Raw genomic sequence first — 143,240 nt, forward strand, 5'->3', positions numbered from 1 at the left:
CATGTTGACCAAGCTGGTCTCGAACTCCTGACTTCAAATGATCCACCAACCTCAGCCTCCCACATGCTGGGACTGTAGGCATGAGCCACTTCGCCTGGCTCCCTGAATTCATATTAATCTTCTCTAGCAGTAATACCACACCTAGCAAGGAAGCTGCAATTGGGCTACTACTTGTTGCACTTCTGGTAGTTTCCATGGGGAACAGACTGGTGAATTAAGTGGGACTATAATAGGAATGACTATCCACACATATTTTAGATCTTTAAGAACAGCACTCATCTTTGCCATTCCCTGGGATGTAATACTGCTTTTTATTTACCATCTTAGCCAGAAGGGGGAGTTTCAGAGGCTTCCACTTGGATTTCCCCACTGTGATAGCTCTTACCTCACAGGATAAAGGGCTTGTGTCAATTACTAAGTAATTGGAGACCACTTTTACATTTATCCATTTGGAGACCACTGAGGGTGGGACTGTGGATCCACTGTGAGCTGGACCTAAGCTAGAACTCCATTTATCACCTGGCTCCCTTAGGAGGGACCATGCTAATGCTCTGGGTTTCCCCTTCCCTAACACACAGTTACCTGAGTAATGTTGGGAAGAAATGGGGGAATCCTTGCTGTGTGCAATTGTGGGCATTCTTCCTCCTGGGGACATGGGCTTTCTGTCAGTCAAGTTTCCACTTCCAAGAACTTGCTCAGGGATGGACACTGGGGAAGGAATTGTTCCGTTTTTTTAAATTAAGGTGACTGTCCTTAGCTCCCCAGCATCTTATGCATTTACAGTAGTGTCCTTGTTGGCTCCAAATGTATGTGGCCCCTAGGGGTGCCAAGTTCTATTCACTCCACAGGTCTCTGTAGGTCAGGCTCCCCTGGCCTCTTCTCTACCCTGCCACTCACCACAATGACATCTTCCTGCTTTCTGATGGTGCCATAGTCTGAATGTTGGTGTCTCCCCAAAATTCATACGTTGAAACCTAATCACCAATGTGAGGGTATCAGGAGGTGGGGCCTTTGAAAGGCGATTGGGTCATGAAGGTGGAGCCTCTTGAATGGGACTAGTGCCCTAATGAAAAGATGTCCCAGCATGCTGCCTTGCCTGTTCTACTCTCTGAGGACACAGTGAGAAGGCACTATCTGTGAGCCAGAAAGTGGGCCCTCAGCAGACACCAAATCTACTTTGATCTTGGACTTCCCAGCCTCCAGAACTGTTAGAAATAAATTTCTTTATAAGCCACCCAGCCTATGGCATTTTGTTACGGCAGCACTAAGGCAGATGGCTTCTAGTTTTCCAAGGTCCTTGGGATCATTTCTGTGAGTAAGCCTGGTTCTACAATGGCAACTCCTCCTGCCAGCCCTGGTCTCCATCACTGAATTTCTAAGTAATCCATTCCTAACATCTGGGTCCTGCGTGCAGCATAGGCCTATGGGAGTTCCAGCCTTACATGGTACACCTCCTCTGGTGGGTCCACCTCTCTGGGCCTAAGTGCCAAGGCCCTACCATCTGCTCTGGCATTTCTCACTTCATGTTGGCCGCTGCTTTTCCCATGTTTCTAGGAACCATCTGTAGTGAGTTTATACCATCTCCTGGGACACTGGTGAGAGTACTAAATCCTGTATTCTGGGAGAGTTCTCCCAAGTTGATAAATACTCCCTTATCCAACCTTACCGTCTGATCTTGACCAGATACCCTTGGATTCTGGTCCCATGTTCCTGCAGACCTGTGCTGGTTAGGTCCTACAGCTCCTTTGGGGTATAGCCCCATCTTTCCTCACCAGACTCAACATGCCCACAGCCGGTGCTGTTGTGACTTCATCCTAGTCGTTGGCCTAATGACCAGGAGGACAGACGAGGCAGAGCTTGAGCTGGGAACATGTTGTCTGGCTGGGGAGAGGCCTCTGCACAGTGTCCAGGCAAGGAGGGAGGGAGTTCCAGCCCTTAGCAGCAGGGTGGCATTCCTGCCGGCTCAGAGGGCTCAGGGGGATATAGAGAGTCCGTCGTTTGTAGAGACCTCAACCTAGATGTCCCCAGCCTGTGTGTCAGGGTTGTACCCTCTCTCTCTTTTTTTTTCTTTTTGGCAGCGGGTGGGGGGACAGAATCTCGCTATGTCACCGATGCTGACATATGTCAGAGATGCAGTGGTGCGATCTCAGCTCACTGCGATCTCCGCCTCCCGGATTCAAGCGATTCTCCTGCCTCAGCCTCTTGAGTAGCTGGGATTACAGGCGCCTGCCACCACACCCGGCTAATTTTCATGTTTTTAATAGAGACAGGGATTCACCATGTTGACCAGGCTAGTTTTTTGTATTTGAAGTAGAGACAGGGATTCACCAAGTTGGCCAGGCTGGTTTCTAAATCCTGACCTCGTGATCCACCCACCTCAGCCTCCCCAAGTGCTGGGATTACAAGCATGAGCTGCTGTGTCAGGCCACAGGGTTGCGCTGTCTTCTAACCAAGGCCCTGGCCTTGGCACAGTAGACCTGCCTTGGTTGGAGTTGTATCTTTTGTGGATCCTGAGCCTGGTTTCTGCTTTCTCTGCCCTGGTGCAGAGGAGAGCCTCTTTAAACGCCAACAGAAGGGCCTCTGGCTTTCACATTGGCCTTTAATTGCTGATTAATCACGCTTAGCTTTTTGTTATTGTTTTCCAGATCAAGTGGATTTAACAATAGCTACCTAGTTCAAGTGTTATATTACTTCCCCCACTCCCAACCCTCCACCCGCGTCTTTCTCAAATCTATCACACTGACACATCACACTGGTTAATGAATTTCTTTCACAAGTCCGGCATCCTTCATCACCTGGGCCAGGGGTGATCTGTGCCAGGCGTCTCATTGCCAGCTGAGCAGCAGGTGGTTCAGCTCCAAACTCTCCACCCGTGTCTGCTTTCCTGACTCATGTTCAGCACCAACTGTAACAGGTTGGGTTCCTGGAAAAAAGACTGTGGTGAAGTTCAGCATGCAGGATATTTATGGAAAGTTAATTTTGGGATCAACACCTGTGGAAGGAAAGGGAGAGAAGCAGGACTGGGCAAGGAGGGAAGTCAAGTTACAACACAGGATGGCAACCTCTGCTGGCTCGCTGGGAGCTCTGAAGGTGATAGAAGCCTTTGGAGCTGTCCTCATTGGAACAAGAGGGCCTGGCCTTTGTAGCGCCATGTTGATCAGTCACTGGATGTGGGCAGTGCTGGGAACAGCGTGTGGCCCAGGTGAGGTGGCCCTCTCCTTTGGAGGCAACCCTTGAAGATGCGGATAGCTGAGGGTTGTCTGATGGTGGCACTTCCTACAGCTGGGGTAATAGGTCCTTTTATTTCTGAAGGGGAACCTGGGTGGTGCATCTCAGTATCCACCCTAACACCTGAGTTCACGTCTCTATGAAATAGGGATAAATGTCGTTAGCTAATACTTGGTAACTGATAAGGACTCCACAAATGACAGCTATTACACACTTATAGGTAGTTTTCTGAGGTTTTTTTTTTTTTTTTTTTTTTTTTTTTTTTTTTAAGACAGAGTCTCACTCTGTCACCTAGGCTAGAGTGCAGTAGCGCGATCTCTGCTCACTGCAATCTCTGCCTCCCAGTTCAAGTGATTCTCATGCCTCAGCTGGATTACAGGGGTATGCCACCATGCCTGGCTAATTTTTTGTATTTTTAGTAGAGACGGGGTTTCACCATATTGGCCAAACTGGTCTTGAACTCCTGACCTCAAGTGATCCACCTGCCTCCACCTCCCAGAGTGCTAGGATTATAGGCATGAACCACCACGCCTGGCCTTTTGAGGATGTTTATAAGTGATAAAACTTCAACTCAAAATAATCTAAGTAATGAAAGGAAAGTACTTGTTCATGCAATTAGAAAGACAGCATCAGGAATGGGTGGATTCAGCAGCTCAAAGGATGTCCTCAGAGTGGATTGCACCTCCCTCTCCACACATACACACCTGTCTCTCCATCTCTAATTTCTCTGTATTGGCCTCACTCCCAGGCAATCTCCGTACTGAGGTTAAAGATTGCCCCCAACAGCTCCAGGCCCACAGCCTGCCAGCTCAGCAACACTGGTGGAAAGATTGGGCCCCACCCCCAGCAATTAATAGCTCCAGGATAGACCCCGGGGGCAGACACCCGTGAGCCAGGCCTGGGACGTGGGCTCATCCCCAGACCTGGGGAGATGAGGGCAGCCCCTCTGCATAGGAACGTGGAGAAAGGAGGTTTTCTACAGGGAAACTGAGGTGCTGTGAGCATAATAAAGGAGAGCAGTCGCTGGCAAAAACCAGATACCCACTTCCCCCGACTCTGGGAGCCCTCGCCATGCCATCGAGAGGGTGAAGGGGCATCGGACTGGTCCTCCTGTGTGGGGGTGTGTGCTAAATTCAGGAATGTGGCTCACGTGACCGCATGTGACACGTTTCTGTGTGGCTGCCTGGAGACACGCTGCATGGCCCACAGGCCGTGTTTCTGGGATACATCGAAGGGGGTCCAGCATCAGAGGGGCCCCAGCTTCCCGGGGAAATGGGAAAAAATCAGGGGGTCAGACAGATGTGGATGAAATTTTGTGTGAGCTTGGGGTTAGGCTTCGATTGTTGCTGAGCCTGAGAACCCCGTGGGCATCAGATCTGAAGAGGGGCCGGATTCTCCCTGTGAGGATTAAGTGAGAGCATGCTCACGAAGCCCCTGGCATGGGGCCTGGTGCACTGTTTGTTCTCAATATATTAAACATGAGAATATTTTAAGATGCATTCCTTGGCAGATGAGATCGCCTACTTAGAGGCGGTGGTTGCCCTGGAAACGTGGGTTTCTCTGCACAAAGGGTCTGGAACCCCTAAGGACTGGGTTTGCCTCTCTGACGTTCCCTGGGGCAAGACCCCCAGGATTTTCAGTCTGTGTCAAAACATCTTTCTCTTTTGGCTTAAGCTGTTGATCTCTCAAAGCCCCACCAGACAGTCACTGTCTTTTGGCCCATGGGTTCTGGAAACCTGGTTTTCTTGAATGACTTCTTGGCTGCAGATTCCTTGCTCGGTCAGTCCTGGGCAGTGAACCCTTGCCCCTGGCCCCGAGACTGGGTCCAGGTGGACCATGAGGCCACCTCTGACTCTAATTTGCCTCGAAATCATTCCTCCGTCTGGCTTCCTCCATTCACTACACAGTATTAGCATCTACTTTTGCTGGCCCCAGTGTGAGGCCCCGGTGGTGGTGTCTGAGCCTCTCCTCGGTGAAGGATGGATGACTGAGGACTGGGCCACAGAGTGCTCCATGGGATGAGGCAGCAGGGAGCTGGGGGGCTGAGGAGGAGCCAGCCGCAGCCTGAGCCGGCAGTCCCTGGGTCTGTCTGGCTCTCAGGGGTGCTCTCTTTGGGCTGCAAATGTTTGAAAACATTGATCTACATTACCATTTCTGTACTATTTCATTAAATCTACTATGACACTGATTGCAAGGTAAGCCTGTATTTTACCTACCACCAAGAAAATAAAGCTCACAAACTCTGACATCCAGCAATTTTAAGATGGCCTCCAATTTCAGTGATTTTAATATGTGAAAATATGTACTGCTTCGTATTGGTGAAATACAGTAATTATCAACATTTAAACATTGGGGAAACAGCATGTCAGTTTCTCAAAAAGTTAAAAATAGAAATACCATATGAGGCAGCATTCCACTTCTGGGGATATACCCAAAAGAGTTAAAAGCAGGGACTTGGCCAGGCACAGTGGCTCACGCCTATAATCCCAGCACTTTGGCAGGCCAAAGCAGGTGGATCGCTTGAGGTCAGGAGCTTGAGACCAGCCTGGCCAACATGGTGAAACCCTGTCTCTACTAAAAACACAAAAAAACAGCTACTCAGGCTGAGGCAGGAGAATTGCTTGAACCCAAGAGGGAGAGGGTGCAGTGAGCCAAGATCACACCACTGCAAAATGGGCCAGGCGTGGTGGCTCACGCCTGTAATCCCAGCACTTTGGGAGGCGGAGGCGGGCATATCATGAGGTAAGGAGTTCGAGATCAGCCTGACCAACATGGTGTGAAACGCTGTCCCTACTAAAAATAAAAAAAATCAGCCGGGTATGGTGGTGTGTGCCTGTAATCCCAGCTACTCAGGCTGAGGCAGGAGAATTGCTTGAACCCAAGAGGGAGAGGGTGCAGTGAGCCAAGATCACACCACTGCACTCCAGCCTGGGCGACAGAGTGAGACTATTAAAAAAAAAAAAAAAAAAAAAAGAACGCCAGGCGCGGTGGCTCACGCCTGTAATCCCAACACTTTGGGAGGCCAAGGTGGGCAGATCACGAGGTCAGGAGACAAGACCATCCTGGCTAACACGGTGAAACCCCGTCTCTACTGAAAATACAAAAACAAAATTAGCCGGGTGTGGTGGTGGGCGCTTGGGAGAATGGCATGAACCCGGGAGGCGGAACTTGCAGTGAGCCGAGATCGTGCCACTGCACCCCAGCCTGGGAGACAGAGGGAGACTCCATCTCAAAAAAAAAGAAAAGAAAAAGAAAGCAGAAAGGTGAGTGCCAGGGGCTGAGGTGAGGGGTGAATGGGGAGCTGGTGCTTAAGGGCACATGGCTTTGGCTTAACAAGATGAAAAGAGTTCTGGAGAGTGATAGTGGTGAGGGCTGCACAACAGTGTGAATGTACTTAATGCCCCTGAAGTGTACACTTAAGAATGGGTAAGATGGGAAATGTTATTGATGTGGATTTTACCACAATAAAAAATAATGAGAAGACGTGTTTTTAAAAATCCAGCTATTTCACATTAAGCTCCTGTATTCTGGTTTCTTCTGAGTAATTGTAAACTCCAGCCACACAGGGCCTGCGTCTCTGCACAGCATTAGTCAGCTGGAGGGGAGTGGGGCTTTCCTCTTATATTATCTTCAAATTTTAATGTTTATATCAAATAAATAATACATCTTAGGATTCAACAATCAAAACAATATACAACAGTATAGAATGAAATCTCCAACTCCTACACCTGCCACCATTCACTGGTCTCAACCCCCCCACCACAGAGAAACCCTTATTTGAGTTTCTTGTGCATCTTTTCAGGGTTTTTTTTTTTTTTTTAATGCAGGTACAAATAAATATGAATAAATAAATATTCCCTCAACTGTCTTTCATTTATAATAGGCTCTGTCTTTGCTTTGATCGTTTAATGATGCATTTGGAAGAGATTTCCAAATCCGTAGACAGAAGCTGGCCCTTCAGAAGGGCTGGCTTCTCCATTAAGGGGAGCCTCCCCACACCAGGTTTCTTTGAGTGCCTAGTAGGTTCCTGGGGGCATTCGAATTCAGCCTCTCTTATATGTCCTGGGGCATTCTTAAAGGGCGGGGATGCAGGCTGGGGCTGAGAGGGCAGAATTAATGGAAGGAGGGACTTTTGAATTTCTCTTGGTGGTTGGCATGTGCGTACATGCTTCCATCTGGCATAAAGGCTCTTAGGTAGGGGAAGGGCACACAGCCCGAGGAGCCTGCTTGAGAGGCAGGATGCAGAGTTTACGTAAACAAGGTCCAGAGAGTTCATAGTTTTGTGGAGGAGACAGCAAAATGAGGCAAAATGGACAATTATAAGACCAGAATGGAGGGTATGATCTTGGGTAAGTTAATTAAACTTTTTTTTTTCTTTTTGAGATAGATTCTCACTCTGTTGCCCAGGCTGGAGTGCAGTGGCATGATCTCGGCTCACTGCAACCTCCACCTCCTGGGTTCAGGTGCTTCTCCTGCCTCAGCCTCTTGAGTAGCTGGGATTACAGGTGTACACCACCAGGCTAATTTTTTCTATTTTTTGGTAGAGACGGGGTTTCACCATGTTGGTCAGGCTGGTCTCGAACTCCTGACCTCAAGTGATCCACCCGCCTCGGCCTCCCAAAGTGCTGGGATTACAGGCATGAGCCACTGTCCCTGCCCAGTTAATTAAACTCTTTACGTTTCTGATGCCTCATTTGCAAAACTGCGATATTTTAGTCCCTACCTTTCAGGGTTATTGTGCTGATTAAATGCAACAACACAACTCCTGGCATATAGTAAGCATTCGTTCTATGTGGGGGCGTGGCAGAGAGAATCTGACTGCTTGGAGGTGATGCTGAGTGGGGTTTTGAAGGCCAAGTAGGAGTTTGCAAAGTGGAGAAGCTGGAGTAGTGCATTCCCTCGAAGGAAATAATGTTGGATCTCCTGGCTTGCTTTCAGGTATTAACCCTATATTATATTAACCCTAGAGGATGTAACTGAATCTCACACAGGTCAAAACAAAATGAGCACTCCTGTTCCCAAGACTCACTCCTGCTGCAACTCTGGCATTCGGAGACCCAAACACGCACCTGCCACCAGCGCTCAGCTCTGCTCTCCCCTGTGTGAACGTTCTTGCCAGGTGTGCCCTCCCTAGAAGGTGGCAGGAGGAACACTGGCAGCTCCAGGCCTGTGTTTAGCCATTCAGCCAGAGGAGAGGGGAGGGGAGGACCGGGAAGGGGAGAGGGGGAGGGGCAGCCGCTTTCCCAGTGGTTCTCGTGAGCGCTTCAGATGCGGTTCTTACTGGTCATAGCTGCTTCATGGGATCATCCTTGAACCCGTCCTGGTTCACCTTTGAAGTTGGCCAGGCGAGCCAGAACAGTGGTTGAGAGTAGAGAAGGGTGGTCCCTCAAAATAATATTGGGGTTCTGCTCTTAGAAGGAGAGATGGCCAGCATGCTCAGCCGGTGTCCTTCACAGAACCCCAGAGGAGTTTGCAGCCTGGTCTGCAGGAGACAGAGCTGCCCAGTGATCTCCTTTGAACCTGGGCTGAGAAAAGTACCAGGCTCTTGAGCTGGGGGAGGTGGGGAAGGGCCCACAACCCCGAGGAACCCGCCTGAGAGGCAGAATGACCATCCTGACGGTGGAAAGCCGTGTCGGGGAACAGGCATGGATTTGCGGCGAGCAGCTCAGACAGGGCGAGAAGCATTCGTGTCTCCTCCCCACACTGTCCTGATTGTGATCTGGAGGAAGGATGTGTGACGGAAGGATCTGAGCTTCCACAACTCACGGGCTTGCCGACTCTGCCTGACAAAGCCCTCCAGGGATTAGCAGTGATTAAGAGGAAAAAAGGGGTTTTAGAAATTAGTACCAACCCCTAGAGGGACAAAACCAGTCTAGGGGAAGCCAGAGAGGTGAGCTTAGTCCCCATGGCATCTGCTGACTCTTTGTGTAGAGAAACCTGTGTTTCCAGGGCAACCACCACTTCCTGATTGGACACCTCACCTTGCCAAGGAGTGCAATTGGAAACATTCTGGCATATAATTTATTGCAAACATTCTGTGAACCAGGCCCTGTGTCAGTGCTGTGCATACATGGTCCCCTTCCAGCCCGTCTGCGTGAGCGGATATTGCTCCCATTTCGCAGATGAGGAAACTGAGCTTCTAGGAAGCTAGGAGACTTCCACCGCGGTCACACACTGGAAGGTAGAGAAGCCAGATTCCCCCCAGTCCATGTGACATACAAGCACCGTTTCTTCCACCCTGGGACCCCTTTTCTGCTGGAGGCCAGAGACCCAGTTGCAGCTTGCAGCACCCCAGAAACATAGCAGGTGCGTGGTGCACGTGTTTCCCACAGTGACTCAGCAAATATTCTGAGGACACTGGAACAGGAGGCACAGAGGGAGACTTCACTATCGGGCCTGAGTCTCCTGCCTCCCTTTCTCATCTAAAGCAATTTGGGTCCCCATTGCTTCAGAGGGGAGGAGGTGGGAGGTTTAGGAGAGAGCCAGGAGGGGTAGAATAGGCAGGAAGAGGTGGGCAGGGGCTAAGGCCCCAGATGAGGCAGGAGGCAGGGAGGTAGCTTCATTAGCCTGTCCCCAGGGGACTTGGCAGCCAGTTATTAAATACTCCCTACGTTGAAGAGCTTGGTGGGAAGGAAAAACCACCTGTGGGAGTTGTGTGTGGAGGGGGTGGGGCCTGGCTCTGCCCGGACGAGGAAACCCCTTGGTCTCATTTGACTGGGGGAGGGCTGATACTGGGGCTTCTCCAGGGCCTGCAGCTGTCACCATGGCTACCCCCTGGCAGCAGAGATGTCTTGGGCATCCTTGGATGCAGGCAGGGAGTTGGATCAATGTCAGAGCTGGTCCCCAGGGCCCCTCTGAGGGCCACCCCCATCTTGAGGCCTCCTTGGCTTCCATGGTGGGGGCGGGGAGTTCCCTGGGACCCTCACGCTCCGCCTTGTCTGTCTCTGAGAATCCTGCCATTTCTATTTGCAGTTTTGGGTCCTCTTCCTGCTCCCATATTGCAGACCATAGCATTTTCCCTTGTTCCATGTGGGAAGACATCTGTTAGGTGGCTCAGTTCCCCTGGCCTCCTCTCTCCCCCTTACCATGCGCTCCCTGGCCATCAGTGGTGACTCGAATTCCTGTCCACAGCTCAGATCTGTCTGCTGAGCAGCTGCCTCCAGGATGTCTCTTGGGGTGCTTTTGAGCTCCACAGACTCCTGCATTCTCATCCCCTCAAATCTGCTCTGCCTCTGTGGCACCTGTCTTACGGAAGAGCACTAGTCCAGGCCAGAAAACTGGACTCATCTTCGACTCTGTTTATTTCCTGACCCCCCGCAGGGAAGTCAGCTCTCCAGTGTCTCCCTCCGCTGCTTTCCCCACAGCCCTAGACCTCACACCTTCCCTTCCCTGATGGACCATTTCAGTCTTCACTTTGGTTCCGCTGCATCCCCCTGCAGCCTTTGCACCCTCCAGTTCCCACAGTGGGGGGCGGCTCCCCCAATCTCGGAGCCTCTGCCCCTGTAGCTCTTTCTGCCTGGGATGCCTGCCCCCCACCCCCATCCCCTGGCTTTTGGTTTTTAATCTTAGCTAACTGGAGAGTCAGCTCAGCTTCTGCCTCCTCTAGGAAATGCCCCCAGCAGGTTTGGGTGTCTCTACCCTGGGCTCCGGCAGCATCCTGCACAGTCCTGTATTACAGCACTGAGCATGCTGTGTCAGAGTCTACTGCATATCTGGCCCCTGCCCCAGCTGACTGCCAGAGCCTGGAGGGTTGGCGTTGGGGGCCATGTTTATCTCACTGTTCCTGGCATCCAGCTCAGTCAGGCCTGTGCTTAGTGCTGATCCAGGGCCTCAGGGGGAGTGTTTATTCACCACCCTGTTGAGTACCAATATCGTATGTTTCCTGTTGCTGCTGTAACAAACACAGTGCCTGAAACAACACAGTTATTCTCTTAGGGTTCTGGAAGTCAGAAATCTGACCAGACTCAAATCTCACTGGGCTAACATCAAGGTGTGGGCGGGGCTGTGTTCCAGGAGTCTGTTTCCTTGCCTTTTCCGGCTTCTAGAGGCCGCCCACTTTCCTCGGCTCGTGGACCCTTTCTCTTTAAAGCTGGAAATATTGGGCTGTGTCCTCCTCACACTGCCACCACCCTGACTGTCTCTTCTACCTCCTTCTTCCACCTTTAAGGACATTGGTGTTTACATTGCACCCAATCAGATAATCCAGGATAATCTACTCTTTTAAGATCAGATGAATTAGAAACCTTAATTGCATCTGCAGCGTTAATTCCTCTTTGCTGCATAAGATAAGAACATATTCACAGATTCCAGGCATTAGGATGTGGACATCTTTGTGGGAGTAGGGGGCGTTGTTCTGCCTGCCACAATGGGGAGGACCCTGGAGAAGACAGAGCCCTGTCGGGGGAGGGACCATACCCCATGGAGCTCCAGGAGTCGGGAGAAACCAAGGGCAAAAGAATGGTTGAGATCTGAGAGCGGGACGGTTTGATGTAGGGAAGCACCGTTCTGGGAGAGCCAGAAAGAGCTTGCCTTCGATATTGGTCAGGCCTGCACACGACAGAGACCCAACCCAGATGGCTTTAAGTACAAGGGGATTTTATTGACTCATGGAACTAGAAAAGCCAGGAGGGAGGGAACTCTTCCAGGTATGGGTTGGTGGATGTTCAGATGATGCCCCCACAATTCCATTTCTCTTCATGGCACATGTTTCCTCCTCATCCGGGATTGGCTTCATCCCCAGCCCACGTGAGATGACAGTGAGGGAGGCGGCACTTGTGCCTCCCAGTGCCCAGCTTTGAGTGCACTGGGGAGGAGGAACTGCAGTCTCAGCACATTTCCCGGACCCACCTTGCCCAGTTGGGTGCTGAGTCTGGCTCCCAACCAATCACAGGACCAGGGGAGGACTTGCCGAAGATTGGATTGGATTTCACGCAAATCATGGCGTAGAGAATAGAGGAGGAGTGGGTTCCCAGAGGAAATTCTGAGCGCTGTTTTACCAGATGGGTGATACCCCCTACTCTGTCCTAGGGAGGCAGGAGAGGGAACACTGGGCTGAGAGGCGACCTGGGTTCCATTTCTGGTTTAGCTGCTGGTTTGCTGCGTGACCTTGAGCAAGTTACTTATGAACTTCTCTGGGCATCACTGTAAAGCAAGAGGGTGAGTTGGATGCTCTCTAAGGGCCCTTCCAGCTTCAAAAACCTTACCACTCGGAGGCTTTTCCCATCTGTTTAGCCCATCTGTTTTCTTGTGCCTGTAGACACCAGTAGTAAAAATCCTTAGAAAACCCGGTGGGTTTTCTGTAGGGAAGGTTGTGGAGAGTAGAGCTAAGTTTGGGATTGGCAGCAGGGCTAGACAGGCACTAGGGAGCTTTGTTCTCTGCATGCGGTGCTGCTGGGAGGCAAGACCTAGGTTCATGGGAGAATTTGGGGCCCAAGCAAATGGTCAGAGACTATCACAACCTCAGGCTGGGTCTGCCACTAGGGCTAAGCCTCACTCTGTGCTTGGCGTCAAGACTGAGTGTGTGGCCAGGGTTGGGGGTACCGTGTGAGTTGGGGTCACTGTGTGGCTGAGGTGGAGACTCAGTCTAGGCCTGGGGTGAGGGATCAGAATCTGTTCAGCAGTAGGCAGGGCAAGTTGGTATATGGGGGACTCAGGTGTCGTTCAAGAGCCACTTTGGCCACACATGACTTCTTAAGTGCTTATTATTATTATTTTGAGATGGAGTCTTGCTCTGTCACCAAGTCTGGAGTGCAGTGGCTCAATCTCAGCTCACTTGAAGCAATTCTCCTGCCTTAGCCTCCCAAGTAGCTGGGATTATAGGTGTGCACCACCACGCCTGGCTAATTTTTGTATTTTTAGTAGAGAGTGGGTTTCACCATGTTCGCCAGGCTGGTCTTGGACTCCTCAGGTGATCTGCTGGCCTCGGCCTCCCAAAGTGCTGGGATTACAGGCGTGAGCCACTGTGCCTGGCTGGCATTTACTATTATTTAACAGCTTATAGATTTTACTTATTCTCTTGTTTCTTGGCCACTGCCTTTGACTAGAATGTTGAGTCTATGCAGGCAATGACTTTGTTCTTGGTGGCATTACCAGCCCTTAGAACAGTGCTCAGCCATTGTAGGTACTCAATAAATAACTGTTGAGTGACTAAATGAGTCATGCTGAGTACAAGCATCCAGGGGTGGCAGTGCTATATGCCTTAGACTAGCGGTTCCCTGACTTTGCTGCCATCAGAACCACCTAGAGAGCTCTTAATTAAAAACCCCAATGCCTGGGTGGCTGAGGCAGGAGGATCATTTGAGGCTAGGAGTTCAAGACCAGTCTGGGCAACACAACAAGGCCTCGTCTCTTAAAACAATAATTAGCTGGGTTTGATGGTATATGCCTGGAGTCCCAGCTGCTAGGGAGACTGAGGCAAGAGGATTGCTTGAGCCCAAGAGATCAAGGCTGCACTGAGCTATGATTGCACCATGGGGCATTCCAGCCTTGGTGACAGAGTGAGACCCTGTCTCAAACAAACAAACAAACAAACAAACTGAAAAGCACCTCCGTGCCCAGGATGCACCCCATACCGATTGAATCAGATTGTTAGGAGGCCAGGGCCAGGCTTCAGTATGTTTTGGAGCTGCCCCAGGCTAGTCTGCTGTGCTGCAAAGTTTTAGAGCCACTGCATCAGACCACGTAAAGTGCAGGACGGGACATGCTACTGCAGAGGACACACATGGCAGCCCCACAGGTGCAGGAGGGAGGAGGGAGACCAGAGCTGTGCTGCAGCGAGGCTGGGGTTCTGGGCATTAGGATGGAGACTTTGTGTCCTAGATCTCTATCACATTCTCCGGACACCCGCCACAGAGGTGATTACTCTGCTATCACAGAATGGATTTTGGCCACAAGTCAAGAAGAGCTCTTGCTTCCCAGCTAAACGATGGCAAATCAATTTGAGGTCTTAGCTGGAGCAGCTGATTAGGGCTGGCAGCTGGGGAGGCTCTGGCAGGCAGAGCCAAGGCAAGGCTCAGCTAGGCCTTGGAGAAGGTGGCTGGCAGGAGCTGGGGGCCAGCGTTGGGGTCCAAGAGCCCAGCCTTCTCTTGAAGGGCGGGGGAAGCCTAGGTGGGTGACTGTCCGGGTTTGGGGTGCAAGTTCTGTTTATTTAGAATAGTAATATTAACAGTTTTAGTCATCATTTTTTGAGAACTTTCCTTGTGCTGGGTACTTTAACACATTTTTGCCACGACTGGGCAGTGCAAGTCGTATCTCTCTTTACGGAGGCCCTGAGAGATGAGACAATGTGATCAAGGTCAAATGAAGCCTGACTTGGAACCACGTTCCGAGTGTTTTCTCATGATAGGCTGCTTGCTATGTGTTGGTTTGCACGTCCGGACTACAGGCTCTGGTGACCATGTCAGATGTGGGTCTGAAAGGCAGTACTTAGCCTGGGTTTGGCCCTGAGGAGGCCCTTGGGAGGAAGGCACTTGCTGATGGCAGAAAGGAATGAGGAGATGTTTTCTCAATGGATGGATGTATGAAGGAGTGTTTGCTAACTAGGGGCTGAAGAAAGAGCTGCAGGTGTGCTGAGGTCTGCATTGTGAGCTAGACAACCTGCAAGGTGGGGGGCAGGTGGGGGCACTCCCCGGGGAGCCTCCCCACCAGTATTCGTGCCCTGTGTCTCATCCTCTCACATGGAATTACAGCTGGTTGGTGGGGCTAATAGAATACTACAGAAGGCTTGGTATGTGTCTGAGGCTAGGTCATGAAAGACATTGCAGCTTCCACCTTGCTCTCTTGGATTACTCACTCTGGGGGAGGCTAGCTGCCATATTGCGAGGATGCTAAAGAAGTTCCTCTTTAAAGAAGCTCTGGAAAAGAGGCCTTCTGCCAATAGCCAGCACCAGCTGCCAGTCCTGTGACAGAGCCACCTTGGAGGTGGATCCTCCAGCCCAGTCAAGCCTTCAGATGAGACTGCAGCACTGGCTGACATCTTGATTGCAGCTTCATGACAGACGCCAATCCAGAACTACTTAGGCCACTCCAGAATTCCTGACCCACAGAAATGGACAGAAAATAAATGTTTATTGCTTGAAGCCACTAAGTTTTAGGGTGATTTATTTATTTATTTATTTATTTATTTATTTATTTATTTATTTTTATAGAAATATGGTCTCACTCTGTTGCCCAGGTTGGAGTGCAGTGGCATAATCATAGCTCACTGCAGCTCAGCCTCCTGAAGCAATGCTCCCACCTCAGCCTCCTGAGTAACTAGGACTGCAGGTGTGCACCACCACACTCAACTAATATTTTGGGGTAATTTATTATGCAGTAACAGGTAACTACTGCACATTGCTAAGTTTCTTTCGAGCTAAAAATTCAAGAGTGCTTCCTGAAGGAGTCAGTTCTTCCCTCTGTCCCCTAACTCACTTTAGCCCTTGCCTCTCACCTGTCTTGTGTTACATGAAAAGACAAAAGACAGATTTGTTTTTTAAATCAGGCTTCCCAGTTTACTATTTGGATGACTGGAGGATTTTTATCATAACAAATTATTCTCCTTATCATTTTCATTTATTCTCCCTCCTTTCCTTTCCTCCTCTAATTGCTTTTCTTCATCAGTCTTGCTATAGTAATAGTAGCATTTAGTAGCAATGGCTGTCTTTTTGTTTTGTTTTGTTTTGTTTTTGAGATGGAGTTTTACTCTTGTCGCCCAGCCTGGAGTGCAGTGGTGTGATCTCAGCTCACTGCAACCTCTACCTTCTGGGTTCAAGCTATTCTCCTGCCTCAGCCTCCCAAGTAGCTGGGATTACAGGCATGTGCCACCACGCCTGGATAATTTTGTATTTTTAGTAGAGACAGGGTCTCGCCATGTTGTGCAGGCTGGTCTCGAACTCCTGACCTCAGGTGATCCACCTGCCTCAGCCTCCCAAAGTGCTAAGATTACAGGTGTGAGCCACCACGCCCAGTCACTGTCATTTTTTAGGTACCTGCTATGTGCCTGGCACTGTGCTAGGGGATCTGTGGGCATTATTTAATTCCCTCAATGACCCTGGTGGTCATGGTGGGCATTAGTATATATAGTAATTTTTATTATGTATTATTAGGTATGTATTATAATACATAATAATTTTTAAAAAATAGGTAAAACCCAGGTTCAGGGCTGTTGAGGCACTTGCCCAGGGTCAGATGGAAGGAATCAGGATTGAAAGCCAGGTTTGTCTAAGTGCAAAGCCTGTGCCCATTCTCATTTCATGCTTTTACCTATGAGCCTCAGCTTTCTCATGTGTAAAGTGGGGAGAATACTGACTTCACAGATTCCTGTCGGGATGAGGAGAGCAGGAGGCTTTAAAGCAATCAGCCCCCGTTTGTGGCATACAGCAGATGGTTGGTAAGTAAGGGCTCCCTTGCCCTCCGTTTTTCTCCCCCATCTTACGTACTTTGACATGGGCTGTCTTGACCCTCATGCAGACAGGGCCATGCCAAGCGCCTCTCACAATGAGAGCAGCCTGGAGTTGATGTGGCCAAGAGCTGAAGACCCCTGGTCCTGCCCCAGGATAGAGTGGATGCCCTGGGTCTGGAGCCCACGGAGACGGTGACACCAGCTCTGACCCACCCACTGAGTCTGTGCAATGTGCTGGCTCTGTGCTCCCATGGGGAAGTGCCCTGCCTGAGCTCACCCAGAGGGGAAGGGCTGGAGCCTGCATTCATACGCAGGCCAGTGCCTGTGGAGAGGCTGGGTGTGTAGTGTCGTCTCCAGCTGGAGAATCCCAGCTGAGAAAACATTGTCCTCAGGGGGTATCGCATCATCTCTCAGATCAGGCAAGAAGCCCCAATTAATTACAAGTGCTAAGTGAGTGGTCTGGAAGCAGGATTTTGCAGTCAATTAAAGAGATGCTGGAGGAGGCTTCATTAACCCCCTGCTTCCTGGCAGCTTTTGGTTTAGGAGAAAGAGGGGAGCTGTCTGCCTAGAACGAGCTTCCCAACACTGAGGGAATGTAAGCAGGAGCGTGCCCTCTGCCTAAGGTGGCACAGGAGGTTTTCCTGAATTGCATGGGAGGATGGATTTGACTTGAAATCCCCTTCCCATCCCAGGTTTCTTGATTTCCTATGCTTTGATCCTGTAGTGAAGTCAATAGTCAAGACATGGCTACATTTTGGGGTTCACCTTCCTCACAGCCCCAGCTGATCTTCCTCAATTTGCACATCTGATCAGATCATACCTCTGCTCTGTACCCTTCAGTGACTTCCCATTGTCTGCAGGTAGAGTCCAAGCTCCACCTCCTGGCACCCGAGTTGAAGTCCCTGGCCTCTCAGCCTTTCACAGAGACCTCAGTGAATTCACACAGATACCCTCTGTTTCTCCCTCCCCCACTCCCACTGCTCAGGTTAAACTACTTTTGTCTGCTCCGTGCCTTTGTTCATGCCAGTCCCTCTCCTGGATGTGCCCTCCTTCTCCACCAGGCTGATTCCTCCTCATTGAAGACTCATCTCAGATGTAAACCCCTCCAGGGAGCCTGCACCATGATCCCAGGTTCACCGGTGGCACTGCTCATGCTGTGGTGGGCAGCTGTTCTGTTTCTCCATTATCTCCTCCTTCAGCACGTAGGTTCCTGGAGGGAGGGCTGTGTGATTGGTATTCTTGGTGTCTAGCACATGGTAGAAGCCCAGTGAATACTCATTTTACCGGAGAGGATTAAGACTCTTAGGAGAAGACATTCAGGACTGAAAATGAGAGGATACTGGCATTTACTGACCTTATGATCCACTGAGCAGAGAGGAGAGGGAAGCCAAGCGTAAGTATCCAAGTGTCCCAGGCTGGGTTGTTTCTGGAGGTGGGCCCTGGGTCTTAGGAGGACAGTGCCTGGGGTGCTGGGCAGAGCACACAGATAGACTCCCAGGGAAGTCACAAGCCCTTTTGTTCTCTTTCTCTCCAGTCTCCACCCTTGGAAGGCCCTCAGAGCCCAGCCTGGGAGCTCTGGGAATGACCTTAGTCTTGCAGAGGCTCCAGGAGAGCCTGCCACTGGCCGCTGCTCCAGCTCTGAGACATTTCCTCTGCTACCTGGGACACTGTGGCTGAAGAGGTTTGGAGCTCTGGCTCCTCCAAGGCCCTGCTCTACTCTAGTGCTTTGTAGGAAAGGGGAAGTTTGCCTCAGTCTCTACAGTGGGCAGCCTCTAAGATGCCCCCAGTAATCCCCTGTCCTGATATTCACACCCTGTGTAGTCCCCTGCCTGTGAGTGTGGGTGAGTCCTGTGACTTATCTCTAGTCAATAGAAGATGGCAAGGGTGACAGGGGGGTCACCTCCATGGTTAGCTTATGTAACAACATGACTTACATCTTGCTAGCAGACTCTCTCTGTTGCCTTTGTGGCTTGCATGCTTTGGTGAAGCAAGCTGCCCTATTGTGAGCAGCCCCTGTGGAGAGGCCCACATGGCAAGGGCCAGGGGATGGCCTCCAGCCAACAGTCAGCCAAGAACTGAAGCCCCCAATCCAACAGAAACAGAAGCCTGCCAATAATCACGTGAGCTTGGAAGTGAGTTGTGACCAGCTGAGCCTTCTGATGAGACCCCAGCCCTGGCCTGCACCTTGACTGCAGCCCTGTGAGAGGTCCTGAAGCAGAGGACTCTGGTAAGCTGTGCCGGGCCTCCTGACCCACAGAAATGGAGAAAATACACATGTGTTGTTTTAAGCCGCTAAGTTTGTAATAATTTGTTATGTAGCCATCCATCACTAGCACAGCCTCCCATTGCACACTGAGCTCCCTCTGACTCAGAGTCCAGGGACCCTGCTACCCACAGTGCACTAAGCCAGGGGTATGGGCAGATCTGGGAGAACAGGCAGGAGGGTGATGTCAGGACATAGTAGGTGGGGGATCAGGGTCTGCACCCCTCCCCACATTGCCTAGTAAGTACAAAGAGCCAAAAGAAGAGTGACTGTGGCTGTCATGTAGAAGGTGCAGAGATAGATATCTTGGGCCCTGAATCAGCACTGGGGTCCCTGGCAACACACTGTGGGTGAGACCCTATGCTGGGTGCTGGGGAGGGATCAGAGCACAGGCCAGCCCTGCCTTTATAAAGCTCCCAAGTTAGTGAGGGAGACAGGTGCAGCGACATCTCTTTCAACAGAATTTGCAAAGCTCCATTCACTGAATGCTTGCCATGTGGTGCTCATAGCATGTGCAGGACCCCATTTACTCTTCACAACAAGTGTAGAGATTGGAGCAATGCTTATCATCCCATTTCACTTATAAGCAAACACTCAGAGGGGTTAAGTGGCTTGTTCAAGATCACTCTGCTGGGTGACAGAGCCGTAAACACATCCAGCGCTGTCTGAACACTCAGACATGATGCTCTGTGGCTGCGAGTGCAATGAGAGCCTCTGCTCTGGTCAGGGGGACGGGCTGGGTCAGGGTGGGCTTCAGAGAGGAAGTGATGTTTGAGTTGGAGCTTGAGGGAGCTCCAAGCTCCCGGGAGCACCAGGGAGGGTAAGGGCACCATCTATCTCAGGCACTGGGGGCAGAATATGCAAACGCCAAGAAGACGGTATGGATGGGGGACTGGGGCACTTGGAGCACAGAGGTGGGTGTGGGTTCTGATCAGCAGGTTGAGACCACATCACACAGGGCCATTTGGACAATTTGCATGTTATCCTATAGGCAGATGCCTTCCTATTGGCCTTTGGAGGGCTCTGGGCAGGGAGTGACATAGTGAAGTCTGCATTTTGGATGCGCCTTGCAGGCAGGGGCAGGGTGGCGGGAGAGGGTGCATGGAAGGAGAGGGGTGGGGGCTGGGAGACCATTGTGTGGCTATGGGAAGGGCCCAGCCAAGCTGAGAGGAGTGGGACCTAACTTAAGGCAGGGTATTAGGGTGAGGGTAAGGGCGGAGGGGGTTCTGGAATGGTCCTGACTCCTCACCAAGGCATGGGAAGTGGCTGTGTCCAGGAGGAATGCTGAGTGGTGTCCTTTCTTTGGGACCCCAGCCTCCTGCACATGGCCTGCGGGGAGCAGGTCTCCCTCAGTGTTCGGGGAATGAATGAGGACAGGCCGCTGCCCACTGTGTGACTTGGCAGCATTCTCAGGAAGCAGCACCCTGAGGGTCCTGGGGGAAAGGGTGGTCAGGGATGTTGTGTGTAGGGGGTCCACAGGGACCACTCAGTCCCTGGGGCTGAAGAATTGATTCTGGAAGGCAGGGAGGCAGAGAGATCCTGGAACCCTGAGCCCAGTCCCAACTCTGGCCGCGGTTGATTTCTGGAGTCCTTTCCATGGGGTCCTGGCTAGAAGTCAGGGTAAAACTGAAGATTTTCTGGGGCCTCTTGAGCTTTGTGGGTTGCCTCCGCCCTGGTGAGTCGGTGCCCCTGTTTGTTCCTGGTGGTGCCGATGGACAGAAGAGGACAGAGAGACAGAGAGCTGCTGTACAAGGTCTTTTTCTTTGTTGTCATGGTTGATTTTGTACATCTCAGCATTTGCATCATACAAAGGAGGGAGCAACAGCCATGGCTTTTGGTCAGGTTCAGGGGGGCTGAGGGGGTGCTCCTCCCCTCCCCCCAGGCACTGACACATTGAAAGGAAGCAGAGCAACAATGACACAGCACAAATGTGGGAAAGGGGTTCCCCCGCGCGAGCAGGATGGTCGATCTCACCTGGGTCTTACCAGGACTCCCCGCTCCCACCCAGGGCCAGCACGAGCACCTCCCATTCTCTCCCCAGTGAAGAGCGTGGGGTGACAGGAGTGGGACTGGAGCAGGGGACATTTGGTGGGAGGCATGTCCTCAAGCCTGGGAGCCCAGGCTGACCTCAGCCTCCCTGTGTGGTCAGGGGCCTGTGGAACCCTAGAGGATGGAACAGGTGGCCAGCGGGGATGGGCAACCCTGCCAGCTGGGTGCTGGACTCTTGGAGCTGGGGCCCACCGCACTGCACTCTAGCCACAAGGCTGTGGGCTGGCTGCTTTGCCCACCAGCTGTCCCCTGACAGGGGCTCTGGGCTGCAATACTGCTGTCTCTTTTTCATTCTCTCTCTCACACACCTGGGATGGCGTCTCCACTTCCTGATTCCGTCTGGAGGAGTACCCCGCACAGCCTTGCTGTTAAGGACACCTTTTGGGAGCTTCTGGATTTGGAGGGGAGGACGTCCATGTTTGGAGATCCTGACCCGTCCTGACCCGTCGCCGGTGCCCATCCCAGGGCGATCTGCAGCTGCCTTTTTCCTTCTCTCTGGCAGCGCCTCCCAGGCACGGGAGCCTGGGCCCTTCCCCAAGAGCACACACGCTCACCTCACCTGGTGCACGCTCCCTTGCACCTCATTCTTTTTTCACCCATCTACAAATGATTGCTCCTTCCTATTTTCCTATCTGGGGGTCCTCTCCCTTGTGTGTGCTGAATTCTGGGGCCACTCCTCCCCTAAATGTGTTGCATGCACACTGCCCCATTTATGTGTGCACACTCATTCCTCTCCCACCCAGTGGGTCACGCACACTTCACCTCCCAGGGGATCCTGTGAGGATCCCACCCCTGCTAGAGCAACTCTCACGTATTCTATGCACTACGTGTGCCACACAGACATGCTCTCTGGGCCACACATTAGCTGCTCTCCACAGCCAGGTCTGCGTCAGTAATAACAGTCATTGTGTTCCCCTGGGCCTAAGAGTGATCACTTGGCAGTAGTTGGAGCCAGGTGTGTGCCAGGCAGAAATTTTCCCCCATACCCACCCCCAGGAAACCGCAAGTCCTGCTGTCCCAGAGCAGATAGAGGGGTCTGGGGCATGGACCCAGACTAAACCAGCCATCCTGGAGGGCAGGCATCAGGGTGGGCCTGAAAGCCCTGATCCCTCTCTGGGAATACAGAGGGACTGCACTGTGGAGACCACCAGGGCAGCCCTCTGAGGGTCTGGGGTCCCTCCAGCCCACCTGGAATATCTGGTTTGACTGGGTTCTCCTGCTCATCTGAAGTGCCCTGCGCCTTGGTCTCTGCTACCTATCTGGTCCTCTCTGTGTCCTGGCATCACCATCGAGGTTTGAAGGTTCCTGTCAACTGGCGGAGGGGCACCTCTGAACACTTGTGTCCAAGCGGGGCTCACACACAGGGACTGGGGAGGCCTGGGGCCCCTGGACTGGGCCCTGCTTGTCTCTGGCCCAGGACCCCAGGATTCTTGAGAATGACCATCCTGCCCAGGATAACAGACACAAAGAGACAAGCAGACAACAGGGGTGCGAGGTGGCTCCCCATCACAGACACAGGCACAGACACAGGCCCCTGGGGGGCTGGACACAGGGGCACAAGGAGGGGGCGGGGGTGCAGGGAGGAAGGTAAGTCCAGGGAGCTGGAGCTGCCGAGGCCCTGCTCCCCAAGGAAGGGACAGACCAGGGGACTTTTCTGGTTCCCTAAACATATGGATTGTTTTGTCTCGTGTTTAAAGTATTGCAGTCTAACTGATATGGCTTTACCTATTGGAAACGGACAGAGAAGACACATGTCTGTCTCTGAAATAAAAGCAGAATCCACTAAAATGGAAAACCTGCAGAATGCAAACTGGGGCCAGTGGGAACAGGGGCTTCAGGGGCAGGCAAGTCGCCCCCTCCCTGGCCCCTGCTTTTGGGATAGGCCCTGGCGGGGGCCCAGCATGGCTTCCTGGGGCACTGCCTAGGTCTGTCGCAGTGGGATTCTGAGGACCTCAGGCAGGAACCCCCCAAGGGTGGGAGGCCAAGGACAAGGTCTCCTATTGGAAGTGGCCAACTGTGACCAGTGGTTTCAGGGCTGGGAGGGGACATCTTACCCACATTCTTTCTCCCCAAGCACACATCCATGCACGTAACTGTCTTTTCAGACCCCCAAACATGCACACACAAGCCTTCAAATATCTCTCAATTCTCTCAAACACACGCTTCTACAACACCTAACACAAACCCATCACTCCCAATACACACGCTATTTTGAAAACACATTCTTACACAAGCTAACATATACAGCCTCTAAACACGAGATGGATAGCACAGACACATGACACAATTTCAACCCAAATACACCACCTCAATCAATCACACATACACAAGGCTAACACACAATCTGTAACACATAGATATAACAACTACAACACACACAATCTCAAGACACACACACGCTCTAGCCCTACACATATGCATATGATCTCTGAACACGCAATCTCTGACACAGTCTCTGCCACACACTATCATGCATGCATGGATACAGTTTCCTCCCTCATTGGACCCCTCTTCCCTCACCATCCCCACACAACTGACTGAGCAGAAAGCTGTGATAATTTGAGTGGGGGACAAATGCCAGTCCCAGACATGCCAGAGGAGAGTTTGTCCTTGGCCAATGAGATTAATGGATGGTGCCTTCTGTCAAGCGGGAATTGGCTTCTCACCAAAGGCTTGGGGATTTGGCCAGGAAGGGTCCTCCTGAGGACCATGGGGCCCTGGAAGCGCATGGACAGGACAGGGTGGGTAGAGGGTTGGATAAGAATGGGGGCAGCTTGGCCACACCAATGAGGGTGTTCCCCACGGCACAGACCATCGCTGCCCGATGGCTCCAAGTGTTTTCTGGGGGCCTGGGCGGCCCCTTGGCTGAGCAAGCTGGGCCCAGCCTGGCAGTGGGGGCCCAGGACCTAAGTGGGGTGGGGGTGAGGAACAAGGGGCTTCCCTACCTGGGGCTCCTCCACAGATGAGCTAAAGTCCACAAAGGATCCATTTGGAGGGACCAGCTTGGCAGGGGCCATGTCTCTCCAGGTGGGGGCTGGAGAAGGGGGTGCCCCTGGGCTGGGTGTCACCAAGGAGATGGAAGAAGGAGAGCCCCAGCCTCCTGCCCAGATCCCAGCATGGCCAGACCCGGGGTCTCTCAGCCTGGGCTTTCCCGGGACAGGCTTCCCCTGACTCCCTTCCTCAGAGCCAGGCCACTCAGTGCCCCTGCCCTGACCTGGGGGCCCACTGAGGGTTGGAGGCTAAAGGTCAGCATGCTGGGCAGGGCTGGAATGTGTCATTACTTTGGCTGACTGGGGACAGTGGTCCTCCTGGCAGTGGGGAGCATGAAGGAACGTATAGGGGTCACCACACTAGCACGACCTTAGGCTTCCTGAGGGGGCTCCCAGTGCCTTTGGCCCTGGGTTCAGCGCCCCCCCCCCCACCCCCGCTGGGGAAAGACTGTCTTCCCTTTTTCAAGCTACTTGGGAGTGGGGTGCAGGTGGATACCCTGGAATGAAGGGAGGTGTGAGGGAGAGCTGAGGGGGAGAAGCCCCTGGCTGGGGAAGGGGGGCAGAGGCCAACTGAGGTTTTCCCCTTCAGAATTGAGACTTAACCTAATAAAAAGAAAAGAAAGAACCAAAAAGAAGTAGTAACAGGTGGAGTGGGCTGGGGCAGGAGGCCTGGTTACTTCTTGAACATGTCCTGCAGCGGCCCGGGCAGGTATTTGAGCACCGTGTCCAGGATGCTCTCCTCTTCCTCCTCCTCCTCGTCCCCGCAGCCCGCAGGGATGGCCTTCTTGGGCCGGGTCAGGCTCCCCTCGCAGGGCTGTTCGAGGGCCGCTTTCTCCTCTGCTTCCTTCTCCTCCTTCTTCTTCAGCCCATACTGGGGAGGGGGAAGGCAGAGACGCGCATGAAGCGGGGTGGGCAAGGAGATAGCAGGAGTCTCACGATCATGCAGCACTGGCCCAGGTGGCCAGGAGTACTTCCCGAGCTTCAGTTCTCTCATTCGTAAAGTGGGCATAAGGGGTCTTCCCTGTAGGACGGTGGCTGGTCCTCAGTGGGAGAGACCATGCGTGGGGTTTCCTTTAAAATTAACGTCTGCCCATGAGAACTTCCTGCTGTGCTGAAATCCCCAAAGATCTGAACACGGGGCGTTTGCTCATATATTTTGAGCCAAATTTGGTGACGAATCTGACTTGAACCAATGGAAGACTACTTCTAGCCTTTATTTATTGCACAGCACTAACAGACATGCACTGGACTGTCTGGAGTAGGGTGGCAGCCCCAGACCCGCTGGGAGTGACACCTAACAGCACAGGGTGCTTAGGACAATGTAGTATTTTTCGAACATTCCCCAATTCGGAACTGCACTCATTTTTGGTCCCAAGGGTCTGCAGTACTAAATGGTGGACCGTAGGGTCCACCCTCTTGGAGTACCTACTACGCGCATTCTCTTAATCCCCAAAAGGATCCCTTGAGGGAGGTGTCCTTGTGACACCCGTTTTGCTGATGAGAAGAGTGAGGCTCAGGGAGAGCTAGGGCGAAGGTGAGAGCTGGGATCCAGGGGAGGCCGGGCAGGGACTTTCGCTGAACCGGTTTTACCCGCTAGTGGCCCTCCCCAGGGCGGGCTGGCAGAGCTGACCTTATCTCGGATCTGCTGCCGGACCTTCTCCCGCTCCGCCTCCATGCGCGCGTGCTTGGCCTTGCGCTCCTCCTCCTGCTGCCGCAGGGCCTCCTGCCGCTCCTCCTCCTTCTTCTGCGCGTCCGGGTCCTTCTCCTCTTCTCCCCCCAGCATCTTCCCCATGTCCTTGGTGGCCCCTACGAGGAAGGGGTGGGAGGGAGAGGGCGGGGTCAGCCAGGGATCAGGGCTGGGGAGAGAGGGGCTGGGCGGGCCGAGCCCCCTCCCACAAGGGTCGGACCCGCTGAGGAGGCGCGGTGGGGCGCTGGACCTCACCTCCAAGGGCCTGCTTCATGACGAAGTCCATGCCGCCGGCTCTGGTTAGCGTGCCTTAGCCCACGGCAGAATTTGCATGCAGCGCTCCTGGCTGGCCTGGCTCGGGAAGACGTGACAACCTGCAAAAGAGAACTGGGAGTCAGATGGGAGAGGCCTCTGCGCAGGCGGGGCGGTGGAGCTAGACAGACAGCAGCCTCACCCTGGTTCAGACACCAGGCACCCATCACTCAGGTCAAGACCCAATGCCCTGCTAGAGGAAAAAGGAGAGGGAAGAGAGCGATTTACTGGGCAGACACGTAGGTGCTGCCAAATGGCTTTTTGAAAGCGGTTTGGTCCCTATTTTAAACCCTTCATCTTGACCCTATTGTTCAGATTTGATTGAAGCCAGGAGCATTGGAAAGAGCTGTGAACTTGGAGTCAGGCAGATCTGGGTTCCAATGCTACCGTCATTTCCTTATTTGCCATGGAAACTTCAGCAAGGCCCTAACCTGCTCAAGTCCCCAGTTTCCTCCTCTCTCAGAGAGAAATGGCAATGCCACCTTTCCCCGGGGTCCGGCGGAGATTGGAGGGGGCCCAGCCTGGGCCACTGGATCAGCCCATCAAAAGACCAGCCCGTGTTACTGCCGCAGCCAATCGGAGGCAGCTGAGCAAATGAGGGCAGCCAGCTTGGATAAACAGATCCCGACTTTGAAAATCAGACAAATGGAAAATAAGTTATTTTTATTGTAGTGTACATGTAATTTTTATGTTTTATAGCTTAATATCGATTTTTATTTTGAATTTCACATGGGAGTGTTGGAGACATAACCTCCTGGGGGCTTAGGGCTTTTAAACTACCTAGCACAGGCCTTGCAGGCACTTGGCAGACATTAGTACCCTACCCCTCTTCCTAAATCACTGACTTTCGGTTTTTATTATACTTTTTATTGTTCTGTTTTTGCCTCAGAAGTGTTCTCCAAATAAAATCTTAATGGGAATCTCAATATGCAAAATATGTGAAAGTGGAACTCTTCCAATGGTAGAGGTGGGGGAGGAAGAGCCTTCCCCCTTGGCCTCCTTACCATCTTCACCCCACATCCCTGAGAAGCTGAACCCTAGTGCTCTAACTTGAGAGTTTCTTTGTATTTTAACCATTCAGTTCCACTGGTTCTTTAATAGACACAGATCTGTTTTCAAGTGTAGAGGGGACATCTGTGAGCTATCCAAAGTGTGAAGCAGCTTCATGGTAAGCGGAGGCCAGGCCTGTTCCCCAAGGCCTTTTGTCCCATACAGCCTTGCAAGGAAGAAAAAAGGTTCCTGGGAAAGGGCGGCAGATATTACAACCTTGTTGGATTCAAGGCTGGATATTGCAACCTGGCTGAGTTCCGGGTCACTGGTTGTTCTTTGACAGATTTTCTTCATTTCTCTCAAGATGAGAAGTAATATCGGTAGACTGAGATTATTTCATGATATGGGGCCCAAGAGCTTATCTACGTGATCAGGCCATCTCATCTGATAGGTTGTTCTGGGAAGAGAAAGTCATTATGTAGCAGAAAAAAAAAAAAAAAAAAAGAAAGCAAAACAAAAAACCCAGGGGCTTTGGCATCAGACACACCTGGTTCAAAATCCAGGCAGCTATACTTACTGGCTGTGGGTCCCTGGGCAAGCTTCAGTTTGCTCCCTGCAAAATGGGGGAGTATTAAGGCCGCCCTAGAATGGATGTTTGAAGGAGAATGAATGATACCAGTCAAGTGCCTGGGGTGTTGCAGGAGCTCATAAAATGTCAGCCGTTGCCGACTACATATTTGTGGAACAAGCCAAAAAGGAACAGGCTTTCCATGCTTTCTAAGAAATGCAAGAGAACCCACCTGCCTAACCCCAAATTCTGAGTTTGAAGGTTGCTCAGCTCAGTCAAGATGTTTTCGCTTGATTTAATACATTGTGAAAAAACTTCATTTCTAAGAACAGGAAATGAACAATTTAATAATCAAGTGATTTCAGGAACTCTTGGGTTCCTACTCTGTGTTTACATAGAGCTCAAGGAATTACCAGGTGGCAGTGGGAGATGCAGGGCTCTAATTTGAGATGTTCCAAATTGGTGGGCAGGGCACCCAGGCTTTAGTTGCACCCTCATCCCTAACTTGCTGGGTGATTCTGACGTGTCTGTCTCCTGGAGCAGATGATCTTCCAGGCCCTTTCTCCTGTGCCTCTGTTGGAGCAGTCTGCAGCATTTGAACTGCTGACAACCCCACTGTACCCCCAAACCTCCTTGTCTCTTGGTTCTGTGACTCAGTTCTTTCCTGTCCTTGCTTCCCCTGTTTCCTCTCCTCTCCTCTTTTCTTCTCTTCCTTTGCGTTTTCTGACTCCTCTTCTTCCTCCTGTCTCTTACATAAGCTTTTCCCCCAAAACTCTGACCTCAGCCCCTGCCTCTTTTTTCTTTCTAACCTTTCCCTGGGAGAACTCATGCATTCTAGGGGTTTTAATGACCACTGAAACTGATGACACCTAGACCTATATATTGACTCATCCAGCAAGTATTAATTGAGCACCTACTTTATGCCAGTCAATGTGTTAGGCACTGGGGATTTACAGGAAACAGGACAGACAAAGCCTTGACCTCATGCAGATTACATTCTGAGGTATGTATGTGTGTATGTGAGTGTGGGTGTACATGCATACATGTGTAGGGAAATAGGCAATACATAAGTAAAAAAACACATTTACCTTCTCCTGGATACCCTTTCCTGGATGTCTGTGGGCACCACTCAAACTCAACATGCCATTTCTGTATCACCAAACTGTCACCTTCTCCAGCCACCTCTGCTTGCAGGTATGCATTAATCAGACATTGTTTACCACTGCCACCCCTCCCCCAGTTGACAAAGTACCTCTGCTCACCACTGAGTCTTCTCAATGCTTACATTCCTGTGGCTCTAATAGCTCTTCTTCAGCCTGCCGGGATTCTTTATCTGAAATTCCCAACTGTGCCCAAAAATCATGCTGCCCAATCCCAGGATGAACCTCCGAGCTGTTAAGCAGTCTCCCGTTCACTCTGTCTACACTCTCCTAACGAATTCTCCTTTTCTCAAGGCCTAAACTACTACTACCTTCTCCCTCTCAGCAGGTGACTTTCCCCCACTTCAAGGGCCAAAGTATAAGGGGTATGAGCTCTGAGGTTAGGCATGCCTGACTCACATCTTGAATCTGCTGCTTTTTAAGCTGTGCAATAGTAATTGACCTAGCTTCACTGATACTTGATCTTCTCTATAAAATGAGAATTATAATGCCACTTTGAAATTTTAGAAATACTCTATGGGATGTGTTTGCACATGCTGGATGCTCAGTAAATGGTGGTTGTAATAATCAAAACAATTAATGTCAGTGAGTGGGAGCTTCAGTAACCTCCCTTCCTTCTAGCTCCTGAGGAAGAAGCCGTCTTCTGGCTGAAGCCAATTCATCCACCTGTGCCCTGGATTCCCTCTCTTTATACCTCATCACTCCCTCTTCCTCACATCTTCCATCTCCTCTCCACAGGTTGCTTTTATCCCCTCCCTTCTTTAACTCCTTCCCTATATTCTGTGTTTCCCTTAATCTCACCCCTCTCACTTTGTGACGAAGTGGTTTCAACGTGGTATCTCCACGTCTTCACCTCCCAGTCAAGCCCTACCTCTCTGTGAGACCAGAGCTCTGCTGCCTCTGCAGGAACCCTGAAACTGCCATAATCAGTCGCCACAGGCCTTCCCATTGCCAGATCCAAGAGGGTCTTCACAGCCGTCCTCCTCCTCCATCCCTCTGCTGCATCACATGCTGCTGCTGACTCCCTCCCCCCACCTTTTTCAGCTTTCTGGAATCTCCTCCTGAATTCCATGACACAGCACTCTTGTGGTGTTCATCCTACTTTTCAGATAGGTCTTCTCTCTCTTCTTTGCTGACTCCTTTCCTTTCCTTTAAAGTGAAGATGTTCTCCAAATGAACTCTCCCTTCCTGCCTCTCCTGTTCCTCTGTCTCCCTTGGGAATCTCATATACCCCTTTTGGTTTAGTGCACTTCTTTAGCCACAGATGCCTCCCTCTCTCTGCCTTCCCTCCCCCAAACCTGCACATTTAACTCTGTTGGATGTTGTCACATGGAGAATCTCAAATTCTATCTGTCCAAAGATCAGTCTCATCCTGGCTTTCCCCACACACCCATCTTTTTCTCTAGCGTGGCTTGTCCCAATCACCTCAACTGAAAACTCTAGAGACAGCAAATTCCTCATTCATTCATTCATTCATTCACTCACTCACTTGCTCATACTACAAATATTCCTTGAGTATCTACTTTCTGTCAGACATTGTTCTGGGTGCTGGGGCTGTGGCAGGGAACAAGGGAGTCCCAGCAGTGGTCTCACAACAGTCAGCTGGGCTAGGGAGGTAGAAGCTGAATAACAGATCACACAAGGAATTGGTGAGTAAGATTGGGATGGGGGTGCCGAGGGACAATTCCAGGGAGAAGTCCAGATGCTGTGGCTTTGCAATGCTGCCTGCATCCCCACCCTCCATTCTCCGACTGCTGCTAATGCCTTGGTTCAGGACCTAGAGATTCTGGATTTATCCATAACCTCTAACTCTCTCTCCCCCAGCTCTCATCCAGCCTCCACATGGCCGTCCAATTAATCTTCCTAAAGGGCAGATTTGCTCATTCACACACACCCTGCAATGGCTCCCCATGGCCTTGTTAAACTGATGCGAGTCCTTGTGCTGACCTTCAAGGCCTGCACAGTCTAGCACCCATCTGTCTTCCTTGCTGCTGGTGTGCCACCTCTTGTACAGGGCTCTGCTTCTTGCACAGGGCTCCACTTCAGCATGTAGTATTTCCCAACAGATACTCTTTCTGAAAATGCCTGGGCATTTGTGCATGCTATTCCCACAGCCTTGGAACCTCTTACCCTCATCTCTGCCAGTTCACATCCTGGCTCCATCACTTACTAAGTAACCTTGAGCAAATGACTCAATGTTTTCTCATCTGTGAAATGGAGACAACACCACCTATTCCCAAGGCTTGTAGTGAGCATTGAATGAAGTGATGCAAATAAAGTGCTCAGCCCAGTGTTGGCACAGAGTAGGTACATATTATCTAACATCATTGCAGTCATCATTATCATCATCAGCAGCATTAATTTCCAAAGATCCCTCTCAAATAGCACTCCCTCCATGCAATTTCCCGGATCTCCTTGGCAAGATGTGAGGGCATCTTCCCCTTTGGAGACCTGTGGCACTTTCTGGGGCAGTATTGCTTGCCTCCAGTACGTGCTCTCTTTGTCTGTTTTTCCCTTCCTGGTCACTCTGAGCTCCTCTCAGGACAGGACCAGTATTTTGTTTCATTTCTCCTGTCCCCAGAATCGGCTACATCTCCTGGTACATGGTAGATCCTGAGGACATGTATGCTGGGTTGAATTTAACGTGTCAACGAGTGCATGAGGGTGTGTGCGTTGGAAGTATGACCCCGTGTGTGCAACTCTGGACTTAGACATCGTATGAGTGCGTGCGTGCAGGCGTGTGTGTGGATGTTTTGCCATATGCCTGCGGGAGTGCTGAGGTCCAGCAGGTTGCCAACAGTTGAGGATTTTGACGGGGCCGCCAGGAGGCGCTCCTTAGCGGTTCTGCGGGAAGTCTTGGTCTATCCCTGCGCGGGAAGGGGGGTGGGGGTGGAGGTGGGGGTGGGAGTGGGTGGGGGACGCTGCACTGGGGGAGGGGAGGCGGGGGGCGGGGAGGGATGCTGCTGTAGGGCTAGGTTTCCCTGCCTTCAGTGCGCTGGGGACCCAGGGCGCGCCTTCAGCTTCCTTGCCCTCTCCGACTCCCTCCGAGCCCGCCCCAGCCCAAGCACCGGCTCAGGGTCGACCATCTGAGCCCCTGGAGGTTTTCGGGACTGGGCCCCGCCATCTGACAAGCCGACTCGGGCACCTGCAATGGTTGTCCTTATGGCTGTTTTTCTGTTTTTATGGCTCAAGTCTGGGCTATATTCACCGCAACTCAATTCAACACTCATTTGCTTGTGGCAGGGGACTGTACGCCAAAGGCAGTGGCAGAGACAGGGGACGTCATTCCACCTCCTCCCCCCGCCCCGTCCCCACCCCGTGGCCCGGGATGGGAGAAGCATGGGGGAGGGGAGGGGCAGCGGAGGATGCGAGGAGGTAGGGAGCCGGCCCCGGCTGAAAAGCGGAAGTGGCCAGGGGTTCCCGTTTCCCCGCCAGAAGAGAGGACAGGAACCCCGGCGCCCCTCTATCGGACCCCCTCGGAGACCTATACCCCCAGCAACTCTGCCTTGGAGCTCCCAGTGGGCCACAGAGAGCGCCCCTTCCCCCAACACACATAGCTCCAACCCCAAGGCCCTGCCCGGTTTCAAACTTTGCTGGGGGAGGGGGCAAATTGAGGCCGACGAGAGCGAGAGCACAGAAGGGGTCGTTCCCGAAGACTCCAGGCGCCGGACTACGCTGCCCAAGCCGCTTCTCCTCCCGGAAAAAGACAAATAGTCCCCTTGGTCCCCCATCCCCAGTCGACGTTTACGTTCTCCTCCCCTCCACCTGCGGTCTGTCCGCCCCCTTGCCGCCGCCCTCTGACTCACTCCGGGAGCACGAACTGTACCCCTCGGGGGCGACTCCCTCCTCCTGGGAGAAGCGTGCTCCGGCGGGCTTCGGGTTAAGCACAGCCAGAAGTAGCTTAGATCGACGTCCCCCACCCCCGCGAGCTCAAAGTTGTTCTCTGGGTTCAGACTTGAGTCTCCGCCGCAGCCGGGGCGGTCCTGGCTCCAGGACCCCGGCCATTCGGGCTCTACCCGGAGTCTCCGGCTAGGGCCCACGCCTCCCCTTAGTTCGCAGCCAGCCGCCTGCTCGCGGCCCCTCGCAGGGAGCTGTCCTTTCAGCACCATGGAGAGCGCGTCCGGGAGTGTCCCCTCTACCGCCTCTGAGTCCCCATCCAGCGCCCAGGCAGCCTTGGGGAGCTGTCCCCCCGAAAGCCGTGCTCCCCAGATTCCCGAGTTGCCCCAAGGCCTCGAAGCGAGAACCGGGACCCTGTTGCCCACAGCCCGGCTCCGCCCTCCCGGCCCTCGGCCAGCACCGACCTGGCGGTCCCTGCAACCGTCTGAGCCACTGCAGGGCTCCGGCCCGACTCCACGAGGTGGTTCCTTCTGCTATTCCAGCTCCCGCCGCCGCGTGCAACTCCGCCAGGCGAGCTGGGGCCGCGGCTTCTGCCGCGGGCGGCTGCGAAGGCGCCCTCCAATCACGCCCCTCAGCCGGGCCCTGACGTTCTACCGCTCCCCTTCCAGATGGGAAATTCAAATCTCTCTCTCTCTCTCTCGCTCTCGCTCTCGCTCTCGCTCTCTCTCTCTCTCTCTCTCTCTCTCTCTCTCTCCTCTGTCTTTCTCTCCTCTCTCTCTCTCCCCTGTCTCTCTCTCCTCACTCTCTCTCTCTCTCCTCTGTCTTTCTCTCCTCTCTCTCTCTCCCCTGTCTCTCTCTCCTCACTCTCTCTCTCCCTTCCTCCCTCCCCCGTCGTTCCTTCCTTCTCTCCCTCTCTCCCTCCCTCCCGTCTCCTTCTCCCCCCATTCCTCCCCCTCTTTTCTCGCTCCCCTCTCCTCTCTCCTCCACCTTACACTGTTCTCCTCCCCCTCGCAGACGCCCCTGCCATCTCCCTGCAGCCAGACATCCTGGCCACAGCTCCAGGCCCACAAGCTTGCTGCTCCTGAGGAGTGGTGGGGGCAGGGGGTGGAGGAAGGGCTCTTTAAAGCAGAGCTCAAAGTTCGCCTCCTTGGGAAAGCCCTCTTTGGTTTCTCCAGGCAGAGTGGTCGCACTTCTTGGGGTTCCTGCGGCTCCTAGACAAGCCCTTGCCTCAGCGACTCCCATTCCACCTGTTGGCTTGTCTCTTGCCTGTGAGCAGCTCCAGGACTGGACCTTGGCCGGATCATCTTTACAGCCGCCCCCCTCCCCAGCACAGTGCCCAGCCACAGGAGCACTCAGGAAACACTGATGGAGCGTGTGGGCAAGACCCTCGCAGTGGGTCAGCACCCAGTGAAAGAAGACTGATGCAAAACTGCAGTGGACCTTAGGCAAGCCACTCACTAATCCCTTTGAGATCTGATATCCTGTGAAGAATAAGGACTCCTCTGGCAAAATTTATTCTAGAAGGCCATTTCTTTTCCTCCTATGCCCAAGAAAGTAAAAGGACTTCCAAGAGGCACGACAACATCTGCTACTATCCCCAGCTTTTCCTCTTCCCCTGGCACTCATTTTTTTTGTTTTATTACTTTCTCTTAATGAGCCTCTTTATTCTGCCTGCCATCTTTCGGCTCCCAATTGCTCCCTTTAATCAGGCCCGATGTGTAGGAAAATGGTTTCAGAGAGGAGGGGCTTTGCACAAGGCCTTTGAAAGATCTGCAGGAGTTTCTACATCTGTCAGGGTATGTCAGAGTGGAGATGGCTTCTCCTTCTAAGGGGATGGCCTCCTTCCAAGGAAGGGGCAACAAGAGTTGCAGAAATGTGATTTCGTTCCAATGAGGGGGAGCTTATCCCTTCACACACGATCACAGCAAAGGCCTTATTCGTTCTAATGAGGGGGAGCTTATCCCTTCACACATGATCACAGCAAAGGCCTTATTCGTTCCAATGAGGGGGAGCTTATCCCTTCACACACGATCACAGCCAAGGCCTTAAAGCAGGAAACCCATCCCCCCCACCCCGCCGACAAGTCAGAGGCCACTGGTGAACCTGGTGAACTGGTGAACCTGGCCACTGGTGAGCAAGAGGCCTTGTCACCTGGAGAATCACCTTCTGAAGCCTATGTCTGTTCTCCCCTTACAGGCTTGGGTAAAAAAGGCCCCTCCTTTAGGGCTGAGTTCCATGTTTAGCACTGTGTTGGGCCATCAGCATAGAATGCTTATTCTTTATTTTTCTTCCCTTTCCTAAGGCAGATACTAAGAGGGGGATGGCAGTGGCAGGGAGGCTCTTTGATCAGAGTTACTTAGACTTTCCACTAATGCCTGAGGGGAGTTCTGGGCAGGGAGATCTGACATCATGTCATTTCGAGTGCACAGTCCTCCTCATCACCTCTTTCTTCATGTGCTTCAAGAACATGCTTAGTAAATGGGACCTGGCTGCCAGTACTCTGGTTACAACTGAGGTTTTTCCACAACTGGTATTGCTTTTGACATGGACACAGCTGAACTGGGCTACAAATCCAGTTGAGGTTTAGGGAAAATACTGAGCTCAGTTCTGGACACCACACTTTAAGATGGACTTTGACAAACTTGAGTATGTCAAGCTCGAGAAGGGGCTAGTCTGGTGGTGGGCACCTGGAAAACAGGTCAAATGAGGGCAGGTTGAAGGATTTGAGGATCTTTCACCTGGGAGAAAGAACACTGAGGGGGCATTAACCCTTGAAGGGCTGGCAATTCCTGCTTAATTTATAATTCCCCCGCTTAGTAACGTGCCTGGCAAAGTAGGTGCTAAGGAAGTGCTTGAATGGATGAATAACTGTTGCAGGGGAAGAGTAGTACTATTGCTTTTTCTATTGCTGGCGATAGAATTAGGGCAATGGGGGAAAGGTAAAGGAAGCAGGCAGAAGCTCTGAGAGGAAGAACCTGCTCTCCATAGGAGCTGTCCAGCCATAGCATAGACTGCCCCATGTGGGGTTATGGGTTCTCTACATCTGGAAGATGGCACGTGGGTGGGAGGCTGGTCCAGCTGATGGCTAAAGCTCCCTTTGAGCCCAAGCATCTCTGAGTCTATAAAAATCTGCCTAAGCTGACATGAACTGTGTCTCACTGCAGAAAATCTTACTGGTGAATAGGAAGACAGCTCAGCCACATTTTGGTGACTTCATTTTATTGAGCAATAAGGGGTAAATCATGATACTTTAGCCATTAAAGAAAGGTGATGAAGAGATGAGTACCTGCTCCCTATTCAGTGTTACCAGCCTTGACATGCTTCCCAAATGACCTACTATTATTGAAAAAGTTGCTGAATATCATAAGCATTTCCTAATGATTAAAATACTACTACTAATAGTGAATATTTGAGCTTTCATTATGTCTCAGGTGTTAACTTTGGTGCTTTATATAATTTACATGTTCTCATTTAATTTACACAAGCGCTTATGTTCAAGATGGGAAAGTTGAGGCCCAGGGAGATAAAATGAATCTTTGGCAGAGCCAGCATTCCAGACCAGGCTTGCCTGACACTGAGTTCTGTGGTCCTTCCAGCACATGGGGCTGTTTCTCTCCTGACACATCCCACAGCCTATGGAAATGTAACTTTTGCTCTGCAGATTTTTTTTTACATTGGCATTTATAGTCTTCCCTGTTCTCCAGTTTCTCACTGAAAGAAAAAAAAAAAAAACTGCCAGGAAATCACACCCAGATCAGGGTCCTCATGTCATGTGGGTTGCCAGCATTTCCTTCATCTCCTGCATCTCTAATCCAGCGGGAGTGCAAACACGCCTAGCCGCAGGTTCTTGCCGAGCTTGCTCTGTAGACAGCTTCTAAGAGTCACCTGGTAAAATATAGATGTGGCTCTGCTTCAGGTGACTTATCCTGGCTGGAGCTGAATTTCCACTTTTATTTATGAGCCCTGGGGGCAGGAGGAGGGGCTCAGATTTGAAGAGATTTGTAAGATGTTATGTATATGCCTTGAATGTTCAGTAGGAAGCCAATCAAGAGAGCTAATGTTAGTACTTTGTGTGAGGATCGAGGAACAATGTGCGAGGAATGACAACTGTCACAGACCATAAATGTGGTGATCAGTGAGAGAGCTTGCATAAAGCTCTCGTCCAAAGGTCAGCCCATTTCTTCCCTGCAATTGCCTCAGCCCAGAGGGCATCCTGGATGCCATGTGGGAGGTGAGGGGGTGTCTAGGAAATGCCAGGCACCAGCTCTGATCTGGAGCTCGCTGGCTGGTCCTGAGCTTGCTGGGAGTTATGTTGGTGGGTGCAGGGAGACATTCAAATGCTCCAGACACTGGCTTCACATCCTGTCATTCTAGCGTGAGCCTGAAGGGGCAGAGTTGGTCTTGGTTTGGGAGGTTGGCCATGTGCCCGAGGAAACAGAACTGCGGGGGTGGTACACAGAGAAGGGCTCTAGGCCACCTTGCTCATCTGATGAGTGCCTTCCCTCTTGTCACTGACAATGGCTGGGTGCCATCAGTGTGAGGGTCCCAGTGTACCTCCTTCAACATGGAATGGCATGGTGTGAAGGCAAACCCATAAGTGTGCAATGGTGTATTTGAGTGCCCAGCAGTGTGGGACTGTGCAGATGGGAGAGTGGTAGCACTCAGGTGCAGTGACACAGGCACTGTGTGTCATCATTAATGTGTGGCAGGGCAGGCGTGGGTCTGTGACTCTCAGTGTGTGCTGGTGTTTCCCTCCCGATGGGATGTGACTCCTGTGTCAGTGTGTTGTTGGTGTGTGATGGTATAGACCTACGTGGAGTGTTGTTAGAGTAGAAGAAGTCAATGGCATTGTTTGGGCATTTGGCTGTAAGGCAAGAGTACTACCTAGAGCTGTGCAGGTTGTGTACTGCACAACCACAGAGGACACCATTTACATAGACTGTGCCAGACACAAAGGCTCTGGGGACATATCACCATTTCTGTATATTGGTGTATGTCTAAGTGTTGCTGTCAACCAGGAATGCTCCAGGTGATAGGGTGTTACCATCAGTATGAAATGGTGTAGTCCTGTGTAACCATCAGTGGTAAGGTTGCAGATATGAGTGTGCTACAGTGGGCTGGAACATGTGTCACTGCGATTGTGTAGGGCAGTAAGGGTGTGTGTGTACAGCCAGGAGTGTGTCATTACCACTGGGCAGGTATGCAGGCAAAATGCGTCACAGATAGTGACTGACCCCTCCTTATCTATTCTGCCCCCACCAGAGACACCCTCATTAATTCAACTTGCTGGCTCCTATCCCACCTGGGAAACTGCAGAAGCCCTGGCACCCTTCATTCTTATTTTATTTTTTTTAGATACAGAGTCTTGTTCTGTTGCCCAGGCTGGAGTGCAGTGGTACAATCATAGCTCACTGCAGCCCTGAAGTCCTGAGTTCAAGTGATCCATCTCAGCCTCTTGAGTAGCTGGGACTACATGGGTGCAACACCAAGCCTGCTGATTTTTATTTTTTATTTTCTATGGAGACAAGGTCTCACTATGTTGCCCAGGCTAGTCTTGAACTCCTGGCCTCAAGCAATCTTGTCTTAGCCTCCCAAAGCTCTGGGATTGCAGGCAGGAGCCATGGTACCTGGATTCATTCTTCACTTTTCTCAGAAAGAGGGTACCAGGCTCAACATATGAACTCTGACTCATTGGTGGTGCATGGAGTCCATGTGGAAATTCCCTGGGTGAGCCCCTCCCTATCCCAAAGCCTGGCCCCTAACTCAGAGCCTCTCTCCCAGCCCAGCATCTGCCCAGCGGCTCCTCAGAGGTCCTCTGCCAGCCTTCATCCCGTCCCACCCTCCCAGATTCAGGCACTCATTAGCATGTCAAAGCAGTTGTCTCCCAGCCCACACTGTACCCCTGGATATGCCCACATGGTTAGCTCCCCTCATCCTGTACTTTCCTGAAACCTTGCATTTTCATGTCTGCACACCAGTCTGCAGTCTCCTTGCCCCCATCCTATCAAAGGAAGAATATTTTGGTAATAAATCTTTCCTCTCTTGCCTCTGGTTCTTTTTCCAGCTCTCATTTATGACTTCTGTCTCCTCTCCTCTCACTATTTGAGCTGTGTTTGGACATCCCCGTGCATCAAGAACTTCTCTGATGGCCTGTCCCTAGAGCCAGCCAATGACCCCAGACAAGCATCCTCATTTCTGAGTTTCAGCTCTGGACTTGCCCAGGCACAATCAGTGGAGCATCAGAGTTTGCTTTCCATGCTCTTGAGAGGGTCCCCTTCCTGAATGTCTGTCCACCCTCAGGATGCTTGGTCCCTTTCCTTCTCCACCTGAGAAACCCATGCTCAGAAAGACAGTTTTTACACGTTAGAATCTTCTCCTTAGCCACAGGGAAATAGAATAACAGAGTTGCAGGATACCAGAATCATGCAAAAGACCATTTTAGAATCACATTTAGAATCACAGAATTATAGGCTCCCTACAACACTATATGTCAAAGAGTAGCCCACTCCTACTCAGAACCACTGGAGTGGGGGACTTGTTAAAAAATTGCAGATTATTGTGCTTCATCCCACATGGTGCAAACCAAAATCTCTGACACAGAAGCCCAGGAATTTGCATCTTTTTGCCCAGCTCCGCAACTGTTTCTGACACATCGACTGGTTGAAAAACCCTTGCCCTGGGTCAATAGAGTTAGAGAATCATAAGATCCTGGATCCTCATCTTACAGAAAAACTGGATCATGGAACCATAGAATATTTTAGGATTCATGGAAGCTTCAAATCAACCAATTATACACATTTACTCACAACTTTAGAATCTTAAATTCTATGAATCTCAGTGTCAAGAATTGTGAAGTTGGAAGTGACCCTGGAGTGTGATTTTGTTCTCGTTCTAGGAGGAATTTTTAGTTTCCAGCCTTCCTGTTCCTTTTGGAATGGAAAGCTTTTCCCTTGTCCCTTGAACGACTGCCTCTATGGTGTCGCCTACATTTGTGAAGATAGATGTTCTTTCCATCTTGCAGTCGGCAGAACCCCTGCATTTATGGAGTAAGTGAGCTTTCTGGAAATGACTTCTACTTTCCATTTAGAACCAGCACACTCTGGCCCACAAAACAGATCTTGCTTGTTGATAAAAATGAATTCAAAAAGACATTATTCCTGTTTTGTTAAAGCAAGGATATTGGTGGAACATGGACAACAGAGGTTAATAAGCTTATGGGGCCTCTGGTTGAGGAAATGAAAGAGAGAGAGAGTGCCAAGGGGCAGTGGAATGCTACTGGAGATTAATAGACGTGTGTGTGTGTGTGTGTGTGTGTGTGTGTGTGTGTGTGCATGCGTGTGCATATGTGGTTGGGGAGGGTTGGATGAAGGGAGGCAATGAGACATACATTAAAAAAATCAGTGATGAAAAGATAACTTTCTGGTCATCTAACCCAGTGTCCTCAATTTACAGATGGGGAAACAGAGGGTAAGAAAGGGGAAAGGACTTTCTCAAGGTCGCATAACAAGTTAATGAAACTTCTCACTCTAGGTAAGTATTCTTTTTTAAGTATAACTCAGCACCCAGCTCCACATGTCCTAAACACCTCCAGTGTGCCAAGCATTGCTTTAGGGACGTTACGGATGCCAACCCTCTAAGCTGTCTGACAACCCTATGTAGCAGGCATTTTTCACTCACTCGTTCTCTTATCTAACATATACAGAGGTCCTGCAGCACCCCAGGAGTTCTCCCAGGCAAAGGTGTACCAGAAGTTTCAGAGTTTCTCTCCCCCACTTCGTTCCACAGTGAGAGATGCAAATGCTTCACTGAGAGCTAACACACGGACCAGTTCACACTCTCCAGATCCTTTCAGATCCGAGACTCTGATTCAAAGCACTCAGAAGCAAGCGGGACACAGATGCCCGCAAACAGTCAATGACCATACAACATGTTAAGTGCTGTCTTAGTGAAGAGGGAGCTCTGAGGAGGAGAATCAAACACACACAGCTTGCAAGCCAGATGGAATTGGAGGCTTAAAGCAGGGAAGGGGCAGGGGTGGCTGGCACCCCCTGCTCCTGAGGCATGAAAGCTCTGGGGCCATCCAAGTCATCTCAGAGGCTTCATGGTGGTGGAAGCCATGGGCACTGGCCACGTAAAGACAGGGAGTTAAATCTCACTAATCCTCTGCCCCTTCCCGTGTGACCCTAGTGTGTGGCTTTGCCCTGAGACTGTGTCCCCACTGGTGAAATGGGGGAGTGATTTCTACCTCCCAGGGTGGTTGTGTGGCTCTAATCAAACAGTGCTTAGGAAACAGTAGCATAGCCTCAGCAAGTATTAATTCCTTCTTTCTCTCCAACACCCAGGCAAGGCATAGCATTCTCTTCTGGAGTTCAGGGCAGAGTGACCACTAGACAAAACCTCCTTTTATGGTCCGCTTGGTCAGAGAACTCCGCCTCATAATCTCCCTGCGTGTATTTAAGTTGGAATGAGAAAGAAAAAAATTTAAAGCTTAGAGGAAAATGGGGGAGATGGTTCTTCTTTTTACCCCTTTTCTTGGCTCCCTCCCTTCCTCCCCTGCGTACGAGGGCCTAGGATATTTGGGTCCCCCAAAATGGGAACTGTGTGAAGAAAGTCCAGAAGGGACTTAGACTTCAGGCCCAACAAGAGGAGGAATTTTCCACCCACAAATTTAAAAATGGCTGCTCTGGGCCACTCAACCTCCAGTTGTTTCTTCCTGGCAGAAAAACAAAATGAAACAAAACCCCCTTTTATTTGGCAAACAAGCAAAGGATTGGGGAAGTCTTGGGAAGATGAAGCCAGAGAAAAGCTTAAAGGGCAGAAGAGGAAGGGATTTTCAACAACTGAGCCTCTCATGGGGAAAAGTGATTCATAATCTTTATCTGATTTAATCCCCAGGCCCTCGCCTCTGTTACCTTAAATATCATTACCTCCGCTTTATATTCAGAGAGGGATATTCAGACTCAGAGAGGTTAAGCCCTTGTTCAGGGTAACACAGCCAAGAAGCAGGAGCAACAGCATCTGAACCTGGTGTGTCTCTCCAGGTGGCCACATTTCCTGAGGGAGATTGGGGGGTTTCTAGAAGCCAAGCCTGGGTCTGCAGCTTCAAGGCAACTAGTTCCAGAGTTTGGGTGATCCTGCTAGGGCACCCTATATGGAGACCTCGCCACGGGCTGGTCCTTGATGGGGCTGGGTGTTCTAGGTCTCAAGGTGACCAAAAGTGATGGAGCTGTAGGTCAGGGCTCAGAGCTGTGCCCTGAGGACTTACATAAGAAATTCTCTCTGGGGCACGCCTTTGCTCACTTCCAATCAGCTTGGCTCAGCCCTGTTCTCACCAGCAGCCTTGGACCACTGCTCCTGCCTCTGCTCTTGCCTTCTTCTTTACTTTCTAACTGGCTTCCAGACCTGTAGGAGAATCAGAGCTTTCTAAAACACGGATCTGACTGCGTCACTCCTCTCTTTAAAACACGCCGTGGTCACAGTTTTTTGGCCAACTCCTCCCTCGTGTGGCGTCGGCTTCGGAGGAGCCCACCTGTGTATTTCATTTGGACCCATGGGTGGTGGATCACATGACCTGGGCTGGACTGATGAGCACATCTGGTCTCCCCAGCCCCAGAGATCAACTGAGGTACATGAGCAGAGAGGGCCAGAGACTCCAATCTGGGTTTTCTACTTTTGCCTCTTCCCTTTTTTTCTTGTTTAAAGCCACTTTAAGAATCCAAAAGGATCCTAACTAATACAAAATCCTTTAATGTCTCCCCATTGCCTTCAGGATAAAGTCCAAGCCCTTTAAACTGGCCTTGAAGGCCCTTGGTGATCAGACTCTGACTGCTTTCTGCAGTCTCATAGTAGCCACTTGTGCCCCATCAACACCAAGTGATTTACAGTTCTTGGACATGCCACAACCTCAACCATGTTTCTGAGCTTTTGCCCGTGCTGTTTGCTTTGGGTGGAATGGCTTTGTCTGCTCTGTGTGCTTGGCAAACCTTTGCTTTGACCATTACGGCACAGCTAGAGCATTAAAAAAAAAAAAAATCTAACTTGGGAAACAGGACGGAACCAGAGTTTCTTTCATGCACCCAGGTGGACCCCTTCACTGTGGCACTAAGCTTTATACTTAAGGTTGCTTTCTTGGCTGACTTTCCTACTGGATTGTGAGCCCTTGGAGGATGGGGCTCACTGAAGAGGAGGGAGTCCTTTACTTAGCAAACACATACTGAGCATCTACTGTATGCCAGGGGCTCTTCTTGTTGCTGGGGATACATGGTGAGAAAATACACAAATTTCTGTCTCTTCTAGTAGGAGAAGTGGGCACTGCTTGAGCAAACACACCCAGGGGCAGGGCGCTTTCAGCAGGTGCTGGGCTATGACAGAATAAGACAGGGGCATGCCGGCTACATGTCTCTGGGCTCAGAGCCCAGAGAAGGACCAGCCCCAAAACAGGCCCTCAGGAAGTGGCTGTTTAATGAATAATTAAGGAACATCCCCAGACAGCCAGGTGGCCCTCTGCCTTCCTTTATGACTGTTACTCAGGACTCTACCAAAACCTGTTTGTTAGTGACTGAGTTGGTCCCAGTTTCCAGCCTACACCCCCTCTTGAGGGGGTCACGGTTACATAAATGACATTGGGGTGCGTCTGTGCAACACTCACCTTTCCTGGTGGGAGCTGAACAAAGCAACATTCTCTTTGACTTCACAAGGTCACTCTGTCCCCACCTGGGTCCAGTGTCTGGAAGCCGCCGTGCTCCCATGCCTGACTTTAATCAGTGCTCTCCCTGCCTCCAGCTTTCTAGCCTTCCCTCTGCCATCTCCCTTCTAGGCCTGTTGCCAGCCCTTTGATCCTCTCTGTGACTCTCCACTGGGCCTTTGTCTGGATCCATTAAGGCGATGAAGCGTCACCCTGCTTGGGTCACTCCTGTGCTCAAAGGCCTTCGATGACTCACCATTACCTACAGCATCAAGTCCAAACCCACTAGGGCCCCTCTTGATCTGACTTCTGCTTCCTTTGTCAACCTGTTTACCTCAACTCTTCTCCCACACAGCGCTCCCTGCTACAGAGCCCTCCACACCTCTGGGGTGCCCTTTTCCCCCTATCTTTGATTGTCTCCTGCTGCTGGATCCTAAGCTGCTTGAGGGCAAGGGCATGCTTTGCTCATCCCTGAATCCCCAACGTCAAGCCCAAGACTTTTTTGATTGTGGATGGTCAGTGAATATTTCCAGAGGTAGAATACATGCCTGGCATTGCCCCACCTGCTTGGGGTTGAAATAACTTGCCTTGGCCCACAGTCTTTGAGGTCCCATCTCAGGGGCAGGATTTGCAGACTGAGGCCACTTTCTGGACCACAGAGCGTAATAATAGCTGTTTAAATCTTGCACTTGCCCCTTCTGAAACTTTTTTTTTTTTAGATTTCTTACCCACACATATAACCCCATGATTTCCTTCCGTGCTCTCACCCTATCACTATGGCATTTTGTCATTGAGATGTTTCTGGTGTAATTTGCTGTGGTGATAATACATTTTTGACCTGTCTGGTGTTGCCTGGAGTTCCTGTATTCTCCACCCTCAGTCTTTGTGGTTTGGGTGGGGCTGACTCTATGTCCTACTGCCATGGGTGGGCATTAGATCCATAGCCAGCTAATTAGAGTGCTGGGTAGCCACCTGGCCATGGTGATTGGCTCTAGGATGGCAAGTGACACAAGCTAAGCCAATGAGAGTCAGCCCTGGGACTTTAGCTGGAACCAATGGGAAAGCGACTCCCTCCCTCCCTCCCTCCCTCCCTTCCTTCCTTCCTTCCTTCCTCTCTCTCTCTTTCTTTCTTCCCCTCTTCTTTCTCTCTCCCTTTCTTTCTCTCTTTCTTTCTTTCTTTCTTTCTTTCTTTCTTTCTTTCTTTCTTTCTTTCTTTCTTTCTTTCTTTCTTTCTTTCTTTCTTTCCTTCCTTCCTTCCTTCCTTCCTTCTTTCTTTCTTTTCTCTCTTTCTCTCTTTCTCTCTTGACAGAAGCTGGAGAGCAATTGCACAATCATGGCTCACTGCTGCCTCAACCTCCTGGGCTCAAGAGATCCTCTGCTTCAGCATCCCAAGTAGCTGGGGCTACAGGCTGGTCTTGAACTCCTGGGCTCAAGTGATCCTCCTGCCTTGGCCTCCCAATGTGCTGCGATTACAGGCATGAGCCACAGTGCCTGACCAAAAGGAGCCTCTATGTATGGAATTAGCAGGGCTGGCAGAATGTGGGACTGAGCAGCTGGTGACTGGCTTGCCACCACCTGGGGAGGGCCTGCCCAAGGATGATGCCAATGCAGAGAAGCACACAGCTGAGAGAAGGGCAGGAGGCAAATTCCTGATGACGGTGTTTGACAGGTCCCGATGTACCTTGAAGCTTCCTCTGCTCATGCACTTTTCAGTTATGTGAGCCAATAAATGGTGCCTTTTTCCTTCAGTTGCTCTGAATTAGGTTTCTGTCTTGGCCACCTGGAAGGGACCTGCTGGAATCTGTAACTTTGGAGCTGTGTGTGCCCTCCTTAAGAAAACTTCTTATCAGGCAGGTCCCAATCCTGGGAAGCCCTACCATTTAATATTCTCACATTCCAAGAAGAAGCTGATCTTCCTTTGTCTCTAAGCTGCATCTTGACCTACTACAAGCTGGTCCCCATTGTCACGTTGACTGAAAGGGAGGGAACTCACAATGGTGGTGCTTGCTCAAAGATGTGCCAAAGTCCAAATATTCATATCCACAGATCCCAGTTCATATCTCCACACCTCCTCAAAGATGCACATATTTTAGGCCAACAAATCTGCAATTTCACCCTTGAGTGGCATCGGCATTCTTGGGTGGGTGCCATCTGTTCCTGGCAATTTGTCTGCATCTAGTTTGTCAACTGGAGTTGGAACATTTGCCTGCAGGAGCAGTGCCTTTGGTGCCCTTACTTCCAAGAGACCATTTTGGAGCAGGGATTTCCCTGAGGTCCTCCTTAGTTGGGACTGGGGCTGAGGCTTCCTCAGATCTTCTGGATATCTCTTTTTCATCTTAGAGCTGTGATCATCAAGCATCTTGACAGTTCTTTATCTGGCCTCTTTCCATTTGATGCATTTGAAAGTCCTCTGACTCTTGGTCCCACAGGCCTTCCCAAGGTGACTTTCAGGGTGTTTTTAGACTGCATAATTTCAATGCCTCTCTGCCCTAGCTACGCCTCCTGATTCCAAGTCATCAAGTTTTAAATGTTTTCCCAAAGATGCTTTTTTCTTTGCAATAGGCTCTCAGATGTGTCTCCTTAGCTTGTTGTTTTTGCTTTGTTTTGTTTGGTTCCCACTGTGATGGTCAGACCATGCCAGGCTATAATTGGAGGAGGGACACTGTGTGCTTGGTTGGTGAGGCTCATGGAGCCTCCATCATCTTATGATGCCATCAGAACATGTGGCTTCTGTGGTAGCAAGAGGGAGCTATGTGTTATCAAGGTTTTCATGCTGGAAAGTGATCCTTCAGGCTATCTTGTTTCTTTCTCCAGTTCTGCCCTTTCCCTTCCCCTGCTGCCCTGTGCCCAGGAGGCTGCCCCGCAGAGACCAATCAACAGGCTCCCTTGGTCCTCGGCTTTCTTGGGTTTTATCAAAGAGGTACTGGCAGGGATTAGAGGCAAGGAAAAGAGAACAATCAGAGTGTCTCTCGGCTGAAGGTGGAGGCTTTTTTGCATTTCGCAGCTGGTGCCTATAACTTCACAAGTTCCTTCCATGCTTTGGCCTCATCACTGTGTCATTTTGTCACTGGGATTTTTTGGTGTCATTTATTGTGTACATTTCCTGCTTGTACCCTCTCTAAGCTTGACAACTGCTCCTTCCTTGCCCCTCAGGTTGGAGATGGTAATGGCTCCCCACTGACACTGGTCCCAGGGAGCTCTGCCATCCTCGTGGGACCTGTTCACCCTGCCCATGCCTTGAGGTAGCTCTCCTCAAATGGGCCCGATGCAGTGGTCCGTGCTCCCTGCCAGGATCCTCGTGGATTCACCGATAGCCATTTTCTGCTCACCATTCGTTGGCCAGGCCTAGTGCCTTGGGCTTGCCAGCTGCAAGGGGCTGGGAAGGGTGGTGTCGCTTGCGCTCAGAAGAGGGGTAAGCAGGTATGGGTGTGCTCTGGTCATCTCCACCACAGGCACCAGCTCACGACTCCCAGTCCTCAGTATTGAGCACTTTGGGGCTCCAGGAGGGTCTCTCCAAAGGCGTTCTCTCACCTCCTATTATGTACTGTTCTTCAGAGCTCATTTCCCCCAGGGAATGGCAGGAAGGGGCATTGGGTTTGTATCCAGACTTTGCCTGGCCCTCACTGTGTGACTTTGGGCAAGTCAGCTTTCCTCTCTGAGCCTAAGTTTCCTCATTTGCAACGTGGGATATTGACACTTTCCTTGCAGGCACATTGCTGGGCTGAGACAGTGTACGCACGGGTCCTGGCGCTGGGAGGCACACAGCTGCCAGCAGCTGGAATCAACCATCACGCCCATGTCTGGCAGAAACCAGCACCTTCATGCTCGCTTCACCCTGCTCCCTGAGCAACTGCTCTGGACCAGCCATGTCTCCAAGCTGGAATACAGGGAGAATAAGGCAGAGGAAGGCCCTGCCTAATGGGTGTTTCTGGTGGGAGTGGACAAGCAATTAACAGATACAATGGCTCCCAAATTACAATGGCTCAACTTATGATTTTTTTTTTTTTGAGTTTATAGTGGTGTGACAGCAATACACATTCAGTAGAATCCATATCTCAGGTACCCTTACAACCACTTTGTTTTCCACTTTCAGTACAACATTCAATAAATTACATGATATATCCAACGCTTTATTATAAAGTAGCTTTGTGGTAGTTGACTTTGCACAACTAGGCTGACGTAAGTGTCTGAGCATGTTTAAGGTAGACTAGGTTCAGCTGTGATGCTCAGTAGGTTCAGTGTATTAAATGCATTTTCAACTTACAATATTTTCATCTTACGATGGGTTTATTGGGACATAAACCCATTGTAAGTCAAGGAGCATCTGTGAATGGAAAGATAATTCAGAGTGGTGAGTGCACTGCAGAAATAAAGCCAGGTGATATGAGAAAGACAGAGCAGGGATGTCCCAGTAAGGCTCCTAGAGGTGACATCTGAGCCTGACCTGAAAAATCAGATGAGGCCCATGCTGAAGATCTGGGGCAGAAAGTATGGCCTGAATGATGCTCCCCTGAGCTGGGAGTGAGCTCAGCTTGTTCCCAGGACGGAACGGAGCCCAGGTGGCAGGGAATGTAATAGGAACTGAATCCCAGGTTGTTTGGGACCTCATCAGCCTTGGTGAGAGGCCTGGATGCTCAGACTGAGATGGGGGCCTTTTGGAGGTTTTAAGAAGCAGGTAGAATCCACCGTGAGTCCCTAGTTCAGTTCTTCAGTCCCCAGTTCTAAATTCTCTGACTGCGTTTGTCAGCTCAGTTTCCTTAGCAAATTGCCAGTTTTGGAGGACCAAGGTCCACAGTGAAGGATCCAGGCAGGTTCCTTCCTCATTTCTGGGAAAGCCGAGGCCCCCAGTCCCTGGGTCAGGCTCTGGTCCTACTGATGAAGACAACAGCCACCCAATCACACCCCAGCTGGTCCTCCCCACCCTCCACCTTCCTGAGAACCCGCCGTGCGCAGGCCCTGCACATTTGCCACGTCCTTTCATCGGCCCACTCTTGGTGAAAGGCTGCCATCGTCATCTCTGTCTGTAGATGAGGAAACTGAGGACCCAGTCTCTCCCGCTCCCTCCTCACCTCAGGACAGCTCCCTCTCGCATGCCGCAGCCCACACGGCATCCTGTAAATAACTGCATGTTCCCAACACCTCTCCTCCTTCTCCTTGGAAACCTGCTCTGGCTTTCCACTTGGACTGCTGGGTTGTCAGATTCCCCGGCTTGGCTCCTTGCGGAGCGTGGCGGGAGCTCAGATATTGCATTTGAAAGCCTGGGGCTGGGCTCCAGCTCAGCCATTCACTAGCTGGGTGACTGTAGGCAAGTCACTGCACCTCTCTGAGCCTCAGTTTCCTCATCAGAAGTGCAGGGTGCAAAAACTCATGTCTGTAGTGAAGATTCAATGAGGACTGTACAGAAGTCTCAGCTGAATGTGAGGCACACAGTTGGGTGCTCAACGAAAATGGGTTTACATGAGCTTTATTTATACCACCTCATTTCAGCCCCACAACCACCTTATGAGGTAAGTACTATTGTTATGCCCATTTTACAGAGAGGGAGAGAGGCAGAGAGAGGTCAGGAAACTTGCCAAGGTCACACAACTAGAAGGTGCTATACCGGGGTTGCATCTAGGCTGTCTGGTCCCAGAATTTGCTTTCTGAACCTCTCTGTCCTTCTGAAACCAGGATGTCTGAATGGGAGATGAGGCTCACTCCATGGCTGGATGCAGGATGAGGTGGCACTGAGGGATTATTCCTCACTGTCCATGGTCACCCTGTGTCTCTGTGTGGTTGCTATGGTAGACGCAGGTTGTCCTATTTTCTCTGGTAGCTTTTCTTCCATATAGAACCTTAATATTCCCTTGGGGAGCCACTCGTTCCCATTCTCTGGCCATGTGGTTTGGATGGAATTGAATCTTCTTTCCCTCAAGCTCTAGGGATTGGCATGGAACCCAGGCCTAGGATTTAGGGATGAACATGTGATCCAAGATGGTCCAGTGAGACTCAATCCTGGGGCTTGTCCTGGAAATATTAGAAAACCTCTCTTTCTGTTGGACTTGCTGAGGTGGGAAAGCATGACCCTGGAGCTGCAGGGTCACAGTGTGGAAAGAGCCGGCCCCAAAGGAAAGCCACGCCAGAAGAGGCGCTAATAGACAGAGAGAGACTGAACCTCAGTCACATTTTGTGAGCTCCTGGATCAAGCCCTTCCTGAAATCCAAAGATCTACCCTTGAATTTTTCAGTTACATAAACAAATACAACTCCTTTGGCCTTTAACCATTTACATTTGTTTTTCTATCACTTGCATCTAAAATAGGATTGACTGGTAATGTGCTAAGTAGTTCACGTTTGTTATTTCACTTAATCCAGTGGGGTACTTACATTGTGATCATTATGCAGATGAAGGAACTAGGGCTAAGAGAGGTGCATTATATTGGCCAAGAGGTCACAGCTAGCACGTGGTAGAGCTGGGATTAGACTCCACGCATTTTGACTCTGGACTGAACTTCAACTGCTCTGCCTTATGGTAGAAGCCAGATGTCGCCCTTAAATACTGTGTATAACCTCTGCTTTCCAGCTCTCATCCAGCTGCTCTCCCTGCCGACTGTCATGCCCTTTAATCCCCACTTCCTCAGGAAAGAAGCCTTGCAGGCTACACCCTCAGACTAAGCTCTGTTTTCTGGTAGACATTTTATGGCCTAATATAATTTTTCTTCTGAGCTCCACTGAACTTCAATAATTATTTGTTCTGGGTTTATCTCTTCTGCTGGGTGGGAGTCCCCCAAGGGCAGAGATGACGTCTCTCTGGCCATTGTTGCAGCCCCGATGCCTTGGCACGGCGCCTGGCCCATGGTGGGCACCTGGTAAATGTTTGTGGAATAAATGGATTGTGTAGTTTTTTCATTCCCACTGTGGCGCTGGATCACGGTACACCTGTTTGACTGCAGAGTTGTATCGCTCTGACACTGTACAATTCGCCTGGCTCTGCTGTCTTGTAGGCTGCTGTGATCTTGGGATGTTTACCTATCTTTGTGCACATATTTATGCTTTTCCTTCTTAACAGTGAGTTATTTGAAGATAGGGCAGTGTCTCTGACCCCGCATCCCTTGAGTAGTGGTAATAACAGTAGCAATAACAATACAAATGGTATGCTGATCATGAGCGCTTACCACCTGCCAGACACAGTTCTAAGGCTTTGACATGCGTTGCTTCCTTTCATCCTTACATCAAACTGTACTACATGTAGCATTATGACCCCATTACACTGAAGGGCAAACTGAGGCTCAGAGAGGTGATGTGGACTCTTTGTGCCTCCCCAGTTTGAGTTAGGGTTCTGTGTCATGCAATCAAGAGTCCTTGCTTTCCCAGTGACTTTATGGAGGCAACCTATGGAGGATGGAAGGCAGCAAGGGTGGCAGCAAGGCTGGGGTCAGCGGGGAGCTTTAAGATTGATCCAGCAAATGAAGGCCTGGCTGTCCCCGGTCAAAAGGAAAAGAGTTCTTACTGTGGAAGATAAAAGGAGAAAAGAGCTGGTCAAAGGAAGAAGGAGCTGTGAGAAGCAGGGGCCTCAGGACAAGGACATGTGGGTAGGGGCTGAGGGGTGCTGGGGACAGGGCACCAGGGATGCAGCTGGAGAGCCTGGGCTTCTACCTAGCCTCAGCACTCTTTGGCTCTGTGATCTGCAGCAAGGCACTGTGTCTTTCTGAGCCCACTTTGCCAGGCTGGTGCCAGGCTTGAGATAACACCTGGGAATTGCTAGCCAGTGCCTGCCATGGAGGAACAGGAACCATGAATGGGGTGCCAAGGGTGAGGGGTGCTGCAAGCTCTTCATCTGCATGAACTCAGGGAGCCTCTCAACAGACCTAGGAAGCTGGCATTGCAATAATCACACTCCACAGAGGGGGAAGCTGGGGAGGGAAGCACAGCCGCTCGCTCGAGGCCATCAGTCGTCAGAGTCCGCTGAGATCTGTGCTCTGGGTGTGTGGTTCCAGAACCGCCCTTTCCTACTGCGTCACAAGAAGGGCTTGAATTTGGATGTCCATGAGAGAAGGGGCTGGTGCAGACAGTTGCTGACTTTGTACCATCTCCCCTTATGGGTTTAAGTTGCTATTTTCATCATTTACCTGCGAGAGACTCTGCCCCTTCTCCCCAGCATATCTCAGGGCACAGTAGACAGACATTTGGCAGCAAGCCTGTGGGAGCCTGTGCTGGAACTGGAGCTCAGAGACAAATAAGACCTGGTGCCCAGCTTGTTCAGCAAATGAGAGGGTGGGACTGAGGCTTGGAGCTCCAGACAGCCTCTGTACAACCCTGAAAGATGAGAGGCCAGGCAGTTCTCTGAGGAGGGGCGCTGGGGCCAGTTTCTCTGGGGTCTTGCCAGCTGCTTCCAGGGGCACCGTGTGAGGCTGGTGCCAGGGCTGGCCCAGAAGTGAGGAGCCAGCGTGTCCCCGGCTTGGCTGGTGGAGTAGCACCTCTGTGGTATTTGCCACATCTCCAAACCACCTGTGCTATTTACTTAACATTTCTCTCATTTCATTCACTTGCAGAAATAAAACCCTTCATTGCATTTATTTAAAAAAGAAACCTCACATGGGCACTTTAGACCAGAAAACTAGTATCACTTGCTATTAACAGAAGGTAACTATGCACATAAATGCAGTGAAAAGGAAATCTGTGTACTGTCTCACTTGGTGTGAGGCCCTCAGTCTAAGGCTATCCCTCTGGTCATGGACAGGGAGGGGGCTAACATTAGAGAGTGTTGAGGACGTACTGAGACTTCCTCACAGATACAACGTAAGTGTCGAAGGAGAACTGAAAAACCAGAATCAATTCCTCAGTATAGGACTTGCTATCGAGAGTGGTACCCACAGAACCACATACAGTCACGGAGATGCTGATGCTTCCTTGGGTTTGGAAAACACCTGGAGACACCTTCATCTGCCCGCCCTGCTTTCTCTGGGGTCAGCCTTACTTCCTATCCCACCTAGCTGGTTCTTGGCCTCAGCTTTTCCAGTACCAGGGAGGCAAAGGAGTTTTCTGCTTAGTTGCTGGATGCAGAAGACCCCAGGTTGAGCCTGCGTTTCTTGTAGCCAAATGGGAAGAAGACACTTTGTCTCTCTGATCCTCAGTTTCCCTATCCAGAAAAAGGCCACAGCAATCCCCTTTTCCAGGGCTGTTTGGAAGATTAAATGAGATGCGGTGTGTGAATGTATGTACCTTTGCATAGCGCCTGGCACAGAAAGCAAGAACTCCAGCCCTTTGGTGCTGATCATGTCAAACTGAGAAACTGTTTGAAGCCACCTCTGCCACAATTCCATTTTCTCTTTTGCAGACTCTTTCTTTCTCCCAAGACAGTTCAACGGCTATGGGCTCAAATCTTCTCTCCTCCATCCCTCCAGAGGCAGGTCAACTCTCGAAACCTCGGTTTGCTCATCGTTAAAATGGGAATAATAGAATCCCCTCAACAGGTTACTGTTTGAGCAAGAAAATGCTTTGCCATTGGTGAAGTTTCGTATTCCTGTAAGGACTTATTTTTATTATTCGTAACCACCTGGGGTTGGAAGGCTATCAGAGTGTTCCTGGGGTTGGACTGCCTACCCTCAGGGGAAATTATCTGAGTTTGAGCCCACACGAAAGACTTCCTGAGTTCCTGACAGGCTGCGCGCTGAAGTTTCTGTCATTGAGGGGAATATTGTGGGCTCCAGCTGGGGCAGCTTCTGTTTTTAGCTGGAATCATTGCTGTTCAGCCCCCTGTGTAGAAAAAAGAAACATGGTGCAGAAATAGCCCGTCCCTGGGGCTGCCCAAGAGAAGGGCTTATTTTGACTCAGGATGCTGCAGAAGCTGTGGCAGGCTTGTCAAAATACATCTGCCTCTTCTTGAGCGGCCCACGGATCCCCACGCTCAAGCCGGGACCAAAGCATGGCTGCCAGATGCACACATCTGGAACCTAGTCCCTGGGAGCTGAGGACAGCCCCGGCATTGATTCCAGCAATAATCGCCTCCTAAACCCTGGAGGGTAAAAAGCAGATATCCTGTGCCAGTGGCACGAAGAAGCCCACCTTGGCCTTGAGACTCATTCATCTTGGTGGCCCCCGTGGCTGGCATAAGGCCTAGTGGGGCCTGGTGTGTGGATGAGGGAACTTCTGCAGCCATTCCTCTGTGGGCCTTGCAGAGGACCCCGCAGTGGAAGTTATTACACCCATTTCACAGGTGGGAAAACTGAGGTCTGGGCCATGAAGTGATTTCTTGTGGGGGAATCTCCCTCCAGTCACGTGTTTCTTCTCCACACCCTTTTCAGCACCTCAAGCTGCACGTGCCTCTGCCTGGGATGCCCTTTCTCCTTGTGTGACTGTTTATGACCCAGAACACACGGTATCTGCTCTGGGCAGTCAGCCCCAGCCTCACTGGGCCTTTGTGCAGGCTTCACCATGGCCCTCATTTCCACGTCAGTGTCCTGACACTTCAACCTGGCCCCGGCCGGACCTGACAGCTGTTTACTGGAGGAATGAATGAATGATGCTGGTGTGTTTCATTAAGCGGCTCCCCAGCTCAAACCAAAGGGGGCCACCTTTCAACCTGAGGGTACCTTTGAAGAGACAAGAAAGTGGGCTTTGTCTCTTGTATGGTATAGCCACCTGTCCACAGGCTCCTCACACGCAAGATGCCCCGAGCCACACTTACTCATCTCCCACCAGAACTGTCTCAGGCAGCGGCTCTACCATCTCTGTGGTTCCTCAAGCTCAAATCCCTGGTCTGCTTGAATGCCAAGTCTGGACTACTCACCCCAAGGGACTCTTGTCCCTCTGCCCCTACCACCTCCCTCCTGCCTCTGGTTCCTCAGGCCTTCCCAGCCCCACTGTGCACCACACGCAGCCTCTTAGTCGTGTCTCTGCCTCAGCCTGGCTCCCTCAGCCCCATCGTCCCTCCCACCCTCACCTGGTTCTGACTCCCACCTCCTCTGTGAGCTCAGCTCTGAACACATCGCTCTGCCCCTGCTCAGCAATTCCCCCTTTCTATGGTGGCATTTTTCAAAGTGGATCTCGCAGATATTAGTGGGGGTTCTGGGAATGAGGGTGCCCTTGGTCAAATGAGTGGGGATTGCTGGGCTAAGTGGAGTCAGACAGACTTCCCCCTGCAGGACTTCTCAGGGCTTTTACTGTGCTCTTGTGGATGACGATTTTCCGAGAGGCGACGCAGCATGTGGCATTTCTAGGACTTGTCTGATCATGCACCTTTTGATGTGGAACATCGAGGGGGTGTTCTGAGGAAGGGCTGGTGTGTGGGTCAGAGTCCAGATTAGACCTTGACCTTAGTGGTCAAGATCCTTCCCAGTGCGGCTCTAGTCTGCTCTGGCCAGCCGAGAGGAACCTCTGGAGGCTCGCTGTGCCTGCTGCAGCTTTCCTGCCTCTGTCTCCCGCCCACTCATCCTCCTGCCAGACTTGCATTTTCCATACATCCAGCCCTTCCTTTTCTTCAAGGCACAGCATAAATACCACCCCCTCGCTGGGCCCCTGCATGGGAGACCTCTCACCCCAGGGCGCCATATCTGGCTGATGCTAGATCATCCTGAGTGTGACGTTGTTACAGGGAAATCTTTGAATCAACCCTAATTTGCAAAAAAAAAAAAAAAAAAAAAAAAACCGTCACTTGCGAACTCCAGTATTTTGATCAGCATCAACAGCAGGTTCCTCACGCAGGCTGCGCCATTGCACTCATGTGCCTTGATGCAGTGGTGTGGCCCGCTGCACAGACCACAAGTTCCCAAGGATGACATCTGTGGATGCTCTGCGGCCCCTTTGGAGCACAGGGAGCCCCTGATTCAGCGGGAAACAGATGGTACGCAAAACCACACTTCTCATGCTGAGAGTCACACTGTCGTTCCCCTAAAGGGACAATTCCTTTAGTATTTGAGGAAGGGACTCATGTTTGCTGAGAGCCTACCTGATGCTTTATACATGCCATGACCCCAGTGACTGGAGCAAGGCAAGGAAGGTGCTTCCAAGGGGAGATGGAGCCAGGGTCAGGGCCCTGCTGGAGCTCACGCAGCAGGGGAGCTATAACACCGAGAGGCTCAGGTGAGTCCAGCTCCAAAGCCCGGCTTCTCCCATGATGACCCCAACCAGGACCTGAGGCAGAGGGCTTCTCTCCAGGAGCCTGTCCTCTTCTCTCCCTGACAAGTCTTCCCACAGCCAGCGTAGTCCCCTCTCCAGTGTGGTAGCACCCTGGTGCTCAGGGAGAGTCCCTGCTTGTGTGTGATCTCCCCAGCCATGCTGGAAGCCCCTCAAGGTCAAGTCTTTGTGCCGCTAACATCCAGTGTGGGGCTCGGCTGCATATATGAGGTCCTGTGTATGAGACGAGGGGTCCATGTTTCTTGGCCTAAGGAAGATTCTGGGCCTTTGTTACATCAGTCCCAGGAAAGTGTGCATGGAGGTCCAGTGTTGTGAAACTCACTATCAGGCGTCCCTGTGGAATCAGAGTGCACTACCCTGTCCTCACCCAAGGGTAGCTGGACATCCCTTTGAGCTGCTGGCTGGTGACAATGGACAGGTCAGTGCCACCCAAACAAGCAAATTGACTGTTTTGTGCTCTGTTTCCACCTGTGAAGTGTGGACATCGGTCCTGCACACACGGCAGCACTGGTTGGTGTTGAAAACACACATCAGCACAGCCTCCCGCGGCAGAGGAGGGATTCTGAGAAGTGTAAATTAGATCACGACACACCTCTGTTTGAAAGTCTCCATTGGCTTAGAAGAAACCAGCACAGGTAGAATGCAATCCAGTCACTGCGTGGGTCTCGGAGGCCCATGCAAACTGAGCCATCTCCTCTCTGCCCTCCTTTCCTCCTGCTCTCCCCGGCTCACTCTACTCCAGTCGCATGAACTCCCTGCCTTCCCTGGGTTGCTAAGCTTGTTCCTGCCTCAGGACCTTTGCACGTGCTCTCTGCTGCCTGGAACACGCTCATCTTTGCCTGGCAGGCTCCTTCCTGGTATTCACATTCTGGCTTGAATGTCTCTTCCCCAAAGCAGCCCCTCTGATCGCTATATTTAAAACAGGAACTCACTTCCTATTGCACTACTCTATTTAATGGTTTTTGTATATTGCCACTGTCTGGAATTATTTTATCTTTATTCATTTAAATGTGTTTATTGCAACTCCTCAACTAGAATGAATTTTCTCTAGGGGTAGGACCCTCACCCACCCTTCCTGTGGGTCTGTCCCAGCACCTGAAATAGCCCCTGAGTCCTCTGAGTCTCACTCTGCCCATGCCTCCCTTGTGCCCTCTCCTTTAGTCACGCTGAACAACACCTTGCAATTGCCGGAAGACACCCTGTTCTCCCTTGCCAGTGTTGCACATACTTCTCCCTTTCCTGGAACACCTTGGCCTCCTCCTGTCCCCTGGTTGACCTGTACTCCTGCACAGACTCAGCTCAGCATCGCTTGGTCCAGGAATGCTTCCTGACTGCCTTGGGTGATGGGCCCCTCTGCAGCAGTCTGTCCCTCCTTTTTGGGGCCCTTCATCATGCCTCAGCCTTTGTACATGCTGGGGACACTCCATCCTCTCCCCTGCCAATCGCTGTGTCTGGCTTCCCTGCCTCCGGCCCCCGCCCCCCTCAGATTTCTTTATAGGTATGGTGGGCTCTGGGGAGACTTCTTGGAATTTCCTGGCGGGACAGACTGTCTCCCAGCTCCTGTAGTGTCTCTTTGCTGTCAGCTTGGGGCTGTTGAGGCAGGGCTGCATCTAAACGTCTCTTTGGCCTCAGGACCTGGCGCAAAGCAAGAATCACAAATTGTTTGTTGAATGAATAGCAGTGACCGTTAGTCCTGTGATGAAGCTGTCAGGTGAGGGACTTGGAACAGCACTGTCAGCATCAGAGGCCATAAAACTGCCTGGCAGCTGAGAAAGCTTGAACCTCAGGGGCCACTGCCAGACATGGGGGTTGGAGGAGAGGGGCTGGGGGTCCCAGGCAGTGTCTGTTGGTGCCTCTGCCATGGTGGCTGTCTGACTAGCAGAACTGGGAAAACTGGGGTTAACTCCATTGTGACTGGCACCACGTCGTGGAGCCTGTGTGTGGTCTGGGCAGGTTCTACAGCCGCCTTCTCACGCCCCCTGCAGGAGCCGTGAGTCTCCAGCTAAACAGGACCTCCTATTCTCTCTAATCCTGTGCTGGGCCGAGGCAAGGGCAGTAAGATGCCCACCTGAGGCTCAGGCAAGGTTCCTGGAGTATCTGCAACTCTGATGGATGAGCACTGGACTTGATGTCCTACAGACCTGGCTTCAAATCCCAGCTTTAGCGGCGACTCTGAGTGGGCCAAGCATGCTGTGAGCGAAGGCACCATGCGATGGACCAGGAGCCTGAGTTGCTCTGGGGATGCTGATGGCCCTGGGGTTGTAGATGCAACCTGTGTTGGGGTAAGACCTCGGACCCAGCTCCTGCTTCTCAGATTGCACTGGATCCTGAAAGGCTCCAAGAGGGGGCCTCATTTGCAAAGTTTTCCAGGCATGGGCGCCGCTCACACTCCCCCGCGCGGCTCCTCCAACTCAACCTGGCCTGTGCTGCCAGAAGAATCTTCCTAAAATACTCCTCACATCACAGCACTCCCCTGCTCAGAAACTTCCCGCAGTGGCCTCACGTCGCCTGGGACGAGGCCCCCAAAGCCCTTCTTGGCCCCACGCCTCTTCATTTCCACACCCAGAGTCCAGGCTGGGGTCTCCCTTTTGCTTCCTTGGTGCCACCACCTCGTTGATTCATCTCAACACCTCCTAAATAGGAGAAGTAGCCTCCCTGCACTACATATGAGGAGGCCGAGGCTCAAAGAGCTTGATCAACTTGCCTAAGGTTGCCCAGCTTGGTCTAACTGTCCCTGGAGACCTTCAGGGCCCCTGAGCTTGGCTAGGCCTGCAGGATGGGATTAGCCTTGCTGCTTTGACTTCCAGCTGTCAGACAGCAAATCACACTCCAGCAACCCTGCAGGGATTCAGTGCAAAAGCAAACTTTTCAGACAGAGAAGACACAGGGCCAGCTTACAGGCATGGGGGAGTGGCACTGAGTTGGGGGGCTGAGGCAGCAAAGGCTCCTAGAACAGTTGGGGAAGAGAAATCAGGCAGGCCTGGGTCAAGTCCCAGTTCTGCCACCTGCTAGCTGTGACAACTTGAGCAAGCCTCTTTGTCCCTCTGAGTCTGGGTGTAGTCATGGATTTGCTGTGGTATACAGCAGTGTTCAATAAATGCCCAGTACCTGGGGATAGTATGCAGTTGGTGTTCAATAAATGTCCAGCATCCCAAAAAATCTATCTTTCTCTTTCAACCTAGCAGATTCCTCAGAGACCATTAAATCCACCCTGTTTTCATTTTACAGATGAGGCAATTGAGCCTCCGGGGATGGAAGTGACCTGCCCAAGGTCATACAGGCAGAGGGAGGTGGAGAGAGCTAGAGTCTAGGTCCTCTGACTCTCCACCCAGCCCTCTTGACTTTTCATTCCACTGCAGGGCCAACCACAGGTTCCCTTAAGCTCTGGGAAACTACAGGGCAGGGAGAACTGATGTGCCATGCCTGTCCTGTGGACTCACAGACCAGGAATCCGGGGCTGTGGAATGGCTAGTGCTGGGCCCCACCCCCACCCTTGGGGAGGACTTGGCCAGGCACTGGGGTGAGGGTGCATGTGCTTGTGTGTGTGCATGGCCAGAAGTGGAGACCTTCCAGCCAAGCCTCGAAATGAAGGAAGGAAAAGGCCACAAGTGCAGTGTGGGCAGGAGGGTCAGACCTTAGTGCCCTCATTAAGGTCTGGCCCTGATTGATTTCAGGAGGTGAGGGGACAGGCCATCTGCATCTTTCAGATTGCTGAGGATGAAGCCAGAGGGGTGGAAGCCAGGAGGAACACAAGTGACTCCCCTTTCCTGGGACCCGGGCCCACCCATCCTGGGCTTCCCTCAAAGTCCTGGAATTCTAGGAGAAAACTTTGCCCTTAGCAGCCCAAAGGCCTGGGTGTAAGTTCTGCCTCTATTATCCGACAGCCATGTGACCTTGGGTACATCAGTCATCCATTTATCCCACAAATATCCCTTGGGCTATTTCTCTGTGCCAGGCAGAGTGCCAGGCCTGTGGAACCAGCACCAATGAGTACCCACCCTTAAGAGACTCACAGTCCAGTAGGAGCAAAGATACTACGTAAGCAAGCAAAGACCAGATCATTTCAGGCAATGCTCCCAAGACAAAACTACCTTGAGGCGATGGGGGCAATCACTCTAGGGGGAGTGGCCCTCATGAGGAGGTGACCTTTGTCTGATGGGATAATCTGCTAAGGAGAGGCCAAAGCAGGTGCAAAGGGCCTGGGGCAGGAAATGGCCTAGTGGCACTTTGGAGCACTAGACCAAAGGCCATGTGGCTGGAGTATGGGAGCAGGGGCAGAGTTGAGGAAATGAGGCCAGAGACGCTGCAGGAACCAGTGGGGCCTTGAGGGTCCCAGAGTGGGCTGTGGGTTTTAGTCCAAGAATAGTGGATCCTTGTAGGGTTGTAAGTAGGGAGGCACACATGTGATTCCCTTTCAAGGAGCTTTCTGGTTTGGAAAAGGTGTCTGCTGTTGACTCCCACACAGAGTGGTTGTGAAGATAAAATGAGAAAACATACAGGAGAGTGATCTGTTGGCCACAGAAGCTGCAGGCAAGTGCTTCCATGGGCATGGAAGACTCTCTTGGGTCACCATCTGGGCCTTCCTGGGGCTTCCCCTTCTAAGAACTGATCCTTGTTCGGGAATGCTCTGGGCAGAGGGGCAGCCAAAAGCTCGCAGAGCCTCAGTTCTGTAGCTATTCTGGTGTCTTCCATCCACCCTAGAGGCTCCTGCATTGAAATCTGCTTTCCTGAAATACAATCCAGCCCTCAGCAAAGACTCATCTTCCCATCCCTTGGAGTTTACAAACGTGCTGTTTGGTCGTCCTCACAATGTCCTACATCATCTGGTCCCTTCCTCCCCCTGCAAAGGCACTTTTTAAATTCACGCCCTGCTTTTTAAAATTCATTCACGTTATTTCCACTTCACAGGATCCCTCTGTTCCTGGAGTCATAGCAAGCTCCACCAGCCTCCGGCCCTTTGCACTTGCTGCTCTCTCGGCCCCGTGGCTGTTCTCCCTATTCTTCATATGGCTGGTGGTTTCTTTTTCAGGTGGCTGGACAGATTCAGGCTGCCTCCCAAGAGAGACCTTCTCTGACTTTGCTTATACAACAAGCCACCCTCCTAGTCACAGCGGATAATCTCTGTTTTATTTTTTCCATCTGTCCCCTTGTTGACTGTCTTCTCCTGCCAGACTGAAGCCTCAAGAGAGCTGGTTCTTGTCTGTCCCTATTGGCCCCTCTAACCCCAGTGCCTGGTACACAGTAGCAGCTCAGTAAAGGTTTGTTGAATGAATGCATGACCAATTCTGTGTGGTAGACTCCTTTTCCTGACGAAGAAACAGAAGCTTCTTGCCTTTCTGGGTGCCTCCATTTCTGTGAATGAGCCCCTGTTCCCACCCCGCTGCTCACATTCCAAACTGCCAGGCAGCCTCTGGCTGTGCCTCTTGGTGTGTTCCCTGGCCTCTGGCTGGACATTGGTGATTCCCATCTGGGCAGTGCCTTCCGTCTGCAAGACGGTCCCTAGATAGCATTGCACAGAAACCCTTTCCCTTTAATGAAGATAATAAACCTTGCCCTACTGGTGAGGTGATGCTGGGGTGGACTCGAGGGTCATTTCTGGGTAGGGACACAGGTCTCCTGCCCTCAAATATACCCCACATTGGGCAAGGCCCCAAATGAGGAGGCAGTGAATCAGAGAACACTGTGTGGTGGGTGAAAGGAGACCTCAGAGGTGGGGCTGGGGCCTGCCTAGAGTTCTGTGCTCCTGGGAGCCCTCCCCACGGCTGGCTTGCCCAGCCACCCGGCCCGGGGCTATAGCAGGTAACAATGACCTTCTCTCCTGAGGCTTTCCCCTCAGTTGGAGGAACCCAGGTGAGAGGAGCCAGCGCCTAATTTTGAAGGGGCCCACTTGGCTCACAGCCTGGCTCACATGGAGAGAGACCCTGGGCCTGACCCCAGGCCCTGCCTGCTCCCTCACTCACCCTTTGCTGGTGAGGAGTGGCCTCCCCTGACCCAAGGCTTTCTCAGCCCTTTAGGTGATGGTGGGGATTGGAGTTCCCTTGTTCAGGGCCCCATCAGCAGGGGAGATCCTGCCTTCATTGACAAAGACATGAGCAGGAGGAGGCCACGTGTGTGCCTTGGTGAGTGTGTGTGTGCACGCAAGCATGCGTGTGGGTGACTCTGTGAGCGTGTGATGTGTGCAACATGACATAGGAAGCATGCACATGCGTGTCTGGTGTGTGCGTGCTTAGACATGCGCAGCACTGAGTGTGTGTATTGGGGGGGCATTTACACAGTAAGCACATGCAGGTGTGTGCATTCATGAGACCACAGTGTGTGCTCCTTGGGGGCCAGTGTTTACAGCTCGGGGCTTTCTGGCTACCTCTTTGAGGCCCCATCAAAGGCTTGTGGGGAAGGCAGAGCTGGAGAGGGGCTGGAGGAGGCTGTGAGCCAGGACAGCCTGTTGTCTGACTAGCTGACCCTGTCTGGCTGCCTTAGAGACTGGCTCTGGACCCTGGGTGACTGCTGCTGTCTGCCTGACCGACTGGCCCTCCCCATACCCGCTGACCCTGACTGGCTGCCTGACTCATCTCGCTGGGCATCTCCTTCGCTGGAAAGCCTAATGTAATCCTAGCTTAGCCTGGGGGGATGAGCTGTTTAAAGCTAAGGCTCCTGATTCCCAAGGATGAAGAAGAGACAGGGGTCTCTAGACTCACAGTTGCCCCAGGGCCTAGAGGGGAAACTTGGTGGGATGTGCTCTTCAGAGCATGGGTGCCAGCCCTCACCTCTAGGGCCCCGGTCTTTCTTTCCTCAGTTTCCCCCTCTGAGAAATGATTGTCATGAGTTGGGTGTTTAGCCAGAGAGTCTAAGAAGGGCAGGGTTGGCAGATGCCAGGGCTTAGGAGAAGCTGCCTAATACCCAGAGGCGCAGGCCTGTGCTGGGGCCACCGAGCAGCTGTCCTGCAAGTGCAGGTGGATGAGAAGGGCCTCGGAGGTAGAGGGCCTGGCTGGGGCCAGGGGAGGAGGATTAGGGGAGCCCTGGAGTGCAGGCCCCATGGCCGTCCTCCCACAGGGCACTGGGCTCTGCAGAGGTGGTGATGAGGGTCACCACCGTACCGTGTGTCTTCCCAGTGAACTCGGGGAGGAAGGCACAATCAGGAAGCGGGGCCATTTGCTACAGCAGCTGAGAGCTGCGAACATCAGGGAAGAATGTGGGGTTTGCAGTCAGGCTTGACCCTGATCTCTGTTACCTTGAGCAGGTCATGCCCACTCCGCTGGTTTCCTTTTCTTTAGGAGGAGATAATAATAGCATCTTTGCTGTATGATTAGAGCACTGGTTCACTAAACAGGGACATGTAAAATGTCTAGTACATAGTAGGTGCTCAGTAGGTGTCAATAGTGGGAGTCATTGAGGAAATGATTACCACCACCTGCTGTTTTTGATTGAAATGTGGCCTTGTGGCCATTTGGCCCCCATCCTGCTGGCACCCACAGCTCTGGGCAGCCTGCTGTGCCATTGGTCTGCCATCTCCTCCTCTGGGCTCCCACCATGCCAGCAGTGTGTCCTCCTTCATGGCCCTCCATGCTGGACAGTCATTATCTGCTTAGATCTCTGTCTTCGCTGCAATTCTTAGCCCTTGGAGGGGAGGGCCTATGGGAGGAATGCTTGTGGCTGATTGAATGATATCTGTCTGTCTGCTGCATTGAGCAGCGAGTGCTAGAAGAGTGGGGTCAAAGAAAAGGTAATCAACATCTATTCAGTTCTTACTGGATGGTTACACTTTATCTCATTTCTTACTAAAATCTTACAAGGTGAGTATCATACCCTCATTTTGCTGAGAAATTTGAGGCTTATAGAAAAAAAGACTTGTCCAAGGTCACTCCCACCCGGGCAGGAGGAGAACTGGAATTCCCATTCAGCCTCTGTTTCTAACCACTGTGCCAATCTGGTCTGAGGCAAAGAAGGGAGACATGGCCCTCCCACGCATCTGAGAGCCACTTTAGAGGATGCCTCTCTGTGAGAGGCACTCATGTGTCTCTGCTGGTAAGGGACATTGATCCTCTGAGCCTGCAGTGTGGAAGAGGCTTGGAGGGTCCCTGGAATCTAGGTCTCAGACATAGGGTTCTTACTAGCACCAGGAGGGCAGGTTGCAGGGTAGCTGAGGTGTGGGTCAGGTGTACCCCACGTCCCATGCTCTGGTTGCCTCTATTCTAGCTTTAGGCTGTGTGTTTCTGATGTGCACTTCTCCTGTGTGTAATGCCCTCTTCATGAGTGTGACTCTCCTGGGTGCACCTTTGCTCTTTGCTGTGTGCTGGTGCCCACGTAAGCCAGTGTGTGCACCTGCTGGGAGCTTGCACAAACTGCCCTTCTGTGTGGGCATGAGTTCTGACTATGCATCTGAGTGTCTGTCTCCATGTTGAGTTTGCAGGTTTTGGAGGGATGTGTGTGGTTGTGTGAGGAACTGGGATGGGCTGAGATGTATGCTGAGAAGCTCACAAGAGAGAATGTATAGAAACTGGAGCCTCCAGCAGCCACTATCTTAGACTCACCTCAAGGTCTCAGCTTCTTGGATTGAAGCATGAAGGTCAATGCTTTCCTTCTTTCTACCTTAAAATATTCCTGGCACAGCCCTTCATGGTTAGAGAGTTCTCAGTTCAAATCTCAGTTTCCCCAACTGCTGTGCGGGAGGCTGGTGAGTTACCCACTTTCCTGGGTCCTGGTTTCCTCTGTGAGATGAGGATAGTCAGACTGCTGTGTGGCTTGCAGAGGGCATCTGTGTGCCCAGCACAGAGGAAGCTCTTTGAGGTGAGTGTGCTATAAAAAAAGTCTTGTCACATCATGTGCTGGCCCACTCACTTTCCCACATGTGTGCAAACAGGGGATGTTTCCTTGACATTTTTGAGAGACAATCTCCTTGTTTCCTCTGCGCTTTTCCCTGGCACCAGCTAATACAGAGGAGGTGAGACCCTCTTAATCCTGCTGGGTAACGAACTCACAAGAACTTCATGCCTTTGCATTAGGAAAACAGTGCTTAAGTAGGCTTTCTCTATTTTGCCCTGAGATGGATGGTGTTGATTTTGCGTCCTCCATGAAAGGAAGACTTGATATTGAATTCTTAAATGAAAAAGGAGGCATCTACTTTTTAAAAATGAATGGGATACACCGACTTTTAGAAGAAGCAATAGGCTTGAAAACCTAAATTGTGACTTTGTTTTGCCTTCTTTTGGCCTTCTCAGGCAGGGTCCACCTGGTGGTGAAGTTAAGATATTGCAACCCAGCTCTATTCTATCTTGTTAAATACCTGGAGAAAAGATGCAGATTAAAATTTCTCCAACTCCTGTTTTATCACATCTATTATCTGTAAAACACCTATAACTAGTTTTTTAAAGCTATTTTAATTTTAGGATAGTGAATCACTAATTTTTAGTTGCTGAGGTTGGCATTTTAGTGATTAAGCACTTCTGTCAGTCTTTGGAAAAAGAACTTATGTTTTACACTTTGAAGATCTCTGAAGACTTTCCCTTCTAAAGGAATGCGCATGTGTTGTAATTGTTTTATGTCAAAGGGTGTGTGCTGTAGAAAAAAAAAATCACCTTTGTTCAAAAAAGAAATGGATAAATTTGGCCTTTCTGAGTGGTAAGAATGACCTGTCACTATAATATACTGTGTGTTTATATTTTATTTAAATTTAATCTCTTAGGTACAGGGTGATAACCTTCCCCCCAAACAACAGTGATTGCAATTGTTTTCTAGAAACTTCTTTAAAGTGTCACATTTGGCAGTACAAATGAGTTTGAATGTAATAGTCCAGAGATTTATATATAATTGAATATCCTAAAATGGAAAAATGTGTCAGTGTCAAGTTACAGTGGCTTATGTTTTTCAGAGTAATTCCAATGAACTTCCTATTTTTGACAGTAAATGTCATTTAATAGTGTACTTGCCATTTGCGCCTCACTGCAAAATTAGTGCAGAGGATAAAATAATGTTTAATGTAATCTTGATTTTACCTTGTATATTGTACACTCCCCAAACTCTAAACCTTGCTCGCTGTGTGGTAGAAAACCTTTTAAAGGTCACAGATACATTACCAAACATATCGCCTTAAAATTTTTTAAGGTTGAGCTGGACATGGTGGCTCACGCCTGTAATCCCAGCACTTTTGAGAGGCCGAGGTGGGATGATCACCTGAGGTCAGGAGTTCGAGACCAGCCTGGCCAACATGGTGAAACTCCATCTCTGTTAAAATACAAACATTAGCCGGGCGTGGTGATGCATGCCTGTAGTCTCAGCTGCTTGGGAGGCTGAGGCAGGAGAATCGCTTGAACCTGGGAGACGGAGGTTGCAGTGAGCCGAGATCGCGCCACAGCAGTCCAACCTGGGTAACAGAGCAAGACTCCATCTCAAAAAAATAAGAAAAAGAAAAAAGAAAAAAAAGTGTTTAAGGTTGAACTTCACACAAATGAAATAAACTCATACAAATACTTAAACTCTGTAGCAAAGTATCTTTAACATTCATGAAAAATAGAAGTTGTATCATTCTTTTCTGAGGAAAAATAAAAAGAAAAACATGCTTAAAGATGAGTGTGGTGGCTCCTGCCTATAATCCCAGCTACTCAGGAGCTAAGGTGGGAGGAATGCTTGAGTCCAGGAGTTCAAAGCCAGCCTGGGCAACATCGTGTGACTCTTGTCTCTAAAAACATTTTTTAAAAATGCTTATGGAGTGCCCCAAGCATTACGCTGGGTTTGTTGCCAGGATGACCTTCCTTGTATTCTCTGGTCAGACAGCAACCTCATTTCACAGTGCTGGCCTGCTCTGGGTTACTTGCTCTTAGGAGACAGAGCCAGGATTTAAATCTTGGCGTCCCAACTCCAAGTCATCTCTTTGAAGACAGCTATTTTTCAAGCGATTTTAAAGAAATGGGATTCTATTTTCAGTTGCATTTGATTTGGAAGCCAAATGGGTAAGAAAGTTAGAGTGAAGATGCACTGACTGCATGAGTGGTGGGGGGCCTGGAGACCCCTGCCTGGATCTCCTCATTCCCTGAGGTGGCCTATGAGGTCTGATGTAGAATCTTAGGGCTTCACAGAACTAGAAAAGCTGGAAAACCATGTGGTCACCGTCTCCAACTGCATAAGAAAGACCTGGCTCTGAGGCTTGGGTGAGGGGGCAGCCCAGAAACCCCCGGAGAAGTATAAAGATGACTGCCAAAAGACAGAAGGGGTGAGAAATGCTAGTTACAGCTGCCCTCCATGCAGGAATGGACGGGTGGGCAACTGAGGACACCCTGTCTCCCCCAGGACCCATTAGGATGCTCCCTTACCCATGCTGACAAAATTCCCTGGTCTATGTTTCTGTCTATTGCAATCATTTCTTGGGGAACACATCTCTGATTTCTACATAAATGTTGCAACAAAAATAGGACTCTACCACCCAGAAGAATCTTTGAGGTATATCACAGTTTAAAAAATACATTTACAAAACTGTTTTCTAACCGCCTTACCATCACGAGCTGTAATTACCTTGCTTATTTGCTTATTTTCAACTATTATCTCTCTCTCTGACTAGACTGCAAGTTGCACGGAAGCTGGGACCTTGTCTGTTTTGTTCAATGTGGCATCCCAATGTCTGGCCCCGTGGCTGGCCTGTGGAGGGTGCTTGGTAACACTGGGGAGGCTGACCCAACCAACAGGGAGCATCATGTACATTTTAAAGATAAGGAAACCAAGGCTCAGAGCGGGTGGGGGTTGCCCATGGCCAAGCAGCTGGTAGACAGCCAAGTCACCATTTGGACCCAGCTCCCAGCTTTATTGTTAGCTGTGGAGCAACAATGAACTGAATGAATTTATTCACCCCACGCCCATCCAGCTGAGCAGAGATGGAAATTGCTCAGGCTCTGGCAAAGGTCTTGCACAGTACACCCCGAATCTATCTTCCAGCTTTCTGGTCCAGCTCCCTTCTGTCTGAAAGCCACCAGTCTGTCTGCAGAACGGGGACACAAAGACAGGGAGATCTCTCTGGGGCCTGGGAGGATTAATCAGCAATTAGTGTGCAAAACACTTTCCAGACAAATGTTAAGTATTATTAGTATTTAAATTTAGTTTCATCTTCCCCTGCAGCCCGAAGACAAAAGGGAACAGATGGCCTTGGCTCCAGGTGGAGAGGGGAGGGCGGGAAGTTTTCAAGGCTCGGGTTTCCAATTAGCCCCTGCTGCCTGCTGTGGGAGCTGCGCAGAGACGCCCTGTGGGGTTGTCCCAAGGCCTTTCTTCAGAGCTAAGTGAAGGTCAGGGGGAAGCACAGCTTGGGGTCTGAATTTCCTTTCCTAATCCCGAGACCACGGCTCCTCTCAGAGCCCCAGGTCAGTGAGACCACCTTGCAGGTGTGGAGAAGGGAGTGAATGAGACCAACGGTGACCCAGCCTTGCCTGCGTGCTTCCTTTCCCCCTGACTCCTTCGGGATACCCAGGTTAGGGTCTAGTTTCTCCTAGAGAGGTTTTCTTGAGAATTGAAACTGCCCTGGGATGTGGCATCTTGCAGCTCTGACCTGAACACAGCTTTGGCTCCACCACTTGTGCCACTGCCTGCACTCTGGGCCTCATGTTCCTTCTCTGTAAAGTGGGTGTGACATCCTTGCTCTGCCGGCCTTGCAGGGCAAAGGATCAGCTGGGACGATGGCTGCTGGAGCTTTATAGACTGGAAGGGGAGGCATGGATTGGGAATGCTGACCACTGTTTTTATCTTGTTTTCTGTGCCAGGACCTCTATCTTTTAGACTGAGGAGCGGGTAGTTGAAGATGGAATGCTATGTACAACCGTTGTGTAACCCACCCTGGCTGAACCCCAATTCTGGGCTTCCCCAGAAAGAGGGCCCCTCTTTCCAGAGGACTTGCAGCTGGTTGGACAAACACCTGGTGAGACTAGCAACATCTCGCCACCCCACTGGAGAACCTGCCTGAGACAATGCCACGCTCCGAGGAGAGCAGGGCTGAGGGGAGCAGGGCTGAGGAGAGCAGGGCTGAGGGGAGCAGGACTGAGGAGAGCAGGGCTGAGGGGTGCAGGGAGCTGGCTCCCCGTGGACTTGATTAAGAGCCTCTTTCCAGCTGCCTGAGTGACCAGGAGCACGAACCAGTGCTGCACCTTATTCTTTTTACTTAAGTCAGTTGAGATTTTATTTTGTATTTATTTATTTATTTATTTATTTTGAGACGCTCTGTCGCCCAGGCTGGAGTGGAGTCACCTGATCTCGGCTCACTTGCAAGCTCCGCCTCCCGGGTTCCGGCTCCCGCCTCAGCCTCTGAGTAGCTGGGACTACAGGCGCCTGCCACAATGTCAGCTACTTTTTTGTATTTTCAGTAGAGACGGGCTTTCACCGTGTTAGCCAGGATGGTCTCGATCTCCTGACCTCGTGATCCACCCGCCTCAGCCTCCCAACGTGCTGGGATTACAGGTATGAGCCATCGCGCCGGGCCTAGTCAGTTGAGATTTTAAAAGCCACTTGCGGCGGGGCGTGGTGGCTCACACCTGTAATCCCCGCACATTGTGAGGCTGAGGTGGATGGATCACTTGAGGTCAGGAATTTGAGACCAGCCTGGCCAACATGGTGAAACCCCGTCTCTACTAAAAATATGAAACAGCTGGATGTGATGATGCACACCTATAATCCCAGGAGGCTGAGGCAGGAGAATCACTTGAACCCGGGATGCAGAGGCTGCAGTGAGCCGAGATCGCACCACTGCACTCCAGCCTAGGGGAGAGAGTGAGACCCTGTCTCAAAAAATAATAAATAAATAAATAAATAAATAAATAAATAAATAAATACCACTTGCAACCGAGACTTCTCTTAATAACTCACTTAAATAATTTGATTCTAACAAAAACTTTGATTTCAGCACTGGGAAGAGCTCAGCCGTCAGCATCTGGAAATCAGGTGCAGATGGTTGGATTCCATTTGCTAATATTTTGTGAGGATTTTTGCATCTGTGTTCATGAGGGATACTGGCTTGTGGTTGTCTTGTCTTTGTCTGGTTTCGGTATCAAGCTCATTTAGCTGACCTCTTAAAATGATTTGGGAAGGTTCCCTCCTATTTTCTAAAAATATTTTGTGTAGAATTGGTATTATTTCTTCCTTAAATGTTTGGTAGAATTTACCAGTGAAGCATGATTCAGACTTTTATGCTATAAATTACTTTTTTAAAAAGGGAGCTGTTTTGCTCCCTATTCCTGTCTTATGCATTGATTGAACTATTTCCCAACATTGTGTTTTCCAACCTTTTTCTTGTTTTGGCTGCTCCAGGCTCCAGTAACTGTAATATGATCTAAACTTATGTGATGGTGTGGCACTTTTTACTTTTTTTTAAAAAAAAATCAACACATTGTTTGCAATCTGTTTAAGAGAAATTAACAAAATACCATGAACTTCAAACATATCTTAAAGTCGATGTTTCCTGCTTGCCATCCAGCCTTAGCTCCTTCTCTTTGCCATGTCCCCATCAACCCTGTGGTCCTGACCCCTGGCCTTTGCCGCTCTCTGGAGCACTCTTCCCCGACCCTGTCCTGGCTTGCTCCACTGGGATTTTGCTTCCACAAAACTTTCGTTTGTTTGTTTGTTTTTTGAGAGGGGGTCTCGCTCTATCACCCAGGCTGGAGTGCAGTGGCACGATCTCAGCTCGCTCCGTCTCCCAGGTTCAAGCGATTCTCCTGCCTCAGCCTCCTGAGTAGCTGGGACTACAGATGGTCACCACCAAGCCCGGCTAATTTTTTGTATTTTTAGTAGAGATGGGGTTTCACCGTGTTAGTCAGGATGGTCTCGATCTCCTGACCTCGTGATCTGCCCTCCTCAGCCTCCCAAAGTGCTGGGATTACAGGCGTGAGCCACCGCACCCAGCTCCATAAAACTTTTCTGCATTTCCCAGGCTGGCCTAGGTTTTGGGTGACTCCCCCTGCTACCCCACCCACTGTGCTTCCTCCCACCCAAGCATGAATTGCATTACGTTGAAGTTGTCCATGTCTGTCTCTTTCCCAGACTGTGAGGTCCTTGAGGGCAGACTCTATGTCTACTTAGTCCATTGTTAGATTCCAGCTCTGAGTGCAGAGCCTGGCACCCAGGCCCTGGATAAACACCTGCTGAGTGAATGGACGTTTCTGGCTATGCACGACCAAGGTCACAGCAATAGTACCTGCCTGTGTCTACACATCTCTGGACCATTTCTGAGCAGTTTTCACATGCAGGGTTTCATTTGAATCTTCACAGTAATTCTGTGCAGTTGGTGTCATTACCCCATTTTATATTTGTGGACACCAAGGCCCAAAGAGACGTAGGAACTTGCCAAGCTACATGAGTGGCAGAGCTGGCATCCAGAGGCAGGCCTTCCTGATTTCAAATCCAGGGATTCCCTGTGCACCTCAGTTACATGCCAAGATGCTGTTGGTTTGGGAAATGTTGTAGGATTTACCCTGAAGCAAAATCTTGCGCTAAAACATCAGCCAGAGAGGATGTTTCAGGGAGGAACGCTAAGCCTGCGGAGGCTGGAGCCATGCATGGAAGCTCAGGGCTCTGCGGGAACCTGGGCCTCCAGGTTAGATGGGTCCCCAGCTCACCAGGAAAGGGGATGTAAGGCAGGAAAACAAGAGGCAGGCAACACAAGGTAGGTAGCAGCCGAGCCCACGGTCTGAGCAAAGTTTTCAAAGAAGGGGCCTGGCTATGGCAGGAAGGGGTGGAGAGAGTCCCCTCAGTCTGGGGACTGACTGATTTTGGCTGTGGAATCAGCCTCCCATCCCCACCCCAGATCCCAACTGCTAAATTCTTCCAAACCATACCTGTCCAAGGGACGTGTCAAACGGTGTTTCTCAAAGAGTCCTGGAGTGAATCTGGGCTTTGGGCTGGGGCCTCTGACCTATGGCATAGCAGGCCTCCCCATTTCCACTTGCCGTGGCTAACTTTACTTCTTCCTCTGGTCTCAGCTTAGATGTCTGCTCCTTCAGGAAGCTTTTCTTGATTCTCCAACTTGGAAATGAGTCCCTTGTGTCCCTTGTATAGCCCCCCTTGCTTCTTTGTATTACAGACTTGAGCACCCTAGAGGCCTTCAGTTGTTCGTGTTTCTTTACCACGAGTTCTTTGGGGCCAGGGACTGTGCTTTCTTTATCTCCACATCCCAAGCAGCCAGCCCTTCTCATCTGCAAAATCAGGGTGGCAATTCCTAATCACAAGGTAGATTATGAAGCCTCAGTAACAAAAGAGATTTCAAAAAAACCCAAAGCTTTGTGGAGGCCATGCAATGCAGATTAATCCCTTTTTCTTTTTCTTTCTTTCTTTTCTCTCTCTCTCTTTTTTTTTTTTTTTTGTCTTGAGACAGAGTTTTGCTCTTGTCACCCAGGCTGGAGTGCAGTGGCGCGATCTCAGCTCACTGCAACATCCGCCTCCTGGGTTCAAGTGATTCTCCTGCCTCAGCCTCCCGAGTAGCTGGGATTACAGGCGCCTGCCACTATACCTAGCTAATTTTTGTAATTTTCATAGAGACAGGGTTTCACCACGTTGGCCAGGCTGGTCTTGAACTCCTGACCTCAGGTGGATCTGCCCACCTCGGCCTCCCAAAGTGCTGGGATCACAGGCATGAGCCACTGCGCCCAGCCTAATCCTTTCTTCTTAGCTCAGGTTAAAGAGGCAAGCAGAGTGTGAAGGGCTTTGTGTACGGTGCCTGCCTGGGTCCTCTCCATGCATGTTCCCTTCTTTTGGTCTGAGCATCAGAGTTTCAGGAAGAGGTGCTTTCCTGGAAGGTACAGACAACTGAGGGGCCCAGTCTTGTCCCCTGAGTTTCCTGCCCTCTCCAATTTTAACCTCAAACCTGCTGGGTTTGGAAGATTCCTTGGAAGGGGAGGTTTGATTCTACTTTCTTTGGCAGACAAGCTCCCTACTACCTTGGGTCCCCAAGCTTGTCTGGCATTTACAAAGGAACATAACTGAAAGCGTCACAGGCCCACTAAGGAGACAATTATAGGCAAAAGAACAGCAGAAACAGCAGTTTCCAACGCCCATGTTTCTGGTTGTGAAGGCAGGCAGCCCAGCCTGGCAGAAAGAACCCACACTCATCACACGAGCTGGTTCAGCTCTCAGCACTGTGTGCAACCTCGGATAAGTCAGGTCATCCCTCTGAGCCTCAACTTTCTTTTCCAGAAATGGGGCCTTCAAGATTTAACTCTCTGTGTTTGCAAGCATGGTGCTCAATGAGCTTTCATGGTCTTCTCCATTCCTCACGGCACTGAGCACAGGGCCAGGCACATAGGAAATGAGGAGCTGTCATTGATTGATGATTAATTACCCCCATCTCCTGCCTTCAGACATGGAGACTATGCTCAAAATTACAGCTTTATCTCCTGTACCACTTTCAGGGCCAGGAACCTTTTTGGTGGCTAGGACATATTTGCTAAAGGAATGAATAAATTCCAGATGGTGGAAATAATAGGAGCACAGACGAGAGACATGGAGGGCAGAGCCAGCAGAGGTCTAGGGTAGACCAGGGAGGAGCTGGACCTCTTTAGAACAAAGTATAAGAAGTGGATAAGTTGCCTTTGCATAACTCATGCCCCCAGCTTAGAAGGCTCTTTCTCTTTCCATGTCTGACATACCTATTTGTCTCTTAAATCCCAACTCAAATGTTGCCCACCTCCTCACTAGCTTTGTTTGACCTTCTCGGCAGAATCAGTTGCCTCTGCCTCTGTGCTGCTTTGGGATTCTGTCCATGCCTCCGTTAGGCATGTTTAATCCCATGTCATAGCTTTTGGTTGACCTTTCTGACCTCCTGCTGAGCTGTGGGTATCTGGAGGGCAGAGGCTATGCCTGGCCTCTCTTGGGATCTCTGCGGGACCAGGGCTGGGCAGCTGGTAGGCTTTGTTTGTGCTTTGCCCCAACAGCAGACTATGGTTTCTTGAACCACAGTCAATGTTCTGCTCAGAGCCCGTAACAGAGACACTTGTGTCAGACACATTTCTCCGCTCAGCAACCAAGTCAAAGCCCAGGGAGAAGACAGGCCCTGTTGGTTTTTACCTGCATCAGGGCAGGAGGGAGCAGCTTCTGGCCTTGGGAATGAAGCCTGAATGGGGCGACTGAGTAGACGGGCTCTAGGAGCCAGGAAGCAAATCTGGGTTCCAGTTCTCGCTGCAGCTGACTGGCCTTGAGCAAGTCCCTTCCCCTCTCTGAGCTATGATTTCCCTTCTATGACTTGAGCAGTGGGGAGAGAAGGGAGGGAGCTGCAGAGAGCGAATGCTCTTCCTACTTCTAAAATTCTGCCCATTTATTTCCAGGGCTTCTGGGAGACTGACAGACACACATAAACACTGATGCATACTCACACCCACACACATGCACACAGGAACAAATAGATTCAGATGTACCCAGACACACACACACACAGAGGCAAACTGACATCAGCACACTGGCTTTCACAGACAGAGACGCGCTTATGCCTAAATGTCACGCCTGCATAGGATATAGAGACACTCAGCTGCCATGAGCACACACGCGCACCCCCAGCCATACTCACAATGGCACTGACACTCACAAGTGTGTGAGCACGAACACATGCACATTTCCTTTGGGCTCTGAGGCCCCTTCCAGTTGGTAGAATTGAGGTTCATTTGGAGCAGACCCACCTGCTTCCCCTGGCAGGTGACATGTTCCCCGCTCTCCTTCCCAGATCTGGGCTTCCTGGCTGAGCTGTGAGCAGGGTGAACAGCTGCCCCCAGACCACAGGGGTGAGGATCTGGAGGGAGATTCATCTCCCAGGTTACTGCCTGTGGATGCTGCTTTAAAAATAGCTTCCTGCTGTTTCCAGGAAAGCTCTGGGGAGTGAGGACTCCAGAGACTGGATTGTGCTCATCAGTTGCCTGCCTGCAGAGCTACATATGAGGGTCCCTTGAAGAGACCAACAGAGTCCTTGTTAGTGCCCCATGGCCTGTGGCAAAGAGGAAGAGGCTAAGGGTGGCTGGACAGCTGGGGGTGGGGTGCTTCACCCCTAAAACTCCCCCTCCTAGAGGATAGCTGCCTCGCTTCACTCTTCTGTGAGGGAGCATCACGCACCTCTGGGGGCGGGGAAGGAGACAGGCATGATGGTTCATACCTGGGCTCTGCTGCTCCCTGGCTGTGTAACCTTGGGCAAGCTGCTTCATGTCTGAGCATCAGTGATTTCAACTGAAAAATGGGCCTAATCATCTCTTCCTCTCTCATGAGTTGTGAAAATCAGCCACAAAAAGGTCCCATCATTTCCCTCCTGCTGGGCTGTATCCCCCCCGGGGGGCAGGGAACCAGGGCAGCTCTGCAGCAGCAGTGCCCTCCCTGCCTGTCCCTCTGCCCACACTGCCCTTCACGTGCCCTTCCAGCTCTCACTGCCTCTCTTCTGGATCACCTGGCACCACACAGTTCTGCTTTCAGAACCCCAGAGAGCACGGAGGGCCACAGCCACACTGGTGGATGAGAGAGACTGCTAGGCCTTGACCTGTGACCGGCTTCCACCAACAGCAGAGGTTCAGCAGCTCTGATGGTGCAGAAATTAGCTTCAATGAGGACCTGGGAGGGAGGGAAGATCTGGCGGCTGGTGGAGCCCAGTGACAAGTGTGTCATCAGCTTACCCCGTGTCCCTGTGAGTCCTGTGGCCCCGGCTAGGTCTGCATGAGAGTCCTGGGCAGGCACTGCCTGAGTAGTGAGGGTCAGGACCATATCTCTGGCTTTGTGCCTTCCTAACTGTGTGATCTTGGGCACAAGTTAAAGCCTCTCCGTTTCTTCATCTGTGCAGTGGGTCTTCTGCTCTCCACATTACAGGGTCATATCAGGGCAGAAAAGGGGTAGAGGATGCTTTGTGACTCTGTTTAGCCAGAAGTTTTCTTAGATCGATGGAATCCTTAGATAGGAAATGGAGGCTCAGAGAGGGCAAGTGGGGCAAGTGGCTTCTTCAAAAGACCCAGCAGAGGTCCCGGGGAAGGTGGAGCTCGAGGCCCACCTCGTCCCCTCCATCCTTTGGCAAAGAGTGACAGTGGGAACTGGGGTCAGGTGTGGCTCTGGCTGACTGCCCTGGCAAGGGGACCGTTTCTGAGGGAGTGGGGCCTTCTTCCCGAGGTCAGCTTCTGTGCATCCCCTGGAAGGGAGCATAGCTAAGCAGGTGGGCCTGGTCCGGGGCTCTCTCTGCAGCTTATTTACCAGCTGGCTTCAGACAACTGCTGGCCTCACTGAGCTGCAGTTTCCTCCCCAGAAGTTGGGGATGGTGATGCCTGCCTTGCAGGGCTGTTGTAAAACTCAAACGCAAAAAGCCTTAAGGCCGCTTATGGAGAGATCTGTGGGAAAAATGCACTCCTCAGGTCCAAGATCTTGGGATCTGTATCCGCCTCTGTGGCTGCCTTTCACCTGATGTGGTGGGGAGAGGCCTATTCCCAGGGTACTTTGTGGATTGAGGGCCAATAATGGGGACAGGGAGATGGTGAGGTGGGAGAGGCGCAGTCAGGTGTGTTTGGGGGAAGTGCGTCCAGCTGCAGTGGTTGGTTTCCTCCCCCAGACCTCACTTCTCCACCTGTCAGATGGGGGAGGCGTCCCATGGCATGAATCACAGCCTCTCTAGGAACAGAAGGCGCAGACAGAAGCTGCCTCACACCTGTGGGTTTGGTGGGCTGGTTTGCTCAGGCTCTGGAGCCTCGAAATATGCACGGGGCAGAAATTGCCTGAGTGTGCAGAGGCAGGTGTGAATATCTGACAAGAGTAAGGCAAAGTATTTAGAAGAGGAAGAAGCTATGGGTGTTATCTAGGTCACTGAGGCTCAGAGAGGGGCAGTGCCTCACCCAAGGCCACAGAGCAAAATAGTGTTTGAGCCAAAACTCAAATACTGTTCAGCCCATAGTTCAGGAATCTTCTAGTTGGAAGAGGCTGAGGTCATTTGGTCTAACTTCCCACCTAAGAGTCCCTGTTTACGCGCTTCCAGGAATGAGGAGCTCACTAGCTTATACTGCAGTCTATTTGTTTTGCAATAGCTCTGGTCTCTAGATATTTCTCTTTCATGTCGAGCTAAAAATCTATTCCCAATCACTTCTACTCTCTACCTTCTAACATGCATTGCTTCCACATACAGATGCTAGACAATAAAGATCACATGCCCCTGAGTCTTCTTTTGTCCAGATCATCATCTGCAGCTCGCTGTTCCAATAGAATAGTTTCCAGACCCTCACCCTCTTAGTCCATGAAGGGACCACCACGCTTTCTCAGGACCCAGATGCGGATTTCCAGAGAATAAACCATGAAACTCCCAGAGGCTGCCTCAGTGAGGATGCGCAATAATAGATATTAGGTATTTTTTATCCGTGAAGACAAAATTGACTCAGAAGTAAATGGTGAATTTTTAAAGGTCTTTTCAATTCATGATTTTCATGTAAGGCAGTTAATCTAAAAGCAAATAAAATCATCCAGATACCAGAAAAAATATGCAGTGAAGTGTATTTTTTGGAAAGTGAGTCTGACTCTACTAAATTATCCAGGAGTTATACCTAAAACAGACTCCACTGACTGTAAACTCCTTGGGGGCAGAGTCTGGGTCTTTATATCACCCTTGACAGGCAGGGCTGGCCAGGGCACACAGGAGGCAGATGTGTCTATGAATGAATAGTTGCAGTTGTTTTTTTTGTAAACATGCACAAGGTCAAGTGCATCTCCCTGCTGGTTCATCTCTTGGACTTTATTTATTTATTTGAGACCTGAGTCTCACTGTCACTCAGGCTGGAGTGCAGTGGCGTGATCTCAGCTACTGCAACCTCCGCCTCCCGTGTTCAAGCAATTCTCCTGCCTCAGCCTCCCTAGTAGCTGGGATTACAGGCACCCGGCGCCCACCACCACACTCAGTTAATTTTGTATTTTTAGTAGAGACGAGATTTCGCCATATTGGCTACGCTGGTCTCAAACTCCTGACCTCAGGTGATCCAACCGCCCTGGACTTCCAAAGTGCTGGGATTACAGGTGTAAGCGACTGCACCCGGCCATCATCTCTTGGACTTTAAAGGTGTGTTGAAGAGGCCTGGGTGTGAAACCATTATATGGGTGTCAGATGCTGGAAAGAATAGGGGCCACTCTGCATTGCCCTCCACCGCTATAGAAAAGCAATCAAGCAACCATTTCCCTTTATTTTAGAAAGGGTATCCCCATTTCCTCCGGGGGAGCTGCTCCTCCCCGAGTGTCCTTCAGCGTGGTTTAGTACAGGCTGAGGCCTCAGCCTGGTCTCCCACAGGGGGCACATGACCAGGGTTTGGCCAATCAGTGTAGTCCACCCTCTGGCTACAGGGATTGGTGCAGGGAAGGGCATATGACCCCAAAGGGGCCAATGAGACTCAGTTCTGGAACTTTTGATGGGGCTGTTGGAGCCTCCTGTTGCTGCGGCTGCTGAACTATGGGACTGTAAGTCTGGAGCAGCAGAGGCCACCCTGTGAAGACAGCCTGCCTGGACATGAGGCCAGCACAGAGGAAAGCTGAGCCAAGACAGGGAGAGAGAATGAGGTTTGCTCTCCTCATTCGAGCTGCCTGAGCCAACTGTAGGGGAAAGCAGCATCCCTCGAGCTTCTCATTACACACACCAGCACATTCCCCCTTTCGCCGAAGTCACTTTGCGTTGGATTTCGCTCACTTGCAACTGAGTGTGTTGACCAGCTCGAGAATACAAATAGTAAGTTCAGTTTTGAGGGAGTAGGTGATGGGAAGCCCTCCCTGTCCAAGCTTCCTTGGAAGCCTGGGTTGGCCTGGGCATTGGTGGGTCCTCTCTCCCCACCCTGAGCAGGGTAGAGGGGCCAGTAGGAGCCCCAAAGCAAGTGCCATCCTGGGAGATTCCTTTCTTTGTCTCATTCCCACATCCAATCAGCTACCAAATTCAACCCATTCACTCGCCACAAACATCTCTCCAGCCCAGTTCAGGGTCCGTCTGATTCCTGCTGGCCTATCGCTTTTGCTTGGGAACGTCTGCTTCCAGTTTGATTCTCATAGAGATCTTTCTTAAACACTAGTCTCACCCCAGGTATGCTCATGCTGTGGCCATGACCAAAGCCTGGAGTCCTTTTGCACTGGGAATGGAATTCAAGACCTTTGACCATCTGGCCCAGCCCCGTGCTCCTGCCCTACCTTTTGTCCATCCCCTTGTATTCAAACAACCTGGACTCCTCCTTAGAATGTTCTCATGTGGTCCCATCTTCGCATCTGTCTACACTATCTGAAATTCCCCATTTCTTACCAGGCTCAGCTCAAAGGTCCGTCTTCTGCGAAGCTCACCTCATCCATACTATCCTCCCCACTCGGTCAGCAGTGCCCACCCTGGGCTCTTGCAGCGTCCTGCACACACCTTTATCACAGCCCTCTAACTGCGTGGTGCCCCTAGTCAGTGCTCCCATCCTGTCTCCACCAAGCCCTGTGCATCCCTGAGTCTCAGCCCAGCGCACGCTGCTGGCACAAGCTTCTGATCTCAATTCCTGCCCAAGAAATTGCTCAGTGCTCCACCCCAGTTACCAGGTTTCAACCAGGTTTTTTTTTCTTTTCTTTTTTTTTTCACTTATTCATTTAAAACCACTTCCAGGGGAAACCAGAAAGTCAATTACTCCACCTCCACCTGGCCCAGGAGGAGCAACTGTGGCAAGTCCAGCAGTGTCACCCTCTCTAGCTGCTGGGAGCTGAGATTTCCACTCCAGCTTCATTAGGCTGCCTTGGGGAAATCAATGGAGTTTGCAAGAGTGTGATGGGAATGGTCAAGCTGTCTCCCGCCCAGCGATAAAACCAGATGTGGAAGCAGATGGTGGTGACCAGGAGAGCATTCAAGCTACAGGCAGAGACCCTCATCCCACTCTCAACCCTCGTCTTAGAATCACTGAACCAGAGGAAAACAGTCCCTTTAACTGAAAGCAGAGGAAGAACAGGGTGAAGTTTTCCTGAACTACAGCCCAGGAGGTCCCCAGAGACAGGAGCAATCAGATCTCACACTCCGGCTTCTGCCAGCTTGGAAGTTTTTCACTAGAAAAGGAGGGAATAGAGCGAGAGGATGCCATTTCTAAGTATTGTAACCTATTTTCCCTTTCTTTTCTTTCTTTCTTTTTTTTTTTTTTTTTGTTTATTTGTTTGTTTTTGAGACAGAGTCTTGCTCTGTCGCTAGACTGGAGTGCAGTGGTGCGATCTCAGCTCACTGAACCTCTGCCTTCCAGGTTCAAGCAATTCTGTCTCAGCCTCCTGAGTAGCTGGGACTACAGGCTCATGCCACCATGCCCAGCTAATTTTTGTATTTTTAGTAGAGACGGGGTTTACCATGTTGGCCAGGATGGTCTCGATCTCCTGACTTTGTGATCCGCCCATCTTGGCCTCCCAAAGTGCTGGGATTACAGGTGCAAGCCACCATGCCCGATCCAGTTCACCAAGTTAAAGCTTCTCTGTTCCCTAGTTTCTGTGCCCCATTTTCTTTAACCCCGTTTTCTTATCCTCCACCATCACTCAAGGCATTAGATGCTATCCCAGTTCCTCAGAGGAGGGAATGGAGGCTCGGAAGGGTGAGATCATTAGCCAAATTCACACAGCTGGTGAGTGGCAAACAGAAAAGCCAATCTGGTCTGAATGTTCTCCTTGCCTCCGTCCCAGCCAGGCCAGTGAGGTGGAAAGAGTTTCACGGTCGGTTGGACAAACCTGCTGGAATCCTGATTCTTCACTTCCCAGCTGAGTGGATTATGTAAAACCATGGAGCCTCTTTAATGCTCAATTTCTTCCTCTGCGCAACGCGAATGTCAGTCTGAGCCTTCCCAGTTGTTGTGTGAGAACAAGGTGGTAGACCCTTTCTAATGGGTCTGGCACATAGTAGGGGTACAATGAAGGTGCTGGCTTTTATGACTTTTCTTCCTTCCTGCCCTGCTCTTGACCTTCAGGTCCCCTGCTTGGCCTATTTCACTGCCAAGTTCTAGGTCATTTGAAACTGCAGAGGCCAGGCCTCAGCCTTTAGGTCTCACTGATCCCGTGACCTCAGGCAAGTCCATTTGCCTTTCTGGGCCTTGGTTTCCTCCTTTGGGAAATGAGAGAGACTTGGGCAGGATCCCTGGTCCCCAGCCTGGGGTTCTTCTATCTCTGGGGTTAGAAGAAAAGAGGGCATTTTCCGACAGCAAGGTCGGCCTACCTAGCAATATTGCTTGCTATATTTCTTAGCTTTGGGTTGGAATGACATCACCTCACCTCGTGGCTTACCTCTTGCTGATCAAAGCTCTGACTGGCAGTTAAGTGTCTTTGATTAATAAAAAATGGGGAAAATGAATTAATCATGACTTAAATGCAGCATGTTTGGGAAACAGAATCTTTAAAAAGTCAAATCCACTGAAGCCAAGAGGGGAAAAAAAAAGGTGTCCTTGAGGGTGAAAGGTTGGGGACCCCTGGGGTGGATGTCCATAGAGCCCTCCAGTTGTGCACAGAGGACCTGTATGGCTGGCTGGGGGCCTGTGGGTGTTGGGGACAGGAGGATCGGTCCCTTTAAGGATCCTCTCCTCCCCACCAAGCCCCAGGCCTATGCGGAGGAGGACATGCATTATTGAAAGCGCATTTCAATACCTATTCACTCTCCTCCTCCTCCTGTGGGTGGCAATCACAGTTTACATAATCTGTCTCTCTGTCCTCCCAGGCAGCTGCTCCCTTCTGGCTGAGTGGTTTGAGGAGGGGGAGGGAGGGGAGAGGGAGAGACATTAACTCTGTGCTATCACCTCAAGTAGTGGCCAAGCTGCCATAAAATGAAGGAAGGAAAGCAAGCTCTGACATCACACAGCCCTGAGTTCAAGTGTCACTTAGGTACTGTCTGATTTTGGTTCCCCCACTTTGCCCCCACCCCTGCAACCTTGATCCACTACATTATAGTCTCTGTATTAATAGCTCCTAAACCTCTGTTTCCAGCCCAGACCTCTCTCTTGAACTTGGAGTTCATCTATCAACAACTTGAGGGGTAGCTCTGTGTTCACAGGCAGTTCAGGCTAAGCCCATTCCAAACTGATCTCACCAGTTATCTCCGAATCATTCATCCATCCATCTACCTATTTATTCATCCCTTTATCCATTCATTATCCAACCAATCGTCCATCATTCATATGCTCAACCACTCATTCATTCATTCACCTACCCTCATCTATCCTACCATCCATCCATTCACCCATCCAGCTGTCTGTTACCCATCCATCTCACCACTCATCCGTCCATCCATCCATCCATCCATCCATCCATCCATCCATCCACCCATCCCTCCATTCATCCATCATTTACTAAGGGTCTGGCATTTGTCAACCTTGGGTGTACAGCAATAGACAAAACAGGCACTGATTTGTCCTGACAATACTTAAAGTCCTGTGAAGGAGACAGACAAGCAAATAGAATAGTATAATAAACGTGAAAAGTATGATAATAGGGGAAGCATAAGGTGCTGCTAGAGCACAGGTGAAGCAGCCAACACATCCTTAAGGGATTAGAGAAGACTTTCTTTTGAGGAGATAACACCTGAGAGCTAAGAAGGCGTGAGTCTGTTCCTTTCCCTGTGTTCCTTGTCTCCATTGCTCAAGGAGCTTGATTCATAACAACCATTTCCCCTTCTTTTTGTAACTGTGAAAAGGCCCCTCTCTGGGAAGATGTTCCCTTTTTCCACTCATGGTCTTTATGGATTGGGTGGGAGGATCCCATCCATACCAGCTCCGCGTGATAGCGTGGGACCCAGGTCTGGCTATGGGAATGGGTTAGGACTGAGTCCACTGACGTTCAATCACAGAGCTTTGCTGACACCACTGGGATGGGTGCCCGATTTTCACTGGAGTTGCTCAGCTGATAGGAAGGAGATGGCTGTGTTCCCACTCTGCAAAGGAAGGCCTGCCCAACATGGGGGACGGCAGTGGAGAGACGTAGAAAGATAGAGTGTTGCGGTCACCGTCTGAAGCCCTGGGGCCCAGTGTGTCTGACCCAGCAACATGAGACTTTCCCTTTTCCCTTTAGGCCGTCTTCAGTTGGGTTTCTGTCACTTACAGTCTAAAGAGCCTTCGTTAATGGGTAAAGACTCTCATTTATGGTAGGAAGCGTTTCCACATCCTTTGTCTCATGGGTTTATACAATAGCCCTAGGAGGCTGTTTCCAGATGATGAAATGAAGGCTTAGAGAATTGAGCCACGGAGCTGAGACCCTGGTGTGTCAGACATCAAAGTCTACATGGTCTGCCAGGGCACCTTGGAGGTTAGGAAAGAAGGATGCTGGACAGTGGGACTTAGACTTAAGAGAAAAGGATGGAAGGAAAAGGAAATTGAGAACAAAACTCGAAAGTACATCTTGTGGTCTGTGAGGGGACAGGTGGGGCAGAGAAAAAGTACAGATAAAAGAGAGAATGAAGGAGAAGGTGGTGAGATTGGTAAGGAAGTGAGTCAGATCAGAGAACTGTAAAGTGAAAGAAAGATGACATTCAGATTCCCTGCGTTCCAGGCAAATGAGTTGGTCCTTGAGCAACTGTCCACAGGAGAGGCCCAGAGTCAGCCCACGTTTCATTGCATGATCGTGTTTCAAGGTGACTAAAAACATCACCTCCTCGTTGAAGCCCTCAGGAACCCTCCTACTCTGCAGACCTCATCAGTATCTCCTTTATCACTCTGGCCACTTTCAGCCTCCCCATTTCACTTATTTAGGTGCATGACTCATCTCTCTTGCAGGGAAGTCCATGTCTTACTCATCTTTGATTAGACCCAAACTCCTCACCTCATGCCTGCACCCAGTAGGGGCTCGGTGCATTTAAAAATTCATATATTTATTTGAAGGAAATGAGTGTCCAGACAAGAAGTAAATTTAGGGCCAGGCACAGTGGCCCACGCCTGTACTCCCAGTACTTTGGGAGGCCAAGGCAGGCAGATCACTGGAGGTCAGGAATTCCTGACCAGCCTGGCCAACATGGTGAAGCCCCGTGTCTACTAAAAATACAAAAATTAGCTGGGCATGATGGCAGGCACCTGTAATCCCAGCTACTTGGGAGGCTAAGGCAGGAGAATCACTTGAACCCGGGAGGCCAAGGTTGCAATGAGCCGAGATCGCGCTATTGCACTCCAGCCTGGGTGACAAGAGCGAGACTCCACCTCAAGAAAAAAGAAAGAAAGAAAGAAAGAAAGAAAGAAAGAAAGAAAGAAAGAAAGAAAGAAGGAAAGGAAGGAAAGAGGAAAGAGGAAAGAAGGAAAGAAGGAAAGAAGGAAAGAAGGAAAGAAGGAAAGAAAGAAAGAAAGAAAGAAAGAAAGAAAGAAAGAAAGAAAGAAAGAAAGAAAGAAAGAAAGAAAGAAAGAAAGAAAGAAAGAAAGAAATTTAGCAGAAGGCGAGTAACAGGAAGCTGGAGTGGGGAAAAGCGAGATGAGACACAGAGACAGAGAGACTGAGTCGGGAAGGGGGTGAAGGAGCGAGAGAAGGTGGAGGCCCGACCAGGGAGACAGAATGTCCTGATTGCGTAGAGCTGAGGATCTCTGCTGGCCCTGTCTGGGGTTCAGTTGCCCTTGCCCCTGGGGATGGGGAAACCATCAGGAACGGACTCACTTTGCTCAGGATCCAGTAGGATTGGAAGGAAGAAATCCTATAGGGTGGGAGGGGAGAAGTTGGTGGATGGAAGAAGTGTCAGGGGTCAGGAGCAGCCAGGATCTTTTGCCAAATCCTGAGTCCACCCGCAGGAGGTCTGCAGTGTCACGCTTCCCTCCAGGAAGAGCCCAAACCAGAGAAGGACACACCATCCCAGGCAGTGGGCCTGGGAGTTCCTGACTCTGCTCTGGGACTGAGCGGCTGACTGCCCGTCACTCTCTGTTATAGCTTTTTCCATCATCTCCACGGCCCTGAGCATCATCCAAAGTCATCCTGTTTACCACGTCCTGCAACTTGTTTATTGTCTGTTTCTCTCAATGCAGAGGAAACTCCATGAAGGGAGGGAACTAGTGGGCCTCTTGGTGCCTAGCACAGTGCCTGGAGATGCTCATGAAATGCAGCGTGGATGAAGGAGTGGAAGGACAGGGCGGGTAAGACGTTCACACGTGCTGTGTGTGGTAGGGGGTGGGGGTGCTGCTTGGAGGTGGCGTTGATGAAGCACTTTACTAACCGTAGCTCCTAAAATAAAGGCATCTGGGCTCTGAGATGAGAGCCCTTGAGAGGAGGAAGCCCTTCTGGGACTCATTGTGTGGCTGTCAGCCTGAGTGCGGGCAGCTGCGGGGAGACGAGGTCCTGCAGGGAGGGGATGCCGTGCCCGGCCCGCCACACCTGCTCTCAGGCAGTGAGGAACCCGCCAGTGGCCTGTTGTGGCTGCATGAGACTTGAAGAGGCTGACCCCGCTACCCAGAGAGAGGGGGCCTGCGCAGAACTGGGAGCCCCGCTAGTCATAGAAGTGTTGGGGGAAGGAGTGTGTGCCAAGTAAACTAAGGGCTGCATTATGCCAGGAACCCTGCTGGGCACAGCATCAGCTTGCCTCAGTGACTTCTCCCCACAAGGCACAGAGCAAGGGATTATTGAAACAGGTAAAGAGCCTAAGGCTCAGGGAGGTGACGTGACCAGTCCAGGACCACATGGTGGGTGGTGGCAGAGACAAGAGCTAACCAGATTGGCTCCCTTCACATCTCTGGGCCTCCAACACAGTCTCAGGCTGGGGACACTCACCTCCAGATGGCTGCTCACCTCCGTAGGGACTTTTGGTGTGATGCAGAGAGAGGGGGAGGAAGAGGAGGGAATTGGGGAGAGAGATGGATAATTTCCTTCTCTGCAAAATAAGGAGTGAGATAGATGTCCTTGTAGTTGCTTCTTCACCTTCCTTTTGTTCCCTTCTGTTCTATTCCTCCCTGGGCTGCCTGCTTCAGGCTGAGACACCCCAGCTGTCCTCTCAGCACCCTCTGAGAGACCTTGGGCAGGTCCTTCACCTCTCTGCGCCTGGCCATCTCATCTGTGAAATACTCACAACACTTTTGACCTGTGAGTCAAAGGGTGGCTGTGAGGAGTGAAGAAGGCAGAGGAAGCCAATGAAGCCTGGTACCTAAGAGATGCCCCTGGTATCAGCCAGAGGTTCCAGGACACCCACGTCCCAGTCATTCTACTTGGCTGCCGGAGATAGTTTTCTAAAATGAAGGGCGGACTTTGACCCTCCCCTTCCAGGGCCTTGAATAGACACTTTGGGAAAGAGGATGTCCAAATGGATAGGAAGCATATGAAAAGGTGTTTAACCTACTCGTCATTGGGGAAATAAAAATTCCCACGATAACCACTACACATCCACCAGAATGGCTGAAATGGAAAGTGTTGGTGCCAAGTGTTGGTGAGGGTTTTGGAATTCCTGGAACTTCCACCAAGTAGCTACAGTAGGGAATGTAAATTGCTACTATCATTTTGGAAGAAACATTTGACAGTATCTGTTAGAGCTGAACCCACATCTCCTGTGATGCAGCGACTCCACTCCTTGGCATAAACCCCCTGGAAATGTGTACATGTGTTTTTCCAAAGACACGTACAAAAATCTTCATGGCAGTGCTTCTCCCAAGAGTCTAAAGCTGAAAACAACCCAAGTGGCTATCAACACTAGAACTGCATTTTGGTCTAGTCCCACAATGAGATTTACTGGAGCAATGAGAATGAATGACAACCACATGCAACAACTCAAGAGAATCTCCAGTGTTGCTGAGCGGGGTCCAACACTGCATGATTTCATTTATGTGAAGTTCAAAAACAGCCAATGAATCTATGAAATTAGAAGTTAGGGCTGGGTGCTGTGGCTCACACCCGTAATCCCAGCACTTTGGGAGGCTGAGGTGGGCAGATCATGAGGTCAAGAGATCGAGACCATCCTGACAATCAACACAGTGAAACCCCGTCTCTACTAAAAATACAAAAATTAGCTGGGCATGGTGGCGCATGCCTGTAGTACCCAGCTACTCGGGAGGCTGAGGCAGGAGAATCACTCGAACCAGGGAGGTGGAGGTTACAGTGAACTGAGATCGCATCACTGCACTCCAGGCTGGGTGACACAGCGATACTCTGTCTCAAAAAAAAAAAAAAAAAAAAAAAAAAAAAAAAGGAAAAGAAAAGAAAAGAAAAATAAGAAGTTGGGACAGCAGCTCGTTTTTCAGGGAGATGGGGACTGGAAAGGAGAGCAAAGGGAGCTTCTGTGATGCTGGCAAGTTTCTGTGTCTCGAGCTGGGGAAGGTCACATGGGTGTGTTCACTTTGTGAAAACTCATTGAACTGTAAACATATGTTAGGAGCACTTTTTGAACGTAGGTTATAGTTCAGTAATTTTTTTTCCTGAAAAAAGAAAAATGAAAAACAACTCACCCTGCCATGGCTTCCTGCTAGCCTGGGGCGGGGTCTCTGCTCTGTGGCTGTCTGCAAGGCCCTTTGCTGCGCATCAGCCCACCTGTCACCACTCCCTGCTCAAGCACTAGAGAAAGGGGTGGGTTTTCCACACAGCAGGCTGGTTTTCACCTCTGTGCCTTTGCCCATGGTGCCCTTCTAGCTGGCATCCTTTTTCTCCCCACTTTCTGTTTGCCTCCTCATCCTTCCCCCTCCCTAGGGGGCCAACTACCTCCACTCTGAGCTCCCCCAGCCCCCATCGAATTTTCCTTTATCTCAGCAATACTCAAATGGTTTCCATAGTATCATCTACGTGCCTGTCCACTCTCCCAAGATCAAGGCCTGCCACGGCTTCATTTCTTGCCCCTATGCTCAGCCTGGGGCCGGGCAGGGTGGAGAAACAGAATGCTTGCAGAATGAATGAAGGAAACCTTGCTCTTATTTGAGGCTCCTGTTTTCCCCTCTGTGGCTCCCCACACTTAACCCGAGATTGAACCTCCGTCATTGTCCTGTGGCAGTCTTCTGGAGATTTCTCTTCTATGGGACAAATGTCGCCAGTCCTGATCCTGTCTCCCATGTGTGATGGATTTCTCTGTTTCCTTTTGTGAACCAGAAATTGATACACATTACTCTACACCGATCCCCTCACCTCCTTCATCCTCACTGTACTCAGTTCCCCCGCACAACTCCTGAGGGCAAGGCTGTGATTAGTCAGCCAGGTGGGGAAGTGAGCCAGGCACCTTCCCCTCAAACCCTAGTCCACAGGGACATCAGACTCTCTCTTCACAAACATCGTGGGAGTAATTAAAAAATGGAGCAAGATGCTCGGGGTTTGCAGGGGGAGGGGAGCAGTTGGAAGAGCAGTGAGCTTCTTGTCATCAGAGGTATGTAAATAGGAACTGGCTGGCTGCAGTCAGGGGAGGTTGGACTCATTCCCCTGACCCCAATGGAGGAAAAGGAAAAACAATGACATAAATTGAAGTCCTACTGTGCATTAGGTCCATTAGACGCGTAATGTCAGAGACTATGCACAATTGTTCAGCAAGGTAGGTGTTATCCTTGTACCCATTTGACAGATGATAAAACTGAAACTCAGAGAGGTGAAGGGTCTTGCTAGGTAGGAATCTGACTTACTAGGAAAGAGCTGGAATTTGAATCCAGATCTTTCTGGCTTCTAAGCTTCTGCTCTTTCTAGAGCCATCTAAGATCCTGTGATTCCATCCCAGAGAAACATCTGTGGTTGTGATACAGCCTGGATAAAGCATGGCAAGTGTCTTGGAGCCCCCTGGAGTGGGGCCTACTGACTTGCCATTGGCCATGGTCTGGCCAAGGCTGTCAGAGCAGTGAGGGTCCATATCCTTGAGTGCACTGGTGTCTGAGCCCTCCAACAGCTGCAGTCGCTCTTGGGTCACCATGGACACCACGTGAGATGTTGAAGGGACCAGGTGGCGATTTCTTTCTGAACAGTTTGCCCATTGACATTTGACCTCTATTTTTCCAACAGCTTGATTTTCATTTGCTAATGTTTACTGATTGGAAAAATAAGGAAAGGTGGAAAGCTCAGGTTAATGAAATTATCTCCCCACTCTTCTCCCACTTTTTAGGATGTGTTGAGTTAAACATGCAAATTAAGAGATGCTTTCATGCACCAGCCATGAGGCACCTCTGGTTCCCGGTTTGAGCACTGGACCCTGGCTGCCTCTGCGCCACCCATAGTCCAAGTCCTCCTCTTGAACCCCTGGCTCCCCAGCACTGCCAGCGGCAGGTCAGGGCTTGTGTTGCAAGAACATGAACTCAGTGAATTCTTGTGCGCTCTTACCCATCTTTCCAGCCCCTGATGGTGAGATAGGTCATGTGACTAGTTCTGGCCAACGGCCTGTGAAAAGAAACAATCAGTGTCACTTCTGGGCTGAGGTATTAAGAGTGACTGTTGGCTGGCGTGGTGGTTCACATCTGTAATCCTAGCACTTTGGGAGGCTGAGGCGGGCAGATCACAAGGTCAGGAGATCAAGACCATCCTAGCCAACATGGTGAAATCCCTTCTCAACTAAAAATACAAAAATTTGGGCGTGATGGCATGGGCCTTTAATTCCAACTACTTGGGAAGCTGAGGCAGGAGAATCGCATGAACCCCGAAGGCGGAGGTTACAGCGAGCCGAGATTGCACCACTGCACTCTAGCCTGGTGACAGAGTGGGACTATATCTCAAAAAAAAAAAAAAGGGAGGGACTGTGAATTCTCCACTCACTCTCTTCCCCTGCTGCATAATGGTGGAACCAGCCTGGATCCCTGAGTCACCGATTGGAAGGAAACTGCCTGAAGAGCTGCTGGCTCCACAGAAGACATCATGCAAAGGAGAAACAAATCTTTGTTGTCTTAAGTCACAACAAGGTTTCAGGATTAACTTGTTGCCACAGTATAACCTTGACACCTGCAGTCCCTACAGCCCCCTTCCATCAATGCCACAGTCCTTCATGTGTGTCAGGCACGATGCTGGGCATAGATGTCACAAGAGACAGTGGGTCTCCTCAAGGAGCTTACAGTCAAAAAGCAGCAGACAAAAACTAATGAACTTTAGATGGACTCAAAGTAACAGAGGTTCAGTGCTGTGACAAAAGGAAATACAAGGTCTGTGGGGAGTCCAAAGAATGGGTGGCAAGGCAGAGGGAGGGGCAAGTCACAGAAGGCTTCCTGGAGGAAGTGATGTCTCATCTTAGTTGTGGTGGATGAATAAAAGTTAGTCCCCGTGGTCACAAACTGGTGGTACATATTGTTTGGTCAACACAATATTTAATTGTTTTTCTGTTAATTGATAATACTAAAAAATGAGGAGTTTCACATAAAATTTGATTTGGGCCTTCACTTAAATAAATCCGTACAGGTGTAACCATCAACCCTGGGGCCACGTGCCTGTGTGGTAACAGTTGGAGTGGTAACTCCACTCCCTGGAGGGGGCAGCAACTGTCCCCCAAGCTAAGCATGTCTGTTCCCTGTCACAGTTCCTTCATGCATGTGCTCCCCGCCGAGCCTGCTGATGGGAGGTTTGCAGCCCCTGAGTGAGTCAGTTCTCATTAGACATCCTCAGCCTAGCAGATCCTTCTCAGCCCTGGGGCCGAGGATCGGGCTTGCCCAGCACCCTTCCCCTAGGGTCCCCAGCCCATCGGAAGACCCTCACTGCAGCAGCTCACCACTGTACTCAGGTACAGCGGACCACTGGTCCTAGACTGGGATGGTGATGTTGGTCCATGCAGGGTGGGAGAAAGGAAGCCTCAGGGACAGTCCCAGAGAGTGAAGCCTAGGAGACCACAGTGGCTAGTACTCCCTGGGATCCTCCTGGTAGACATTTGCTGGTTTGAGCTGCCCAGAATCCACTCCTCCTCCTTTTGGTGACAGCCCTTTAATTTTCCGTTTGGGAACCACCCCTCCCTCACGTTCAGTCTTGGAAGCAGTCCCATCAAGCCTCCATGCTTTTGGCTGGCCGAGAGGAGGACACGGGCCCCATGCCAGGCCAGCTGTCTCCCTCCTGGGGCTGTGACTCATGAGCCGAGTGATACAAGGAGGAAAAAATACGGCTGTGGCTGATGCATCCCAGAGGGGACCTGGACAAAACTGGCCTCAGGCCCTGCTTCCAGACCCCTTGTGCAGCTTTGGCTCTGGTCCTTTCCTGAGCCCCGTGGCCAGCTTTCCCTTTGGCTCTGGGTACCATCTGATAACCTCAATAACCCCCTTTTCTGTCTGAGTATGACAGAGTTAGTCTCTGTTGCTTGCTATCAGTGTACCCTAACTCACACCCAGCCCCTCTCTAGGGCTGCTGTGAACTGTTTAGGTTCAAATCTGATTCCCTGTACACCAGGCTGACACAGGCTGCCTCTTTCTGTCCCTCAGCTCCTTCCTGCTGCCATGGATAATCCAGGTTGTGATCAACCACTGGATCACAGCCCCTAAATGAGACTCCCTTGTGGATGTAATCAATCTTGCCAGAAACCAGAGGCCTGGGGTCTGTCTCAGATCCACCCTCTGGTGGTAGCCCTGACCTCACTGATTGCTGGCCTGGCTGCTGTCTTGGTCTCTGCATTCCCGGCTCAGGCAGGAGGCTCTGGGCCACCTGCCCAGCAATCTCCCTCCTTCTTAAGATGGGGCCTCCTTTGCCCTCCCCAGGACGAGAACTGCCCCGGAGGTTGTGGTGGGGCCTGGAGACATCCCTGCCTCTGGGCCCAGCATGGGCTCTGGAGCCACGGAACCCCTTGCAACACCTTTGCCAGGTTACTCTTGCCTCAGTCATACACCCGTTCTCTCCATTTTCCTCATGTACATCTTGCATTTACTATTACTCACTCTATACTTAGCAAGAGTAACAGATTCATTTTTTGACCTTTAATACATATATTTGAAAAGAGAACATAAGATCCTTCTCATAAACAGGAATGCAGTATCCTGTTCTGTAAATAGAAGGCCATGGTAAAACACAAATACATGGCAAATAAAACATCGTTATCCACTTCCAGCTAGTTACTGTTGCTGGCTGAAGTCTGAGCCTCTTCCTTGGAAAGGAAATCAAGATGGTTAAGGAGAGGCTAACCTTCAATTGAGACTCTCCCCTTGATGTAATCAACCGAAAACACAGTCACTCTCTCCCAGTGCTATTTAATTTGTGCCTGAATAACTCTTCAAATTGTCTCATGGATCCCTGATGGGCTGTGCCTGCTTTGTGGGAAATGCTACCTCAGCAGTCTCTGACTCCTCTGTGCATCTGTGGACAGCTCCCTGGTCACACTTGACCACTTTTGCCCACCAGGGCTGGATCCATGGCTGCCTGTCTCATGCCCACCCCACACTGTTCCAGGCCAAGTGGGCCTGGGCACCTACTTTGTCCCAGGAAGCTTTTGTTTTGTTTTGTTTTGGTTTTGGAGCATGGTTCTAGGTTCAACCACTCCAGGGAGCTAAAATAAAGAGAAGGATATAAGAACTAACTTTTTGAGCCCTTCTTAAGTGACAGACACTGTGATTGGTGTTTTACATAGATTCTCTCAATTTCCCCCAAATTTCAGTCATTTATGTGCCACCTTCATGATTTCTGCCCTATCACTTACTTAGTATTTCTCTTTAAATTGATTTGCCTTTTTAAAAAGATCACGATTTTATTTTCAAAGGAAATGCTATATTATTTCCATAAATCACAGTTTAGTGTGCTGGTTATATTTTTCTAACATGCATCACTTGCGAGCTATTAAAATAATAAATGTTCATCTGGATACCACCTAAAGTCATCTTGTACAGCATCAATCAATCACATGTGTGCCAGCCTCTGGGAGGTACCAGAGCATCTTAGCTGTGCTCACACAGCCCTGGGAGGGTGGCTCATGGCTGAGAATGTGGAGGCTCGAAGGGACACTTGCCCCAAGTTCCATTGGTGGAAAGGGATGGGGCTGAGATCTGGGCTCAGTCTACCTCCAAAGGCACAGGCTCTTTCAATGAGAGTACTTTCCAAAATGCACTTTTTAAAATCAAAAGAATCCTTTAAAAGTAAAAATATAGGAGGAAATCCAATATATAAAACAGATAAAAGTGAAGCTTTTGTGATTGAAATGGGTTTGGAGGATCCATGGCTTCTTCTTTGAGGCCTTCCCTTCCCTAAACCCATCCTATAATGGGCCCTGAGAACTCTTCTTAGAAGCCCAGGATGCTGAGGAATATTATCTCAAGCCCACATTGCACAACCCCGTCCCTTGGCTCCATTTAGTGCATTTTTTTTTCCATGAGCCAAACTCCTGAGGGGCAGCTTCTGGGTCTATGTTATTTTTTCTGGCTAGGCATCTGTACCTTGGACCTTGGCCACCTTGAAATCTTGAAATTTTCCATTTGCCATCTTGAAATCTTCCACTGGCTTTCTAAACCTTACTCTGACCTGATTATTCACTCAGCAAACACTGATGTCTATAATGTGTACCCAGATTTTTAGGGTGTACAAAGGGGTATGGTAGGAATGGAACGTATTTCCTTTGGTGGGTTCCCAGACCCGTGTGAGAGACAGACACTGGTCAGGTACAGTAAGCGTGTGAGCAGCCTCTGCTCACCTGAAGCTCACTGGTGTTCTCATTCCTATCTCCCTCAGGTGCTGGCTGCATTCTGTGGTGGGCAAGGCCTGGGATGGGGCTGGCCAAGGGGCCCAAGCTGTGCTGGCTGCCCTCTGCATGGTGAGGCTAGAGGTCTTGCTTGATTTCCCAATGTAATTTCTGGGTCATCTTCCCTTCAGCAAACACTGCCTGACATAAGTCTAGAGTTCAAATCACATCTCACTCAGATCCCCAAACCCTCGCTTCCATGGGAGGACCCACTTACAATGCTCCTAGCATCTGTAGTATGAAACTCTGCCTGGCTCCCAGCCTCACCCTGTCTTCTCTCCTCATTGCTGAGTCTAATTGACCTTCCAACCTGGAGGCCATCCTCCCACTGAAGTGGGTACCCCAAAAAGATCCTTCTATGCCAGTAAGAAAGGCATCTATTGCCTTAAACATATGAAAAGGTCCTGGCGGCGTTCTAATAGATTTTAAAGATTCCTAAGGGACATTTAGCCTTGTGGTGCCCCCTGACCAAGCCAAGACTGCTATCCAGCCCTTCAGTGCCGACTATGGCCCTGGTCCTCTCTGAAAGGCCTCCATCTTTGGAACACTCTATAATGTCCCCAGAACATCACCTGTGAAGTCTCCTCTGTGCTATGAGACCAGCCAGGTCTTAGCTAAGTCCAAGTTCCAGGAAGCTTCTCTCTCAGTGGGCCCAAGAGTTGAGTCCGCCAGTAAACTCAGAACAACTCAAGTCAATTCAAGCCAAGTCAACTCAGGTCAACTCACGTCAATGCACCTCATCTTCACTATATGAATATGTGCTGTGGACCTCTCTGCCTATTCCACACCACCCTGAGCCAGGCTCTAGTTGAGAGAAAGGCAGAATCCAGCAATAAAATGACACAATCTTGATTCTCAAAGAGCTTTCTGTTTTAAACCCAGACTCCAGACTCAAACTTTTTCTTGAGCTGAGGAAACCCCTTGCACAAGGGACTGGATAAAGATCCTCCTTTCTGGCCTGGAGACAGGCCAACCAACATCCTAATCCTGAAGTTTGCTTCTCAAGACTTTTCAAACCACCCTTCCTGGGTAGTATGACTTTGTTAACTCAGATTGCAGAGTCAGCTGGCTCCTCCACCTTTAAAATCTGGTTCATATGGGTCCTGAGTCAATCATTCATAATCATTCATTCATTTATTCACAAACCTGCATCGAGCACTTACTATGTGCCATCCACCTTACATATATTATCTCATTTAATCCTCAGCGTAATCAATGTGAATGAAAAACCACTAAGGGGCCAGCTAGACTTCAACTTGGCCCTCATTCCAAAGCCTGTGCTCTTTCCATCTCATCCCACTGCCTCTTAGAACAATTGAATAGAATCTGTAACACAGGGAGAGATCACTGAATGCTTCAACCAACACATTCTATATGGAGGGAAAGAGTGCATTAATGAATATTTTATGTAAGACCAAATCCCACCTGACCAGTTTATTAGAATTCTTTCAGAAGAGAACTATATAGGGAGATAAAGTGAGACTTTAACAAAAAGCCTTTGTCAAGTTTCCATCCCAAAGCCTATTAATAAAATTGATTCATTATAGAATTGGGCAGAGGTGGGTGGTGAGTGGGAGGGAGTCTATTTTTGCATGGATAGGGAACTGGCTTAGAGACAAGAAAGAGAAGGTGGAGATAGATGGGTGCTTTTCCAAATGGGTTTCCCAGGAATTGGTACTGAGTTTGGTCTTATATAACACTCAGTACACACGCATTGAGCACCCAGTGTGTGCAGGTCTTGCACTAAACATGGGGCTGGAGTACCCAAACAAGCCGAAGTCAGCTCTTGTCCTGGAAGAGCCCAAAGGTGCAAGTGCTCAATGACATCTCCAAATTTTGGAAGATGAGAAGCTCCTCAGCAAGAGGAAATGCCAAGACATTGGAGACAAAACTTGAAGAAGGTTTCTGGGAATGTGGAACCCCCAGACAGCAGCCAGAAGGTCTGGGCTTTAGCACCAGCTCTGTCCCCAACTCTCTGTGTGACACTGGGCCAGTCCCTCCTCGCTCTGGGTCTCAGTTTTCTCTCCTATACAATGAAGAAATTGGACAAGATGATCCCCAAGGCTGCAGTGCTCTGGATGGAGGAGAATAACTTACACTAGGAACTGCTTATGAGAAAGTCTTCATTTCCTGTGGCCAAAATGTCCCCTTCTGTCCCTGCCCTGTGAGGAGAGGCCCCCCTCCCACCTCTCATTTGTGAACAGTAAAGACGAGGCAGAGAGCCATGAGGTCTGTGATGCTGCGGCTCAGAGCCCAGCCTGGAATTCCTCAGTGGCATTCTCTGCGAATGACTCAGCATCATAAATAGCTCCCATCTGGATGAGCAACGATATCTATAGCGATCGAGATCTCTATATCCACATACACTCTCTCTGTGCAAATATGTGGCTCACTGTATGCTAAATACGAGGTGGCCTGGAGACGTTCCTCCTCTTAAGAGACTATTTGGTATGAAACTCAAGACTGTTTATTTAAAGAAACAAGTTTACAACTATGCACACTGGATTACTGGTTGTGGGTGGTGGGGAAGAGGCGATGTGGATGAGGGACGCCGGGTGTGATCCGAACTTGGCCAGCCACCTGGAAGAGGAGCTGAGGTTGACTCCTCCACCCGTAAGATGGTTGGGATCCTGGGCTGGGGAGGGGGTGGCAGGGGGGATGTTCAGCTCATCAGTGCAGGAAGCTACGGCTCAGCAGAAAGAGCACAGGATCTGACAGTGACAACAGAGCCAAGTATCAGCCCAGCTGCCTTTCCATTCATCTTGGGCAGTTCATCAGTTCATTCATTCATTCATCAAACATGTACCAAGCACCTACAATGTGCACAGGCCATTGGGATACAGACATGAAAAAACTTGGAAATCAGCCTTAGCTACCTACCAGCTGTGTGTCTTTGGGCAAGTCCTTTCCCTCTCTGAGCTTCAGTTTTCTCACCTGTAACTGGGGATAATAATATCCACCTCAGGTTTTTTGGGGAGCACTGAATAAGGCAATGCACAAGAAAGCGCTTCTCTGTCGTAAATGCCTCTGCAAATGCAAGGTAAACACCATTCCATCACAGTGCCCAACTGATCCATCTCATTCCATCTTAGGACTGTTCTTGGCAATCGCAGAGGGAAGACATGCCCCCTTTATCACAGCTCCAGGGGTGAGGGGATGCCCTGAACACACTATCCAGGACTTTGGTGCTGAGCAGTGCCCTTACCTTTGCTTCCTGGCAGAGCTGGGATGCAGGCGCCTTCAGTCACTGAGCAGAGCAGATGATAGCATGGCAGGGACCACACCTTCCTGGAGGAGGAGAGAAGAGGTTGAGGGCTGAGGAGAGAGCTTCTGGAGGCATTGGCTTGCTGAACAGGCATGGAGCCCAGACCCCAGTGAAGGCATGCCCTCACATCTCTGGAGGCCACCACTGCTGCTCTTGATTCCAGCAGAGGGCTGGGTGGGATGGGGCCCTCCCTGGCATCAGACCCAACTCCTGGCCCATCTCACGCAATCTGACAGTAGTTACCCATCTTGTTCACTGGTGCAGGTAGCACTTGGATCGTACCATCGACTGTATTTTCTTACTTAAATGTGATTTCTGATTCGTATAAAGGGACAGGATTTATCATCAATCATATCTGGTTTTGAATTCCAACTTTGGGGATGTCCTCTCTGAGCCTCAGTGTCCTCATCTGTAAAATGGGATGCCTAATAGTACTGGCCTCATATACTCAGTGCTATATAAGTGCTTGTTATTATTACTGTTGTTAAATAAGATCATGTCTGTGAAGATTTCTTTTTTACACTATAGCTCCTCCAATTTTAATTATCTTCCTCTGCTTGATTCTAGGGGGCATCATGCATTCCGTAAAAGGCAAAGATTGGCTGTTACATGACTTTGTTTCCAGAGCTCTGCCTGGGTCAGGTAGATTGTAGGTGCCAGTCAATAACTGTTGACTGAGCATCATGACAAGCTTGCTAGATTTGGTATCACATATTTAGGATGAGTGAGGTCGATGTTCTATCCTCATCTAATAGATGAGAATACTGATGCGGAGAGGGGGAGATGGTCTGCTTAAGATCACACGGGGGTAGGCCTGGAGCTGGAACTCTTCCCTCTCCAGCTCTTGCTCTCTGCTGCAGCCAGGGCCCCACTTGGAGGGGAACCAAGGCCCCAGCAACTGAAGGGGCTGCAATGTCCTCCCCCCAAGACAACCTGTCGCCTCCTCCCCCAACTCTCTGTTTCCTCTTCTTTTAGTAACCATAGCCCTGCTCTCAGTGGCTCCGAAGAGGATACTATTGTCTCACTTGCAGAGGTGAGGACTAAAGTTGAGAGGCATGAAGGGTTGGCCCAGATCACGGAGACAGTACAGAGTGAATCAGGGCTTTCCACGGGGATCAGCCAACTCCAGGCACGGTTACCTCCTAACACAACCCTCAGACCCCCACTTCCCTCCCCTCCTCCATTGCTAGAATAGGAGCTCCTTGGGGCCGAGTCCGGCTGTCTCCCCAGAGCCTGGCATTTAGCAGGACTTGATAAGTATCTGTTGAGTGAATGAATGAATGAGTGAGTAATTAAGTGGGTGAATGACTCTGCCAGGCCGTGTTCTAAATGCTGGTGACAACAGCAGTGAAAAGGGCAGGCATGATCCCTGCTCTCAGGGAGCTGACAATATTTGAATTTAAAACTAGCAACTGGATCAAAAACAGGGCAGATGTTCCTGTTTCCAGCTTGCTGGAGAGGGAGAAGGGGTGGGCGCCTGTGGGCTGCAGCCTGCTGCCTGCCCAGGGAACGAGCACCTGGGTGCAAATGGCATCTTCCCTGTCCTTAGGTGGGGCCACCTGTGTGCAGGGACAGGAGGCTGGCCTTTAAGAAGGGAAGGAAGGAAAAAGAGGTGGTACAATTCTGTGTTTAACATCTACCTACTGCTCAGTCCCAAACGGCTAGCACGTCATCTGGCACATAGCACGTGCTTAGTAAACTTTTGTTCCATGAATGAAGAGTGGGCAGAGCACATTTTGGGATGACTTAGGTCTAGGAGGCAGGGAGAATCAAGAGTGTTAACTACTAGAATTATTACGACTTAGAATGGAGCGTCACTCCTTACAGAGCCTTTTCACACACTAATCATTCTCCTGGGCAGGAGAGGGGCCCGTTGAGCACACACTTGCTGGTGAGTGCTCTGTGCGTCTGTGCTGGGCGCCGGTGGTGTTGGTGTAAACAAAACAGCAATGCCACCACCTTCAGTATATTTATGTGTGCCAAGCCCTCACAGCCACAATCCTTAACACTCCCATTAGCCTGGCAACACCAGTGTCATAACCCCTACCACACAGAGGATGGCACGGAGGCCCAGAGAGGCCTTGATCTTGCACGGTGGAAACCCGTGAGTAACTAAGTGGGTGAATGACTCTGCCAAGGTCTCTTGTCTCACTCTAGGAGTGAGACATAAAAACTTCATAGCTGAGGCTGGTCGCAGTGGCTCACGCCTGTAATCCCAGCACTCTGGGAGGCCAAGGTGATAGATCGCCTGAGGTGGGGAGTTCGAGACCAACCTGACCAATATGGAGAAACCACATCTCTACTAAAAAAAAAAAAAAAAAAAAAAAAAATTAGCCAGGCATGGTGACACATGCCTGTAATCTCAGCTACTCGGGAGGCTGAGACAGGAGAATCACTTGAACCCGGGAGGCAGAGGTTGTGGTGAGCCAAGATGGTACCATTGCACTCCAGCCTGGGCAACAAGAGCAAAACTCTGTCTCAAAAACAAAAAAACAAAACAAACAAAAAACAAAAAAACAAAAAAAAGTTCACAGCCAAATGGGGACACGAGCAGGAAAGCAGATAGTTAAGCTACAATGTGCCACCCCCACTAACACAGTTTTCTCTAAGGTGCCTCTTTCTTCAGCACTTTAGAGAAGCTGGGAGGGCTTTTCTGAAAAGGTGAGTCTGGAGCTAAGGATTTGCAGAGGCCAAGTGGACAGTGGGGCAGGAAGGGCTTTCCAGGCAGAAGGAACAGCATCTGCAAAGACACGGAGGATGCATGGTCTACTCAAGGAACTGGGAGGAAGGTGGCTTGGCTGGAGCCTCAGGGCCAAAAAAGAGACTGGCAGGTTGTCAGAGCCAGTTTAGAAGGGGGCCTTAAAGGAGCTTAGGCTTCACCTTGAGGGTGATGGGGAGCCATTGCAGGGCTCAGCTCTGCGCTCTCAATCCTTCCGGGCACCTCAGGGGCTCAAGGATGAGAATGGGAGCATGAAGGTGGGGAATCTGGGGTGCTCTTAACAGGCTGTGGACAGGGAGCTGTGCTAAGGCAGCGGCTTGGGGTGGCAAAGATAGGAGGAGTAGGTAGCAGGACTGAGGGCTTGATGAGCTGTGGAGCTGAGGGAGAATGGGACTCAGCCTGCCGGCTTGGGTGTGTGTGTAGTAGTGACATGGGCGTCTGTGGCAGTCAACCCTCTCGTCAGCTGACCCACCCTGTGGAGTTGGAGGTCGTCTCCCAGCCATGAGAAAATCGCTGTGGCAGCTCCTAGTGCCAGTTCCAGCAAAGGCTACCCCTACCACCTGACTGCTTGCAGACCGTGTCCTAGCAACCTCGCAGCCCTCCCCTTGGCAACGTGAGCTCCTCTTCTGACTGCGCTGGAAGGAAAGGTGGGGCTGGGATGCCCCCTGACCACTAGACCCGCCCAGGGGACTTGCCACTTGCAGCCTGCCAGGCTCATCGGGTGGAGGCTGGCCAACCAGGTGAGGGAGGTGGTCTGGACACGGAGAGCCTTGGGAACTGGGTTCTGACCCCAGAGCTGACGCTCTGTGTGAAAGATCTTTGACACGTTTCTTCGCCTCCACAGGTGTCAGTTTTCCCTTCTGTAAAATAAAAAGGGATCGCTGCAGTCTAATGCTGTCTCATCCCATGTTTGATATTTTCCATGCTTATTGCTTGGATTCTCTGTTGCTGACACAGATTTTAGTGTCAGACTCCAGGGATTTAAATCCTAATGGACAAGTCATCTCATCCCTGATTCTAGATTTTTTTTTTTCTCTGAAAAATGGATATATCTCGTGTTTACTCAAAAGGGTTATTAGAGTTGGCTGAAATGGTGTCAATCGAAGTGCTTTACAAATGGCAAAGAAAAATTAAGATGAATGTTACTGATTTCATTTCATCACATGGTCTGTGCTCTATTGAAATTCATTGGCCCACCACCAGCAGCGGCCACAGCAGCAAGAGTTTACTGAACACTTACTATGTGCCAAGCACTGTGCTGAGTGTTTTCCTAATATTACAACAATCATGGGAGCTACCTGTAATTATTATTCCCATTTTACATATGAACAAAATGGAGGGCTCATATGGTTAAGTATAGGAAGAGCTTGGCCTGGGTCCCTGGCTTCAAAACGTGCTGGTTTAAAATGCATGAGGCGTCCACCTCAGGATCTCTTCTTACATCTTAGGTTTTTCCTCTTGTCTGAAGTCAGAATCTAACAGGGTTGGGTAGTCAGGGGAGTAGCACTAACATTTAATGAGCATCTTTTATGTGCCAAGAATCGACCAGGCTTTCAGATTTAAACGTGTGTGTCAATCACCGGGAGGTCTTGTTAAAATGCAAGTTCTGATTCAGTGCCTCTGAGATGCAGCTGAGATCGTGCATTTCTAATAAACTCCCAGCTGATGTTGATGCTGCCGGTCTGTGGACCACACATTGAGTAGCCAGGCACTAGAGGACTTTAACCAGTATCCTACTGAATCCTGGTGACTAAGTTTTATTAGTTCTGGGTTCAAAGATGGGGAAATTGAGGCTTGAGAGGCAATGCACCTTACTAGGCTCCCAAAGCATACAAGGGGTGGGTCTGATCCTACACAGCACCTTAGGGTACAGGCCCAGTATCACCTCCTTGATGTGTGATCCTTTCTCTGGGCTTCTGTCTCCACAGCCAAGGCAGGCAGTGTTCTCTGGGGCCCCTACCGGGAACAGTTTCTTATTTTCAGTTCTCCATGAGCAGACTGGCTCCTGCTACTGGCTCCTAGTGGGAACAGGGCTTGGCCCAGGCAGTGTCCCTGCAGTTGAGCAAATGTCTTAGGGCCAAGATTAGAACCTACTTATGTACAACTCATTTCACCTTCCTCACCCTAATCCCTCCTCTTTTGTATCCTGTCTTTATTTAAAATTTTGATATTTTATTCATCACAGTTTTTTTTGCATTAATTTTTTTAAAATATTGCATACAAAGTTATTTGTCTTAATCAAGTTTTCGGCATCCCCTTAAATTGTGCACCAGAGGCAGGTGCCTTACTGGCCTCACCCCAGTCCTGGTGGCCTTATGTTGTCTCCCTCCCCCTGCATCCTCCCGGCATGAGGATGCTGCCCACAAGGCACTGCAGTGCCCACACGGCTGTCCGCGCCAATGGATTTATTTCCCAGCAGGTGAGTCCTGCAGATGCATCACTTGCACTGCCCCTTGGCTGACCTGCTCTAGAGATGGCAGCAGGGACTGTGGCCTGAAGGAGGGCCCAGGGGATCACTCTGACATGGGCTTCACCCCATCCACCCCTTACTGGCTGAGTGACTGAGGGAAGTGACTTCACCACAATTTAGATCACGCCACCCCTCTGTCTCACAAGGAGACTCCCCCAGCCTTCAAGGCCCTGCCTAACCCCAGCCTCACAGCCTTTCTGCTCTCACCATCTGTGACTCTCCTCCTTGCTCACTTGGTTCCTGCCCTGCAATCTTGTCAGGGTTGTTTTTGCCCTAGGACCTCTGCATGTTCTGTTCCTTCTGCCTCCAGGCTTGTCCCATAGGCAGCTTCTTCTCATTCAGATGCCAGCCCCAATGCCTCTTCCTTGAAGCCTTCCCTGATTTAAATAGCCTCATCCTCCTTGGCACACTCTCTTTTACTTTCTTTCTGGTATTTATATGACTTGGTGAAATGATTTTGTTTACTTGCCTGGTTTTTGTCTCCCCACTAGAAAGTGAGCTCCATAGAGGCATGGCCCTTGTCTTCCTCTTCACTGTCTCTCCAGCTTCTAAAACAGTTATTGGCTCATACAACTGCCCAGTGGGTATTGACGAATCAATGAGCTATTCCTTGGGCTTCAGTTTTCACATTTGGGAAGTGGGATGATAACCCTAACCCACAGTGTTATTTTCATAATTGAAAGCACATTTGGGCCGGGCACGGTGGGTGGCTCACGCCTGTAATTCCAGCTCTTTGGGTCCCAGCAAATGGATTGCCCGAGGTCAGGAGTTCAAGACCAACCTGGCCAACATGGTGAAACCCTGTCTCTACTAAAAATACAAAAATTAGTCTGGTGTGATGTCAGGTGCCTGTAATCCCAGCTACTTGGGAGACTGAGGAAGGAGAATTGCTTGAACCTGGGAGGCGGACATTGCAGTGAGCCAAGATCATGACAGTGCTTTCCAGCCTGGGTGACAAAGCAAGACTCTGTCTCAAAAAAAAAAAAAAAAAAAAAAAGAAAAAAGAAAAGAGAAAGCAAGCAAGCAAGCAAGCAAGCACATTTGTTGAGCATCTGCTATGTGCCTGTCATTGTGCAAAATGACCCAGTGAGCCTTGGTGGTATTATCCCCATTTTACAGATGATGAACTTGAAGCTCAGAGACATGGTGGGATTTGCTTAAGATCTTCCAGCTGGAACAGTCAAGGCTGAGGCTCTCTCCTGTTGGAGAAACACCTGGCCCCATGCCCTGCTCTGCAGAGGTGCTCCTGATGTGAGAGCCAGGGCTGAGCTCCTCGGAGCCTTTTGCCATTTGCTGCTTGAACTGCAAGACCCTACTTGCCCGCCTGGCTGTCGCAGCTTCTGACGAGTCAGAGACAGGAATTCTAATGGCTGGTTTTTGTGGAACACAAAGGCCTGCCTCTTGCAAACGTGGAGATACATTTTCTCTGCATTGGCATTTACCATGCTGAATGTCTGGGGAACAGTTTTCATCTGCCAGGCACTTTACCAAGATTAACTTTTGAACCCTATGCAGCAATGCTTGTTGCAGATTGAGGGGGTGGCAGGGAAAGTGTGGGCAGTGGTGTCTTTGATCACAAGAGAACCTAGGATTTGGAAGGGCTTGAGACCCCATGTCAACACCTCTGGAAGTTTGGTTTATTTTCCTGAGAAGTGGTTTCTCCATTGTCCTGAAAGCACTGAGCTCCTAGACGATTCAAGGTTTCTGATGTTTCCTGGCCCACTTGGCTACCAATTCAGCAATGTAGTCCACAAATATTTTCTGAGAATACCCTAGGCATTATTCTAGACTCTGAGGATGCAATGATGGGACAAAATATATGCTGCTTTTGTCCTCCTACAGATATTAACTCAGTGGAGGAGCCGGAGGACAGACTCCTGCTGGTAACTGGCTGTGTGACTGTGGGTTAGTTCCCTTCCCTCTCTGGGCCTTTGAATTTTATCTTCCTCTCTACTCTGAACCCCCATGCTTAAAAGTCTTTAATAGCTCCCCATTGCTTACAGAACAAGGTGGGCATCTGTGGCCTGGGATTCAAGGCCCCAAGCCGGGCTCTAGTGGACACTTCTTGGCATGTGCTCCTGGCTCGCCCATCTCCATTTTGCTCCGTTTTTATTTAGAATACTCGTACTCATACAGCACTTTCTGAGTGCCAGGAATGTCTGAGTGCTGCACATATTTTAACTTGTTTAACTCTCACAGAAATCCCTTGAAATAAGTCTTTGGACTCTCATCATCTCCACTTTAAGAATGAGGACATCGAGTCACACAGGGGTAAACAACTTGCCTAAACCCATGCAGCTTCTCAATGGCAGGGCTGGGATTTGAAACCAGGCAGCCTAGCTCATGGGCCATGCCCTCCACGGCTACCACACACTGCCCCTTGGTGCACCTGTGCAGCAGCCTTACCACTCTCCTTTCCCAGGTACGATCCCACATCCATTGTGCACCTCCGTGAAGCCTTCCCTGACGCTTCCCAGGCTGACTTAAATCTTCTTGTCTCTGTTCCCACAATGGCAGCCTTTAGCATGGGATACTGTTGTTCTTGCTTATTGTCTCCTCAGTTCAATGTTGACCACCTCCAGGTGGGAGAGTCTGTGTCTCACCCTTCCTGCCTCAGTGCTCAGCCCAGCACCCCCATATCATCCACTCTCCACACAGCAACAGAGGCATTTTTTTAAACACCCAGTTTTTTTTTTTTTTTTTTTTTTTTTTTAACACTCCTCTGCTTAAAGCCATCTGGCTACTATCTATTACATTTAGAATAACAGCTTCAATCCTGACCATGGCCTAGAAGGGCCTGCACGATCCCCTCTCTGCCCTCTCCCTGCCCCTGGCGGCTGCTGCTATCCCCTCACTCACTCCACCTCCCATCTGTCCTCACACAGTCCAGGCTCACATTAGAGCCTCTGCCAGAGCGATTTCCTTTGCCTGGAGTGTGCTGCCCCACGTCGTCACATGACTGACTCTTGTTATTCAGGCCTCAATTTCATGTCACTAGTTCACACAGGCCTTCTCCATCTGTCTGTCTATTTTCACATTTGCTTTTCAATTGTTATCAATGACTGCGCCTACTGTGAGTCTGTGAGCCCCATGAGAACAGAGATTAGCAGTGCCTTGTTCTGCTGTATCACCATCACTTGGAATAGTGCCTGACACAGAATAGCCATTCAATGAGTAAGCGTCTTGAAGGAAGAGGAGATGCTCACCAAGTCACTTTGGGATCTTACATATTGCAGTTCAACTAGGCCCAGGTAATATAATGCATCAAAGTCAGTCTCATCCCAAGCTGATAGCTGGGATAATTTCACAAGCCAGGATGCCCTATCTTGATCACTTTTCTATGTCTGGACTGTAATCACACTCCCAGAGCAAGGCACATTTTTTTTTTTTTTTTTTTTTCCTGGAGATGGAGTCTCACTCTGTTGCCCAGGCTGGAGTGTAGTGGCACGATCTCAGCTCACTGCACTCTCCACCTGCTGGGTTCAAGGGGACTTTTATTGGCTTTTAATGGCTGTTCTCTGCTGACTTCCCTTCACCAAGGATGCTAAGAGCTCCTTGCATGTGCTCTCAATTGTCTACCTAAGACTTGGGGAAACTTGTGAGATACTGCCCTCCCCATTTGATAGGCAGGGGCTTCCCTGCAAAGTGAAATATCTGACTTGCAGAATAAGAGCCCCAGAGCCCAGTCAGGACACACATATCCATTATGGCCATCACATTTCATCAGTAATATCAGTAATGGGGAGACTTTATGTTCCCAAAAGGCACAAGAGCTCTGAGTCCTGCCAGAGCCTGAGCCAAACACTACTCATTTAGCACCTCCAAGGAGCTGAGGTCTGTAACTGAGCAGGGTGTGCAGCCAAATTCAGGGCAAATGGGAAAAGGAAGGCCTCATATGCATCTGGTTAAGGCAAGCAGGGCAGGCAAAAATCCACAGAAATGAGATCTGGGCTTCTGACTGTTCAGCCTTTTGCTAATGAGAACTAAGGGACCAGCTGAGAGGTTAGCACAGCAGCCAGAAAGAAGGTGCCACCAAGATCAAGTTACTTAGAAAGTATATGGAAGGGGCTGGGTGGGGTGGTTCATGCCTTCAATCCCAGCTGCATTTGGGGAGGTGAGGCAAGAGGATAATTTGAGCCCAGGAGTTTGAGACCAGCCTGGACAACATAGTGAGACTCCATTTCTACAAAAAAAAAGAAAGAAAGAAAAAAACTTAAAAAAAATAGCTGGGCATGGTGGTGCATGCCTGTAGTCCAAGCTACTTGGGAGGCTGAGGAGGGAGGACCCCTTAAGCTCAGGAGTTCGAGGATGCAGTAAGCTGTGATTACACTAGATAGATAGATAGATAGATAGATAGATAGATAGATAGATACACACACACACACACACATATATATATATATACAGAGAGAGAGAGAGAGAGAGAGAGAGAGAAAGAGAGAGAAGGGAAACTTGCAAAGGGATCTCAAAGATAAAGACCAACTGTCATACATTGCCATCTTCTTGAGAACAAAGAAGGCTATTTTTTGTTCCCCTTCCTTTTTCCTCTTCCAGCCTCTTTGAGCTAGATAAGAAAATGGCATCCTAAATTTATGAGTTCATAGATCTTGGTTCTGGTCTCTACACCATGGAACTTTGGGTCAATTTCTCCCCATTTTTTACCCCTCTTTTCCTCATTTGTAAAATGTGGCTGTTGGGCCCAGTGATTTCCAAATCAATTATTTCCATAATGTTAAGCTTTCTAGCCTTAGGAGCTCATGATTCAGATTACTTTGAAAGGGAAGCTCTTGCTTTTTCTCTATGGGGTTTGATTTGTCTTTAGTTATTGGTCTAATGCCCAGTGTAGGTAGAGGACATGAACAATTCTGGCATGGTCAAACCTGTTGAGGGTTGATGTATCCCTTGTTTATTTCTCAAACAGTTTCTTTTAATGCATGTGGCTCATCACTACAGTGTGGCTTCTCAAGACATCCTGCAAAGGACAGAAATGTTCAGAATGGGTTGAGGAGGGAAGGTCATGATTTGAGTTAGTGACTTCCAAGGTGGTCCAGTATCTGAATGGCAGAAGTTGTACGGATGTTAAAATCTCTCTGCATGAAATGATGTGATGTCTTGGGTTTGCTTCCAAATAAGTCAGTGTGAGTGTGTGCGCATGTGATGAGAGTGGATGTGGGTGTGTGTGATGAGAGTGGGTGTGGGTATAAATGAAACAAAATTGGCCAACTGTTGAAGCTGAATGATGGGTATGTGGGGGGTTATTATACTATTCTTTCTATTTTTCTAAATATGTTTGAAGTATTCCATCATAAAAGGCTCTTTGGAGACTGGCTCCAGTCCTTCTCTCTACTCTCATCTTTCAGTCCATATCCCAAGGACCCTCTGGCACAGTGACATTTCCTTGGTGACTGGGACTTCACATCTCTTGGGCTTGACACACAGCTCTCTCTGCCTGGGGTCCTTTCCCTCGTCTTTCCTTACAGTTCCTGACTCCTGCTTCTGAGATCCCACCAGCCCAGTGCCTTGATACTTATCATAACATGTTGCAACTGTTTGTTTTCTTTCCTGGCCTGTGACCTCCTCAAGCTACTTCTCTGCCTCCCCAGTGCACAGCCAGTGCCTGGTATGTAATAAGTCCCCAGTACAAGTTTACAGAAAGGATAATAGCAGTCATGGGATCTACCGTTTTTTGAGCATTTACTATGCGCCACTAAGCTCATTACATGGCTCTTTCATTAAATTATCATCCAAGTGGGTACTATTAATCGTCTCATTCCTCTTTAATTGCTGAAGATAGTCTCAGAAGGTCACTTGCCCAAGGTCACATGCTAGTAAGTAAACCACTCTGCTATTCTCCTTGCATCTGGGATTTTAAAAGACTTCTCCATGAATGTTATGCAACAGGACCAGGAGTTAGAGAGCCCGGGTTTTAGGCCCAGCTTTGCTACTAAATTGCTGAGTGACCTTGGGCGAATCACCCCTGCCCCCTAGGCCTTGTCTTCCGCGGAGACAATCAGTCATCTAGAGTGTCACGTGATCCGAGGGCCCTCCCAGCCTCAGCTCTCAGAGAAAAGGTTTCTCTTCCTCGTATGCTTTCCTGCCGCGGAACTGGCTTCCCTGTTTGGGGACCTCCCGGCTTCACAGACGCCCTCAACCTTTTTTCCTTGCTAATTGCAACCTCCCAGGCTTAAGCCGAGTTCGCAACCTGCTGTCTGGGTCGCCCCCTCCCCACTGCCTTCTCTGCGGTCTGGGATTTCTCTGGAGGTGGGGGCGGAACCCAGGGCGTGAGGGAGAGAGGGAGCCTGGAGCTGTCCCGTTCGTGAGGCTTCCCCGCGGCTTCTCAGCCCCCTCCCCCTACGGAAACTCAGCCTCACACTTTCTAGGGATGTTCCGGGGACAGCCGGAGTCAGTGATTGCAGCTGCCAGCCGCGGGCTTCTGTGCTGGGCTCTTGGAAGTCCGCGGTTCTGAGCTAGGATAGGGGTGGGAGTCTGGAGGGAAGAAGGGGCGGCGCACTCCTTCCTCCCCGCCGAGACCTCAGCCTAGGCCCAGCCCGCCCAGCGGAGCCGGGACCCTTCTGTGCCTGTGTCCCCTCCACCCTCTTGCCCACTCTTAGCTGGGCCCCGCCATTGCACGGCCAGGCCTCGGCGGACGGCAGACCCAAGCCGGAGACGCGCGGCTGTGCTAGGCCCCCGCCCAGCTCGCCGGTGACACCGCTCTGGGAGAAGCTGAAATCCCCCGATCGATGCAGCCTCACGCCACCCCTAGGCGCGCGGGGGGCCCCAGACCCGCGGCTTTGTTCGCGGTTCTCTGTGCAGCAGGAGAGAGCTGTCCGCCGCTGCGGTGCGGGCGCGGGGAGCGGCGCGCGGGGGCGAGGGACTGTCCTTAGCAGCCGCGCGGAACCCGGGCGGAGGGTGCAGAGGAGCCTGCCCGGCCGCCGCTGTCCGCTGCTGCAGTGCTGACCCGGGAGGGACCCCGCGCGGCGCGGGAGTGTCCCCGAGGTGGTGCTGGAGCGAGAAGCCCGAGGCGCCCTCTGCTTTGCCCCGGAAGAGCCGCCGGCGGCTGAGAGCTCTAGGGAGGGGGAGAGGCCGGAGGAAGCCGCCTTCAGGAAGCTCTCGAGCGCGGGGCCTGTGGCCGGGGTCTCTCCGCCAACCGCTCCCGCGGAGGAGGGCGGCTCAGCCACAGGGAGCAAGCGCGCGTTCTACGAACCTGTTGGAGGTTGCAGCTCCTCCGCGGCCGACCAGGGCGCCCGGGACCGAGGTTCTGGCGCGTTTCTCCCTCCCCCTCTTCCTTGACTCCTCCGCCGAGGAGCTCCCTCCTGCCTGGGCTAGCACACGTGCACGCGGGGGGCGCCGAGCCCCGTTTCTGTCCGCCCCGAATGTCTGCCGAGCTGCAGGGCACAGAGCCCAGAGGCCTCCCCCCAAGGGCAGACCCGCTCCCGGGGAGACCCAAGCTTCCCGAGAAAGGAGGCGGGGGCTGGCGGCGGAGACGAGAGAGGGCGCCAGCAGAGGTGGCCGTGAAATCAAGGAGACATGGGCGAGTTCCCACACAGGCAGTGCTCCCCTGAAGTTCGAGGACTTAGGGGTCTGCCACTAGGGCATCCTGATTTTGAAATCTCTCTCCATTTCTGTGACCAATAACCAAATGCAGGTCTACCTACCTGCCCTGTTGCAAACTCCACTCTCTGGCCTGACTGCCGGCAGTACCTCATTCCAGGCTGTCTTTTACCATGTCCCAGAGAAAGCTTTCTAAACTAACTTTTTGACGGGATCCTTCACTACTAGCAAGACAAGCTATGTGCCCATCATGACAGAGGACCACTTATTCTGAACAGGCTTACCCCAGTGCCTTAGCACCTGCCCTTCCCTTTGGCTGAGACTTTCTCCCTTCCTTACTACTTATGCTTTATCTGCAGGTGAAGGCATCCTCATTTTACATGCAAATTTACCTGGCCCCTAAGGCACAGTCAGTCACTGCCTCCTCTAGGATCCCTCAGCCTTTACATCCCTCCACTAGGCTTCTCATCACATTGTGTTACTCATGCACCTCTATCCTCAGTTGCCAGGCTAATAAAAACTGGTTCCATATTTTATGTTTCTCTGTATCTTCATCTCCTAGCCTGGTGACTGGCACACAATAGAGGTTGAGTTATATCTGCTGAATGAATGTACACATGAGAAGCAGAGGTCAAAATAACTTCCTTTTCTTCATGTGATTGCTCATTCGATTTCTTTCTTTTCTTTCTTTCTTTCTTTTCTTTTTTCTTTTCTTTTTTTTTCTTTTTTTTTTTTTTTTTTGAGACAGAGTCTCTCTCTGTCTCCCAGGCTGGAGTGCAGTGGCGCGATCTCGGCTCACTGCAAGCTCCGCCTCCGGGGTTCACGCCATTCTCCTGCCTCAGCCTCCCAAGTAGCTGGGGCTACAGGCGCCGGCCACCACACCGGCTAATTTTTTATATTTTTAGTAGGGATAAGGTTTCACCATGTTAGCCAGGATGGTCTCGATCTCCTGACCTCGTGATCCGCCTGCCTTGGCCTCCCAAAGTGCTGGGATTACAGGATGAGCCACCGTGCCCGGTCTGATTTCTATTTTGTAAATCACAGCCTTCGAGGCTCCATATACAGCATCCATGTCCAACCCTCCTGCCTCATGACCCACTCTCCCTTGTCTCAGTAATTCCTCCTACAATGGCCTCCATTTTGTATCAAGGTGTTTTTAAAGGTTTGTTTGTTTGTTTGTTTGTTTGTTTAATTTTATTTGCTGTTTTCTTTGCTTGGGATCCTCATCATCTCGATCTTTATGTGGCTGAATACTTGTTATTTGAATTTCAGTTCAAATGTCACCTTGTCAAAGAGGACTTCCCTGGCCACCTACCTAATGCTTCCTCCCCCAATCACTCTATAACATTACCTGTTGCATTTCTTTTGTTGTTGTTGTTAGTACTTATTACTCTCCGAAATTATTTTATTTATATGCTTACCTGTGTATCGTTCACTTTCCCTCAACCAGAGTTCAAACTCAACCAGAGCAAGGATCCTGTCTGTCAAGCTCACTGCAGTGTTTTCAGTGGTTAGCATTCTGAGAAGAACTGAACTTATACCAATGCATCAATAGTCCCTTTCTCCTTGGAAAGGCTTGAGCTACTTTGCAGGTCATTGTAAAGTCTTCTATTAGGCAAAAATCATCTACGAATGTTTAAGGAAAGAGGATCACACTGATACTCCATGAGATAGGGAAAGAGAGAAAGGAGAGAGCCCCTTTACATAGATATGTGGCTATAAAGTGACAGACCTGGACCATAGTCCCTTTTCACCCCAGATAGTAGAAGCATAGCAATTCACTCCTACACACCATTTAAAGTAATTTCAAATTCAAAATCTCACTTGATATTTCTGACAACCTTATCTGGATTAGCATTATTCTTCCCATTTTATGCCAAATCAACTGAGGCCAAAAGAGGCAAACTGACTTGTACAAGGTCACACAGCTTCTAAATACTGACACTGATCTAGAACTATGACATAGCTTCTGAATTTCCTGGTAGTAGGAGACCCAAGCACATACATGTTGGATTATAATACAATTTGATAATTGCCCAGCAGTGATTCTCAACCTGGAGAGGCGTGGCGTAGGGTGGGGAAGAACTGGATAGGCTGTCAAAATCAGAATAAAACAGGAACTCTTTTCAATAATGATAATTTGTTGAGCGCTTTCCAGGTGTCAGGTACTGTACTGTTTTATGTACTTTGTCTCAACTAGTCATTTTTTTCTTATTCCTATCCCCTTTTCACAGAGGAAACTGTCTTAGGGAAGTTAAGTAACATGGCCAATGTCATGGAGCTGGTAAACAACTGAGCTGGGGCTTAACCTGAGTTTTTTTGACTCGAAGCCTGAGCTCTTAACCATTATGCACCCCAGACCTATTGAATCTGAACTTCTGGTGAGCAGTATGGGCCTGGGATTTGAAGATGATTTTAGGTCATTCTGATATATCTTTGCCTTTACTGAGAAATGCTCATGGAAGGGATGAAGACTGCCTGTTAGAAGGAGTTATGGGAGGGTGAAATTGGACCTTAAAGGATTAAGTGGGGGTTTTACAGGCAGACAAAAGGAGGAGAATATGTCAGATAGAGGAAATAGAATATTTAAGAGCCTTGGGGTGTGAAAATGAAGGGACTGCTATAGGTTCAGTATGGATGGCTATAAAGCTGATGTAGGGAATAGGGGATGAGAAATTAGGCAGGAATTGGTTTGGACTTGGCTGCAATGCCTCTATTCCATAGGCAGCAGAGAACTGTTGAACAACTGCTTTAACAACTGCCATCACCACCTGATCACCCCCACAGCAACAGCATTAAATCAATACTTTACAATTTGCAAAGTGCTTTAATAGTGAGCCATCCCTGTGAGCTTGTTCTTATTGTCCATAGAACCTAGTAGATAACCTGAGACAGTGTAGGTGCTCAGTATTTGTTGAACAGGAACAGTTGGACACAGGTGGGAATCTAGCTTAAAGGCTGCTGCAATAATTCAAAGGGATGAGAAGTATCACTTAATCCAGGAGTGCACAACTCTGGACTATGGACTCTGGAAAGTTGAAGTGTATTGCCCCTTATCTCCAAGCACTTCGGGGAGGCTGGAATTTAGCTCTCAAAAATGGTTGCTGAATAATTATAACAATTTTCCTTTCCCATGTACAGAAAAGCATATTAGCACCTAGACAGCCAATGCCCAGCTAAGCCAGGATTTCCTCTGTCGTATATATGCAGTTTATGTCTTTTGGCTCCTGGATTTTGGCCCTAATGGACTTTATTATGTGGCAATAACATTATATGCCATCATTTGTTTCCTTGATTTAAAGGGCAATCACCATGCTAATGAAACAGTCTTGGCGCAAGAATTAAAATCTACCTTCTGTCTCTTCATCCCTCGGGCAAGTCCACACAGACCCTGATAATGGCTAACTTACAGAGGGCTGAATTGTATCAGGGACCCGTTAAAGCCCTTGAAACATATTAACCCAATGAGGTAGGTATGACCGTCATCCTCACTTCACAGACGAGTAAGAAAGAAGTCAAGAGATTTGTACTCTGAAGAGGTCAAGATTGTACTCTGACAGAGGCAACCTTCAATACCCAGCTGCTTAATTTGAAAGGCTGGGCTGGGCGTAGTGGCTCATCACTTGTAATCCCAGCACTTTGGGAGGCCAAGGCAGGCTGAGGTCAGGAGTTCAAGACAAGCCTGGCTAACATGGTGAAACCCCGTCTCTACTAAAAATACAAAAATTAGCCGGATGTGGTGCACGCCTGTAGTCCCAGCTACTGGGAAGGTTGAGACAGGATAATAGCTTGAACCCTGGAGAAGGAGGTTGCAGTGAGCCGAGAACATGCCACTGTATTCTAGCCTGTGTGACAGAGTAAGACTCTGTCAAAAAAAAAAAAGAAAAAAAATCTCCAGGCTCCAACACTACAGCTAAATGCCTCTAAGGTAAAATATTTTCATTCTGTTTCCTGCCAGACCTGTTCAACCCTGGACAAAATAATTTCATTTCTGCAAGCCTCAGTTTCCTCTTCTGTACAGTGGGGATCAAAATACCTATCAAGGAATGTTGCTAGAGGAAATAAATAAAGGAATGTATGAACACTTCCAAATGATGCTACTTCCTCTCCTGATCTTCCTCATTTGGAACAGTCGCTGCACTGTATGCCCAGCTGCTGGGGTCATAAACCCAGAGTCCACGGCTGAATTATTCCTTTTCCTTCACATCCAATCCATCAACAAGTCATTTAGGTTCTTTTACCAAAACATATCCTAAATTAGTCCACTTCTCTCCTTCCCCACCACATCCCCTGTAGTTCTCTTCACCATCATTTCCTGACTGGACCACTACAACATCCTCTTACCTGGTCTTGCTGGTTCCTTTCTTGCTCCCCCAAATAATTTGTAAAATATATATCCCATACAGAAAAGAACACAAATTGTGTGAACATCTTGATTATCACAAAGTGAGCACAACTGTGTAACCAACACCCAGATAATGAAACAGAACATGATAGCCCCCAATTTGATATCCCTGTTATCCCCTCTCAAAGGAAAGCAAAGCACGATTCTGACTTCTGACCCTATAATTTCACCAATTTTTAAACTTCATAAAATGAAACTCTACAGGCAGGGTATGGTGTCTCACGCCTGTAATCCCAGCATTTTGGGAGGCTGAGGCAGGCGGATTGCCTGAGGTCAGGGGTTCGAGACCAGCCTGGCTAACATGGTGAAACCCCGTCTCTACTAAAACTACAAAAAAAATTAGCCGGGCATGGTGGCGCACACCTGTAGTCCCAGCTACTCAGGAGCCTGAGGCAGGAAAATCATTTCAACCCCGGAGGCGGAGGTTGCAGTGAGCCGAGATCGTGCCATTGCACTCCAGCCTACATGACAGAGTGAGACTTTGTTTCAAAAAACAAACAAACAAACAACAACAACAAACCAACTAGACAATACATACGCTTTTGAATTTTGATTTTTTCTTTTGCTCAATATTAGGTTTTTGAGATTCATCCATGTTGTTGTCTGTGTCAGCAATGTTATTTTTCATGCTGTGTAGTATTTCAGTATGTGAATACACCTCAGTTTGTTGATGGAGTTTTTCATTGTTTCCAAGCTTTGTGTAAATCTTTTGATACATACATGCAGGTGTTTTGGTCAGTTATTTTTCCAGAAGTGGAATTTCTGGATAAGGTATGCAAATACTTAGCTTTAGCGGATACTCCCAAACAGTTCCCGAAAGTGGGGATATCAATTTTTGTTTTGTTTTGTTTTGTTTTTCTTTTTTTGAGATAGAGTCTTGCCCTGTCACCCAGGCTGCAGTGCAGTGGCATAATCTTGGCTCACTCCAACCTCCACCTCCCAGGTTCAAGTGATTCTTGTGCTTCAGCCTCCTGAATAGCTGGGATTACAGGCATGCACTACCATTCCTGGCTAATTTTTTTGTATTTTTAGTAGAGACAGGATTTCACCATGTTGCCCAGGCTGGTCTTGAACTCCTGAGCTCAGGCAATTTGCCTGTCTTGGCCTCCCAAACTGCTAGGATTACAGGTGTGAGCCACCACACTCAGCCAAGGGATACCAGTTTTAATCCTGTATGTTGTGTATGAGAATTCTAGTTGCTCCATCTCCTCACCAACACTTGGTATTGTCAGTCTGTTTTTAATTTTAGACAATCTATGATATTTAGTGGTTTTAATTTTAATTTACCTCATGACTAATAAAGTGATTTTCCATGTTTAATGATTATTTGAAAACTTTCTTTTGTAAAGTACCTGTTGATGACTTTTGTCAACTTTTCTATTGTGATGTTTTTTCTTGATTAATATGACTTTTATATCTATTCTGGAGAGGGATCCTTTGAGATTATATATATTGTAAATATCTTCTCCCATCAGGTGGTTTGCTACTTTCCCTCTGTTGGTGGTGTCTTTTGATAACCAAAAGTTGCTAATTTATTAAAGTTCAGGTTATCTACTTGTAAAGCACTTTTCGTGTTCTGTTTAATTTTTGCCTACCCGAGATTATGAAAATATTCTCTTTGTTATCTTATAGAATCTTTATTGTTTTACTTTTTATATTTATATTTATAGTCCACATCAAATTTACTTTAGTATATGGTGTAAAGTATTGGTTATGATTTTTTTTTTTTACCCATATCATTATCCTATTGATACAGCACCATTTATTGAAAGAAAGACTATTATTTCCCTTTTCCGCTCTGGGTACTACCTTTGTTATAAATCAAGTACCCACATGTTTTAGTCCATTTTGTGTTGCTGTAACAGAATATCCGAGGCTGGGTAATTTATGGAGAAAAGTGACTTACTTGGCCCACAATTCTGGTGGATGAAAAGTCCAGGCTTGGGCAGCTGCCTCTGGTGAGGACCTCATGCTGCTTCAATTCATGGCATAAAGTGGAAGGAGAGTGGGCACTGCAAAGAGGTCATATGGTAACAGAGGTGATGAGAGAGTGAAACCAAGGAAGCCAGACTCTTTTTAACAACCCACCTTCTAGGGGAACTAATCCATTCCTATGAGAGCAGGAACCCACTCTCCCTGTGGGAGGACATTAATCTATTCATGAGGGATCCTCCCCCATGACCCAAACACTTCCCACTAGGCCCCCATTGGGGATCAAATTTTATCCTGAGTTTTGGCAGGGACAAAGCACATCCAAACAATTAGCACCATATTTGTGTGGGTCCAATGTTGCTTGTATGAACCAGATCAAATTACCAGCCTCTTGCTAAAAATTTCTTTTCTTTTTTTTTTTTGAAACAGAGTCTTGCTCTGTCGCCCAGGCTGGAGTGCAGCGGCAATCTCGGCTCACTGCAAGCTCCACCTTCCAGGTTCATGCCATTCTCCTGCCTCAGCCTCCCCAGCAGCTGGGACTACAGGCGCACGCCACCACGCCTGACTAATTTTTGTATTTTTAGTAGAGACGGGGTTTCACCGTGTTAGCCAAGATGGTCTCGATCTCCTGACCTTGTGATCCACCCGCCTAGGCCTCCCAAAGTCCTGGGAATACAGGCGTGAGCTACCGCACCGGGCCGCTAAAAATTTCTAATGGTATTTTTCCTGCTGAACTTAGAATGAAATCCAAACTTTATGCAATGGCCTTCAAGGTTTTGCATAATTTGGTGCCACCTGGTTTTTTGATTTTATTATTCCATCAGTTACTCTGATGCTCACGCCACACTAGCTGCAGTTGCTTTGTGTACCTTGAACACATACCTTTCATTCTCGGCTTTGGGCCTTAGCTCCTTCCAAGAGCGCCTATTCTTCAATATTCAGGCCTTTGTGTCAATGTTTATTTCTCAGAGAAAGTTGAACTGCTTGCTTTCTCTAAAATAGCCTCTTCTTGCCCCAAGTTGCACTGTATGATTACCTTGTTTTATTTTTGATAACACACGCTACTCCTTGAAACATCTTATTTATGGTTATTTGCTGTTTCTTTCACTAGAATGTAGTGCCCATGAGAGCAAAGACCATATTCGTTTTGTTTATCTCTGAACCCATAGCTAAAATGCTATGATAAGGACGTTGGGTCTTAGTCATTTTGTGTTGCTACAACAAAATACCCGAGACTGAGTAACTTATATATATAAAGAACAGAAGTTTATTTTCTCATAGTTTTGGAGGCTGGGAAGTGCAAGATCAAGGCACCAGCATCTGGTGAGGGCCTCCTTGCTGTGCCCTCACAGGGCAGAAGGTGGAAAGACAAAAGGGATGAATTCTGGTCTCACATGGCAGAAGAGCGGAAGAGAGAGCGCTCACTCCCCCAAGCCCTTTTTATAGTGGCTTTAATCTGTTCACGAGGCAAGGCCTCACGACCTAAAAACCCTCCCCAAAGACCCTGCCTCCCGGTGCTATTGCACTGGGGATTAAATTTCCAGCACGTGTATTTTGAGGACACATACAGACCATAGCACCCACAGTGCTGGCAAAAGTAGTCAATGCATGTTTGTTGAATCAGTGAGAATGACACTTTTTCCACTCTAATTTCCATGTCATGTAGCTCTAGTGTCAATGCAATAAACAGCATCTCAAAAATGCTAGCATTGTACGACACACAACCGGGTAGGTAGACAATTTCCAACATCATCAGTTTTGCACCTGACTTATTTTCCTATTGTTATTGATATTCATAAATCCCAGTTGTTATAATTTCAGCAAATCAATTTATATTAATTTTTTGAGGTGAAAAGAAGGAAAACTGATACTTCTTAAATGTTTATTATATCTCATCCAATCCTCAAAACAGCCATATGAAAGAAGGCGTTATCACCCCCAGTTAGCAGATGAAGAAATGACGACTCAGAGAGATAAGTATAGCTAGTGCTCACAGAAGCAGCTGGATTACATAAAATTACTCTAATAAAGCTGGTTCGAACCCATTTCAGAATATGCTATTGAAATCACAGCACATGCAATAGAGGCATTTAGCAGGTGGTTCAAATATTGGCTTTGAGGACCTAAACCTGAGTTCTAGGCGTGGTCTTACTTCTCATCAACTTTGTGACGTTGGGCAAGCCAGATGGAACTCAGTTTCCTCTCTGTAAAATGGGAATAAAATAAAACTACTTCTTAGCATTATTGAGAGGATTAAATGGTAATATGACTATAAAGTGCTTGCATTTAAGAAGAGCTCAGTATATGTAGGTTGCTATTCTTATTGTTCGTGTCGTATAGAGTAATTTCAGTTTGCTCTTTCAAGATGTTGCTGAGGAGTTGCAATAGGGGATAAGATGCCCAGAGGTAATTAATGCAGTTTTACGGTCGTATGTAAACTCCTTCAAACCAGTACTTCAGTGAGTGAGTGATCCTTTTCTGATGGTAAAGAAGAACATTCTTAGCATGTCTCCACTCCTTGTGGAGAGAAGGTAACAGGTTCAGAGAGGTAAAGTGACATACCCAAGGTCACAGAGCTTGAATTCATGCCAAAATTCATCTGATTCTCAAGCTTTGGTACAAATTCACGTCACGAAGGTACTTGGTCCCCTCCCCTGGGTTCTGAAATCACAGCCCCTCCCTTCTCCACTGTGTCTGCCACAAGGATAAAGAAAATCCACAGATAATCCCTAAACCTCATTTGAAGCCAATAATCACATCCATTTATCTCCTCTCCAAGCTGCTTATTGCAGCGGTGGATAAGAGGTCCGCTGATCAAGGTCCGCAGCCTCTCTGGGCTCTGACTGGCTGGGAGTAGGGAATGTTCTGGGACTGGGTGGGAGGCAGAGCCCTACAGTGAAAACAGCAGACAATCAGACCCTGACTCACGGTCTAGGGGTGGTATTGAGGGTCCAGAGGACCATAATATCCATAGCTCTCTCAACTGAGAGACAAGTACTTTGTGGTCATTTATCCAGTGAGACAGTAATAGCTCTCTGAGCTTCAGTTTCCCTATCTGCAAAACAGAGACAAGGAGATTTGTGTTGCATGGTCTTGTGAACATTCAGTGACATGATGTATGTGTAACAAGGTGTTAGTGAACTGTTTATATTTCAATGTCAGCTGAAGTCCCAGAGACCAGAAATAAAATGTATATGCCAAGCAGCCTCAGGCAAAGTGAGGTGCCTGTCTACCAATGGAGGATATACTAATTGATTTTGAAACAATTTTGACCAGGCTTGAGGGCATACAAAGTTGAAGTTAAAGAGAGAAGGAAAGGGGAATTCTTTGGAATTAGTGGAGTGCTGGGTATCACGCCACCCCATCACTGTCATGGGGAGGGAGAGGAGAACCTCAAAAGTGAAAGGGAGGCTGGGAGTGGTAGGTTACACCTACAATCCCAGTGCTTTGGGGGGGCCAAGGTGGGAGAATCACTTTAGGTCAGGGGTTTAAGGCCAGCCTGGACAACATAGTGAGATCTCACCTCTACAAAATATACATATATATATTTGGTGAATACCTGTAGTACTAGCTACTTGGAAGGCTGAGTTTGGAGAATTGCTTGAGCCCAGGAGTTCAAAGTTGCAGTAAGCTGTGATTGTGCCACTGCATCCAGCCAGGGCAGCAGAGCAAGACCCTGTCTCTTAAAACAAAAGAAAAAAGTAAAAGGGGCTTCAAGGTTAGCTCTTGGAAAGTCTCGTCTGGGTCTCCTGACATTGGAGAATACTTGGGCTGGTGTCACCCCTATCTGGAAGAGAGTCATTAGAGACCGTCTTGATAGGATTCATTATTTCAACCAATATTTGCTGAGTACTCTAGGAGGCCAAGAATAGTTCTAGATGCTTAGAATTCATCAATGGATAAAACTGAAAATCTCTGTCTTTGAAAATTTCATCCTCCCGTGGAACAGGGAGACATATAATAAATCCATAAATATGTAAGACATTTGTTGTGATAATTGTTATGGAAAAAGTTAAAACAGAGGTGGTGCTAGAAGTACTGGAGATGTTGATTTTTTTCCTGGGGGGTCAGACAAGACCTTGCCTATAAGGTGATATTCAAGTAGAAACTTGAAAGAAATGAGAGAATAAGCCCTGTGGGTAAGAAGCAGGGACCAGGTGGAGTGTGCCCCACACATCTGTGGAACTGTGAAGACTGTAGGTGGCTGGAGTGGAGTAAACAAGGGGAAAGTGGTTGGAGGGAGAGGTCAGAGGAATGGAAGTGAGGGAGCTAAAATGCTATGATAAGGACATTGGGTCTTAGGCAGTATTCAATAAACACTGGATGATGAAAGGCAAGAACAGAGGGAAGGAGGGAGGCAAGGGACTTAGAGTCTGTTTGGAGATGGTTTGGATACAGCCAGGGAATCTGCCTAGTGGAAAATAATAGTACTATTGGGGGCCTAAGGGTGGGTCATGCCATCAGCCAGACTCACCAGTGAGGGAATTCAGGGTGCCCAGAACCAAGGGCAGCATGAAACAGGCTGTCCTGGTGGGCCTATGGGTGTACTGAGTAGGGGATGAAGAACTTGGGCTTGGTCTCTGTTTTGCCATTTGGGGGCAGCTTTGAGTTTGGTTTTCTAGAAACTCATCTGCCAGGAAGTCAATGACAATGCCAGGAAAAAAATATAGACCTTAGGAGTTCAAGTCTCATCTCTATCATTGATCAGTTACGTGTTCTTGGCCAGAACCTCGATTTGGTAATCTAGACATTGGAGTTACTCGTATCTATCTTTCAGAGAAAATGTGGGGCTCCAAAGAATTAATGGATGAAAAGGAACTGTTCAAAAGTGTGCATGAAAACTTATGTTCATACAAAAACCTGAACACAGATGTTTATAGCAGCTTTATTCATGATTTTGCAAAAACTTGGAAGCAGCCAAGATATACTTGAGTAGGTGAATGGGTAAATAAACTGGGGAACATCCAGACAATGAACATTATTCAGTCCTAAAAGGAAATGAGCTCTCAAACCATGAATAGACATGAAGGAAATTCAACTGCATGCTAAGTGAAAGAAACCTGTCTGAAAATGCTACATATTGTATAATTCCAACTATATGACATTCTGGAAAGGGCAAAAGTATGGAGACAGTAAAAAGACCAGTGGCTGCCAGGGGTTGGGAGAGGGAGGAATGATCAGTGGAACACAGAGGACTTTTAGAGCAGTGAAACTACTCCGTATGATACTACAGTGGTGGATACTTGTCATCATACATTTGTATAAACCCACAGAATGTGCAACACTGAGTGAACCCAAATGTAAACCATGGGCTTTGGGTGATAATGATGTGTCAATGTAGGCTCATCAAATGCAACAAATGTACCCTCTGTTGGGGAATACTGATAAGTTGGTAGGCAATGCATGTGTGAGTGCAGAGAGTATGTGGGATACCTCTGTATCTCCACTCAATTTTGCTGTGAACCTAAAACTGCTCTAAAAATTAAAGTATATATATGTATATTTTAAAGAGTTGTGCAAACGTGCATTATTATGACCATTTTGAGGTCAGTTAAATATTTTAATGTGTTCTCCATTCAGGAAACATGTGGAGCTTGCAGTTTGGGGTTAATTTCTAGCCTTCTAACATTCATTTCCCCCTTCCTAAGGGTATCTTGCATTTCTCATCCATGTAGGTTGGCTATTATTGACTCCATTCCCAGAGGGTACACCCAATTAGCTTAAACCAATGAGTATCTCTTATCCTCCTGACCACACAGATTACATATGGATTAACAAATGACATATCGTCCAAATCAGCCAACCAAGGCAATAAGACTCAACTCGGACACTTTTATTGAGTCACTGGGGAGTGGACTTGTGTAACTCTTGGAGATATTGACAGATGATCCTGTGATCAGGAGGGGAGCCAGCTTTAGGATGAGACCTTTAGGATGAGGGTACTGAATTCTTGGTGGCATCACTGAGTGTCTGGATCAAGCCTTACCTGAAGCTATGTCTACCTCTGTCTTTTGCAATTCTATCAGTTGCCTAATTTCATTTATTTTTTAACCAGTTTGAGTTGGGTTTTCTGATACTTTCAGTATAATGAGTTCTAACTGCTATATACTGGGTTCTGAGGCCCCAAAGTTCGGTTTAAAAAAAGTTTGGATTTAGAATTTCCTAATGTGAAGTTGTATCCATAAACTTCCTGCACCAAGACCCATCCCCAAGGCAGTGTGAAATTTTTCAATACAGATTGAGCATTCTAAATCCAAAAACTTGAAATAAAAAATTCTTCAAAATCTGAAACTTCTTGAGTAAATGAAAAGCTCACTGAAGCATTTCAGACTTTAGATTTTCAAATTAGGAATGCTCAACTGGTAAGTAGAAAGTAAACATTCCAAAGTCCAAGAAAAGCCTGAAACACTTCTGGTCCCAAGATTTTCAGATAAGGGATGTTCAACTTGTATCAGGTTCCCTGACTATGGCATTGTTAATTGCTGCTTGCTTCTCTTCGTGATAATTGGGACCCATCTGGCAGAAATTTCAGCATCGTATTGTGGCATTGGGGACTGGATAGAATTGGTCTGGGTTATTTCCTGGATAAGGCTGATCTAATCCAAGTATACATATAGAATGGAGAGGAGAGCCAAGGATAGCACAAGGGAAGAGGATGAAGAAAGATGAACTAAGGAGGTGGAGACAAGTGGGAGGCAGAGTGGGAGGGAGTACGGGGGAGTAGAGTGCACCTGGAGCTTTGGAGTGAGGCAGCCATCTTCGATGCTCTTCCTCAGTGAGTGCAAGCAGGGGCTGGGCATTTGCTGAAGAATGGGCAAGCTGGGGCTGAAAGAGGATCCTGAGAGACTGGCAAACATCCTCCTCCTCTGGTACTAGGAAAAAGCAAGTTTGGCCAGCAAAACACCACAGCCAAAGACACAATAACTGGTTGTGTTCCAGGCATATAGAAGAGGTTATTGGTTTCTGTTATGGCTAATTTTGTGCATCAGCTTGATTGGGCCTTAGAACGCCCAGACAAATGGTTAAACATTATTTCTGGGTGTGTTTGTGAAGACGTTTCTGGAAGTGATTAGCATTTGAATTGGTTGACCAAGGAAAGCAGATGGCCTCCCCAATATGTGTGGGCATCACCCATCCATTGAAGACCTGAATAGAATGAGAAAGGGGAGGAGGAGCAAATTAACTCTGCCTGACTGCTTGAGCTCAGGCATCAATCTTCTCTTGCCTTCTGCACTCTAGTTCTCAGGCCTTCAGACCTGACTCAAATCTATGCCATCAGCTTTCTGGTTCTCAGGCATTCAAACTACACCACCAGCTTTCCTGGGTCTCTAGCTTGCAGATGGCAGATAGTGGGACTTCTCAGCCTTCATAATTGTGTGAGCCAAAACCTTATAATAAATCTCTTCATATATATGAATATATATGTGTGTGTGGTTTCCAGAGAAACAGAACCTATATATATATGTATATATATACATACACACATTTATACACACACTTATATATAAATATGTTCTGTCTCTCTGGAGAACCCTGACTAATAAAGTTTCCTAAGAATAACTGGGAACCAGAAAAAAGTTCCCACTCAATACAAACCACTTTGAGTAGGGATTAAAATTTTGGCATAAAGGCAGGTTCAGAGATTTGACTTGGGCTTTGTCAACAGTTAAAAATATGAAATAAAGTAATGATATCCTATATTTAACAAATCATAGGTCATAATTGAAACTATGAGCTGAGTTTAAGGACAAACAAGAATTGAATAAAATGTTGATGTTCTTGAGAATGTATATTTTTTCCAGTGAAGTTGTTGGACAGCTCATTACTACTGCCTGTATGTTTCATTCGGTTTTTGCAGTATACTTATCAACAGAATCATTTCTTGCACAAATATTCGTGGTCTTTAAGATTTTTCACAAGGGTATCTCTTAATACTTTGAGATCACAAGTATTCTCTCTGAAGTGTTTTTGCATTCATTTACATGGTGTTCCAGTTACTTTGGCTACAAAATAAACCATCCCAAAACTTAGTGGCTTGAAAAAACGATAATCATCTTTTTAGCTCACAAATCTGCCATTGAGGCATGGGCTGGCAGAGAAGCGTAGTCTCTGCTCCACATGTGGATGCTGGACAGGACTAGAGGGTCCACTTGCAGAACTGCTCACTTGCATGGTGGGCAAGTGGTGTTGACTCTCAGTGGGGAGCCCAGTAGGAGCTGAGAAGGGAGGGTGCCTTTGTTTCTCTCTAGCTTGAGCCTCTCCCTGTAAACCTCTCCACAGGTTGGCCATCCTTCCCCTTGTCTGGATTCCAAGAATGAGCATCTCAAGGAAACCAGGCTGAGTCACATGACTTTTTCTCATCTAGCCGCAAAGGTCAAATAATGAACAAAAGGGTGAACTCAAGAGATCTACTGTGCAACATAGTGACTATAGTTAGTAATAATGAATTGCATACTGGAAAATTGCCAGAAGAGTAGATTTTAAGTGTTCTTGTCATAAATGAATAAGTACATGAAGTAATGCAAAAAAAAGTCAAATAGTGTTTTTGCCCTACTCTATTTGTCAACCATTCACTGATTCAAGGGAAATGGATTCTACTTCTCTTTGAGAAGGATGTAAAAAAATTGGGGGGCCCTGTTTTAAAATAACTACCGTTCACCCTCTGGCCATAAATTATTTATGTTCTTCCCATGTGCAAAATATACTCCTACTAATGCTTCCCCCAAGTCCCATCTATTATGTCATCAGGAGCAGGCTCAAAATCTAGAATCTTGTCATTGAAATCAAGCTTAGCTGTGGATGAGGCTCCTTGGGTGCAGTGCATTGGGTACAGTTCTTTGAGTACTATTCCTCTTAATCTAAAGCCCAGTTACCTAAACAGATATGTTATGTCCTCTCCTGACATAATGAGGCAAACACAGGAAAATTGCTAAAAGAACTCCACCCTGACAACCCACATCCTGTGTTGAGCAACGAGGTAACTGGGACAGGAGAAGTGATCCTGACCCTGTAATATTTGGTCCCAATTTGGAGGAGCTTATTTGAGAGGTCCCATCCCTTAATCTTTGTTTGGAAGACTTTGGTATATGTGTTACTTTATGCACACTCAGCCACCTAAAGCTCAAAAGTTCCTTTCCAGATTAGTGCTCCCAGTATCCCAGTCAAGTTGGGTAAATTCTCCCCTGAAATTCTTCCATTATTCCTGAAGCAAAGGTGAGGCAAATATCAATATTACATGTATCTTACCTATGGTTAAGGGGGGAAAATGGTGATGATGCACTACCATATTACTTTAACAAGTTATTTTATTTGGAAATAGTTTCAGGCTTACAGAAAATTTGCAAGAATAGTACAAAGAACTCCAATATACTCCTTCCCCAGACTCAAGATGAATAATTTCAATGAATCACTTCCCAATTCCAAAAGAGAGGTTAGGTGAAAAGAGAGAGCTGAATGTCTCTGAGAATCCAGACAAATTTTGGGCTCACCTCCAGGTACAATTTGAGCACAACTCCTTCAAAATTCTGATAATGAACATCATTTAACTGTTGGCCAGGAATCTTCCCCCTTCCTTTATGGTAAGAGGATCCCACATTTCCTTGGAACTATCTCTTCTCCATTTGACAACATGTGGTTTATTTGGAATTAACCCCACCATGGTTCTCTTGAACCAACCAAAGATGAGACCTAAGCTGGTCTGGTAGGAGTGAATCTGTTCAAATTATGCTGGGAATTCTAGTATAAAGAGCTATTCTTGCCCCTAGGATAGAAAACTGGAAACATATAGCCTTAGAATGCACTTGAAACTATCTTGGGAATACTAAGGAAATAGCCTTAAGATGAGTGCAACACTGAAGAAGACAGAGCTAACAGAGAAAGAAATCAGATCCTTAGTGATGTCATTGAGCTGCTGCTGGATCTAGCTTTACCTGAACTGAACTACTTCTGAGGTTTTATGCCCATCAGTCACTGAATTCCTTTTACTTTTTAGTCAGTTTAAATTAGGTTCTCTGTTATTTTCAACCAAAAGTTTGTTAGTATGTACTCAATATGGGTACCCATATAGGACCAAGGATAAATTCTAGTGATGAGAAAAGATCCCAATTTCAGGACCAGAAGTGTGGTACAGTGTGTGATTAGAGCATGGGGCTGGTGTTCTTTCAACCCTCCTGCTTTTGTCTATGATTGGAGCAGAACCGGGTCTGCAAAGAGTGGTGGTCAGGAGGTCACAGCTATGAGAAGAGGAGAGTAAAGGTTGGAGCCTGATGCTGGGGAGAGCAGAGACCATGCCTGGAGTAGATCCATCTCAGAATACAGAGAACGGATGGATGCAGGGCTGGACAGTTTTAGGGGGAAGGGAAGAAGCAGAGCCTCAGGCTCTTAGAAACCCTGCTTGAGTGTCAACAGACTACTCTTCTAGGTACAGAATGGATGTAGAAGAGGCTGCATGGGAAGCAGTAGATCACAGGAACATACAGTTACAATGTATTATTCACCTGTGATGATGATGGTGACAATCATGTTGTTAATTATGATAACAGTGATAATAATGATGATGATATTGATGAAGATAATAGCATTGGTTGAAACTTAACCCCTATACATGTTTATTGATGTCTGCTATCTTGACATGATGTCTGCTGTCTTGCCATGCCCAGTATCCATTCCCCCTTTACTCTATAAGAGCATCATGATTTTCTTTGAATACTCCTTTCTCCGCTTTCAGTCCATTATCTGGGTAGAGTAGAGCCAATGTGGAACTCTGGATTCTAGACATGGACACATGACCCAATGTTGGCCAAGGGTAACATGATATCTCCCTGGGCACAGTGATAAGTGGAGGAGTAAACATATAACCAAAAGTGGTCCAATCAGAGCCAATGAGGGCCAGTCTTAAGACTACTGGGAATGAAGCACTCTTTCTCCATTAGAGAAAGCTTAGTGCTGCTGGAGGCCAGTTTGTCACCCTGAAGGGAAGGTGTTTTAGTCCATTTTGTGTTGCTATAAAGGAATATCTGAGGCTGAGTAATTTATAAAGAAAGAGGTTTATTTGGCTCACAATTCTTCAGGCCATACAAGAAGCATGGCACCAGCATCTGCTTCTGGTGACAGCCTCAGGAAACTTCTAATCATGGTGGAAGACGAAGGGAGAGCAGGCACATCACATGTTGAGAAAGGAGGAAGCAAGAGAGACAGGGGAAAGGTGCCAGACTCTTTTAAGCACCAAGCTCTGAATGTGAACTAATAGAGTAAGAACTCACTCATTATCATGGGGATGACGCTGAGCCATTCATGGGGGATCTACCCTAATGACCTAACACCTGCCACTAGGCTCCACCCCCAACTTTAGGAATCAAATTTCAACATGAGATTGGGTGGTAGGGGGCAAATATGCAAACAATATTAGAAGGCTTGTAGGAAAATAGAGCCAACTGAGACAGAGAGAGAGAGGGAGATTTCTGATGATGTTTGAGCATGTAGTTTCAGGTGTGTCTGAAATTATATCTGCTCTTAAACTTTTCAGTAACACTTTGGACCAATAAATACCCACCTCATTGATTTTTTGTATGGTTTAGCTTTTGCTTAACATGCCATTAGATGGGTATCTGTCATTTACAATCCTTACAATAATCCCATGAGGTAGACATTTATTATCCCTCTTTTACAGATAAGAAAACTGAGGCTGAGTGAAAAGTGACTGCTTCAACCCACACAGCTGGTAAAAGGCCAAGCTCAATAAAAATCAAACCCTTTTCTGGCTCTGGGCCCAGTGAGTTGCACATTCCATGCCCTGGATGAGTTCCATGTTCCTTTCCAGCTCTCAGATTCTATCTCTCTGTGCTCACTGTCTCCGAACTGGATAGGTGCCAGGTCGGGGGCAGCAGGTAGTGGACCAGCTGCTGCCTGGGTCAGGAGCCCAGCATGTTCTCAAGGACACAGATGGGCTGGCAGCCTTGTGCTCTGGGCAGGGAGCCTAAGGCGGGGGTGGACACTGGTTCCCGGAGAAAAAGCTCATTCAAGACTCACTGATGCCCAGCACTGGGCTCCAAGCCTCCAGAACCAAGGTTTGGCACGACTTCTCTTTATGTGCCCAGTGCCCAGAGTGGAATGTCTGTTTAACTCAGCTCTTGAGAGCGCCTACACAATTGGAGGGAACCCCCTTTGGTGATGGTGACTGTTTGCTTAAATGTCTGTGTGTGTTTGCAGGGGGAAGCATGGAAAAACCTGGAGGCTTCTTCTACATTCCAAGGGCCTGTCACACCCAGAGGAGCCGGAAAAGTCTTGTTGAATTGAGATAAGCAAATATCTGTTTTTCAAATCCCTTTAAGTTACCAGACTCCCCACTGCAGAATTACAATTATTTGATTTTTGTATAATGAATAAATTAATAGATGGCATTCTATAGAATACAAATAAAACACCACTACTAATTACTAGGTAGCACCTTTTGCAGAACACCTATTATGTGTCAGACACTAGCTGGACGCTTTATATTTATGACTGCATTTGATTCTCATTATAGCCTATGAAGAATGTGTCATTATTTGTTTTATATATAGGTGAAGAAACAGAGGCACAGGGACGTTAAATCACATATCCAAAGCCACAAATAAAGCATGTCTGAGAACTAGGAATTTCCACCCAGAATTGGATGACCTCAAAGCCATGGTTTTTTCCACTCTACCTGTTCTGCTGCCAAGTATTGAGTGGAACAAGAGCAATCAGAAGTCCTCAAGGCAGGCTGGGCATGGTAGCTCACACCTCTAATCCCACTACTTTGAAAGGCCAAGGAGGGAGGATCCCTTAAGCTCAGGAGTTCAAGATTAGCCTAGGCAGTAAAGTGGGACCTCATCTGTATAAAAATATTAAAAAATCAGCCAGGTATGGTGGCGCATGCCTGTAGTACCAGTTGCTTGGGAGGCTGAGGTGGGAAAATTACTTGAGCCTAGGTTGCAGCGAGCCGTGATGATATAACTGCACTCCAACCTGGGAGACAGAGACCCTGTCTTTAAAAAAAAGAAATCTTCAAGGCAGATGGTAGTTTTCACTTGATTCAAGCAGCTGGAAGAGCTGTTTCTTCCAGTCCAAGTTTGAATGTATTTTGGCTCCTGGCTTTCTCCTTCTGCATGGCTCACAGGAAACACAAACTCAAATGGCCAATGCAGAAGCCTTCATCTTTCTGACTCCAACCCCACTCTCATTCCTGTCTTCCTGATTTTACTGACCGAAGCCAGTTAGCCAAGACAGAAGCCTGGGCATTCTCGGAGACTTTTTCCTTTTTATTCCTCACGTCTAACTCATTGTTAGGTCTGGTACTATGTGGACCCCCATCCCCACCTCAGCTTCCCATATCAGTTTAGGCATCATCATCTCTTTCCCTGGTGAATGCAGCAGGCTCCTCACTGGCCTTCCTGCCTTCATTCTCCTCCAATTTATTGTCCACATCAATTGCACAAGTGACCTTTCTTTCACACAGATTCGATCTCAGTTACTGCTCATTTCCTATAAGGTAAAGTTTGAATGCCTTAGTCCAACGTCCATAGACTGACAGCTGCCCCTTTCCCTAGCCTCACCTACCACACCCTCTTGTCTTGCCACTCCCTCAAAGCCCATGCCCTTATAACTTTTTGTCACCAGTATGAGGCAGAAGACAAGAGGTGAGTACTGTGAAGAGTGAGACGAAGAAGAGAGGGTTGACCCTTTCCACTAGAAAAAACAATGTGTTCAGTGTCGTGGGATCTCACTCATTAGAACTGCATTCCTCCTCTTGGGGGAACAAGAAGTGGGATGAGGAGTGGGCCAGAGTGTGGACAGGGTTCCACTCTACCTGGACGTTGTTGGGATCAGAAATATAAAGTAGGTACAGTGGAAATTGTCCAGTTGGCCTCCACTTAACTGTCTCACTGGATCAATGACTTTTCACCTGCAATCCTATTGCTGGATGTTGGTGGCAGGTAGAGCCCCAAGGCCATTAGATTGCTCTCCCGTTGAGATGACCCGTGTTTTTCTGCTTTCGTCAGTCAACTTGCTGCTTAGCAGGAATCAGTTGTATTTGCTACCCTGCAACAATTCATCTCTGTGGAGGGCTTCTAAAGCATTCAGTTTAGCTTTCATAGGAGGAAACATTCTTTTTTGTGCCCATATTTTATCAGTGTACATCATGTTTAACTAAACTACATAATTACAATAGCGAGTTCAATATCTGTAATATATCAGAAAAAAATTCTGTTTTCTATGAGCACTGACTTGAATGATTTGAAAAGACCCCATAAATGTCAGTTGCTAAAAAAAATTCTGTACAAATGTGTGTGGGTTAGAGACTTGTAAAGTGTTAGGGGGTAAAACAAAACAAAACAAAACAAACAAAAAAACGCTGTCCATGATTCTGCACTCAAATTACATTTTCTTGTTCTACTTTAACAATGCCTGAAGTATTAGTGTCAATTGTATTATGGCTATGGCTTATAGAAAAAGGAGAATGCAGAATCCAATCAACAGAGCTATTCTGAGAGGCCTCAGAGGCCTTCATCTAAAATTATTTGGATACATGCACATTTATATACTTTAAGTTGAAGTAAGATGTTTAGCAGTATGTAGTTCATTCATTAAATTATTTCCTACTATAATGGACTTTTTTGATTACCAGTCAAATCTGGACCCCAACTGTGTGAACTCATATATATATACACACACACACATACATATATGTATGTATATATACACACATGTGTGTATACACAGATATGTGTATATATGTATATATACACACATATGTATATACACATGTGTATATACACACATGTATATATACACACATATGTGTATATACACACACGTGTATATATGTATATATAGATATACATATATACACACATACACATATGTATATATACATATATATACACACATATATATATGGCTGGGTAGAGGGTCTCTGTCACTCATGCTGAGTGCAGTGGTATGATTATGGCTCACTGCAGCCTCAAACTCCCAAGCTTACGTGATGCTCTCACCTCAGCCTCTTGTGTGGCTGGAACTACAGGTTTGTGCTACCATGCCCAGATAATTTTTCATTTTTTGTAGAGACAGGATCTCACTATGCTGCCGTGGCTGGTCTTGACCTCCTGGATGCAAACAATTCTCCCTTCCTTGACCTGAGATTACTGGTGTGAGCCCTTGTGCCTGGCCAACTGAATTATATTACCATTGGGAGGGAAGAGTGAGTGACAGTTTTGTTCAGGGATCCTGGGAGATGGGAGAACAGGTTATAGATAGCTGTAGAGGTAGATATAGACAGACATGTAGGCATAAATACATAGACGTAGAGATATAGGCATAGACATAGACTTGGATATATACATATATGATCACCATCTTTTAATATCCAGCTCATGAGACTCCTTTCCCAGATCATTCACTCTGTAGTTTGTACTTTCATGTCGGGTTTCACATTGCATGGTAATTATTTTTCTTTATGTTTGGACATTCCCAAAAGAGTCAAGCCTTGATGAAATGAAAGGAGCCCAAGTTTTGAGATCAGACAGACTTGGGTTTGAATCTCAACATTATCCCTTCCTGGCTGTGTGAATTTGGATAAGACCCATGTCCTCCCTGAACTGAGCTGGAACCATAAGCCAGAACACATATAAAGTACTGAATAAATGGCAGCTGTCAGAATTCTTATTTAATATGTGCATCCCATTGGGTCGTACATTTCTGCTGATGCATCATTTTTTCCTGAGATCCCCAAGGCTGGACTGTGTCTTGTTCAACTTTGTCTTCACAATGCCCCTTGATAAGTATAAGAATGTGCTAAGAGTTTGAAGCATGAATAAATCATCTTGTACTTTTTTAACATTGATCATAAATTTTGGATCATTGTTAGAGGCCATGGGCTGCTTCCTTGAAAGTTTCAGGGAGGCTGAGAGGAAGGAGACTGAAGGAGGCAGAGTTTGGAAAAGGATGGGGGACAGAGAAGGACAATGGGGAAGAGAGAAAGGCAGGATCTGGAGCATCTGGATGGCCTGTCCTTACCCCCCTGGTGGCCTCATTAGCTCTCAGAGCCCAGGTGATAGGATGCTGCTATGGCAGATACCTGGGAGGCTGAGGCAGGCTGGTGGAGATGCAGCTGCTCCGTCAGCTGGAATATCAGGGCCTGTCAGTTCACTCAGGTCCCTCTGGCTGGGAATGAAGCTGGAGCTGGAAGCCCCAAGAGAGATGACAGCAGATGCACTGATGGGGCCACGGAGGGAGATAATCTTTCCTGAGTACCTGCTGGGTTTTTGGCACAATGCTGGGCACGTCTACACCCATCCTCATTTCCTGTTCACATTGACCCCGAGGAGTAGGACTAACTCCCACTGAGCTAAAGACAAGAGACTGAAGCCCAGAGAGGCTGAGTGTTCTGGCCAAGATCACACAGCTAGGAAGAGGATTTGAAACCAGATCAGTCTGAAGCTGTGGGCTGGGCCTTTTACTCAAGGGGTCTTTCAGTCCATTCTGTTGGGCAGAGCTGACAAGGCTGCCAGGCCATTTTGAATGCACAACCTTGGGACCCCTGCAATGGAAGGGGCACTGACTTAGAACCGGGAGCCCAGTGCAGGAGTTTCTGTTCTGCCCTTTCCTGGTAGTGTGACCTTAGTCAAGCCACTTCACCTCCCAGAGCCTTACTTCCACCATGTATAACATGGGGGCAATGACACTTACCTGGACCATAAAATAGGCAAGCTGGGAATGATACTGGTGGGCTAGCCCAGGTCCCCAATGCTGGTGGGACCTCAACCCTGGCTAGTGTCCAGGCATTTGACACCATTGGAAAAAGGAATTCAAGGATGAGTCAGGAAATAGCGAGAGTAGGGAGATTTACTGCAAAGCAAAAAGTACATGCTCAAGGAAGGGGAGCGCAGGGGTATTCAAAGAAAGACATGCAAGGGGGTTTGGGGCTTCTACTTTTATGGATATCTTCACCATAATCATGGTGGAATATTCATGAAGATTCCTGGAAAAAGGTGGAGATTTCTCAGAACTGTGGTGCCACCCATTTTTACACTAAATATGTCAAAATGCTGGTGAATGTGTGCCTGAAATTTTCTATTCTCCTGTGACCACCCCATATTATTCCTGTCTCAGGAGGGTGAAAATTATTCATAACGGTTGCAGGGTACTTGTTCTGTGACAGGGACTATGATAAACCCCTTATGTGTAAGCTCCTAATAAAACCTCACACAACCGAAGGAGGTAGGGGTTGTTATCTTCATCTATTATAGAAGATGTGGAAATCCAGGCTTTAAAGGGTTATATGACTTTCTCTCCAGTAACACAGAGTAGGAGCTGGGCTGCATTGCTGGTCGCCAGCTCCAGAGCCTGTCTGCTTGCCCTGCTCTAAAACGTATATAAAAGGACTTTTCAGAATGTAAAAGAACAGACATCTATTGTTTATTGCAGTTGCAATGTGCCAGACCTTTAGCCTGTAGCTTCCCATGCGTCATTCCACATATTCCCCAACGACCCCGGGAAGCAGGGCCCAGTACGCTGCAGCTCAGAGAGGTTAATTTACTTGTCCAAGGTCACACAGCCCAACTGGCAGACCTGGGGTGTAAGCCAGGTGTGCCTGACTCCCAAATGGCAAGTGATGACGCTGCTGCTGTTAATAATGATGATGATTGGCTTGGTCCCGGGGTGTCTGGAATCCAGGAGGGGGTCAGGCCCAAGGTGAAGCAGCCACCTCCAAGCCTCGGGACCAGGTGCTGTCCTTAGAGGCACTCCTGCGCTTCCGCCTGGAGAGGTCCCTGCTGATGCCTTTGTTTTGTTTTCCTTTTTGTATTTTCACGAATGTTTCAGCTCGGCTTTTCTGTCCCCAGGCGTTTTAATCACCAAGGGCCCTGTTCCAGACGTGCAGCGCATAAACAACGCCGGAAATAAATCCTGCCTGCTGCTGCCCCAACAAAGCCGCCCCGCGGAGCCCCAGGCACGGGGGAAGCGGGGCCGGGAGCGGCGGAGACTGCCCGGATTTGGACCCAGCTCTGCCTCTGCCCTGCCGCGCGTGACCTCGACAAGGCTCTGAAGGGCTTCGATTTCCTAATTTGCCAAATGGGAAGCAAGACTGGCCATCCCCACAGAGATGGGCAAATCACACGTATCTGCAGGAGTGTTTGGGCAAGTGTGAGAAGGTGAACCAGGTCTGACGAGGGAGCCATGGTGCGGGCTGCGGGCAGCTTGTGCTGTTCCATTCGCTCCTCGCGTGCAGCAGGGACGCACGAGGAGTCTCGGTTTACCTGCCCTCAGCAGGACGCGTCCCGCGCCACACCCAGAGCTGGGATTGCGGGAGCGCCTAGGGTTCTGAAGCCCGCGGTCTTCACCGTTTCCAAGCAGAGCAAGTGCCCGAGACTGTTCCTCACGAGCCCAGCAATTTTCCTGTGAGAAAGAAACCCACAGACCTACAAGGCTCTCGCCTGCTCGAGGAATAAAACAGGGCGCGTCGGCTTGGAACCGGAGGGGCTTGGCACCTGCCTGGGCCTCCCACTTGCAACCCCAGCGTCCTCCGATTCTGGGGTGGAGGGGCCGGGTGGGGTGTGGCTTCGGAGGGAAGTGGGCTGAAGCTGTGCCCACTGTGACCAGGACTAAGTCCACCCAGGGCCTGAAGGGTGGGGACAGGCTGTGGGAGAGGAGAGGCCCGGGAGGGAACCTCTGCTGGCGGAACTGGACCACGGGGTCCTGGAGTCATTTAGCCACATCTTTGTGTTATCAGGACGGCAAGCTCTGGAGGCCAGTGGCACTGGGATGAGTCCTGGCCTTGCCACTTCCTAACTGTGACCTGGGTGGAGCAAGTGACCTAACCCTTATGAGTGTCTCTTTTTTCATGATAATACTCCTGCCTCAGATTGGTTATGAAGATTGGGAGAAAGTGATATTGTGATATATTAAGAAATACACAAATTGGTCTCTGTCCCCCTATTTCTGACATAGAGCTCCTGAAATCCTCATAGACAGGGGTGATAGGAGGATCTTTGGTTCTGATATTTGGTCTTTGATCCCAGGTCCTGACGCAGAGGTCCTAATCCCTTGGAATTTTCTGGGTAATAGGAGCATCTTTTGTTCTATTGAGGCAACTCTTGGTGGGCTCCTGGACAGCCTCAGTATAAGGGCTGGTTGCCAGGGAACCAATCCTGTCAGTAGAGGGTGGGAACTTTTAGCCTCACCTTTGACCTCCAAGGAGGGGAGGGGAACTGAAAGCTGAACCGATCACCAGCGGCCAATGATTTAATCAGTCATGCATCTGTCGAGAAGCTTCCATAAAAACTTCAAAGGACAAGGCTTAGAGAGCCTCTGGATTGCTGCATGTACAATGCAGAGGTGCCAGGAGGGTGGCATGGTGGAGAGGGCATGGAAGCCTCGCACCCCTTCCCATACCTTGCCCCATGCATCTCTTCCATCTGGCTGTTCAGCTGTAACCTTTCTAATATCCTTTATAATAAATGGGCCAATGTATATCAAGTGTTTCCTTGAGTTCTGCAAGCTGCCCTAGCAAATTAATTGAACCCAAGGAGGGGGTTGAGGGAACCTTGATTTATTAATTGAACCCAGGGAGGGGGTTGTGGGAACTTTGATTTAGAGCCGGTTGGTCAGAAGTATAGGTGACAACTTACTACTTTTGATTGATGTCTGAAGGTAGGGGGCAGTATCGTGGTTCTGAGCCTTCATACTGCAGAATCTGACACTAATTCCAGGCAGTTAGTGTTAGAAATGAGTTAAACTGTAGGATACCCAGTCAGCATCTGCTGGAGAATTACATGTTAGTGGGGAGAAAACTGACACACCTTTTGGTGACTAGAGGCGAAGTGTTTCTGTGCTGAGTGTTGTATTGAGTGTGAGAAGAAGGAAAAAACCAGTTTGTATTTTACCTTTACTGTGAACTGTGAATATATATAAAGGACTTGGCATTGTGCCTAATAAGCAGTGAGCACTCAAGGGATTTCAGCTGTTATTCATGTTTGCAAAAGCAGGGTCTGTGCATCCATCCACCAATCCATTCACCCATTCGTCTGCCCATCTGTCCACATCCATCCATCCATCTATTCTTTATTCATTCATCCACTTATTTACTGAGCTCCGCCCATGTTCCAAGTCCCATCCATGTTGGCCCCTGGGGTTACTGAGATTCAAACAGAACAAAACAGCAACACGCAGCTCTCCTATGCACGTTTGCTCAAGTTGCTTGCATTTGAGTTGGGACATGTGGATTAGATCAGGACCCTGCCGGGAACTCTTCAGGAAGGGTCCCAGGATTAAGTGAAGGAAGCATTTATGAGATGTAGACCAGGTTAAGGAACTAAGGAGATGTATGTGCACACAGGAAGCTCTTACTACCCTAGGTCTCAAGGGACCGGAAGAAGGAGCAGCTACTGAAACTCTGCAAGAGCTGTGGCCAGAGGAAGAGGGACCCCAGCACTACCCGACGGGGGCCCGGAAGAGGGGAAGCAGGAGACCAAACGTCTGCCTCCTTGTCCTCCCTGCTCCCTGATCCTTTGCTGGTGCCTAACATTTATTTAGCCAACCAGAGGTCAGAGGGCAAAGGAGTCTGGCTGAGAGCCAGTTGGAGAGGAGTGGATGAGGAAGATGATAAACGGCAAATATTCACCAAGGTCTGTAGACACCTGTAGGCAGGGTGCACGTTTGTGTGCAGAGATGCCCGAGAGCTCTGGGGGTCACAGCCAGGGCTGCTTGCACACTGGTGGGAGATAGTGAGGACTTCCTGAAGGGTAGAATGTTAGAGTCCAGACATGAGCCAGAGTTTTCCAGACCCTGGAGAGGCGGAGAGACAGTGTTCCTGATAGCTGCCTGAGCATGGAGACGTGGGAGAGAAGCACGGACTGTGGAGGGGTAGTGGAAAGTGTCAGTGTGGACTCTGTGTGCAAGAGGGGAAACAGAGGCCCATGGCAGGGAGGCTGACTGGCGGTCCTACAGCAAGCAGGGGTAGGGTGGGATTAAAGTTAGGAGCTCCAGGGCCTGGCTGGGCCTCTTCCCTGCTCCAGGACTGCATTTCCCAGTGAGAGTCATTTTTGAAAAATTAATTTTTAATGACACAAGTAAGCCCTGAATATATTCTCCCTGTCAAAAATGAAAGCGCAATGGATCCATCACTCCTGATACCCCGTGGCTGGGGTTTGTTGAATGATTTCCAGTCATCTGTCTAGTAGTTCTCAACCGGGGACCACCGTGCCCTCCAGGGACATTTGGCAGTGCCTTGGAGACATATTTGATCATCACAGCTGAGGTCTGGTGCCACTGGCATCTCGCAGTAGAGGGTAGGGATGCTGCTAAACATCCTACAATGCACTGGGTGGCCCCTGCAGTGAATAATCATCTAGCCCAAAATATCCACAATGCTGAAGTTGAGGAATCCTGGGATAGGCCACGGGTTCTTAACCTTTCTGGGTTTTTTCCCCCCACTATCCCTCTCCTAAGGAGCTTTTAAAGACATTTTCCCCCAATCCTCTCCCACCATAAGTGTAGTAACACTACAGATAAATCGCATATCTGCTGGTGTGCTCTATGTATGTCTGTGCTTTAGACACAAGAAAGGTAAGATTATTTAGCCCCTCAAGAATTGATTTTTGATCTCTTGGAAGCAGTCTGTCCATCACTGGGAACACATGGTGTAGGCATTTACACAGGAGCCACACTGTGTGTGTGTGCATTTTAGTCGAAATGATATCACACTGCATAAAGAGTTCCGCAACATAGATTTTCAAATCAAAGATGCTTTCTTTCTTTGGCTCTGAACAACATTCCATTTTATGAAACTAACATTATAGTCAACTATTCCTGTGCTGATGGACATTTAGGCTGTTTCCAGGTCCCCCCACCACCTCGAATACAAGCAATGCTGCCAACAATTCGATTATTATTTTTAGTCAAACTTTCTATTCTGAGATAATTGTAGATTCATATTCCCTTGTAAGAAACAATACAGAGAGATCCCACGTATCCTTTAACTAGTTTCTCAAATGGTAACATCTTGCAAAGTTATAGTACCATATCAGAATTAGGATGTGGAAATGCACAGTTAAGTTACAAATATTCCATCACTAGGTGGTCCCTGCTGTCACTGTTTCATAGCCATGCCTACTCTCTTCCTACCCTCACTATCTCTTAACCCGTGGCAATCACTAAACTGTTCTCCATTTAGAAATTTTGTTATGCCAAAGATGTCAAATAAATTGAATCATACACTATGAAATCTTCTAGGATTGACTTTTTTCACTCAGCAACATTATCTTGAGATTCATCCAGGTTGTTGTGTGTGTCATAGTTGGTTCCTTTTGATTATTACTGAGCAGCTTTCTATGGCGTGGATCTGCCACAGTGTGTTCAACCATTCACCCACTGAAGAATGTCTGGGTTGGTTTTAGTTTTTGACTGTTATAAACAAAGCACCTATAAATAACCATTTACAGATTTTTGTGTAAGCAAAAGTTTTAATTTCTCTGGGGTATATGCCCAGGAGTGTGATTCCTGGATCATATAATAGTTGTGTGTTTAGTTTTAGAAATTGTCAAACTGATTTCCAGAGTGGTAGTATCATTTTACAACTCTGCCAGCAATATAAGATTTATCCAGTTTCTCTGCACCCTCATCAGCATTTCATATTGTTAGCATTTTTAATTTTAGCCATTCAGATAGGTATATAGTAATATCTCATTATGCTTTTAATTTGCATTTCTTAGATGGCTAATGATGCTGAACGTTGTTTCATGTGTTTATTTGTCATCTGTATACCCTCTTTGCTGAAATGTCTCTTCATGCCTGATATGGTTTGGATATATGGCCCTACCCAAATCTCATGTTGAATTACAGTCCCCAGTGTTAAAGGTGGGGACTGGAAGGAGGTGATTAGGTCATGGGGGCTGTTTCTAATGCTTTAGCATCATCTCTCTAGTGCTATCTCATGATGGAGTTCTCATGAGATCCAGTTGTTTAAAAGTGTGCAGCACCTCTCCCCTCTCTCTCTTCCTCCTGCTCCAGCCATGTAAGATGTGCCTGCTTCCCCTTCATCTTCCTCCATGGTTGAAAGTTTCCTGAGGCCTCCCCAGAAGCTGTCATGCTTCCTGTACAGCCTGCAGAATCATGACCCAATTAAGTCTCTTTTCTTTATAAATTACCCAGTCTCAGGTATTTCTTTAGAGCAGCATGAGAATAGACTAATACAGAAAATTGGTAGCAGGAGTGGAGTACTGGTACAAATATACCTGAAAATGTGGAAGCACCTTTGGAATTGGGTACCAGGCAGAGGTTAGAAGAGTGTGAAAGGCTCAGAAGAAGACAGGAAGATAAGGGAAAGTTTGGAACTTCCTAGAGACTTGTTAAATTTGTGACCAAAATGTTGATAGCAGTATGGACAATGAAGGCTAGGCTGAGGAGATATCAGATGGAAATGAGGAGCTTATTGGGAACTAGAGTAAAGGTCACTTTTGTTAGGTGTTAGCAAATAATCAGGTGGCATTATGTCCCTGTTCTAGGAAGCTGTGGAAGTTTGAACTTGAGAGTGATGATTTAGGGTATCTGGTGGAAGAAATTTCTAAGCAGCCTGGCCACGTCTAACAGCATATGATCACGTGTGTGAGCAAAGAAATGACCCAAAACTGGAACTCATATTTAAAAGAGAAGCAGAGCATAAAAGTTTAGAAAATTTGCAGCCTGGCCATGTGATAGAAAAGAAAAAGCCAACCTGGCACAGTGGCTCATGCCTGCAATCCCAGCACTTTAGGAGGCTGCGAAGGGCAGATCACCCGAGGTCAGGAGTTCGAGACCAGCCTGGCCAACGTGGTGAAACCCTGTCTCTACTAAAAATACAAAAACTAGCCAGACATGATGATGTGTGCCTGTAATCCCAGCTATTTGGGAGGCTGAGGCAGGGGAATCACTTGAACCAGGGAGGCGGAAGTTGCAGTGAGCTGAAATAGTGCCATTGCACTACAGCCTGGGCATTGCAATGAGACTGTCTCAAAAAAGTTAAAAAGAAAAGAAAAGGCCATTTTCAGGGGAAGAAGTTAAGCAGGCTGCAGAAATTTGCATAAGTAAAGAGGAGCCAGATGCTTATAGCTGAGACTATGGGAAAAGACCTTCAAGGCATTTCAGAGACCTTTGAGGCAGTCCCTCCCATCACAGGCCCAGAGGCCTAGGAGGAAAGAATGGTTTTGTGGGCCCGGACCAGGGCCTGTGCAGCCACAGGACACTGCTCCCTACATCTCAGCCACTCCAGCTCCAGCTGTGGCTAAAAGGGCCCAGGTACAGCTTGGGCTGTTGCTTCAGAGGGTGCAAGCTATAAGCCTTGGTGGCTTCCATGTGGTGTTAAGCCTCCAGTGCACAGAGTGCAAGAGTTGAGGCTTGGGAGCCTCCTCCTAGATTTCAGAGGATGTATGGAAAAGCCTAGATATCCAGGAAGAAGCCTGCTGCAGGGGCAGAGCCCTCATGGAGAACCTCTACAAGGGCAGTACAGAGGGAAAATGTGGGGTTGGAACCCCCACAGAGTGCCCACTGAGGCACTATCTAGTGGAGCTGTGAGAAGAGGGTCATTGTCCTCAAGAGCCCAGAATAGTACATCTACTGACAGCTTGTACTGTGTACCTGGAAAAGCCACAGGCACTCAATACCAGCCCTTGAGAGCAGCCATGGGGGCTGAGCTCTGTAGAGCCATGGGGGCAGAGATGCCTAAGGTCTTGGGAGCCCACCTTCACACCAGTATGCCCTACATGTGAGACATGGATTCAAAGGAGGTTATTTTGGAGCTTTAAGATTTAATGACTGCCCTTCTGGGTTTCAGACTTACATGGGGCCTGTATCCTCTTTCTTTTGGCTGCTTTCTCCTTTTTGGAGTGGGGGTATTTACCCAATGCCTGTAACCTCATTGTATCTTGGGAGTAACTAACTTGTTTTTGATTTTACAGACTGATAGGTGGAAGGGATTAGCCTTGTCTCAGGTGAGACTTTGGACTTTGGAATTTTTAGTTAGTGCTGGAATGAGTTAAGACTTTGAGGGACTGTTAGAAAGGCATAATTGTATTTTGGAATGTGAGAAAGACTTGAGATTTGGGAGGGGGCCAGGGGCAAAATGATATGGCTTGTATCTATGTCCCCACCCAAATCTCATATTGAATTGTAATCCCCAATGCTAAAGGTGGGATCTGGTGGGAGGTGATTGGATCATGGGGGCAGTTTCTAATAGTTTAGTACCATCCTGCTAGTGACAGTGTTCTCACGAGATCTGGTTGCTTAAGTGTGCAGCATCTCTCCCCTCTCTCTCTTCTTCCTGCTCCAGTCATGTAAGATGTGCCTGCTTCCCCCTCACTTTTGCCATGATTGAAAGTTTCCTGAGGACTCCCCAGAAGTTGTCATGCTTCCTGTGCAGTCTGCAGAACTGTGACCCAATTAAACTTCTTTTCTTTATAAATTACCCAGTCTCAGGTATTTCATGATAGCAGTGTGAGAATGGGCTACAATGTCTTTTGACCATTTTCTAACTGAATTGTTCATTATCTTACTGTTAAGCTCAAGAGGTTTTGCTTAGGTTAGGTTTATTGATACAAAATTTATGTAGAATAAAATGTACTCTTTTAAGGTATACAGTTCCATGAAATTTGACAAATGCATACAGTCAGGTAACCATTACCACTACATCGATGTATAAAACAACTCCAACACCTCCTCCTCATACACAAACATTGACTTATGCCTCTTAGTTAACCCCACTCCCAGCAATGCTGATCTGTTTTCTAACTTTACATAGAGTTTTGCTTTTTCCAGAAAATTATATAAATGGAATCATGTAGTATGAAACCTTTCTGAGTCTGGCTTTTCTTACTTAGTATTGTGAATTTGAGAAGTTCTGATATATACATATATAAATATTAAATATTTAATTAATTTTAAACAAAATTATTTTTTCTAGATACTAGTCCTTTGTTGGGTACATGGTTTGCAATATATTTTCTCCTAGTCTGTAGCTTGTCCTTTCATTCTATTAACAGGGTCTTCCACAGAGAAAAACTTTTAAAGTTTTAATGAGGTCCAATTTGGCATTTTTTTCTTTTATGAATTGGAGTTTTGATGTCAAGAAGCCTGAGAACCCTTTGCCTAGCTCCAGACCCTGACAGTTTTCTCCCATTTTTTTCCAAAGGGATTTATAGGTTTGTGGGGGTTTTTTGTGCATTTATGTCTGTGTCCATTTGAATTATGTTTTGATAAGATGTGAGGTTTAGGTCAAGGTTCTCTTTTTGGGTATATGGATGTCTAATTGCTTCAGCACCATTTGTTGAAATGTATTGAATTGCTCTTGCACCTTTGTAAAAAATCAGTTGGATGTATTTATGTGAGTCTATTTCTGGGTTCTCTACTCTGCTCCATTGTCCTATTGTCTGGCCCTCCACCAATATCACAAGGTCTTGATTCATGCAGCTATATAATAAGTTTCTAATTCGGGTAGACTAATTCCTCTTACTTTACTCTTGTTTTTAAAAAATGCATTAGCTATTCTAGTTCCTTTACCCTTCCATATAAATTTTGGAATAATCTTGCCTATATTTACAAAAATCATTGCTTGGATTTTGATAATAATTGTGTTAAACCTGAGTACCAGTTTTGGGGATAATTGACTATAATTGCTATGTCAAGTCTTCAAATGAACACAGTATGTCTTTCCGGTCTTCTTTAATTTCTTTCATCAGCATTTTATGGTTTTCAGCATGCAAGTCCTGTACATGTGTTTTTTGATTTATACTTAAAAATTTCTCTCTTTTCGAGTGATATTAAATGGTAATGTATTTTAAATTTCGGCATCAAGGTGTGCATTGCTAGTATATGGAAATACAATTGATTGTTATATGTTTATCTTGTCTTGTAATCTTGCTAAATTAACTTATTAAAACTCTCAGAAAAATAGGAATGGAGAAGAACTTCTTCAACTTGATCAAAACATTGACACAAAATCTATAATATTAAACCTAACAGTGAAAAACCATTGTATGTTTTCCCCCTAAGATCAGGAAAAAAATCTTGTTTTTTTTTTTTGTTTTTGTTTTTTTAGATTCCTTGGAAATTTCTACATATACAGTCATATCATCTATAAATACTGATAGTTTTACTTATTCCTTTCTGGTCTGTAGGCTTTTTATTTTCTTTTCCTTCTTTATTGCACTGAAACTAGAATTTCCAACACTATGTTGAATAAGAGTGATGAGATCAGACATCCTTGCCTTGTTCCTGATCTTAGGAGGAAAACATACAATAGGTTTTTTTTTTTTTTTTTTTTTTTTTTTTAGACAGAGTCTTACTCTATCAACAAGGCTGGAGTGCAGTGGTGCAATCTTGGCTCACTGCAACTTCCGCCTCCCAGGCTCAAGTGATTCTCCTACCTCAGCCTCCCAAGTAGCTGGGATTACTGGTGCTTGCCACCGTGACTGGCTAATTTTTGTATTTTTAGTAGAGAGGAGGTTTCACCATGTTGGCCAGGCTGGTCTTGAACTCCTGACCTCAAGTGATCCTCCTGTCTCAGCCTCTCAAAGTGCTGAGAATACAAGAGTGAGCCAGTGCACCCATCTCAATAGCTGTTCACTATTAGGTTTAATGTTAATTATAGATTTTTGTGTAGATGTTTTGATCAAATTGAGGAAGTTCTTCTCCATTCCCATTTTTCTGAGAGTTTTGATCACATGTGGATGTTAAATTTTGTCAAATGCTTTTTTTACATCAATTGATATACCAAGTAATTTATCTTCTTTAGTTTGTTCATACAGCAGGTTGTATTTATTGATTTTCAAATGCTGAAACAGTATTTGATCATGGTGTATAATATTTTTATGTATTTCAAATTCTATTTGGTTAATATTCTGTTAAGAATTTTTGTGTCTATATTCATAAGGGATATTAGTGTGTAGTTCTAGAACTTTTCTTTTTTTGATACTATATTTATCTTTGATTTCTCTTTCAGGGTAATACTAGCTTCATAAAATAAACTGAGAAGCATTTCCTCCTTTTCTATTTTCTGGAAGAGATTGTGCAGAATTGGTGTTACTTCTTTAAATGTTTGGTAGAACTCCATTGAGGTCATCTGGGTGTGAAGATTTCTTTTTTGGAAGGTTTAAAATTATGAATTCAATGTTTTTAATAGGGCTATCCAAATAATGGATTTCTTATTTGGTGATAT

At 48.7% G+C, this 143,240-nt stretch overlaps 1 protein-coding gene across 2 annotated transcripts; it reads right to left on the reverse strand.

Moving 5' to 3' along the window:
• Nucleotides 1-24,401: 24,401 nt before the first annotated feature.
• On the reverse strand, nucleotides 24,402-108,534 carry CPLX2 (complexin 2). Of its 2 annotated transcripts, XM_010388359.1 has the most exons (5): nucleotides 108,356-108,534; nucleotides 95,903-95,985; nucleotides 25,854-25,972; nucleotides 25,542-25,717; nucleotides 24,402-24,782 (listed from the first exon to the last, which is right to left on the reverse strand). In XM_010388359.1, exons 3-5 carry the CDS (start codon nucleotides 25,882-25,884, stop codon nucleotides 24,585-24,587), a joined length of 405 nt encoding a protein of 134 aa, XP_010386661.1. In that variant the 5' UTR covers nucleotides 25,885-25,972; nucleotides 95,903-95,985; nucleotides 108,356-108,534; the 3' UTR covers nucleotides 24,402-24,584. The 2 variants fall into 2 exon arrangements, with proteins under 2 accessions (XP_010386661.1, XP_010386660.1); XM_010388358.2 differs by lacking the exons at nucleotides 95,903-95,985; nucleotides 108,356-108,534 and adding an exon at nucleotides 32,930-33,089 and having other exon boundaries at nucleotides 24,459-24,782.
• Between the last annotated feature and the right edge of the window lie 34,706 nt (nucleotides 108,535-143,240).

This window comes from Rhinopithecus roxellana, chromosome 3, assembly GCF_007565055.1.
Source record: "Rhinopithecus roxellana isolate Shanxi Qingling chromosome 3, ASM756505v1, whole genome shotgun sequence".
In the NCBI taxonomy this organism is placed as follows: Eukaryota; Metazoa; Chordata; class Mammalia; order Primates; family Cercopithecidae; genus Rhinopithecus; species Rhinopithecus roxellana.

What these genes read in the sequence shown, in the direction of transcription:
- CPLX2 (XM_010388359.1), bottom strand. Translation starts at nt 25,884, where the DNA reads ATGGACTTCGTCATGAAGCAGGCCCTTGGAG. An exon ending in CATGAAGCAGGCCCTTGGAG is followed by an intron (nt 25,718 to 25,853) that starts GTGAGGTCCAGC and finishes CCTTCCTCGTAG; the next exon opens with GGGCCACCAAGGACATGGGG. An exon ending in GGCAGCAGATCCGAGATAAG is followed by an intron (nt 24,783 to 25,541) that starts GTCAGCTCTGCC and finishes CCCCCTCCCCAG; the next exon opens with TATGGGCTGAAGAAGAAGGA.